This window comes from Myxine glutinosa, chromosome 7 (genome assembly GCF_964187855.1).
Source record: "Myxine glutinosa chromosome 7, kmMyxGlut1.1, whole genome shotgun sequence".
In the NCBI taxonomy this organism is placed as follows: domain Eukaryota; kingdom Metazoa; phylum Chordata; class Myxini; order Myxiniformes; family Myxinidae; genus Myxine; species Myxine glutinosa.
Genome location: NC_136267.1, coordinates 129,496,911 through 129,625,298, shown reverse-complemented (window position 1 = coordinate 129,625,298; position 128,388 = coordinate 129,496,911). Strand labels below are relative to the sequence as shown.

At 43.1% G+C, this 128,388-nt stretch overlaps 1 protein-coding gene across 1 annotated transcript; it reads right to left on the bottom strand.

Moving 5' to 3' along the window:
• Positions 1-7,091: 7,091 nt before the first annotated feature.
• LOC137431653 (protein mono-ADP-ribosyltransferase PARP14) lies at positions 7,092-121,840 on the bottom strand. Its single transcript, XM_078782294.1, has 27 exons — positions 121,558-121,840; positions 114,075-114,184; positions 112,473-112,578; positions 111,734-111,895; positions 111,334-111,582; positions 103,949-104,179; positions 84,137-85,767; positions 81,664-81,903; positions 79,919-80,140; positions 78,905-78,944; positions 75,188-75,322; positions 70,215-70,277; positions 69,273-69,449; positions 63,206-63,375; positions 63,056-63,113; positions 61,565-61,672; positions 61,379-61,441; positions 61,090-61,266; positions 57,068-57,250; positions 49,233-49,340; positions 49,062-49,124; positions 46,243-46,419; positions 40,508-40,666; positions 27,713-28,072; positions 27,452-27,582; positions 27,205-27,373; positions 7,092-7,829 (listed from the first exon to the last, which is right to left on the bottom strand). Exons 1-27 carry the CDS (start codon positions 121,730-121,732, stop codon positions 7,546-7,548), a joined length of 5,751 nt encoding a protein of 1,916 aa, XP_078638420.1. The 5' UTR covers positions 121,733-121,840; the 3' UTR covers positions 7,092-7,545.
• Between the last annotated feature and the right edge of the window lie 6,548 nt (positions 121,841-128,388).

The window sequence follows — 128,388 nt, the reverse complement described above, 5'->3', positions numbered from 1 at the left end:
AAATGCACGTGTGGGAGAACTGCTTCCTCACAGCGGATGGAGGGGGTGAGTGATATGGAAGAATGGGTTGGGGATGTTGAAGACTATGAAAGTGGGCCGAAGGTGGAGGGATTTGAGAATAGTGGTGGAACCTCCCCCGTCCCGAGTATCAGCCCATCCCCCTCCCCTAACAGCGAGCCGGGAACAATGGGAACAGACCCGAACGCTTTCCAGGCCATAGTAAATTTGATGAAAAAAATGAGTGAACAATTGAATAATAAAATTGATGCTCTGAGTGAGTGACGTAGTGTGTAGTGAACGAACGCTCAAAATGAGCGTAGTGAACGAATGGAAAATAAAATTGATGGATGGACGAGTGAATTGAAGGAAGAACAAAAGAATGGTGCCAGTGGGGCACAGGAGCAGGGAATTGCAACAGAATTTGAATTAAAACGGGAGGAGACGGCATGTTTGCAGAGGGAAAATGTAAATACGGCATGTGCGGAAGTAAATGGGGAAAATTTAAATGGGGAATGTTTGACTGAGGAGGGCCTGGAAGGTTGTCAGGCTGGTGTGGATGCCGAAATTCATCAGCAGGGGGAAGAATTTGAATTTTTGCACCACCAGGGCGGTGGTGCGGAGCAACAGGGGGTTAGAAATATTGGAGGTCTGTGTAACGGAACCGGACCGTGTGTTTATTGATGAAGGACTGTTGGGACCAGAACTGATTGGGGATGGGGATGTAAATGCTTTGACACATCGGCTGAATACCTGTGACAGTACCATCAAGGAAGAGGTTGATCGAGTCCAAGGGAGTTTGGGGGTTGAGGTGAGTCGGTCTGAGGAGGAGGTTAAGGTGACCGAGGGGACCCTCACCACAAACCATGATTGGGTACAAGAGGCTCCGAAATTGAATGCCCAGCATGGGGGGTGTTTTGGCTCCGAGTTGGATTTGGACATGGAAGAGTCGGGAAATAGAGCCTCAGAAGATCTAGTCCCCGTAGGGAATTCGGAACAGCTGCAGGGAGGCGCAGAACAACCAGAGAAAAGGGTTGTTACCTGCAGCTGCGGTTGGACACACGAGGCCAAAAATCTTAAAAATAAATTGAAATATAAATGGGAGTTTGATTTGGCGCAGCCTTGGAGGGAGTTGTTCCCCGGGCTGTGGAATTTGGTCCAGGAGAGATCATTTGGGTTGGCCTCCGGGAAAAGTTGCCCCATTGGAAATCGGGTCATGCCAGCCAGCTGGGGGGCTGTGCTGGCGAAATTTGGACGTGGGGTCCGACCATGGGTGAGATGGTACAACCGGGGCCCCACGGAAGGTCTGGTGGTGTGTGGCGTCCCTTGTCCATCGGGGCACAGCCCGAGCATGTGTCACAGGCCGGCAGGGTCACCGGACCCTGGTTGGGGTTAAGACCTCCTGGGGTCCAAGGTGGTTTCTCAGATACCTAGGATGGTGTATAATGAGGACCACTAGGAGGAGGTGTTGTAGGTCGCGCTTTGGAGGCAGCACAACGGGCGGCCAACATGGGCCTGATGTGGTGACCGCCCGGCATGTGGCCTGACAGCCTCTCCCTGAGACTTTGAAGAGCCAGCATGTGGTGACCTGCCATGCTGTGCTGGTCTATGTGCGCGGGTCAATCCACATGGACAGGTATGATATAGCCCACCGGACAACTATTGGGGCATCTGTGGAAATGATGGTGTGAGAGTGATCTTCCACAGATGTTTTGTTATGATTTGTGGACTCTCGGCTTGGGTAGAGAGCCACGGGTTTGATTGATTGGAAATAGTAACGAGCTGAGCATATGGGCCATGCTCAGCTGGCATGTGTATGGAAAAGCACCCTTCTTTGGTGAAGATAGTGGACTGTGGAAAACAATTGGCACTGGTAATCTGAGGGTTAGATGGAAATTTAAGGGTGAATTTTGTGAAGAGGAATGGTGGACACTGTACAGTGGCACCATTATTAATCCAGTTGTGTTAGACCAGAGGGTTGGAGGCTGGGATAAAAATTGATAGGTTAGCAGGACACAGCCTTCAACGCCGATATTTGGGATGCGGGGTTGTGAGGAAGTAGTTGGGTAGTCTGGAAGTCAACGTGGTGCTGTGCGTGTCCGAGGTGTGTGTGTGGAGACCAAGGGTCTATTCAAATGTTAAAATGATACTTAAATTCAGAAATTCTATATAGAAACATGAATTGTTAGCTTGGCACATATTTTAAGACTGCTGTCTCCATTCATTGTTGACTCGCCGTGCTTCCAATCTCTCAAGATTGCAGCATCCATAGCAAGAGATATCCTGGGTATTGTTCTAATACCAACAGCTTGATTGTATCACCTCACTCTGTGTTGACATACAGGGATGAGCAGCAGTTTCTTTGTTCTTAGGAATGTTTTGCTTGAATTAATTATGATAACGATCACAGGTCGAACTATACTTAAAGAAGACCTTTTTGTGGTATAATGCAGATCGTTTTGAAGGTGCTACGATTGTACTCTGGTGACTATCTTAACGCATCTCCGCAGCTGCGTTTGGCTTTTCAATAAACTTGTTGCTTCTACAAGAACTGGACTCGAGGCTCGATCTACCTCGGAGGAGAGGAGCGGGGTCGGATCCCACATTTGAACCATGTCTTCTGGATGAGTCTCCTGGGGGAGCATGGCTGCCGACGAGACCTTGGGCATGGTCAAGTGTGGGTGGGCACTGAGGGCTGCAGTTGTGTGGACTAGGGGATGTGGGCGGTGCAGGGGACGTGATGTGGATGCCACGCACTGCGACCGTTCCCCCCAGGGCTGAGCTTGTGGGAATGGTAGAGTTGGCAGCAGGTGATCACCACATTGGCCAGCAGGGGCTAGTGGGGCCGTGTTCCTCGCAGGGGAGCCGACGGATGGATGGTGGGTCGCACCCTTATGGATACTCATGGGCCATGTTGGCGTTTCGGCTGCTCAGCTTTTCCCGATGGCCCTTGCACGGTAGCGGTGCAGAGCTGTCGTAGCCAAATGTAGTAGTTTAGTAAAGGTCGCCATTGGAGGCGGATACACATACTTGCCAGAATCATGGAATAAAAAGGAAATTTGGAAAAATTGGATTGGCCCCATTGGATAAATTTGGGGATTTTGTGTGGTGGATGGCACTCTTGGACCTGACCAACCTGCAACTACCTGCACTTGAGGTAAGAGTCTGAATGTGTAATGTCCCAGGGTTCAGTACTTGCTTATTTAAATTGGGACATGTAATTTGGAGTAGGGGGCGGGTGAGAGTGATGGCATGGCCAGTGAGGGGATGGAATGTGTGCCACAAAGAGTCTTGTGGGTGGCGTTTGTTTATTTGCAAAGGTTTTGTGTTTTTATGTGGTCATGGAGAATGGAAATGAACTGTGAATGAGTGGTGATTAATGTGTTTGGAAAAATGGTTTAAAATGTGAACGGGGATTTCACATAATGGCAGACAATGGCAGAACCTTTTTCTGACATCTTCTATGAATATGTGGTTGAGAATTGAATGGCAGCAGGGGAGGAAATGTTTTTGTGGATTTTGTGGGTGGGGAAGGTGTGTGTGTCCGCAGGTACGGATCAAGCTCTGGAGGAGGCCCCCCTCTGGAGGCTCTGGAGGAGGACTGCTGCCCCCTCTGCGGTAATTACCCCTGGCAGCCAGTGGTGTCTGGAAATTGAGAGTCCGTCGGTGGTGGGGGTCTGTTCGGGCGCCCTGGCGTTTGAGATTCTCGGCGACCCGTGAGGCTGTGTGGAAGCCTGAGGCGACGGAGCCTGGCATGTGGAGACCCGCCCCCCTACCCCTACCTCCCCCCCCCCCACCCCCTGGTGGGACAATAGTGTAAGGAGCTGTTTGGCTATACAGGGCCAAGAGGTAAGGGGGGGGGGGGGCGAAGAAGTCGTAAGTCGGCCGACTTGTTTTTGGGACTGCGGACACCACAGCCTGAAGCGCCCCCACCATCTTGCTTGTATGGTACCTCCCCGCTGCCAAGTATAAAAGCACACACATGTGTTTTGACATCTATGCCATGGTCCTGCAAGGAGATGAAATATGTGCTTTGTGATGGGTTTGTGTTTTTGATGACTTTTGAAATGTGTATGAGTGGTTATGGGTTTGTATTGAATGAATGTGGGCGAAATCCACCGAGCCATCATTGCTTCGGATATCAAATCCTTCCTCTTCTCCAATGGCTTGAGTCGGTCGAAGACAAAGTTCACCAACCTGCCTACGGTGAGTGAGTGAAAGGCCCTCGGAGTTAGCTTTGTGTGAAGTCGTTAGTTTGTGGGACTTGTGGTATGGATGAGGATTGGGTCGTGCTCATGGTTTGTGAAGAACTAGGAAGTGTTGAGAGAGAGAGAGTGAGATCAATGGGGCAGGCCGAGCTACGAGCACAATGCATATGCCCACGCCCCATACTAAACATTGGACACACCACTTTATCTAAACAAAATACTACAACAAAACCATTCCATACTTTTATGTGATTTGGTATGTGACACTCTAGGGGGTTCCAAAATCCATCACACTATTCCCTTCAATGACTCAGCCTTACCTGAGGGTGCTTGGGACTACAGCATACCCACTTCACTGTAAACAACTACTCGACTGGATCTCTGTGATGCAATATTTGCACAGGAAAAACAATTCATATTCGCGTCCCCTTAAAGAAAAATAAGAAAACCTAATGTGTTGTGTAACTACGTCTACTCAATAAATCACATAGTCCTATACTTTAAATTCAACTTTTGCCTGTACATGCACGACCAGATGTGTTAAAAAAAAATCTGGGAAAAATTGGTTTTGGCTTGTTCTGTTGTCTGACAGCAGGTCGGCATGGCCACAAAATAGTCCTTGGAGCACAGCAAGATCTGCATGAGCAGTTAGTCTTTCAGCATGAGGTCGTGTCTGTGGGAGAGAACTTGATGGTGATGCCCAGGTCTTCAGGCATTGGCATGGTGACAGAGCAAACAGGCAAGGGAAAGGCAACAGGCAGCTGGCAGAAGGCATGGCCGGCCTCGCTAATGCTGTACATGCCCCCTGATGGGGTGGTGGTGCTGGCAGATGGCATGGCCGGCCTCGCTGATGCTGTACACGCCCCCTGATAGGGTGGTGGTGCTGGCAGATGGCATGGCCGGCCTCGCTAATGCTGAACATGCCCCCTGAGAGGATGGTGGTGCTGACAGATGGCATGGCCGGCCTCGCTGATGCTGTACACGCCCCCTGATAGGGTGGTGGTGGTGGTAGATGGCATGGCTGGCCTCGCTAATGCTGTACACGCCCCCTGATAGGGTGGTGGTGCTGGCAGATGGCATGGCCTGCCTCGCTAATGCTGTACATGCACCCTGATAGGGTGGTGGTGCTGGCAGATGGCATGGCCAGCCTCGCTAATGCTGTACATGCCCCCTGACAGGGTGGCGGTGCTGACAGATGGCATGGCCAGCCTCGCTAATGCTGCACATGCCCCCCTGATAGGGTGGCGGTGCTGGCAAATGGCATGGCTGGCCTCGCCAATGCTGTACATGCCCCCTGATAGGGTGGCGGTGCTGACAGATGGCATGGCCGGCCTCGCTAATGCTGTACACGCCCCCTGATAGGGTGGTGGTGCTGGCAGATGGCATGGCCGGCCTCGCTAATGCTGAACATGCCCCCTGAGAGGATGGTGGTGCTGACAGATGGCATGGCCGGCCTCGCTGATGCTGTACACGCCCCCTGATAGGGTGGTGGTGGTGGTAGATGGCATGGCTGGCCTCGCTAATGCTGTACACGCCCCCTGATAGGGTGGTGGTGCTGGCAGATGGCATGGCCTGCCTCGCTAATGCTGTACATGCACCCTGATAGGGTGGTGGTGCTGGCAGATGGCATGGCCAGCCTCGCTAATGCTGTACATGCCCCCTGACAGGGTGGCGGTGCTGACAGATGGCATGGCCAGCCTCGCTAATGCTGTACATGCCCCCCTGATAAGGTGGCGGTGCTGGCAGATGGCATGGCCAACATCGCTAATGCTGTACATGCCCCCTGATAGGATGGTGGTGCTGACAGATGGCATGGCCGGCCTCGCTAATGCTGTACATGTCCCCTGATAGGATGGTGGTGCTGACAGATGGCATGGCCGACATCGCTGATGCTGTACATGCCACCTGATAGGATGGTGGTGCTGACAGATGGCATGGCCGGCCTCGCTAATGCTGTACATGCCCCCTGATAGGGTGGTGGTGCTGACAGATGGCATGGCCGGCCTCGCTAATGCTGTACATGTCCCCTGATAGGATGGTGGTGCTGACAGATGGCATGGCCGGCCTTGCTAATGCTGTCCATGACCCCTGATAGGGTGGTGGTGCTGACAGATAGCAGGGCCGGCCTCACTAATGCTGTACATGTCCCCTGATAGGGTGGCGGTGCTGGCAGATGGCATGGCCGGCCTCGCGAATGCTGTACATGCCCCCTGATAGGATGGTGGTGGTGACAGGTGGCATGACCGAACTTGCTGATGCTGTACACGCCACCTGATAGTAGAGGAAGTGTGGACCTGCAAATAACTTCCCTTTACACCCTTTAGATCCCATTAGACCGTTGAGACCCCTTCGACCTTTACACCCTTTTGTCCCCTTCTTACCCATTTAGACCTTTTTTGAACATATGCACCTTCTTCGACCATTTCAAGACTTAATACCTATCGACTTTTTAATACCCTTTGGACAATTTAAGTCTATTTGGATAGTTTAAAACTCTTTGGAAACTTTAGACCCCTTTGCCTCTTTCACCCTTTAGCCCCTTTAGTCCCTTAGACCCCTCAGGCCCCTTTAAGACCCTTAGATCCATTTATGATCCTGAACCCTGGTGGCCGGAACACCGGCTGCGCCATACTTTATTTATGCCGCCAATTGCTTCGGGAGTTGCTCGTGATATGTTTGTAAACAAGAGAAAATTAGCTTTAGACCATGAATAAAATGAGCTACACTGCGAGCCTGAGACCATGGGGAAATAAATAAATAAATAAGGGTGAGAGAGGTTTTTATGGAGAATTGTTGTGCATCAGAAAGTCGGGCAACAACTGCTGGTTTGACTGGCAACACAAGGTAGAGCATTGGCGATGAACTCAAAAACGAAGAAATAAAGTCTACGATTCAAAATATCATTTATTTGTAATTGCAGGTGTAGAAAAACATTTTTCCAGGCAGAAACCCAAAATAAAAATTTTAGACTTTTCAGTGACCAGGAGCATATTCTACCCCCACAGAGCATATGGTCAGAGTTCTCCAGGGAGCCCAGAGTGGGGGAGCTTAAAGTCCAAGAAGCTCAGGGTTAAACAGGTTAAGACCCTTAAAACACACTAGATCATGGGCATCCTGCTAGTATTACATATGTACAGTAACCACAATCACCTTTTTAAATCAAATGATAAATATAGCATGTAATGATTTGAAAAATTCCGAGTATGTGTTGAGCACAAAAAATCCTCGGGTGTAAAAATCTGTTTTCAAGATAAAGAACTCCCAGCTATTTTTTATTGAAATTTACACAACCATTGCATCAATTGTATAAATTATTTAATTGCACAGTGCTTCAAACCTGTCAACAACTAAAACTAATCAGGTATTCAGGGTAAGCTTGATCATCCCGGAAGATTACAAATATGATCGGGTTACTGACATCATTCACCAAACTGTCGTACAGCTCATTCTGTCCCTTCTTAGGTGGTGGAGCTTTCATTTGACTGTTTCCATTGCAAAAATCTCCAGTAGCCACACGTGCCTGGATTATGTGCTGCTGCCCGTTAGAATCAGGAGGGGAATACGTTTTTTGGGCAGAATAGGCAGAGTTCACTGCAAAGTATGTCCCCATTCCATGTGCAGTTGCTGCAAGAGAAAGACACAATCTTGTTGAGTAAAAAACTGTCTTCCAAAGGAATAAGTTTGTCTTCTTCTTTGGGTTTGCCTGTTTGGTGTTCCATCTAAGCACCATTTCATCATATATAAAATAAATTATAAACATAAATAAACAATTAACAAAAGTCATCAATTTGTGATCCCATACACCTGTATTATCAATTTCATATTTTTTATACTATCTGATCTGATCTGACGTGTCAGTTACAGAGCACTGATTCTGCGGAAGCAGCTTCTTGGCCTGGGGTCATGCTGGGTGGTTTCCCAGTAATCGTTTGGGCAGGAGTTTGGAATTTGTCTCAGAGTGCCAGCGATAGCTCGCCTTCTCTTTGAAGGACACCATGAGATCTTTAACATCCACCAACTGATGCCATCGCATCTGACATCAAATCCTTCCTTTTCTCCAATGGCTTGATCTCAGATCATCAATTTGGATTCAGACCAGATCATTCTACTCTGGACATGCTGCTTCTGCTGTCTCAACAATGGATGGAGGTCCTCAATGTCTAACAGAAAATTAGAGCTATCTTCCTTGACGTATCACGTGCCATCGATACGGTCTGGCACCCCGCCCTGCTTACCAAACTCTCCTCCTATGGTATCCATTGAAACCTCCACGCATGGCTTGCGGACTTCCTCTCTGGTCGCAGTCAACATGTGACCCTGAATGGATTTCTCTCATCTCCCCTTCCTGTTCAGGCTGGAGTTCCTCAAAGCAGTGTTCTGGGCCCTGTGCTTTTTCTGGTCTTCATCAATGATCTCCCTGACTCTCTGGGAAATCCTCTCTATCTCTTTGCTGATGACCCCACTCTCTGCCACTCCATTCCTCATCCCTCAGATCGGCAGTCTGCAGCCTCCTCACTCTCTGCAGACCTGGACAAAATCACGGACTGGTCAAACAAGTGGAACATGTCTTTCAATCCTGATACATCTCACATGCTCACGAAATCTCTCTGAAAAGACCGACTGGACAACCCTCCCATCTACTTTCTCAACAATCCTCTCCAAGAAGTTCTGTCACTCAAGCTTTTGGGTCTCATTATCTGCCATTATCTTTCCTGGGAAAACCACATTTCCAAGCTGGCCTCCAAAGCCAGTCGCCAACTGGGCATCCTCCGTCGTGCGAAGTCCTTCCTTGGCACACCTGAGCTCCTCACCACATACAAGGCTTTCATCCACAGCTCAATGGAATACTGATCCCCCCTCTGGGCTGGTGCTCCTGCCTCACACCTAGCTCGGCTTCACGCTGTTGAAACCAAAGCTTTCAGAATCATTGGAATCTCCCATGATGAAGCCAACTCCGAGGGCCTTTCCCTCACTTACCGCAGGCAGGTTGGTGGTATTTCTGTCTTCTACCGACTCCTCTCCGGCCTTGCTCCCCCAGCTCTCTCTGTGCTCTGTCCCCCAAATATTCCTGCAGGTCGCACAATATCTGCCAGCAACCCTCTTATGGTTAAACTGCCAAAATCAAGATTCTCTGCTCACCTTCACTCTTTCATTCCTCTTTTCTCCTGCCTCTCGAACAAACTCCCTCACTCTCTTCAATCCCACTCCTCCATCCAGGTCTTTAAAACAGCCGTTCACCACCATCTCTTATGTTCCCCCATCCAAAACCTTGATCTTTTCTACCCCCATGAATTCACTCCAGATCCACTTTTTTGAAATACCAACTTCTTTCCTGGAAATCCGAGCAGTGTCCATGTTTTATACCTCTCCCAAACCCTCTCCCCTTCCAATGCCTCCTGCCCCCCAAGCCCTCTCCCTCGCACAGATCTCCTGATGTCCCTGTTCTTGACTGTTGTACTTGTGTGCTTCCCTCCCTCTCCCCATCTTGTCTCCCGCTCCCTTATTTTATGTTTTATTTGTCCGTTTGTTTTTTTGCGATTAATGTTAGCTCTTACACGGGTCTCGAACTTGTATAAATAAAATTTAAAAAAAATACTGTACAACCAAAGATGTTGTGAGTGCACATGATTCCAAAAATATCTAGCTGTAAGGAAAATATGGATAGCCAAGGGAAAACTGACCAACATAAGGAAAGTGGTATGGCCTAACCACTTCAAGCGTCATTTGCAGTGCCCATTTTGAAGGTAACTCGTACGACATCGGCCTGTATTCCCAGTTTGAAATTAGCAAATTGAAACTATTAAAAGCCAATGCGATCCCATGCGTGTATGTCCAAACATTATATGGAGTGTTACAGGGGTGGGGGTGTAAGTAGAGGAAAAATGTTGTTCCTGGACCACCCCTATTTCTCCATTCACTTACATGTAAATTTCCCTCTCACCCTCACTTTTCTTCATTTCCCCTTAACACCTCTAGTCCTTCCCCCCTTGGCCTTATGAACCTTTCACTCTTACTATCAATGATCATTGTTGTCTAGTAGACCACTCAAACAACGATCCTACAAATATTTGTTTATGCGTAGGAAATAATTTAATTCTCTTACCACTACCATCACCGTCTAATATATTAACAAAAAATATGTTTGTTTGGTTCTTTATCAAGATATTTTAACTGAGCTAAGATAAAATGATAAACCTCCCTCAATGTTCTTGTTTGAGCACCTCCAGTGCCACATACCATTTTTAAATTAAAGTATATATTTTCCTGACGACCATCAAAGTTTTCCATCCACTCAAAAATATTTCCATCTTTTTTACCCAACTCACCAGTATTTAAATTAATTCTCTTATTTGTTTTGTGAACTTTTTTACCAGTTGCCTTTTCAATTATACCTATTTGATATTTTTCACATTCGTTATGTTTTCCATTTATATACCAAGGTTGATTACACCTCCACTCTTTAGTCTTGTTGATACTTGGTTCTATCATTTATATAATAGTAAAAAAGGCGGCGGTAGCCCGTTAAAATCCCTAACCCCCCTTTTAAACTTATCACTTATATATATTTTAACACTTATAACCATAAGGGAGACTATCAATTCCATTTTCTAAAATAAACCTCTTATCATCAAAAGCCCCCAATGCTTTCTTATTCACTTCTTCTGAATATAATTGATGTTTATAACTTCTTATTGAATTAATCTTTCTAAACTCTTCTTTCTTTGTTGTTAAACAGTTATAATAATCCTTAAAGTTTATTGTTTCTTTCATAACATTTTTTCTTTACACCTTTCAACTTTTTATCAGTCTTTTCAACATTATTCACAATGTATTTATAAGCATAAGCCTTTGACCTCAATCCCACAAATTTACTCATAACACTTCCTCCTAATTCATCCTTGAACTTTCCAATCACCTTTTTATTTTTAGAAGAGAACAACTCACCCTCTGGACTATAATTACTAGTATCATAGATATTAATGTCCTCTTTCATGTCTGAATAAACATCATCAGTATTAATTTTCAAAATAAAACTATCTGTATCCATATAAAGTAGATTAACATCATTTTGATATTTCTTCCTCAAGTTATTGTAAAAGTAATCATACATTAATGACTTTGATAAATCAAGAATTGATGTTCCAATATAAATAGGTTTGTCCATTTTTAATACACTCTTTGACCAAATGGATCGCACAAAAGTTCTCAGTAAAGACCTCAGCTCTTAAAAAAACTCGGTCTGTTAATTAATTTTGATGCTCGTTCCCAAGATGTTGCGAGTCTGATATTTTGTCTTTTCCTCACATTCTCCATGGTCTTACCAAAGACCACATTATTCATCAATTTATAAAAGTCTTTCTCAAAATCTGTTTTTGACTCTGTTCTTCTTTGCGTATTAAAATCAATGTACTCCTTTAACCAATGACTTTGATTGAACTTTAGGACCCTATGGATCTTCTCTACTCTTAGACCTTTTGATAAATATTGTCGCAAATTTCTTTGGTGTAGAACATAATTTTTCTTGTCATATAATGTAGTAAGTAATTTTTCTGTTGATTCACCTAAATCAAACGATCGTTGATAATCACTCAACCATTCTTTCTTTGGACTTTCTTTCTGACAAGCCAATGGAAGATCTTTATGTTTATTATGAAGTTCTTCGGGATATTTAAAATCGACCTCAAAATAATAACCAACCTTTGAATCATCCAATTCTTTTTGTGTAGAGATACATACATCTTGTAAAACCTTTTTGTAGTCTTTTTCCTTTACCCATCTAAGTTTTCCATAAGGAAGAGCCTGAGACATTGCCCAGCCATACAGGTTGTTCGCATCATAGTACATCAAGTAAGAACTCTCTTTCGTTGAATCATAATTTGGAAGATATTTGTTATTTGCTTTTGCGTATCTGCTCGAGCAGACTTGTGAAATTCCTCCTCTTTTAGCCTTTTCAATCATCAAAAGCATGTCAACATCGGTTATCAAATCCAAATCTTGCTTTGTCATTTTCAACATCGCGCTCCAGGCCAATCCAGGCGCTGTGTAATAGTGAACAGGATCCAATCCATATCCAGCACGACAAACAGATCTAAAAACCTCAAACACATCGGCCAATAAAAGCACATCAGTTTTGAGATACAAATCATGATACTCACCAAGATTCTTGATGTTATATTTTTCCCAAACATTTTGTGCGTGCACATAATCTTTATCAGATATATGACTATTATTTAATTTATTATAGAAATTTTCTTTTGAAGGAAGTTGTGTTTCATTGAATCTCTCAAATGAGTCCATATAATCATAGGGGTAAATTCCCTTTTGTGGAAGTAAATCTTTATCTGAAAAATACTCGGAAAGACATGGGAACTCTTTTAGATTTTGAACCAAGTTAGCCAATGGACTTGCCATGAATTTAAATGTATCAAGAAATCTGATCTGAGTTATAGGAGATGTATGAATTGTTTTTGTGAATGAAATGTATTTCTGATCCATGTTAGGAATTGCTGAAATGTCTCCAGAAATGTCTCCTGACGTTTTAAATCCCCACCCTCCCCCAAAAAAAAAAAACCAAAAACATTTATTTTTCCTTTCTCCACGTGTGCTGTTGTCTCATCCTGTACTTCTGTCCAGGTGTGCTGTTCGCCCCGCACCCATTATCTCCTTGCCATCCACCTTTTGCTCTGTTCACGTGACTCGTGGTGGTCCCTCTCGGCCCTCCCACCGTCGGAATTTTGTGCATTTAAGATTGTTCACGGTTCTGTTTAAATATTATTTAAATATGTTTAAACTTTCCCCTTCAGTGTTTTATTCAGTGGTATATTACAACACGGTTTTTCTTCATATTTAAAAGGCTTCTTTCAATTTCCTCTCCAACTCATTCCACTTCAAAAAAAAAAAATTCAATCCCTTATAACTCTAAATCACTGCATGCTTTAAATTCACATTCTTTCCATCCTTCCTCCATCGTTCTTAATCGGATTGCTAACTTGAAAATCACAATAAACCCAATTTGTTATCAATGTTCGTCATTCATTAATCATCCACTTTCTAAACTCCCCTCTTGCCCCTCCCCTCCAAATCCCCCACTTGCCACGACACTCCTAAACTCCCCCTTCCCCCTCCACTCCTAAACTCCCCCCTCACTCCTCTCCTTCAAAACTCCCCCACAACCCCTCCCATTCAAATCTCCTCCCATACCATTCCTCTCCAATTCTCCCTCCCCCCTCCTCCTCCTCAAAGCTGCCTCCTCCCCACTTCGTCTCCCTTCTATCTCATACCTCAACCTCCCCCAACCTTCTACTTTCCTCTGTCCCCCCTCAAACAACCCCTCACTGTGCCTCATCCCTTCACCATCAAACCTTTCGTTCTCCTCGTCCTTCCTTTTCTTGTAACTCTTCTGTAATCTCTGACACACTATCAACTGCTCTCCCTACCTCCCCCCCTCATCCTTCATCTTACCCGACATCTCCCCTCCCCTGTCCTGTACCCGATGCTCCCCCTCTCTCTTCATTAACGGTATGGACCTCAAACATCCGGGGCCTTCGCTCAAACCTGACTGATCTCTCCATACAGGTTGCTTCTGACAATCCAGACTTGATCTGCTGAACAGAAACTTTCCTCCTTCAAGATGTCTCTGATTCCTTAATATCTCTTCCTGGTTACTCCCTCCTCCGGTATGATAGACCTGAGCCTCGTCCTGGTGGTGGGGTGGCTATCGTTATCAAAAACTATCTTCCTCACTCTCCTTGCACTGCCCTCTCTCCACCTCACCCCCAGGAGTACCTCTGGCTACGGCTTCCTCTCCACTCCCACCTTTTGTTCATATGTGTTCTGTACCGTCCTCCAAACAGTGATGACTCCATTTACATTTCACTGTCTGACAACATGGACCAACTTCTATCCACTCAACCCAACTCTCTCTTCCTCATATGTGGCGACTTCAACTGTCATCATGCCAGCTGGCTGGGTGTGGGTTCATCTCTCACCAGCCATGGCACCTCAGCAAAGGACTTCTGCGACTCACTGGGATTGACACAATCTGTCAATTTCCCGACCCGGATCTCAGCCAATGGTGTATCTTCTCTTCTAGACTTGGTTATGACAAACTTCCCTGCAAATGTCTGCTGCTCTTCTTCTGCCCCAATCTGGTCTTCTGAGCATGTGCTTGTTAAAGTGGACATCTCTCTGGCCATTCTCAGAGAGTCTCCTCAGCGTCGCCGAGTCTGGCATTTCACTCAGGCCGACTGGCATGGTCTTCAAGCAGCCATCAATCATCTGGACTGGTCTCCCATCTCCACTGCCTCTGACATCAATTCTTCCTGGGAATTCTTCCAAAGCAAACTGCTCTCTCTCATGCGCAGATTTATCCCATCTCGTCTTCAGTCGTCTTACCCTTCCTCCCGTCCATGGTACACTGAATCTTGTGGTGAGGCAGTTGCCGTGAAACAACTTGCCTTTGCCTCTTGGAAGGCTAATCCAACTGAAGGCAATCTCAGTTCCTTCCACCAAGCTCGGAACAAGTGTGTGTCTACCCTCAGGAGTGCCAGGAAGCACTATCTCTCCACACTCAAGAATGAACTCTCAAACCTGTCTCCTTCCTCCAAATCCTGGTGGCGTCTGGTCAAATCCGTTTCTGGTGTTTGTTCCCCCTCCATCCCCTCCCTTACCTCAAATGGCTACACAGTTGACACCGCACGTGACAAAGCCGAATGCCTCAACTCTGTGTTTGCCTCAAAATCTTGTGTCCCAAACCCATCTCTCTCTGTTCCCACTTTACCCAGTCGAACCCAACTGCTCCTGGACTCTGTGTCCTTCTCTCCTGACAAGGTGGAGGTGTTTTTGTCAAACCTCGACTGATTCTGCAACTGGACCAGACGGCATCAGCCCACGGGTCCTAAAATCCTGCTCTGCCGCTCTATCTCACCCTCTCTCTGTTCTTTTCACCCTCATTTTTGCTCAAGGTCATCTGCCAGCATCCTGGAAATCAGCAAACATTACTGCTTTACACAAAAAGGTGCAAAAACAGATCCTTGCAACTACAGATCAATCAGCCTGCTCCCAATTATCAGCAAAGTCATGGAATCCATCATTGCTTTGGATATCAAATCCTTCCTCTTCTCCAATGGCTTGATCTCCGATCATCAATTTGGATTCAGACCAGGTCATTCTACTCTGGACATGCTGCTTCTGCTGTTTCAACAATGGATGGAGGTCCTCAATGCCAAACAGGAAATCAGAGTCGTCTCCCTTGACATATCACGTGCCTTCGATACGGTCTGGCACCCAGCTCTGCTCACCAAACTCTCCTCCTATGGTATCCATGGAAATCTCCATGCATGGCTTGCGGACTTCCTCTCTGGTCGTAGACAACGTGTGGCCCTGAATGGATTTCTCTCATCTCCCCTTCCTGTTCAGGCTGGTGTTCCCCAAGGCAGTGTTCTGGGCCCTGTGCTTTTTCTGGTCTTTATCAATGATCTCTCCGACTCTCTGGAAAATCCTCTCTATCTCTTTGCTCATGACTCCACTCTCTGCCACTCCATTCCTCTTCCCTCAGATCGGCAGTCTGCAGCCTCCTCACTCTCTGAAGACCTGGACAAAATCACAGACTGGTCAAATAAGTGGAACATGTCTTTCAATCCTGACAAAGGTCACACTCTTACTATGTCTCTCTGAAAAGATCGACTGGACAACCCTCCCATCTACTTTCTCAACAATCCTCTCCAAGAAGTTCTGTCGCTCAAGCTTTTGGGTCTCACTATCTGCCATGATCTTTCTTGGGAAAACCACATTTCCAAGCTGGCCTCCAAAGCCAATCGCCGACTGGGCATCCTCCGTTGTGCGAAGTCCTTCCTCGGCACACCTGAGCTCCTCACCACATACAAGGCTTTCATCCGCAGCTCAATGGAATACTGTTCTCCCCTATGGGCCGGTGCTCCTGCCTCACACCTAGCTCGGCTTCACGCTGTTGAAACCAAAGCTTTCAGAATCATTGGAATCTCCCGTGATGAAGCTATCTCCGAGGGCCTTTCACTCACTCGCTGCAGACAGGTAGGTGGTCTTTCTGTCTTCTACCGACTCCTCTCTGGCCTTGCTCCCCCAGCCCTCTCTGTGCTTTGTCCCCCAAATATTCCTGCAGGTCGCACAAGATCTGCCAGCAACCCTCTGATGGTTAAACTGCCGAAATCTCGGCTCTGCTCACCTTCACGCTTTCATTCCTCTTTTCTCCCGCCTCTGGAACAAACTCCCACACTCCCTTCAATCCCACTCCTCCCTCCAAGTCTTTAAAACAGCTGTTCACCACCATCTCTTATCTTTCCCCATCCAAAACCTTGATCTTTTCTACACCCACTAATTCACCCCAGATCCACCTTGTTTGAAATTCCAACTTCTCTCCTGGAAGTCCCAGCAGTGTCCATATGTTTTATACCTCTCCCACCCCCCCCCCTTCCCATGCCTCCCCCCCCCCAAAGCCCTCTCCCTCCCACAGATCTCTCGATGTCCCTGCTGTCAGGTGTTACGTTTGTGTTCCTCCCCCTCTCGCCCCATCTTGTCTACCGCTCCCCATGTTATATGTTTTATGTGTCGGTTTATCTTTCTGTGTGATTAATGTTAGCTCTTTCACAAGCCTCGATCTTGTATCCAAAAAAAAAAAAGAAAAAAAAAAAAAAAGATGTCTTTGAAAGTTCATTAATAAATAGATGAGTATCATAATGAGCGTTGTTATGAAGAAAGACAGGAATGAAAGAGGGGAGTTTATAATTAATATTACAACTTTGATGAGCCGGACCTCTATATTTACCAGTGAGATGACAATGGTCTCTAACCTTTAGACCTTTACCAATTTTCTCCTCACAAATATGACAGACATTGTTTTTTATAAATTCCCTTTTTTCTTTACTTGTTAAGGACATTGGTTTATTGGTTTCTCTCATTATCTTGGTTAATCGAACACAGTCTTTTTCTAGTCGTTTCACAAACTCCTCTGGGGTATTTGAGCCTCTATACATCTCTAACTTGTTATATTTATCACCAACGGATGATTTGATATAATAACAAAAACCACAAGGAGTATGTTTTTGATATTTATTTGTGTATGATTCTTTTGGATCTGGAGAAGCAGTATCAATTTTTTCTAAAATACTTTCAAAATCAGCATATATAACAAATGGATGTTTTATTGTTTTCTTTTCATCTTTGAATGAGATCTTTGAGCCTTCTTTAGGCATATTGATTACCATTGATTTATGTTCACCACAATAATTTGAATGTTTATCTAATCTTTCTTGTGTATGGAAGAAGTTAAGACAACGCAAACAAATATATATTTTATTTGTTCTTTTACATACTTGTGGTTTTATTAATTTTGTAATATCTTTGATGTATGTATAATGTGAATTTTCGTCTGAATTAAAATATAGAAGATTAATATGAGTTTGATCTTTTTAATAATTTTCAGAAAGTTTTAAAACCAGAACGTTGTTTGTTTCTGTTAGACCATAAACATTAACTGATAAATTATTCATCTTTTCAAATTTAGGAATATCATTTAATGTCATTGGAAAATTTAGATCCTTTGTATTCAACGTATTCTCATATTGTTTTATAATGAGATACTCTTTCATCATGACTATCTTGTAGATGTGTTAGAATAGACCAGAGAAAACATTTATTGTCTTTATTTTTGATATTGATAACTGCTTTTCTATTTTTGATAACACTGGGTAAATCAATGTAAGAAGAAGCTTTTGGAGGATCTGATTTAAGAATATGAATGTCAATGAAAATAATTTTTCCTATATTGAATCCACTTCCTACGATTGAATTATCCACATCTTGCTCTTGTTTAATAAGTTCATCATAGACTCCCGTTGTTTTAAAATCTTGATATGAAGACATAAAGTGTGGCTCAGTTCTCATGTATGGTGTATCTATAACTCCTCCATCTTTTGACATATCTAATTTTACTCCCATATAAAATTTAAGTGGTTTCATTTATTTTAGTGTTTTTTCAATCAACGTTTGAACAGCAGGTTTAACTATTTCTACAGCATCAACTATAGACTCTGGTTCGGGAGGTTTGAAGTTAAAGAGTCTTATTTTAATATGTCCTTTGAAAGCGCCATCAGAGTTTTTAGTTGTGATAAAATTTGATAAATGTAGATTTGTTTTAAGATGTATTTCGAAGCCTTTCTTGAGGATATTTTATTACAGACAGAACAGTGTTTTGTTTCCTTCTGAATAGGAGCTAGTAGGTGAAGTAGATTAAATGTGTGTTTGTTAGTTTTAAGGTGTCTTTTGTATTGTTTATATTCTTGTTCACAAACGTCGCAATAAACCATATTTATATAGCAAAATTATACTTAAAGTAAAACACCTTTTTAGAGGCTTTTTTAAAGATGAAACTGTGCTTAAAGTAAAACACTTACAGAAGAAACTGCCTTTTTACAGGCTTTTTATATATTAAACTATACTTAAAGTAAAACACCTTTTTTGATAGGTATAGAAGAAACTATACTTAAAGTACTTTTTAATCACTAAACTCAACACTAAAATCATCATCATCACGATCACAAAATTTAACAATAAAATCATCATCAATAAAGCTACTCTCATAACTATCATTTGAACACACTGAATCACTATCACTCAATGAATCACTATCACCCAATGAAATAGTAAAATCTTCACTATCGTATTGACTCATATTTAATTAGCAGAAAAAACCTTTCCATCAATATCAATATACTTTCTTTCATTAACGGATTCAATCTCTACATTTTTAATATCAAAAGTTATCTTTAAATAATCTCTAACTATCATAGAACGAAATGACATTTCACCAGAAATATTAACATCATTCATTTTACTAAGATCTACACCCTTTGGATTATTAAAGTAAATACAAATTTCTCCACGAGTATTGTTGATGGTCTTATCATTCTTTTTCAAAGTATCGCGATCGATCACTTTTTCAAGCTTTGAATAAATTGCCAGGAGTAGAGGAGAAACTTTTGTTAGATTTACTTTAATGGATGTCTTTCCAGGTATAGTTAGAGCTCTTCCTTTAAATGAAATAGAGGGGCTCATGTTATTTTCCATAACTGGTTTTACCCAAAAATTTCCATATTTATCTTTGTTCAATTTAACATCTTTGACATATTTTTCTATATCTTCCACCAAAGTAGAGATTCATTGAAATTTATCTTTTGTGCTTTGAAACATTGTATTTATTAGCTAATAAACTTGCGTTTAGTTTAAGTAAAGTTTTACTGTATAAATATGATAAGTTCTGAAGGAGATTTAGAATTTCCAGACTCTCCATATGATAATTTAGAAATCTATCGCCGTTGTGATAGAATAGGGCTTAATAATGAGGGTTCATATAAACAATGTATTTTCTGTGATTTAATTTTAATTAATGATAATAAAAAATATTAAAAAATATATAACTCTTTTAAATTAGAACCAAAAATGAATTACTTCACAAGATTAATAAGAGAGATGAATGTTAAGCATTATGATGATAATACACCTTTTCTTACAAGGGAAGAGACTAAGCCAATGCGATCCCATGCGTGTATGTCCAAGCATTATATGGAGTGTTACAGGGGTGGGGGTGTATGTCCAAGCATTATACAGAGTGTTACACGGGTGGGGGTGTATGTCCAAGCATTATATGGAGTGTTACAGGGGTGAAGGTGTATGCCCAAGCATTAAACAGAGTGTTACTGGAGGTGGGGGTGTATCTCCAAGTATTAAACAGAGTGTCACTGGAGGTGGGGGTGTATCTCCAAGTATTAAACAGAGTGTTACTGGAGGTGGGGGTGTATGTCCAAGTATTAAACAGAGTGTTACTGGAGGTGGGGGTGTATGTCCAAGCATTATACAGAGTGTTACTGGAGGAGGGGGTGTATGTCCAAGTATTAAACAGAGTGTTACTGGAGGTGGGGGTGTATGTCCATTGTCCAAGTATTAAACAGAGTGTTACTGGAGGTGGGGGTGTATGTCTAAGTATTAAACAGAGTGTTACTGGAGGTGGGGGTGTATGTCCAAGTACTAAACAGAGTGTTACTGGAGGTGGGGGTGTATCTCCAAGCATTAAACAGAGTGTTACTGGAGGTGGGGGTGTATGTCCAAGAATTAAACAGAGTGTTACTGGAAGTGGGGGTGTATGTCCAAGAATTAAACAGAGTGTTACTGGAGGTGGGGGTGTATGTCCAAGTATTAAACAGAGTGTTACTGGAGGTGGGGGTATATGTCCAAGTATTAAACAGAGTGTTACTGGAGGTGGGGGTGTATACAACAACAACAACAACAACAACAACAGGCATTTTAAGGCCATTTTCCCTGCAAGAGCAGGGGTTAGCCTTGCGGTCCCCATGACAATCTTCTCCATTTTGCCCTATTTTCTGCATCTCCCCTTGTTAACCCCCTTGCCCGCATTTCTTCTTCGACCATCTTTAACCAAGTCTTCCTCGGTCTTCCCCGTCCTCGACTTCCTTCCACATTCATTTCCATCACTCTTCTCAACCAGTCACTTTCATCCTTCCTCAACACGTGACCAAACCATCTCAAACTGTTTCTCTTCACAGCATCCATCACAGGCTCTATTCCCATCATCTTTCACAATTCATCATTTGGCTTCCTCTCTCTCAACGATACTCCACACATCCACCAAACCATTCGCATTTCCACCCTTTCCAGCCTTCGTTGCTGCTTTACGTTCATTGCCCATGTCTCGCTCCCATAAATCATAACACTTCTCACACATGCAGCATACACCTTTCCCTTCAGCTTCAACGACACTCCCCTCCTCGTCAGCACGCCACTCAGTTCCCGAAACTTCTTCCATGCACATCTCACTCGAGCAACCGTTGCCGAGTCTGATCCACCTTCTCCATTCAGCATGTCTCCTAGGTAACAAAATGTTTTCACACCTTCCAGCTTCATGCCGTCTCCAAAATCCAACTCAACATTTCCTCCATCTGCAGCTCCCTCTGTGCACACCTTACACTTGAATGTAGCTGCCACACTGGTTAATGACCCTCTCAAACCACTACATTTTTGATGAACCCACTCAGCGCACATTGTACATTGAATTGCGTTCACTCCGACACCCTTCCTGCACATAGCACATGGCCACTTCCCAGTTCTTTCCACCTCACCACATGCTTTACCACTTGCCATCACCTTTGTTTTTCCGATATTCACCTTCACACCTTTCGTCTCCATACATTCCTTCCACTTGTTCATCTTGTCCTTCAGTCCATCCATACTTTCTGCACTCAACACCAGATCATCTGCATACAACAACTCCCACGATAAACCCTCCATTACGTTCTGAGCCAGTACCTCCATCACAGCTACAAATAGTAGTGGACTTCGTACCGACCCCTGATGCACTCCTACCTTCACCTCAAACTCACCACTGTTCCCGTCCTTCGTCCTTACAGCTGTGCGTGCTCTTTTGTACATTGCCATCACTACTCTGATCAACCATTCCTCCACTCCTAACTTCCTCAATGCCCATGTCACTACTTCACATGGAACCCTATCGAATGCTTTCCCCAGATCAACAAACCCAAGAAACAACTTCTTCCTCTTCTCCATGTACTTCTCCTGCAACTGCCTCAATAAAAAGCGTGTCTGTCGTTCCTCTTCCTGGCATGAATCCAAACTGCATTTTGTCAATCTTCACTTTCTTCCTTATCCTCCACTCCAACACCCTTTCCAATACCTTCATTCCATGCTCCAATAACTTTATCGCTCGATACGAGCCACAATCCAGAGGGTCACCTTTCCCCTTGTATAGAGGGACGAGGGTACTCAGTTCCCAATCCACTGGAATGCGGCCTTCTTTCACCACCAGATTGCAGATCTCTGTCATTCTCTTCACACCCCAATTTCCCGCTGCCTTCAACATATCTCCCACAACTCCCGTCGGCCCTCCCGCTTTTCTACCCTTCATTGCTTTTATCGCTTCCTCAACTTCCTTCTCGGTTATCTTCTCTGCCGGTCCTAAAACTGGGTTACTCTCTATGTTGCCATCCCATTCATTCTCTGCATTCAACCGTATTTCCATATATCTCTTCCATCTTCCTTTAATTCCATCTGGGTCCACAACGATTTGTCCCACTTCATCCTTCAAGCAACTCACCCCCATCACATCACACCTCTCTTTCGCTATCTGCTTTGCAATCCTGAATACCGCTCTCTGACCCTCTTCCAAATCCAAGCGTTCTCCGAACATTTTCCTGCATGCCTCCTGCGCCTTTGCTACCTCTTTCTTTGCAGCCTTCTTGGCTGCCTTATAACTTTCATGCTCTTCCTTTTCTGCCCCCGTACCCTTCGCCTTCTGCCACTCCTTGACTTCTTCCTCTTCTCGTCAATCTTCTTTCCAACTTCATCATCCCACCACCATATTTCCGAGTGCCTTGGTGGTCCTTTTGTCCATCCACATTCCTCACCAACGGCTCCCAACAGACTATCTTTCATTGACATCCAACCACTTTCAAGCTCAACCACATCATCCTCGACCATATTCAGCCTTTCTTTTAATGCCTCCTTCACTGTCACCTCTTTCAACCTCCACACCTTCATTCTCGGTTGGTACTTCACCCGCCGAGCTCTCCTCGCACCTTTCAACCTTATGTCGCAGACAACCAAGTGGTGCTGTGAAACAGCCTCCTCCCCCGGGATCACCTTTGTGTCCCGGAGGTGCCCCCTATGTCGCCTATGCAACATCAGGTAGTCAACGGTTGTCATCGACCCACCTGACGTGTATGTAACAAGCTTATTATCCTCTTTCTGGAACTGAGTATTACAAATCAACAAATCAGCTCCATCAGTAAACTCCAAAATCCTTTCACCTTCTCCATTTCTCAAACCATATCCGTAACCCCCATGAACTCCCTCAAAACCGTCCATACTCCTTCCCACATGTCCATTTAGGTTTCCTCCTACCACAACAACTTCCTCATCTTTCACATTTTCCATCAGCTTCTCCATTGCACACCAGAACATGTCCTTCTCTTCATCGCTCCGACCAACCTGCGAAGCATATCCCGAGATGAGGTTCACCAAGAGCTTTCCAATCATCATTTTCACCATCATCAACCTTTCACTCACTCTTGTCACACTCACCACACTGTCTACAAACTCCTCAGAAAAAAGGACACCAACACCATTCACACCTTCTGGGCACCCTTGCCACACAAACTTGTATTTCTGTCCCTGCCTACCCTTCACCATTCTCACACCACTTCCCTTCCATCTCGTCTCCTGCACACAACATATGTCCACTCTTCTTCTGGCCAATACTTCCACCACTTCTCCTGATCTCCCTGTCATTGTCCCGACATTCCATGTCCCAAACCTCAGAAACCGATCTCCACGTCGGGCTGTACCCTGCCCATATGTAGTTGTAATTGTCATGGTTCTCTTTTTGAGGCAATGTTTTTATGGCCGGATGCCCTTCTTGACGCCAACCCTTTTAGTCGCCTCTTACGACACGCAGGGATACGGTGTACCTATTCTAAACCGGGGTACACACCGGGATGTATGTATGTCCAAGTATTAAACAGAGTGTTACTGGAGGTGGGGGTGTATCTCCAAGTATTAAACAGAGTGTTACTGGAGGTGGGGGTGTATGTCCAAGCATTATACGGAGTGTTACTGGAGGTGGGGGTGTATGTCCAAGTATTAAACAGAGTGTTACTGGAGATGGGAGTGTATGTCCAAGTATTAAACAGAGTGTTACTGGAGATGGGGGTGTATGTCCAAGTATTAAACAGAGTGTTACTGGAGATGGGGGTGTATCTCCAAGTATTAAACAGAGTGTTGCTGGAGGTGGGGGTGCTTGTCCAAGTATTAAACACAAGTTGTTACTGGAGGTGGGGGTGTATCTCCAAGTATTAAACAGAGTGTTACTGGAGGTGGGGGTGTTTGTCCAAGTATTAAACACAAGTTGTTACTGAAGATGGGGGTGTATCTTCAAGTATTAAACAGAGTGTTACTGGAGGTGGGGGTGTTTGTCCAAGTATTAAACACAAGTTGTTACTGGAGGTGGGGGTGTATCTCCAAGTATTAAACAGAGTATTAGTGGAGGTGGGGGTGTATGTCCAAACTATACCGAGTGTTACAGGGGGTGGGGTGTATGTACAAGCGTTATACAGAGTATTACAGTCGATTGATAAATGCCAACAAGATTGGCAAGGGACAGATGTCGTTTATTGCCGAAAGGCTCAGCACAAATGAAGTGAACTTCCGGGACCCATGTGAAGATCAAGACACTTGCCACTACGGTTCAGAAGGAAAAATACTTCTTCGTTCATCTGCAGCACAAGGCAACAGAGTAGCCTCATTGGCTGAGGGCAGGACTGTGCCACTGATGCAACCAATGCCCTCTGCTGGTTATGGCAGGCGTTTGGAATTTGGCCATGGTGCCAGCGATAGCTTGCCCACTATTCGCGAAGGACACCGTGGGATCATTAACGTCCACCAACAAATGCTGGCAGATGGGACGCCCGTTTAACATCCATCTGAGGGACAGCACACACATTCATGAATGATCCTGACTGTGAAACACTGGGATGACAGTTTTCCTGGGTCGGAATTCAAACACCGGCTAGACATCTTAGAGGCGAGTGTGCGTACCTCTAGGCCTGGGGTTCTTAACCTGGGGTATCCATACCCCTTGGGGGTATGGGGACCGAAATCTGGGGGTATGGGACTCGTAATAAATTATAACAATAAATTGTAATAAATTCAATGAAATATTAACTTTAAATATATAAAATATATTATATATTTGATATTTTCAAATATTTTCAAAAGAAATTATATTTGTATAAAAGTTATCAATTTTCATCCAAAAAAATAGGCAATTAAAGTAAAAACACCCCTCACAATGCACCACAGAGCACCTAGAAATCAAAACAATTATAGGGGGACATGCCCCCAGGCCCCCCTAGCTATGCGCACCTTCGGTGCGCCTTGGTCAGTCAACAGTCTGGCGAAGGGGTTATGGGGATATCGTGGGCAATCCGTTGGGGGTCTTGACAGGGAAAAAGGTTAAGAACCCCTGCTCTAGGCCATTCTGTCAGCCAAAGAAGAAAAAAAATGAAGACTGCTGATGATGGTCATCACCATATCCACTGATCATGATCTGTTTGGTCACCTAGTGATTGTAAGCAAGAGAAGAAATCGATCTGAAGCACATTCATAGCTTTGAACTGTCGACAGATGCCTTTTATTTCTCCCATGCAGCACAATGAGGAAAAAATAAGGGAATCCTAATGGCAGAATTCGAGAATCTGGGGGAAATCAAGTCCCAATTTCCTGCACCTGCCAGACATGCGACAATGAGAACTTTGTGCAGTTGGTCAAGACTAGCACTGGTGACTTTTGTAGAAATGGCAATGAAGCACTATCGTATTGTGACTGGACCACTCGGACACCTAGGATGTAACAGGGTGGATGTGGTATTTAACCAAAACGGAGAAATCCATAAAATCTTCAGAAAGAAGCAAGAGAGGAACACCATTCCGAGCTCTAAAACACCTATCCCAAGTCAGAGAACCAAATACAATGAGAAATTGAGGAATAAGAATGTTCCTTCCTTTCTAAGAGTTGGCGTCAAATGTGTCAGACTGAGCTGGAGCTACGTTACATTCATTCTCCGTGCATGTTGTTTGTGTTCTTTATGACGTACAGTACTTAAAAACAGCAAGTTACCTGTTTGGAATGATTTTCCATTTTGTTTAACTGCCAGGCAGGCAGACAGAGTAAAAAAATTAAAATCTCACCCATTTCCAAAGGAAGCGTTTCAGTTTGCCATTTTTAATATGAAATGGGCAAAGCCGAGAAACGAATGCAACCCTTTAGCGGTTCCGTTTGCCATTTTTAATATGAAATAGGCAAAGCCTAGAAACGAATGAAACCCTTTACCGGTTCAGTTTGCCATTTTTAATATGAAATAGGCAAAGCCGAGAAACGAATGCAACCCTTTAGCGGTTCCGTTTGCCATTTTTAATATGAAATAGGCAAAGCCTAGAAACGAATGAAACCCTTTACCGGTTCAGTTTGCCATTTTTAAAATGAAATAGGCAAAGCCGAGAAACGAATGAAACCCTTAAGATAACCCTTTAGAATTACCCATTAGAATTACCCTTTAGAACCCCTTAGAGCCTCTAGAATTACACTTTAGAACCTTTTAGAATTAAATACGGTGGGTTAGGAAGGTTCTTCTTCATTTCTGATGGATTGATGGAAGGAAGGACAGCCAAATATTGAATCTACTTCACCGCTTAAAAATGATCTTACTCCTCTCTGCGCATGTGTGATCGAGACAAATTCAGGGCCAAATTACTGCTAAACTTCAGGTTCCTTTTGCGATTCATATTCGAAATATAACATTCAATTAAAATGATGTTGTTCCTCAATCATAAACTAAGGTTTGTAGAGAGAAAGTCAGACAGACAGAAGTGAAACAATTTCTTAACCCCACTTTTTGCTTCGTGTGCGCTAGGTAACTATGATGGTGTGGACTAGGTGATGATGATGACTATTATGATGAGGATAACATATGTTGGAGTGTATTTGTCCAAAACAAAGCACTTGATACCAAGATATAGGTGTTTTTATTACCACATTCCTATTCTGTTTCCATTTCTTCGAGTATGACTGACCAAGCAATAGCCAACATAAAAAAACTGATATCACAAAATGTTGGAACAGGAATTGGTGTACTCCAACCTAGCCATCCAAAAATATCAAAATCTTGAATTAGCTCAATTATCTGTTGTCTGTCTTGATCATGGAGAAAATAATTTCTTTTCATTTCAAGAGGATCAGTCAACCTCTTCCAATTTTGGACAATTGGATGCAATTAAAATTGTATACCTTGTGTTGATAATGTGGATTTTATTTATCTTAGCATTAATTACATTAATCATCGTATTTAGTTTATACACAAAAAAGAAAGCAATTGACTTACCATTTTTCCCAGCATAGTTTCGATCAAATCCATGATTAACGATTTGTTCACACACATCCACGGTTGATCCATGAAACAAAGTACGGACTGAGGGTTGAGTAGATTTTTCCACATTCTTCTCGCGTAACAAATAACCTTTCCAAAGCTTTGCGTTTTGTATCCTTTCAATCTGCAATGAAAAAAAACACATTTGCAATGTAATATAGTTCACAAAAGTTCATAAGTAACTCGTCAAAAAGTAAAATACCTTTAAGACTTTATAAGCAGCTTGTGCAGATTTCAAAAAGTTATTCTTCACGTCCGCGTACTCTTGTGATGTTGGAAGGAGAGGGACCCTCATGAATGCGTTTCCCTTCATGTCAGTCCATGTGTCAGGAACTAATAGGAATAAAAGAAAGGGACATTTTGAATTTCGGTAAGTGCATTTCCATGGATACTCAAATACCCATTCCATTATACCTGCAATGTGAAAGGATTGTTTGAAACTCAAAAGCTTTATTTCACTAACCTTTGTTTTTCTCCTTTTCAGCAATGACTTTACAGAACTCAAACAGCTTCAATTTTACATAATAAACATCATCTTTGGTTCCTTCAAAGGTAACATCAGATGCACTGATCGTAATACGCATCTCTTCTCTTGCCTCGATGGCCCTCAGTTCGTCCACGTAGGCCGGTGGCAGTTGATGTTCAAGAGGCATTGTGTCAGAACAAATTTCATCATTGAAGAATGCTTGTAAATTTGTTACAGCTTTATTGATGTCATTCTGAGATTGGCCGAAAATTTGAAAAGAAGGAGGCACTATGATTGAGCCTTGTACTCTGCTGGCTCTCATTGCTTGTGGTGAGGTAGTTGCAGGTTGTTGTGTTGCTGGAGAATACAAGAACAATATGGCATGTAAAGTTCAGCGATTACTCATATTTAGTGAAACAGAAATGTGAAATTTTAACTATTGCATTTGATGTGGCATTCAATTGGAAAAATATTGTACAAGGGTATATATCCGCCTCCCCCCTCACCCCACCCATAAAAAACGAATTTGTCAATGGAAAAAAAAATTCGACCACAAACTCTACCATGTAAAACATTTTCAGCAAATACGATTTTAAACAGGCCAACAGCAATGGGTGTTGCATATTTAGTGCACAGGTTTTCATATATAACTTAATGAGGGATTTTTCTTGAAGCTGGCTTTTGATAATCTTGTGGTTCATGGATGAACAAAAGTAATTTGCCAGGTTTTATTGGCGTTATCCTCAAGCATAAAATCTTGGCTACCGTTATGTTTTCCACCGGAGAGTAGTTTTTGAGATTTCTTTTTCATTCACCAGCATACCCATTGTGGTGAAAATAAAGAAGAAGAAGAGCCTACGTAGGCGTGGGACATATTGGATGCCTATTTAGGGGCGAGCGCTCGGTGAGCGAGGGGGTCAGTATCTTGTCTGCTGAATGAGTTATGCAGAGACGAGCGCTGGATCTTCTTGGTAAGAAGTGACTGGATTCATGACTAATGTTTAGAATGCTTGACTTTGCTTGAAAATGCTTTATTAGCTTTGTAGGACTGATGAAATTATTGCTTGTTGTGTAGGATGCCAAAGATCGATTTGAATAAAGCCTCGAATCCTGAAGTACTTTTTTTTTTTAACTCCAAAAAAACGAACTTTTTGCTTTCAATATTTTTTTTTTTTTTTTTTGTCGTAAAACACTCCCATGCACTCACTGATGAACCTCTGAAAGTTTGATGAAGATCCGTTCAGCCATCTCTGAATAAAACGCGGACACACAAACAGACAACTCGCGTTTATATATACTAGGGCATGCCCGTACTATATATAAGCTAGGACGTGCCCGTACGTGGGTGCCCGTTCCTTGCCAAAAAAAACAAAAAAAAAAACATGAATGGTTTGGTCCATTCGCAACGACCACAGAACCCCCCCCTCTATTTACATGCAATGGTTTGGTCCAAAGCGAACGGTTTGGTCCATTCGATGTGATTCGATGATTCGATGTGAATGGTTTGGTCCATTCGCAACGACCACAGAACCCCCCCCCTCTATTTACATGAATGGTTTGGTCCATTCGCAAAGCCAAAGCGAACGACCACAGAACCCCCCCCCTCTATTTACATGAATGGTTTGGTCCATTCGCAAAGCCAAAGCGAACGACCACAGAACCCCCCCCCCTCTATTTACATGAATGGTTTGGTCCATTCGCAACGGCAAAGCGAACGGCGAACGGCTAAATCGCCATAGCTCGGTAAGTACTTGTCCGATTAATTTCAAACCTTGAAAAGGCACATCCTCGGGTCCCCAGCAATATACCTGGCAAGTTTCAAGTATATCGGACCGGTAGTTGTCGAGAAACAGCGGTCACAGACAAACAGACAAACGTACAAACGTACAAACGTACAGACAGAGATTACTGGAATTATAGATAGATATATACTAGCTGAGGTACCCGGCTTCGCCCGGGTTGAATAAGAATAATACAAATATACACAAAGAATTAAGTTAAGCACCCCCCCCGTTTTTTTACAACCTCGCACATTACAAGTTTGTTGTCGTCAAAACAGTGTAATATACCCATGATATTGCTATATTTTCTGGAGAAGTGATATTATGGTCACATAAAAACATAACAATCATGCCGTTTTCAATATTTTATTCTGAATAATTTAAGGTGAAATTTTTTGGGAATTTTAGGCATATTTTCACCTCAATTTAAGTATGGAGCTATAGGTCCATCACGGACAGTGTGGATGACGTTTATGTTTTCTAACGTACAGTCATTGTTCTGAGAAGACCTCTAGCGATCTTTGCGTCGATAACGTGTGTAGGACCCACGTGATCGGATCACTGACTCAACCCTACGTCTCATAGACCCTGTAAGCCGTCGTATGCGTTGCTGTGGCAGGTTGTTCCATTCCCGATGTAATGCACGTTCCAATTCATCCAGATGGGCTATTGGAGGGACCATCTTCGCAATTTGTCGTCCCAACATGTCCCAAACGTGCTCGAGGGGGTTCAGGTCAGGACTGTACGCAGGCCAGGGGATGGTTGTCACAGCACCTTGCTCCAGCAAGGCTCGGACGCGTCTCGCACGGTGAGGCCTGGCGTTGTCATCCATGAAGATGGGATTGACGCAAAGATCGCTAGAGGTCTTCTCAGAACAATGACTGTACGTTAGAAAACATAAACGTCATCCACACTGTCCGTGATGGACCTATAGCTCCATACTTAAATTGAGGTGAAAATATGCCTAAAATTCCCAAAAAATTTCACCTTAAATTATTCAGAATAAAATATTGAAAACGGCATGATTGTTATGTTTTTATGTGACCATAATATCACTTCTCCAGAAAATATAGCAATATCATGGGTATATTACACTGTTTTGACGACAACAAACTTGTAATGTGCGAGGTTGTAAAAAAACGGGGGGGGGGTGCTTAACTTAATTCTTTGTGTATATATGATGAAAAGAACATGTATATTTTAGAGCAATATCACAGTACATTTCCTACATGACGTTTTTTCAATTTTCAATTTCTCAAAACCTCTGGGTATACAACATTTCTGGTTTTCTTACTTGGTGCCAAGACATAAAGATTGCTTGGTTTTCCAACCCTCGAGCAGCCCACGTACAGCTGGCCATGGGCAAACACTTGTTCTGTGAAGTTCAGGCCTACAACCGTCATTGATTGCCCCTGCGCCAGAAATATGTCTTGAAATATTCCTGAAATAAGTTGTTGACCTTTTGGCCTATGTTAACCTCAAAAATAATTGGTGGTTTAATTCAGTGATCTGATATGCAAATCCTCTTCAAATTTCAAGTCAATTAGATGAAAATTGACGATTTTAGAAATTTGGCCCATATTGATATTTTCACCTTTAGACCTCAAAAATAATTGGTGGTTGAATTAGGTGACCCGATATGCAAATCCTATCCAAATTTCAAGTCAATTGGATGAAAATGTAGGATTTTAAAAACTTCACCGTAAGTTGTTGACCTTTGGCCTATGTTTACTTTTTGGCCTATGCTGACCTCAAAAAGAATTGGTGGTTCAATTTCAGTGACCTGATATGCAAATCCTCTTCACATTTCAAGTCAATCAGATGAAAGTTGAGGATTTTAGAAATTTGAAATTGTTGTTGACTTTTGGCCTATGTTGCTCTTTTGGCCTATGGTGATCTCAAAAATAGTTGTTGGTTGAATTCAGTTTGCTGATATGTAAATCCCATTCAAATTTCAAGTGAATCGGATGAAAATTGAGGATTTTAGAAACGAAAAAACAAAGTGGTTGACCTTTGGCCTACGTTGACCTTTTGGCCGACGCCGATCTCAAAAATAGTTGGTGGTTTAATTCAGTAAGCCGATATGTAAATCCTATTCAAAGTTCAAGTCAATAGGATGAAAATTAAGGATTTTAGAATTGAGGCTGACGACTGTTGAGAAACTCAGTTGGGAGGTTTACTGCCTGATCTTCATGTCACTTTGGCAAGAGAATCATAATTTCTTTCATGACCGGGCAGCGAACGTCATTATGTGCGACATTACGTCACTCCTACGGACGTGAAAACATTTGTTTTCCTTAAAAATATATTTAAAATAAATAAAATAGTACATAAATCTATATACAGTATATATAAAACACAGTTTGTGTGTGTGTGTGTGTGTGTGTGTGTGTGTGTGTGTGTGTGTGTGTGTGTGTGTGTGTGTGTGTGTAATGTTACCGATAGACTCTGAAACGGAGAGGCTCACGTGCTTGATATTTGGCATAGACATGGCCATTGAGCCTGGGACGAACATGGCCGACCTCAAAATAGTTGACGATCCATATTTTTTATTCATATTTACCTCAGCGCATTTCAGCGAAGTACCCGCTAATCTCAGCCGGTGTCAGAACAGCTCGCTGATTCGCTCAGAGCGATCACGTGATGTTCCATCCCTGCCGCTAGACTGATTCGCTCAGAGCGATCACGTGATGTGACCATTGCCATTCACTCCACATAGGTGGAGATGCAGTTACCGGGCGCCATCTTGGTTGGCATTCGATGCTGGGCGATGGTGATTTCCGTCACATGCTTGCACATAATTCAGAGCGAAAAGCTATCGTGTTTTGTGTCGATTTTTGTCGATTTTGTGCGATATGAATTAAATGTCTTTGATAGGGACCGGTAATTCCGCCAGGGGCGCTGCGTGCACTACTTACGTCACGCTGTGGGAGAGCAGCAGTCTATTGATCTAAGGACAAAGGCCCTGCAGACTGAGTAGCTATGATTTTTCAAGAAAAGACTTGGATCGACACGGGATGCCCCATCTGCGGCTGGTTTTGGAGGCCAGCTTTTCTCTGTGGTTGTCTCCGGAGAGGTCATGGCTGATGGTAGGACCTATAAGTTTGAAACTTGAACCTCTTCCAGTGGCTGATCATGGAAATAGATAGGTGGGTTAGTTTGATGATCCTTCCGGAGCGATGATTTTCCAGGAAGAAATAATATTTTCCATTTATCAGACCAGCTTCTAATCAACTAGGGATCAGCAGAAATTGATGGAGCTGCAGTCTCCCTGTCAGTGGGGAACGAAGGTGGCCTTCTGTGTTACAAGCAGAGACCTTGGCAAGCAAATAAGGATACCAAACTGTGTTGAATGACTCAAACGTGTTGAAGTAGACAGTCCTGACCTTTTGATTGAGATACACGGCCTCCAACCATTACTGAGAGAGAAGCAGCAGCATGTCCTGAAAGTACTTACGTCACGCTGTGCATGGCACTCTGTGACCGCCGTTGCGGTGCAATGCTTTGCGGGCAAATCGTTTTTATGCCATGGTATGCCATATTTTGGACTTAACCACTCTTCATGACTGATCATGTGACATCTACACACTCATGGCTACCACCGAGACGGATCCTGGTTTCACGTGAGTAATATTTACCATATTTGCTCGATTTTTGAAACCGGTGCATGCAAATATCGTGTCTATACCACACCTAAAATATTTTTTAGAACGAATAAGCACATCTCCCCTTTGAAAGTGCCCCCTGAAGTGTGTCCAGGTGGAATTTCTAAGTCGTAGGTCTTAGCAACTCTCAGCAATCTTTTACCGCATGGATTTATCTCGAGTATTTACTAAACTGTGCTAAGTTGAAGTTGCGTACATATTTCAGCAGTTTTCAATGTAAATCGGTGTAATGTAACCTCCCCCCTCCCCCCTCCCCTACCCCTCCTCCCCTCCCCTCCCCCTCCCCTCCCCTCCCCTCTCCCCCTCCCATCCCTCACCCTTCCCCCCTCCCCCCCCTACCCCTGCCCCCCTATTAAAAAAGTAGCCTAAAACCACCGGGATTTTATGCTGATTCCGAATCTGTGTCTAAAACTTTTCTCCGATGTGTAGTTCTTGAGTTATAAGCGGACATCCAGACAGACAGACAGACACTCCTCCTTTATATATAGAGATAGATGTGCCACGTGGCAAAGTATAGAAAAGAAGGGACATTCAAAAAATCTCGTGTGCATGCTGGACGACCCTCGTGTTCTTACGAGGAACCAAGCAATGCTCTAGAAAAGTTCATATAAAGGGGTGCGTGCCCTACATCTGGCAAATAAAACACATTTACTTCTTGATGCAGCTGGATGAATCCAATTGGAAATGGAAATCGAAAAAATCAAATCAAATTTGAAAAAAAAAATTCAAATTGAGAGCGTCGCATACAGGGGAGAGGGGGAGAGCATCACACACAGGGGAGAAGGGGAGAGCGTCGCACACACAGGAGAAGGGGAGAGCGTCGCACACACGGGAGAAGGGGAGAGCGTCGCACACACGGGAGAAGAGGAGAGCGTCGCACACACAGGAGAAGGGGAGAGCGTCGCACACACAGGAGAAGGGGAGAGCGTCGCATACACAGGAGAAGGGGAGAGCGTCGCACACACGGGAGAAGGGGAGAGCGTCGCACACACGGGAGAAGGGGAGAGCGTCGCACACACGGGAGAAGGGGAGAGCGTCGCACACACGGGAGAAGGGGAGAGCGTCGCACACAGGGGATAAAGGGAGAGCGTCGCACACAGGGGAGAGGGGCAGAGCGTCGCACTCAGGGGAGAGGGGCAGAGCGTCGCACTCAGGGGAGAGGGGCAGAGCGTCGCACTCAGGGGAGAGGGGCAGAGCGTCGCACTCAGGGGAGAGGGGCAGAGCGTCGCACTCAGGGGAGAGGGGCAGAGCATCGCACTCAGGGGAGAGGGGCAGAGCGTCGCACTCAGGGGAGAGGGGCAGAGCGTCGCACACAGGGCAGAGGGGCAGAGCATCGCACACAGGGGAGAGGGGCAGAGCGTCACACAAAGGGGAGAGGGGCAGAGCGTCACACACAGGGGAGAGGGGCAGAGCGTCGCACACAGGGGAGAGGGCCGGTGGAGGACGAGTGAAACTTCTACCTTGACTTGATTGACTTGACTTGAGAGAGGAGGGAGTGAGGAGAACCCACCATGACTGACTTAGTCGTGGCCAAAAATATTGGCGCCCTTGCACTTTAAAAAAATAATGCACCATTTCTTCCAGAAAATTGTTGAAATAAAAAAATATTTTGAGGTCCACATATGTATTTCTTTGGTTTGCAGTGGAACAAAACAGAAAAGCTTTAAAAATTACAAAATCTTAGCTTATTCCACATATAAATTCTAAAATGGCTCTGGCAATATTATTGGCAGCTTTTAGAAGTTGTTAGAAATAATTGGATTTCAAGTAGGTGATTCTCCTTTACTTTGGAAATGAACTTACCTATGGTGAGTTGCAGGTGATGCAATATAAAAATCACTCATTCAACCAGTTGGAATAGAGACAAGCGTTACGCCTCGGTCCCCGTCGGTGAAGTGATGTGAGTTGACAAAGTGGAAGACGCAAGGCGGCCATCTTGGATTTTGACGTGGCGACCCAATTGTCAATAGCGTTCTCCCTTATGTGTAGATACACCCACACACCAGATTAGAAGTTGGTATTTCGCTTATTTTTCAAGATATTCCGCTCACAAGGTTCAGACATACATGGCGGCGGCCATCTTGGATTTTAACGTGGCGACCCAATATTCAATAGCGTTCTGCCTTGTGCGTAGATACACCCACACGCCAGATTAGAAGTTAGTAGTTCGTTTATTTTTCAAGATATTCCGCTCAAGGTTCAGACATACATGGCGTCAGACATACATGGTGGTGGCCATCTTGGATTTTGACGTGGGTTGCACCCACACACCAAATTAGAATTCGGTCCTTCGCTTATGCACGCACGTACGCACACATGCACGCCCGCACGCATGCCCGCACGGACGGACACACGGACGAAGGGGAAAATCATAGTCCCCCTTTCGCTCCGCGGTGCTACGGGGGACAAAAAGGAGTCATTCTGCTGTTTTGTGTCACCGTGTGTACCGCAATGAGCATGGAGAAAAGAAAGAAAACCAGAGATTTATCTGAGGAGGTCAGAAACAAGATTATAGCCAAGCATGGACAATCTCCAGTCCACAAGTCCATCTCCAGAGACCTTGATGTTCCTGTGTCCACCTTACACAATGTTATCAGGAAGGTTAAGGCCCATGGCACTGTAGCCAATCTCCCTGGACGTGGCTGCAAGAGGAAACTTGATCGAAGATTGCAGCAAAGGATTGTTCGAATGGTGGAGAAAGCACCTTAATCAACTACCAAACAGATTCAAGCTGACCTTCAGACACAAGGTACGACAGCACATAAGAAAGCCTGACTGGAGTTTGCCAAAATACACATGAACAAGCCAAAATCTTTTTTTGGACAGATGAGACCAAATTAGAGCTATTCCTTAAAGCACATCATCTCAATGTTTACAGAAAACAAAACGAAGCCTTCAAAGAAAAGAACACCTTCCCTACAGTCAAGCATGGAGGAAGTTCAGAGATGTTTTGGGGTTGCTGTGCTGCCTCTGGCACTGGGTGCCTTGAATGTGTGCATGGCAACATGAAATCAGGAGATTACCAAGGCATTTTGGAGTGCAATGTTCAACCCAGTGTCAGAAAGCTGGGTCTCCGACGATTGTCTTGCAGCAGGACAATGACCCCAAACACACTTCAAAAAGCACCCAGTAATGGTTCAAGACAAAACGCTGGACTGTTCTGAAGTGGCCAGCAATGAGTCCAGATCTATATACCATTGAACACCTGTGAGGAGATCTGAAAACAGCAGTTGGGAGAAGGCACCCTTCAAATATGGGAGACCTGAGCAGTTTGCACAAGAAGAGTGGGCCAAACTGCCAGTAGAGAGGTGTAGGAAGCTCATTCATGGCTATAGGAAGCGCTTGACTGTAGTTATTTTGTCCAAAGGCTGTGCTACCAAATATTAAGTCCAGGGTGTCAATAATTTTGTCAATGCCATTTCTTTTTATTTTCTGATTTTAAAGGATATATCTAAATATCTATAAAGCTCAGTTGACTTTTTGCTCCACCAAATAACAGAGAAACTGAGTTGAGTAAAAGGGTGAAAATTCTACAGATGCTGTGATAAATAACTACCTCTGTCGGTTTGAATGTTTGAAAGAGAATAGACGTCTGGATCAATTTTTGATTTAAATTTAAATCCCGATTTATATATATTGTAACGAATTTGAGAAAGTGTAAAGGATGTGAGAATTATGGTTTTGTTGTGTGGAAATGTCACCCTCCGTAATGTAAAGAAAGGTCGAAGCTCGTCCTCTTAGTTAATTCCATAAACCTACATGCAGGGCACCATATATCCTTTTAAATAGTTAGTCCCTTATTCTATGTAGTTTAAGGCTGTGTTTCCCAATAGTTTGACTCTTCATTGCACCAAATTAAATAAGAGTAGGTCCCATCTGCAAAGTGTCAGGTTTGGATGGTTTTCGCCGCAAATGGACTCCATTGAGCACGCGGTCGGTTGGAAGAAGAAAGGCGGGTTTCCACCTCGTCATAGAGGGGAGGAGTGAGCCAGCCCCGAACAACCAACCAGGTATAAGGGGTTTGGCTTGAGAGGGCGGAGAGAGAACGCTTGGGGGAGGTTCGCAAAGGTTCAAGGGTGGGGCTTATATAACCCGCGGGAGACGCCCCAACCACAAGAGATGCGCTGGAGATGAGCAGGTGTGTCCAAGCCGCCGTGATACGTGCCACGCTGCAGGAAATATGGACCGAGGCAACGCAATGAGCGCGCGAAGCAGCAGTGCGGAGAAAGGAACTTCGCCCGCGCAGTTTGGGACCGCGGGAGTTCGCACGACCGCGGCTCGGCTTTTTGACGGCGGTGCCTTCTGGCCCGACCGTGCCCAGTCCCCGCTGAACCTTCTTGCCTCTCAACGCCATCCATCTCCAAGCCATTCGTTACTGCCATCATTCCCCCGTGTAAGTGTGAATGTTCGTCTGTCGTACACGTTGTCCTGGGGTTTATTAATTAAGACTTAATAGGTAAGCTAATGATTTCACTGTGTCTCCTGCTCCTTCCATTTCCCTGTATATAACCTTGACTGCTCTTTTTGCTTTGGCTTGTGTAAATAATTAATAAATCCTGTTATTCCTCCGTACTTCTTCTTCTTCTTCATTCTCGTTCGTTCGCTTTAGTGGTTTCAATATTGAGTGTACGTGGCGCGATTCGGCCAATGTTCAGGATCGGGTTTAGTGAAAGATAATGACTCGAACTTCGGGTTGCTAAAAACCGCTCGGCAACTAGACCATCCAAACCGGGGTTCGAGCGGTACTTGTCTCCCTAGTTTGCGGAGGGACGGATAAAGGTATTCGGGATAAACCCTGGACCCATAACCCTGATCCGTTCCATCCCGCGGGATAGCGTTACAAGTGCCAGGAGCGGAGACGGTCAGCTTAACAAGACAAGGGACTAACCACCCCTTGCTAAGAGGGAAGAGCCGTACTCCGTATCTGTAACAATATATATATAAACGTGAGTTGTCTGTGTCCGCGTTTTATTCAGAGATGGCTGTAACGGATCTTCATAAAACTTTCAGAGGTTCATCAGTGAGTGCCTGGGAGTGTTCTAGGCAAAAAAAAAAAAAATTGAAAAAAAAAAGTTCGTTTTTTTGGAGTAAAAAAAAAAAAAACAGCTCGATAGTGCCGAAGCCTTTTTAAATTAATGACAGTTATACACAAGTACACATTCGCATAAATAAATACAAAACAATTACCAGACATTTGAATACAAATAAATCAAACAATTCCGGAAGTGTACGAATTTGGTAGTACGGCTTCTTCTTCTTCCTGATCGGCATCACACTTAACCCAGAAACGTGAGCCACATTCACTCAGAAACGTGAGCCACTCCCCTTCCCCTCTGCCTCCCCCCTCCCCTCCCCTTCCCCCTCCTTCCCTCCACCCCCTTCCCCTCCTCCCCCCATTCCCCCTCCCCTTCCTCCCCCTCCCCTCCCCTTCCCCCCTCCCCTCCCCTTGCCTTCCCCCCCTCCCCTCCTCCCCTCCACCTCTCCTCCTCCCCCCTTCCCTCCCCTGCCCTTCCCCCCTTCCCTCCCCTGCCCTTCCCCCCTCCCCTTCCACTCCTCCCCACCCCCTCCCCTGCCTGGCAAAGCCGGGTACTTCTGTTAGTTAGGTTCTGAATCAAAAACAAAGCTTCTGTAATATTAACAGTGAAATAAATAATTGTAGAGACCAAAAACTTTTGTCAATTTCAACTTATTTGTAGAGAAGATTGCGAGTTATTTTCACCAATTTTCTCAACTCCTACTATAACTGAGACTTAAACCATCATAGCGACTACGAAAAATGAAATCAGATATTGAATTAGAGACGAGATAAAATCGTGAGAGAGTCAGAAAGTGTGAACCCAACAAAAGAGGCCTCATAGCTATGCAGTTCAAACAAAATGGTGGCGATTTGTTTTTTGAAGCCCCTCCCAGAACGGATGTAGCCACTCCCTCAACGGGGAAGCCGCACCCATGATTGGCCAGATGCCGGACATACTGGGGCAGAGTATTATAGTGATATAATATTGTTGTGGTTTTGTAATAAAGAACACCCCCTATAGTTAATTACACGACAACATGTAGCCTGCAGTAGTCAGTTATTTCTTATTAAATGTAACGATTAGCTCCCTTCCTATTGTGTAATAATTAAAGCAGATATGCGTTGAGTTTAGGCAGGATTCAAACCTTCGTATGGTTGAAGAACAAAGACGTGGTGATGTGCAGGTCGGTGTGGCTAAAATTACAGTCCAGGTGATCAACCACGGCTGTGGTAGGCGTGGCTAAAGGAACCGCCCACGTCACGAGCAAGCAGCCAATGAGAGGTCGTGGACACGCAACTAACCAATGCGGGATCATGGAAACGTAAGCAACCAATCAGGTCGTGGACATTTCACTAGCAAACTTCCCCAGCAAACTACCACTGTACCTCGGCCAATGGGAGGCTGTGGAACATTCTAGGAAGCCTTTCCACTCGATAAAACCCAGACCCATCACCCTTTCCCCCACCCTGCCCCCCCCTCTTGCTGCCCCTCTCTCGCTGCCCTCTCGTCGTACGACCTTCGAGCCGGATGTCCTCCGTGCTGGTTCATCCTTCCTGCGCTCGACCTTTGTTCCTCGTGCTGGTGCTTCGTTCGAGCTGAGGTCGTCATCTGCGCCGCATCGTTCCTCGACCGAGATCATCCTGAACGGCCGTGAGCTGCGTCGACAGTGACCAATAACCCTTCACCCAAACCCAAGTCCGCGGCTGCACATTGCTCGGTACGAGTCTCACCTGTACAATTCAGCCCCTGTCTGTGTGTGAAGGTGCCTGTTAGGATTTAGCTAGGTAAGAATTAATAAGTTAAGACTGCTTCTCGTCCTTTTTCTGTGAATAATAAATAAAAGACGTGTACCTTTTTGTTCCTTTCAAACCTGTTCGTGTACGTCTTTTCCCCCATTGGCCTAGCATAGTTCGAACCGAATTTGACTAGTCAATTAGGCCCATCGATCACGCGTAGTTAAACCCGCGACCCACATCGTGCAAAAACCGCTCGGCGCAATCAATTGGGATAAGGTGTGGGATCGTGAGAGGGTTCAATTCCCGGTATTTCTAACCACGTGGTCTCGAAGGTATTTGGGTAAGTGACCAATAACCCTTCGCCTGTGGTTAAGGGATTGGCATTTGAAGTTGCTTAGCAGCCCATCGATCGCGACTAAACTCGGATCCGGTGTCTGTGGGGGAAAAGGGGTCTTCAGCCCCCCCCCCTTAGTATGTCGACAGAACTGGAATCCGCAACAATACACACACACACACACACGTGTATATATATATATATATATATATATATATATATATATTGCACAATGCAGAATGAGAGAAATTTACTAACCTGTGATTTGATTCGCCATTTTCACTGCAGTCTGGAAGTCTGAAACGAGATTGGCTTGAAACACAACAATTCTGATTTGAAGCAAGGTACGTGGGGTGTGTTGCTTTATGGCATCCATCATGGCATTCGCGGCTACAGCAGCACTCAGATTGCCAGCACCTGTCACATGTAGGAGCAACGTCACACGTATGTCACACATCCTCATTTAAAATACCAATACATAAGAACATTATTCAAGAAGTTTAGCAATTGATCAGAAAGTAAGGTCAAAATAAAAGCTGTGATGTTTAAACATTTAACTATCCCATGAGATCATGAAACATTATTAAAATGTAAAATGTCAAAAGCCCTTTAACTACAATCTTTGAATAGCTTCTTCGAGGGAACATGAAGTTTTGAAATACTCATCTTGCATGTAGCACATGGCTGCTGGTAGCATCATTGATACAGTGTGGCAGTGCCCCCTGTAGGTTGGGGCTGTGATTTTTGGAATTTGGGTGATTTTTATCTCTCCCACCAATGGTGAATGGAGGTTATGTTTTCACTCCTATCTGTTTGTCTGTTTGTGAACAGGATATCTCAAAAAGTTGTGGATGGAATTGGCCGAAATTTGGTGGATGGGATGCATGTGCAACAAGGATGAATCGATTTGATTTTGGTGAAGATCCGAATACGGATTGGGACACAAGATTTAAAAAAAATTAATGAAGTGATTCTTCACCAATTAATGATAGGGCGAAAAACGATATGCAGCACGATATTTCAAAAAGTTGTGGACGACTTATACCAAAACTAGGTAGATCAGTTGGTTAGGTGACAAGAACAAGCTGATTAACAAGCTTTTGGTTCAGGTCCGAATCCAGATCTGGCCCATCAGTGGGATACAAAATGTAAACTGTTCAGACTGGCAGAGATATACTCTCTACCGAGTGCTGTTGTAGTTGGAATTTGCATTTCAGTGTCGGTGAGAACTCGTCCACTCTTCACCGTAAAACATCGTTGGCTATCACGTCTACGAGCTAATGCTCACAGATAGGACAGCCGCCTTAACATTCATTTGAGGGATGGATAATTTGTCCATATTGGTCAGTTGGTTAGCCATAAACTTGCAATGCAATAGAAAAACATAAAAAAATTGTGTACGAAAAACCTGCACGATCAAATTTGGCTTAGATTACAGGGTTTAAATTTACCCCAAAGTAAGGCCATATGCCCAAAGTTTAATTGTAATAAACACTTGCTAAATCCATTACTAAAACGAGGTGTGTGTTTCTGTGTTTGTGTTCATCATTCTTTATTCTAAAGGGTTCCTGCTGTCGTAGAAGAATAAACATAGGGGCAACACCCCTGGGCGCTCACCTGGTAGAATAAAGCAATATACTACACTGACTAAAGGTATTTTAAACCGTATCATGGCATTTTTAACCTATTTCAGTGGTTGCTAGAAGACACGGCAGCATGTAGAATCATACGAACGTAATCATAAGACTTTAAACAAACAAAAAAAAGCCTTTTGTGGGGGCAACCTCTCCCGCCCCTCCCTCTCCCCACCCTCTCCACTCCCCCCCCCACCCCCACAGACTCCCTTACACCACGATTTTTTTTTTATGCCGTGAGCAAACTTTGGTACATCACGGGTGGTAAAGATGGCGGTCAAGTTTCACCGTAATTGTGTGTATAGTTTCTGAGACAAAAGCAAATACCTATTTTGGGAGGCAACCTCTCCCCCCCCCCCCCCCCTCCATAGACCACCATAGACCCCCATAGATCCCGATTTTTAAAATTCCCGATTTTTTAAATGCCGGGAACAAACGTCGGTACATCATGGGTACTGAACGGAATGTTGTGGTCAAGTTTAATTGGAATCTTATGTGTAGTTTCTGAGAAGAAAGCAAATACCTATTTGGGGGGTGAGGGCAACCCCCCAGTAGTCCCCTCAGGGCCTAATTTTTAAAAAATTCCGTGAACAAACTTTGGTACATCACAGGTGATGAAGGTTGTGGTCAAGTTTCATTGAAATAGTGTGTGTAGTTTCAGAGGAAAAAAACAATTCCTATTTTGGGGGGTCAAATCTGGATCCACTTTAACCCCCAGTAGACCCCGACTTTTTTAATTCCATGAGCAACCTTTAGTCAAAACATAACAAATATCATTTGTGGCAAATTTGGTCGCAATCCCATCAGCGGTTTCCTGAGAAGATGTTGCAAGTGTTTCCGGACTGACGGACGGATGACGCGCCATCGCATAAGCTCCCCTGAACTTCGTTCCAGGTGAGCTAAAAAAAATGGTACTGTTGCAAAGATAATCAATTTACTTGGTGGGAAAGCTAATAATCGATTTACTTGGAACATAAACGTGTCTGTTTAATCATAAAGTTGACTGTTTTAAGAGCCAGTTTTTCTGGAGCAAAGAGGAAGAATTAGGACCTGGAGCTTTAATGTTGCAGTTCCTATGGTACAACAGCAGGAACCATTTTGAATAAAGCATGACGGATATGGAAGGAGCACACAAATTTATATATAGTAATACTTATCAAAGCGATAGAAAAATATCTAAAAGTGCTCGGAAGTAACACACACGGGGGGCGAGGGGTCACAAAGGGGGGGGGGGGGGGGGTGGGGTTCACACACGGGGGTGGGGTGGGTCACAAACCCATGGAGGGGGTGGGGTCACACACAGGGGGAGTGGGAGAGGATCACGACATTCATTGGTGTCTCGTTCTGTTCCCTCATTTTGAAAATGGCAGTTACAAATAACCCTCATGCAACTCATTGAGACAGCACTGACATAAAGAAGCAGGAATGACCACCCACATGCCCCACATTACGTGACTTTGAGCGAAAGACAGCTCGGATGCACACGACGCATATGGAGCATATTCTGACGTCGAGAGCAACTCGCACCAAGAACCTGACAAAAAAACGCGATGAAAAAACGTGAAATGGAGTTTCTTTATTAATCCTGGATGGGTACACGATTGATTCAGCCTTGAAAACTCGTGTGAAAAGCAAAAAAAATTTATTAAAGATTTCACGATTTTATTTCCTCGAGAAAAAAATAAATAAATATTGTTTGGGCGGTGTATAATCGCTCCGAATGAAACAGACATTGCCTGGTGAGTGGGTTGTTGTAATCAAAATGTTGTAATTGTTGTTGTAATTAATATATCTCGGCAATTATGTCCGTGAATTTTCTCAATTATTGCTGAAACCAAGACAAAAACCATCGATAAAAATGAAATCAGATCGTGAATTACAGTAGAGATAAAGGCTTATGTTATAGGCCTTTCAAAATGCATTTCGTTCTATAAATGGAAACTTTCATCGGATTTTATTCCCGTTTTTTTCCACCGAGTCTAAAACTATGTTAGCGACTGTGAAAAATGAAACGATATATCGAATTAGAGTTGAAAAAAAACTGTGAGAGAGAGCAAGACACCACGGGCCTAACTAAACAGGCCTCAAAGCTATGCGAGTTAATAAAATGGTGGATATTTGTTTATGAAGCCTCTCCCAGAATGGGTGGAACTACTCTTTAAACGGAGTAAGCCACACCCCCGGACAGACAGACAGACAGAATCATCTACGGCTAATATAATATAGACAAGCTGTATACAAACCTAATAGAGTCACGTGAAAAAGTAAGTACACCCCATGTAAAGTTTTGACTTTTTCAACATATTTCAACATACAGCTATTTGATCTTCATTTCAACAATATTGATAGATAAAGGTGATATAATATAACAAATATCATTTACATTTTGTAGTCCATTGTATAATTTAAATAAACATAAATGCAAATTTGCATGTGGAAAAACTAAGTACACCCCCACATTTATCACTATTTCAAATACCTAAAATTAGAATCAGGTGCACCAGCTCAGGTGCAAATGATTAGAACATCATTAGAGAGGATCTTGGAGGAACCTGTCTTATTTAAACCTTAGACATTTCGTTTGGTTTGCTCTTTGTTGTTGAAGTGTGTGGCGTCACCATGTCCAGATCAAAAGAGCTCTCTGAGGCCTTCAGAAAGAAGGTTTTTTTTTGAGAAGGGATTTATAAAGGACTCATGAAAGAAGGACTCATGCCTACGAGTCTGGGAAGGGATTTATAAAGATCTCCAAACAATTTGAAATCAATCATTCGACTGTCCGGAAGGTCATCCACAAGTGGAGAAGATTCAAAACATCAGCCAACTTGTTCAGGCCAGGCCGCTCCAGCAAGATAAGCCCAAGAGCAGACCACAAGATGCTGAAAGAAGTCTCTAATAACCCCAGAATGTCATCACGGGATCTACAGGTAGCTCTTGCCACTGTTGATGTCAAAGTGTACGAGTCTACCATTAGAATGAGGATGCACAAATTTGATCTACATGGAGGTGTGCCAGGAGGAAACCATTGCTGTCCAGAAAGAACATCAGGGTAAGACTAAAGTTTGCCAATGAACACCTACGCAAAGACCAGCACTCTGGAACAATGTGCTCTGGACAGATGAGTCAAAGGTAGAGCTATTTGGCCACAGTACCAGAAGACATGTTTGGCGAAAACCAAAGACAGCATTTGACCACAAGAACCTGATACCAATTGTAAAGCATGGTGGTGGAAATATTATGGTTTGGGGCAGCTTTGCTGCATCAGGGCCTGGGCAGCTCACCATCATAGAATCCACTATGAATTCTTCATTGTACCAGAGGGTGCTTGAGGATAATGTGAGGCCATCTGTCGGAAAGTTGAAGCTCAACCGAAGGTGGACCTTGCAACATGACAAATGACCCTAAACATACCAGTAAATCCACCAAGGAATGGCTGAAAAGAAAGAAATGGAGGGTTCTGGAATGGCCAAGTCGAAGCCCGGATCGAAATCCCTTCGAGATGTTGTGGGGGGATTTGAAACGAGCTGTGCATGCAAGAAACCCCTCAAACATCACACAGCTGAAAGAATTCTGCATGGAGGAGTGGGCAAAAATTTCTCCCAGTCGATGACAGAGACTGGTAGACAGTTATAAGAAACGCCTACTTGAGGTTGTTTCTGCCAAAGGGGGCAATACCACCGATTAGAACCAAGGGTGTACTTACTTTTTCCACATGCGAAATTTGCATTTATGTTTATTTAAATTATACAATGGACTACAAAATGTAAATGTTTCATGATATTTGTTATATTATATCACCTTTATCTGTCAATATTGTTGAAATGAAGATCAAATAGCTGTATGTTGAAATATGTTGAAAAAGTCAAAACTTTACATGGGGTGTACTGACATACAGTCACGTGACTGTATATTCATTGATATAGGTCAATTCATTTAATGAAGAAAAATATTCTAAAATGACTTCTGTTGCATTTTCGACTACCTCATGTAATTGATCGGGACAATGACCCAAACAGCCAATCTACTGGTTTATACCGCGTGCTGTTCAATGTTCTTAAATGTCGACAGTGATTCTTCACTGAAATGAATGTCAGATGCTTTTAATACTTAAGGTGCCTCAAACAATTCATTTTACAACATTATTGTGCAGCCTTAAAATGAAGAAACAACATATTGATGCAAATATGCGATTTAGAGACACAGTGGTATAATTTTTCAATTCGATCAACTTCTTCGTAACAAAAATTTTGAAACAACAACGGAATTTCAAAAACTCGGAATTGCTAAACATGATCATCGTTGTTTTTTTGTGGTAAAGTACACAAACTGGGTAATCTAGAATTTGTATGTACAATGTCAGACCTGTTCCAAAAGCAGGCAATGAAAGAGAGGACAGGTTAAGCTTCTCGGTTTCCTGCAGCACCGCGAGTATGCAAGAAGTGATCTTTGCTGAGTTTGTCTGGCCCACTGTATGGATGATGTGTTTACAGTGTAGATTTCCAGCACCTGTCACCACCATCCCTTCAGCAGGCTGTTGGCCTGTGAGGAAAAAATATTTCTAGGAACAAATCTGCACAATGTAGATATACAATGAAGAACTACAATTTATAACAGGAATTGGACCGCATCGGCAGAAAAATATAGATAATAAGGAAAAATAAGGATTTGATCTCTGATCACTCTGATCATATTGGTGTGAGATTGAATATCTCTTTGGCTATTCTCAAAAAGCTGCCTCAGCACCAGTTAGTCTGGCAGTTCACTCCGGCAGATTACCCAGGAATGCATGAAGCCATCTTTCTTCAGGACTGGTCTCCTACATCTACTGCCCCTGATATTAACTCAACCTGGGAATTCCTCCACAGAAACCTGCTCTCTATTATGCACAGATTTATCCCATCTCCTCTTCAATTATCCTACCCTTCTTTCCATCCATAGTACACAGAATCCTGTTGTGAGGCAGTTGCTCTGAAACAACTTGCCTTCTCTTCCTCAAAAGCAAACCTGAGCGAAGGAAATCTCAGATCATTCCAGAAAACCTGTAACAAGTGTCAGGAGAGCCAGAAATCAACATGTGTTAAGTTTGACTCTGGGGTATACTCCTTGCCCCCTTTCCATCCCTTTGCTCACTTCAAACACTCGCAGCCAAAGTGTGTCTCTCAACGGAATCCTTTCATCTCCTCGCCCTATCAAGGAGGGAGTGCCCCATCTCAGAGTTGTAGGCCCAGTTATATTCGTAATCTGCGTCAATGACCTCTGGCACTCTGGAAAACCCCCCTTTTCTATTTGCTGATGGCTCCACCCTATACCATGACATCCCTCATTATTCAGACAGGCAGATTGCATTCTCTTCAGACCTTGACAAAATGACAAGCCAGTCAAACACTTGGAATATGTCAATATATCTCTCAATCCTGTCTCTGTCTCTTCTCTCTCCCCTCTATGGTAAACCCTCCCATCTACTTTCTTAACAATCTTCTTGAGGAAATTCAATCGCTCAAACATTTTGGGTTTCACTATCAGCCATGATCTTTCTTTGGTATACCTCATTTCAAAGCTTCAAACCACATTTCAAAGATCAATCGGGCAGGTTCAAGAGAACTATCTGGTGTTATACAACAACAACAACTTCCACATTCCCTTAAATCCCATTCTTCCTTCCAAGTGTTCAAGACAGCTGTTCACCACCATCCCAGAACACCCACCTCCCCCACTCCCAAACAAACCCATGATCATTTCTTCACCTGTTAACCCCCCACCCCCTTCAATCACTCACCACACCCATTCCCCACCCCCAAGCCAACCTCCTTCCAAATCCTGAGTTTCCTTCTGTGTCCATATTGTCCAGCCTATGCATCCTCTCCTACCCCTCATTTCAATCGCCACACCCATTAATCGTCTAATGGTGCTTTTCCATCTCGGTACCGTACCGTACTGTAACCAAAATCCGTTTTTTCGTTTTTCCATTGCCAAGCGAACCGTACCGCACCTAAGTTCATGTGCTAAGTTTGCTTCCTGCTATGGATAGGTACCAAGCGAGCCGATCCCGGACCTATGGGTGGAGCTAGCAATACTGCGGACCGTTGATTGGTCAATCGCAATTGTCACAGAAACGTCACCTATGTTCAGATGCTTAAGGAAAGACCTCTTCAGATAAATCCGCCTATTTTCACGGTTCTGTTGTGCGATGGAAAAACGACACGGGGATTACCGTACTGTACCGAACCGTACCGTTCTGTGCAATGGAAAAGCGCCATAAGTCTCCCTCTATTTAGTTCTTCAACCCTGCTGTTGGTGACCCCCTCTCTTTCTGTTGTTCCTTTTGTTCTGTTGTGACCTCATCTGTTCTATGTTCCCACTCCTACATGAGCCTCGACATCGTAGACAAGAACAAAAAGCTATGCTGAGCACTGTGCAAATGATGTTGAAGCAACGTTTCGGGTGTGGACCATTCTTAAATGCAAGAGAGAAAGCTTGGATAACCAAAATGTTGCTTCACCTTCTTTCCCACAGTGGTTCGTGTACCTCTCACCATATTTGGTTGAGAAAACTCATTGACTGTCTAGATAGCCTTTATAAGAGTATGGTATTTATTACAGTATTATTACAATTATTTGTCTGCAACACAAGGCTGTACTTTCATCTCCTCACCCTATCAAGGGCCATCTTTCTTCAGGTTCTTGGAATATGCTATGCGATGGAAAAAACAGATTTTCTCACAATTGGGACGGGTTCAAGGTGGGGTGCAAGGGGATTTGCCCACATACGATTCAATTTAAACCTGGTAGCATCATTGGCTGAGGGCTCTGTTGTGCCACTGATACAATGCAATGGAGGTTAGAGCAGAAATTTGGAATTTTTCATGGTCCAGGTGATAGCTTGCCTACTCTTCATGAAGGACACATTGGGATCTTTAACGTTCACCAACTAATGTCAGCAGACAAAATTTTAATGTCCATCTAAGGGACGGCACACACATTGATGAATCGCCCTGCCAGTGAAACACCGGGATGACAGTGTATAGCTGGGTCGGGATGCAAAACGAGGATAGACCGCTTAGAGGCGAGTTCTGCATTGGAAGTGGCATACAGAGTCGAGAGGGGGTAAAATATTCCATTATTAGTTTGTGTATGTAATTAAAAAAAACACATGAAAGCAACTTGATACAATAGGCGACAAACCTTTTGCTTTGCATTCATCCACCACGGACTTCCCTGCAGCCTCCAAAATGGCCTTGGAGACACCTATATTTGCACAAAATGTTTGGTGTTTATGGCATTGCTTTGTTTACACAGTATTCGAAATATAAAAACAGCGAATATAAAAAACAACAAAATGCAACTTTCTTTTACCTGAGTTCAAGTTCAATGTGGTATTTGTAGAATTCGTAATGGCATCTGTTGTTTCCTTCGTAATGTCTCCATGTATTATATCCACTCGCATATTGTTTAACATTGAAGCTGAAGTAGGAAACACTTGTGTTAATTAGTGGAGGTAATTTTAAATATCGATGACTCCATATATTACCACAAATATCAAGACTAAGTCTCAAGCCACCCATTCCTTGAAATTGAGAAAAGAAAAATAAATGGGGAAAAGCAACGGGGAAAACAAGTATAAAATGGAGAAAACAAGTATAAAATGGAGAAAACAAGTATAAAATGGAGAAAACAAGTATAAAATGGGGAAAACAAGTATAAAATGGGGAAAACAAGTATAAAATGGGGAAAACAAGTATAAAATGGGGAAAACAAGTATAAAATGGGGAAAACAAGTATAAAATGGGGAAAACAAGTATAAAATGGGGAAAACAAGTATAAAATGGGGAAAATAAGTATAAAATGGAGAAAATAAGTATAAAATGGGGAAAACAAGTATAAAATGGGGAAAACAAGTATAAAATGGGGAAAACAAGTATAAAATGGGGAAAACAAGTATAAAATGGGGAAAACAAGTATAAAATGGGGAAAACAAGTATAAAATGGGGAAAACAAGTATGAAATGGGGAAAACAAGTATAAAATGGGGAAAACAAGTATGAAATGGGGAAAACAAGTATGAAATGGGGGAAACAAGTATAAAATGGGGGAAAACAAGTATAAAATGGGGAAAACAAGTATAAAATGGGGGAAAAAAGTATAAAATGTGGAAAACAAGTATAAAATGGGGAAAACAAGTATAAAATGGGGGAAACAAGTATAAAATGGGGGAAACAAGTATAAAATGGGGAAAACAAGTATAAAATGGGGAAAACAAGTATAAAATGTGGAAAACAAGTATAAAATGGGGAAAACAAGTATAAAATGGGGAAAACAAGTATAAAATAGGGAAAACAAGTATAAAATGGGGAAAACAAGTATAAAATGGGGAAAACAAGTATAAAATGGGGGAAACAAGTATAAAATGGGGGAAACAAGTATAAAATGGGGGAAACAAGTATAAAATTGGGAAAACAAGTATAAAATTGGGAAAACAAGTATAAAATGGGGGGAAACAAGTATAAAATGGGGGAAAACATGTATAAAATGGGGAAAACATGTATAAAATGGGGAAAACAAGTATAAAATGGGGAAAACAAGTATAAAATGGGGAAAACAAGTATAAAATGGGGAAAACAAGTATAAAATGGGGAAAACAAGTATAAAATGGGGAAAACAAGTATAAAATGGGGAAAACAAGTATAAAATGGGGAAAACAAGTATAAAATGGTGAAAACAAGTATAAAATGGGGAAAACAAGTACAAAATGGAGAAAACAAGTATAAAATGGGGAAAACAAGTATAAAATGGGGAAAACAAGTATAAAATGGGGAAAACAAGTATAAAATGGGGAAAACAAGTATAAAATGGGGAAAACAAGTATAAAATGGGGAAAACAAGTATAAAATGGGGGAAAACAAGTATAAAATGGGGAAAACAAGTATAAAATGGGGAAAACAAGTATAAAATGGGGAAAACAAGTATAAAATGGGGAAAACAAGTATAAAATGGGGAAAACAAGTATAAAATGGGGAAAACAAGTATAAAATGGGGAAAACCAGTATAAAATGGGGAAAACAAGTATAAAATGGGGAAAACAAGTACAAAATGGAGAAAACAAGTATAAAATGGGGAAAACAAGTATAAAATGGGGAAAACAAGTATAAAATGGGGAAAACAAGTATAAAATGGGGAAAACAAGTATAAAATGGGGAAAACAAGTATAAAATGGGGAAAACAAGTATAAAATGGGGAAAATCAGTAGAAAATGTGGGAAACAAGTAGAAAGGGTGTGGTGATGACTGAGTGTTGATGGTATTGGACTGGAATCGCAGAGATTGCAGATAAAACCTGGTTGAAGGTGGCAGGATAGAGGATGTGGATTGTATGCCTCTGGAACCAAATAATTCCACCTTTAGTGGAGTTGGCCAGGGAAAGTTTTGTCACCCAAGTATTTTACAAAACAGCTGACTAGGCCCGACATTCGACTGAAGGTTGCAGGTCGAGTTTAGCCAGGACGTGGTCTACTCCTCGCGAAAGATACCGCAGGATCGTTGACGTCCATCTACTAATGCTGGCATATGGGATGCCCAGTTTAACAGCCATCTGATTGGGACGATGCCATTTATGCTGCATCACCATGCTTGCTGATCACCAATCATAGAGTTTAGAAGTCAGGCCCGGAATCGAAAATAGATCCGGAATCGAAAAAATGAAATATTGAATCGAAAATATAGGAGGGTATGGAAGACAGATGTTCATGACATAAAAGGATTGTGTGGAGGGAAAGTTCCTTAACATTCCTCCAAAGGATAGTCTGTGATGCTCTGCATTTGTGAAGTATTGGGACACGACTTTCTATTTAGATCTTATTTTGTCAAGAATTAAATCCAGACTAAACTACTCAAATAATTCCTTCTGACAATGCCTCAGAGTTGAGCATGCTAATAGCTCACACTGGCTCACACTTTTATTTATCTTTTTCACATTTTGTCAGGGTAAATGTGGCCAATGTATCAGCATAAAATGTCTACTCCTGTAAAATATATCATATATTGTACTTTCACATGATTACTGAACATTTAGGTTGATGTATTCTTTAAAGGATGGCATCCTCGACAGTGTAATTCCTCCTTTTGGCATTACACAAAAATTGTTCTCTTAATTGGTATTTATTGTTGTCCATTGAACCCGGGATTAAACAAGATTAAACAATAAGCAAGTTACTGACAGTCCTGCTGATCTACAAACAACTTAAATCGTCAAACTCAGCGAAGGGAATTATTAAAATGAAAGGCCATCAAATCGATAATTGGATGGTCATTCCCAGACAGGGTGGTGGATTGAATAGACTATTCCTGGAATAAGATTTATTCCAGTTATCCTTGTATACACTCCTGAAAAACGCAATTCAATTTAATGCAAGGATCACCAAATTGCGCACACACCAAATGCAACACTGTTTGGTTGTCATTCCACATTTACAGCAGGCATACGATTGGGATTTCCGCATCCTCGATTCAACAAACTTCTGAAATTGATCCAAAATTTGCATAATAACCCTAAATGACCACAGGGCACAGGATGATGTAAATAATGGCATGTATGAGATAAATGGTGGGAAAATGATAAAATCTAGCCCCCATGTATTTTATGAGGCACAATAAAGGACAGATTCCATGGTAAGGACAGTACACAATTATCATGCAGATTCACCCATTCAATGTGCACATACAAGGGGCGGGGGGGAGGGGGAGGGAGGGTCGCCAACCCTCTCCGTCTCTCTGCTGGCAGTTGGGAAATTCACCCGTGTTGGAGTCAACTGGACTCTCATCCACCAGATGTGCAGAGCCATCTGCCATTTAAACCGCATGGCTGCGGACCGTTACCCTGGTATGGGGGGGCTGACAGGTACTACTCCTTTGCCCACAGGTAACCTAGGGTCATGCAAGGCAGGGGCATCCATCTCCCTGAGGTATCAGTAGACACCCGCATACCCAACCGGTCTGCAGCCAATGCGTTTATAATATTCAGTCACGTGAAAAAGTAAGTACACCCCATGTAAAGTTTTGACTTTTTCAACATATTTAAACATACAGCTATTTGATCTTCATTTCAACAATATTGATAGATAAAGGTGATATAATATAACAAATATCATGAAACATTTACATCTTGTAGTCCATTGTATAATTTAAATAAACATGAATGGAATTTCGCATGTGGAAAAAGTAAGTACACCCCTACATTTATCACTACTTCAAATACCTAAAATTAGAATCAGGTGCACCAGCTCAGGTGCAAATGATTAGAACATCGTTAGAGAGGATCTTGGAGGAACCTGTCTTATTTAAACCTCAGACATTTAGTTTGGTTTGCTATTTGTTGTTGAAGTGTGCGGCGTCACCATGCCTAGATCAAAAGAGCTCTCTGAGGCCTTCAGAAAGAAGGTTATATATACCTACGAGTCTGGGAAGGGATTTAAAAAGATATCCAAACAATTTGAAATCAATCATTCGACTGTCCGGAAGATCATCTACGAGTGGAGAAGATCCCAAACAACTGCTAACTTGTTCAGGCCAGGCCGCCCCAGAAAGTTCAGCCCGAGAGCAGACCGCAAGCTGCTGGAAGAAGTCTCTAAGAACCCCAGAATGTCATCATGGGACCTACAGGTAGCTCTTGCCACTGTTGATGTCAAAGTGCACGAGTCTACCATTAGAAAGAGGCTGCACAAATTTGATCTACATGGGAGGTGTGCCAGGAGGAAACCTTTGCTGTCCAGAAAGAACATCAGGGCAAGACTAAAGTTTGCCAATGAACACTTCGGCAAAGACCAGCACTTCTGGAACAATGTGCTCTGGACAGGTGAGTCAAAGGTAGAGCTATTTGGCCACAGTACCAGAAGACATGTTTGGCGAAAACCAAAGACAGCATTTGACCACAAGAACCTGATACCAACTGTAAAGCATGGTGGTGGAAATATTATGGTTTGGGGCAGCTTTGCTGCATCAGGGCCTGGGCAGCTCACCATCATAGAATCCACTATGAATTCTTCATTGTACCAGAGGGTGCTTGAGGATAATGTGAGGCCATCTGTCGGAAAGTTGAAGCTCAACCGAAGGTGGACCTTGCAACATGACAATGACCCTAAACATACCAGTAAATCCACCAAGGAATGGATGAAAAGAAAGAAATGGTGGGTTCTGGAATGGCCAAGTCAAAGCCCGGATCTAAATCCCATCGAGATGTTGTGGGGGGGATTTGAAACGAGCTGTGCATGCAAGAAACCCCTCAAACATCGCACAGCTGAAAGAATTCTGCATGGAGGAGTGGGCAAAAAATTCTCCCAGTCGATGTCAGAGACTGGTAGACAGTTAAAAGAAACGCCTACTTGAGGTTGTTTCTGCCAAAGGGGGCAATACCACCTATTAGAACCAAGGGTGTACTTACTTTTTCCACATGCGAAATTTGCATTTATGTTTCTTTAAATGATACAATGGACTACAAAATGTAAATGTTTCATGATATTTGTTATATTTTATCACCTTATCTATCAATATTGTTGAAATGAAGATCAAATAGCTGTATGTTGAAATATGTTGAAAAAGTCAAAACTTTACATGGGGTGTACTTACTTTTTCACGTGACTGTATATATATATCCATGCTCTTACCTCCAGCCTCCAGCATATTCGTTGCTGCAGTACTGATGTCGGCCCTCTCTGTACAATCATGTGAAAATAATGAAACTGCACAAAACCATGAATGCATCCCCATAATTTCTGCCACAGTGTGCAATGGAAGAAGCATGTAGGCCAAGCTGTCCAAGTGAGCCCGATGCCATGGAGAAGGGCAAACTTATAATTGGTTCTTCAATCGAATCATGACAATCTGTGCAAGGGTCTCGAAGGGGGCTTTTCAATTTTATAATGGTTCCCCTTTAGGTGTTACTAGCAGATAATGGGGTTCCACAGGAATGTTGTAAGCGAATTTGTTCCCAATGGAATGTGGAATATTTATGGAGTTTGCTCGGAATGTCCTTTGACGGTTTAATAGTTATCAACTGTTAAAAGCCTTGTGTTGGCTTAAAAGTTAACGTGGTTGGCTGAAGATCTTAGGGTCCTGAGTGTGAGTCTGTCATGTGAACCAATGACTCTAAACCTATACACTCACTGCCCGTGTGCAAAACGTTGTCACAAAAATGCATTTTTGCATGAATGAGAAAATTGGATCAAAATTGAAATCATAATTGCTTGAATATCAATATTTGTAGACCTCCACATGCACTGTTTCTGAGCACGATCTATATTTCCTCCAAGCTGCAATTTTATCTGAATCTCGATACTCCACGTTGCCGAGAGCGAGCGGCAAATTTGATTGGTCAAGATTGCATAAAGTGGTGTAATATTTTGACCACGTAGTGCTAAACGGACGGTGTTTGGAAGTGCCAACAATGCGGTTTGTGTTCTACTGTGTTCAAGTATATGATTCAATTGAAATAAAATAAAGGTTTTAAAGGATGTAGAAAATTATCGCCGTTGATGCACCATATTTTACACTACCTTATTTACCAAGTTACATTAATTTTCTGTGCTTGGTGTTTGTGTCCTTTATAACTTCCCTTAACACTAAGTTTCCTGTTTGGAATTATTTTCAATTTTGTTTGACTGCCAGACAAGCAGACAGACGAGGCAGACGAGGCAGACTAAAAAAAACACCTCACTCCTCTGTGTGCATGCGCGATCGGGTATAATGTGCCAAATTCAGAGCCACAGTACAGTAAACCCTTCAATATTGTGGGGGTTAGGTCCCTAGAAAATGTCACGACATTCAAAACCATGATAGTTAAAACCAATTTTGTATGGGAAAAGAGGGTTAGGTTCCTGTGCTTCAGGAGAATATAAAGGAAAGGTCGATGGCAGCCAAAAGTAAACACCACAATTGAAATAACCATGTAAAATGAATAGAAATCGGCTTTACGATTAAGTCTCCTGCTGTATACTGAAGCAGATTGAAGCAGATTAAACATTCAGTAGCGATTAAATTTGCACCCTTGACCCCACCATTCATCCCCTATTAATCCCTTAAATATTTATCCTTTGTAATCCGGCAATGTGTTTATTTTATAAATTGTTCTGCAGCTCCGTAAACCAGCAAATAAATAAAATTAAAATAACCACTTTGTCTATCGTTTTACACTTTGGCACCATTCCATCATTAACCATGGGTGCACGGAAGGCGTGTAGTGCAAGATAACCATCACAGCTCGGCTCAAAAAACGCAATTTATTGATATTAAGCCTCACACTAACTAAATCAGAACATAAAGAGGTCGCCCACGATTGGTCAAAAACCTGGATGTTCAAACCCACGATATGTATGGGTTTACTGAACTGCTAAACTGCAGGTTTATTCCGGTTTATGTTCTGATTTATGTTCCACAGTGCTCAAAATACAAAATTCAATTGAAACTAACACTTTGAGTGCTGATGGTCATTATCACGGCCTCACTGGAACGTGCAGTTAGCCACGTCACTGTTCAACAATCTGGATTGTTTGTTCCTATTTAATTGTTTGTTCCTATGGTTGCCTTGTAAACAATACTGACGTTTTATTCAGTTTGCCTGAAAAATAGCATATTTTCGTATTGCATACTTGAAAATTTAGCACTCAAACAGTTGTTGTCCCACGATCATAGACTGAAGTCTATAGACAGACAGACAGACAAACAGACAAAGTGAACCAATTGCTTAAACCCACTTTTTATTCGCACATGCATGGGGTAATTACTGGAAGAGTTTGTGGGTGGTGCGAGGGAGGGGTGAAAGATGATGTTACATGATGAGTGCTTAACAATACAGATGTGGAATCTAAATTCTAATGTGAACAATATTACATAAATGGTAACGACACATAAAGGAGATGAGTATGCATACTATGTAATTAGAAGTGACATGAGAATATGATGGAGGCATCTATTCTGCATGTACAAAGCACATACATTGCATTCACATTCCCTCACACAATGCTGTGGAGATCACAAACAAAACTATCAATAAATGTACCGTTCAACCATCCCAAATAATATTCTGCACATAAAAGCAAATACGAAATAGGAGTAACAAGTTTAACAGGGTGACAGTACGGCTGAACAAACCAAGGTCAAAAATCTTCCAATTCCGACGAGGTAGAGGTGATGACAATGGACCAACCTGCAATCTGGTTCTTGCCACAAACTTTACTTTGATTCCCTTTCTGCAGTGCGGCCTGGAAGTCTGGGACCATCTTTGACTGAAACACAACAATCCTGATGTGCATCAGGGACCTTGCAGTGTGCTGCTCTATGGCCTTCAACATGACATCTGCTACTGCAGCAGCATTGAGACTACCTGCACCTGAAACACAGAGGAATAGCCACTTGCCAAAACAGACAATAAGTATTTTAAAAAAATTTTGAATGCGGTAAATAAGATGCCTCTGCACTGAGTGTTAATTTTCAAAATGAGGGCCTCAACATTGCAATATATGAAAGGCTTTGTCAATGCTTACGTTTTGAGATATGCTACCTTACATAACAAGTGAAACTACCTTTAAAGGCCATGGAACATCAATTCCTATCCTGCCACTTCTTCAATGGCCCCAATTATTCTCACCTTGTGGGACTGACAGGGGAATGTTTTTGGCCCAAGTCTTTCACAAACTGGCTAGCTAGATCCTACAACTGACTGACGGTAGCAGAAATTTGGAGTTTGCGCAGGGTGCTGGCAAAAATTTGATGACTCTTCACTGGAAATACTGAGATCTTTTACATGTTCCAAAAAATGTTGCTAGTACAGGCCAGGCCCTTCAGCTTATCGTCCGTCCGAGGGGATGCACACATTGATGCATCTCCCTGCATATGAAATACCAGGGTGGCAATTTATAGCTCGGTCGGAATTCAAACCCAGGCTAGACAACTCGGGCGAGTGTGCGTACCTCTCGGCTATTCTACCATCCAAATCAACCCCCTTCCTACCATGAGACATAAAAAGAACAACACCATGAAGTTTGTGAACGCATCAACTTAACCAAAGCTTGTTATTCCCAAATGTTGAATTAATAGCTAATGTTGAATTAATGGAGGGAATATTCGAGTGATATAAACAAAGAAAGTTAATTCCAAGAAGGTGGATGAGAGTGATGATAAGCAAGAGGTTCAATGAAGATTATTTGTTTGATGGAGATTTTGAAGATATATTTTCTTACGACTATACCCTGAACATTTCTTATTTCCAAACATCTCTCCTTCCTTTCAATGGTAGATAGCTATCCAATTAATATATACTGTATATAAATATGTATCAGTATTGGGCAATGAAAGGGTTTTGTTTTATTATTTGGTCCCACAAGGTTTTTTATTTAGTTAGTTACCAACCAATGTAGTGTGCTGTCTGTTTATTCTAAATGTCAAGATTCAAAATTTATAGTAAGATGTTGTGCCTGAAAGCACAGTACTGTCGTGGCCAAAAATATTGGCACCCTTGCATTTTTTCAAATAATGCACCATTTCTTCCAGAAAATTGTTGAAATTCAAAAATATTTTGGTATCCACATATATACTTATTTGGTTTGCAGTGGAACAAAACAAAAAAAAAGCTGAAAAAAATTACTAAATCTTATTTATTCCACACACAAATCCTAAAATGGCCCGGACAATATTATTGGCACCTTTTAAAAGTTGTTAGAAATAATTAGATTTCAAGCAGGTGATTCTCCTTTACTTTGGAAATGAACTCATCTGTGGTGAGTTGCAGGTGCCTGCAATATAAAATCACTCATTCAACCAATTTGAAAAGAGAAAAGGAGTCATTCTGCTGTTTTGTGTCACAGTGTGCACCGAAATGAGCATGGAGAAAAGAAAGAAAACCAGAGAATTGTCCGAAGAGGTCAGACACAAGATTGTAGCCAAGCATGGACAATCTCAAGGCTCCATCTCCGGAGACTTTGATGTTCCTGTGTCCACCGTACGCAATGTTATCAGGAAATTTAAGGCCCGTGGCACTGTAGCCCACCTCCCTGGACGTGGCCTCGAGAGAAGACTTGATCGAAGATTGCAGCGAAGGATTGTTCGAATGGTGGGGAAAGCACCTCAATCAACTGCCAAACAGATTCAAGCTACAACAGTTTCAACTCGCACCATCTGTCACCAACTCAATGAAAGGGGGTTCTATGGTAGGAGACCCAGGAGGACAATACTGCTGTGTGTGTGTGTGTGAGTGAGAGAGAGAGAGAGAGTGAGAGAGAGAGAGAGAGTGAGAGAGAGAGAGTGAGAGAGAGAGAGAGTGAGTGAGAGAGAGAGAGAGTGAGAGAGAGAGAGAGAGAGAGAGAGAGAGAGTGTGAGAGTGAGAGTGAGAGAGAGAGAGAGAGAGAGAGTGAGAGTGAGAGTGAGAGAGAGAGGGAGAGAGAGAGAAAGAGAGAGAGAGAGAGAGAGAGAGAGAGAGAGAGAGAGAGACAGACATCAGAAAGCCCGACTGGAGTTTGCCGAAGCACACCTGAATAAGCCAAATTCCTTCTGGGAGAATGTCCTATGGACAGATGAGACCAAATTAGAGCTTTTTGGTAAAGCACATCATCTCTATGTTTACAGAAAACAAAACGAAGCCTTCAAAGAAAAGAACACCTTCTCTACAGTCAAACATGGAGGAGGTGCAGTGATGTTTTGGGGTTGCTGTGCTGCCTCTGGCACTGGGTGCCTTGAATGTGTGCATGGCATCATGAAATCAGGAAATTAACAAGGCATTTTGGAGGGCAATGTTCAACCCAGTGTAACAAAGCTCAGTCTCTGTCGAAAGGTCATGGGTCTTGCAGCAGGACAATAACCCCAAACACGCTTCAAGACAAAACGCTGGACTCTTCTGAAGTGACCAGCAAGGAGTCCAGATATATATCCCATTGAACACCTGTGGGGATATCTGAAAACAGCAGTTGGGAGAAGGCACCTTTAAAATCTTGGTGAACTGGAGGAGTTTGCACAAGAAGAGTGGGCCAAACTGCCAGGAGATAGCTCATTCATGGCTGCAGGAAGTGCTTGACTGCAGTTATTTTGTCCAAAGGCTTTGCTACCAAATATTAAGTCTAAGGTGTCAATAATTTTGTCAATGCCATTTCTTTTTATTTTCTGATTTAGAAGGATATATTAAGTTCTGAATCAAAAACAAAGGTTCCATAATATTGACAGTGAAATAAAGAATTGTGGAGACCAAATACATTTGTCAATTTCAACTTATTTTACAAGAAAACTGTGAGTTATTTGAAAAAAGTGCGAGGGTGCCAATATTTTTGGCCACATCTGCATGTCCCAATAGATCTGTTATTGGAAACAAATGCATTGGCAGGTTCAGCACTCCCATCTGAACCTATTACTTATGATGCTGAGAACCCGGGTTCAAATCGCATATACGATATGCATTTGACCATTGTCTTCTATTGTCCTTGTAGTGCGCATTAAAGTTCACAAATGTCTTTGTCCTGCATATGATATATGTACAAACTCCATGATTAGCCTTAGATGAACATACCACCTTTAGAACCACCTTTAGAGGCCATTTTTCCCTGCAGAGCAGGGGTTGGCCTTTTTGGGGCAGAGCCTTCGATGAATATGAAAAATATCCATTTAGATTAACACTCAATAATTGCAGAGGATCTTCCGGCATGGTGATTTTTTTTTTTTTTTGTATACAAGATCGAGGCTCGTGAAAGAGCTCACATTAATCACACAGAAAGACAAACCGACACATAAAACATACAACATGGGGAGCGGTAGACAAGATGGGGAGAGAGGGGGAAGGACACAAACACAACATTTGAGAGCAGGGACATCGAGAGATCTGTGGGAGTGAGAGGGCTTTGGGGGGGGGGGGGGGGGAGGCATGGGAAGGGGGGATGGGAGAGGTATAAAACATATGGACACTGCCAGGACTTCCAGGAAAGAAGTTGGAATTTCAAACAAGGTGGATCTGGGGTGAATTAGCGGGGGTAGAAAAGATCAAGGTTTTGGATGGGGGAAGATAAGAGATGGTGGTGAACCATTAAAGTTTGGGAGCATCATGTACATACATGGTCTGCATTGTGGGGGAGGTGAAAGGTCAAAATTCTGCCATTATTGCCAAGTTAATACATAGTCACCCTGCTAGATTAAAGAATAACTACTGAAGGTTTTTTTCATGTTTATAAAAGACAAGTTGACATGTCAGACCTGTTCCAAATGCAGGTAATGAAAGAGAGGATAAATTAAGCTTCTCGGATTCCTGCAGCACCGTGAGTATGCAGGACATGATCTTTGCTGGGTGTGTCTGGCCCACTGCATGGATGATGTGTTTACAGGATAGATTTCCAGCACCCGTCACCACCACCCCATCAGCAGGCTGGTGGCCTAAAATGTAGAAATAAATTTGAATAATAAGGCATGAACAAATAATTGAAAAATGGACCTAATTTATTTGCTGGAAATATTTTAAACAGCAGATGTTCCAAGGATGACAAACCCTTTGCGTTGCATTCATCCACCACCGACTTCCCTCCAGCATCCAAAATGGCCTTGGAGACACCTATATATGTGCACAAAATGTTGAGCATCTAAACTGTTGTGTTTTGACTGCACATTAGTTCAATATTAAAGATGAATTAAGAAAAGAAGTCTTCAGAAGATGACTTCTGGACATGGATTTTACCTGTATTCAAGTCGAGTGTATCATTTGTCGAATTCACAATGGCATCTGTTGTTTCTTTTGTGATATCTCCACAAATTATTTCCACTTTCATTTGCGTCGTAGTTGGAACTGAAATGAAAAAGGATGCATTGCCTTAAAAATCAGATGGATTCATTTTTTAAAAATAGACTCATGTGAGTATTTAATCAAGTAGAAAAGTTTAAACTGTTCCCAAGCAGCAATGAAAGACAACTTGACAGCTGCTCCATGTTGAACCAAGATCGTCAACCCACCACAATCAGCAACAGATAGCACATGAAGGCTGGGTAACTCTGGAAAGTTAAATATAGAGCATGCTTCCATGGTTTTATTGTGCCAAATAGCAGTCATCATTTTCTGATGCACTATTGTCTGTATATGATGACAAAACACCAACTAAATAACACGTGAGCGTTTATTCCCTTTAAATGCTGCGCATCCTTGACGGCCCGATGTTCACTGCCACTTCTACAAGCTCCGAGCAAAGTTCAAGGGGAACAAAATCAACCAAATGGGTCATGTACCTTGCTATTAAGGGGTTTTTAAGTGCCACCCTTCACGATCACCCCTCTGTTTTCAAATATGTAAATGATGTCATTATTCCCCTGCCATTCCTCATATCACGAATGCAATGATTATCAGATTCCGGAGCACATATCTGTCACATAACATGAGGTAAAGTTATCTCTGTGTCAATTCCCACTCTTTACGCAAACCCCTTCTCACTCACAATAAATAAATACAGTAGTCAAAACAAGAACGGCAGTCGATAGAGCGCATTCCTCCACCAGGCTGAACATCTAATCTAACATCTAACATCGACATCCCACTGATGGGCCGGATCTGAAGCCGGACCTGAATCAACATCAAATCGGATTGTTCTTGTCACCTACCCAACTCATCTACCACGTTTTGTCATAACCTGTGCACAACTTCTTGAAATTACTGCTGTATATCGTTTTTGGCCGCATCTCTCAATGATGAAGAATCACTTAAAAATTATTGGATTCACATCCGGATCTTCACTAAAATCTAATTAATTCATCCTTGTCACACCAAACCTACCCACCAAATTCAGTCAGATTTCATCCAGAACATTGAGATATCTTGCTCACAGACAAACAAACAGACAGGGGTGTAAACATAACCTCCATCCCCCTTCGGTGGCAGAGGTGATTGCAACTGGCATATTGAACAGACGTGCTTGATACACTTCATACTCCAACTCCGTTAATAGGCTTGCAGTTATAAACAGCAAAATTTTGGGAAAGATAGATATTGTCCATCATGGTGTAACTATGGGCAATCTGTCTGGAAAAACAGCCAATCGATGTAACACGCTCTGGAAATAAATACCCAAAACTACCCCAGCATTGAAAACATCACTTTTTAAACTCAAACGCTGTGAAGGTTAACGAACCATTTCTTGTGCAAGGAAGTATTTGAATTAAAAAAAAAAACGTCAAAACTTACCATTGGTCAGGCGTGAAGGTAGAACCTGGAAGATATTTGTCAGGCGTGAAGGTAGAACCTGGAAGATAAAAATAGTAAACTGTGATACAGATGCGGAACGTACTTCAATCTACCACTTCATGTCACGTTGATTTTAAGGAAGAAGCTTACCTTTGGTGAGCGACATTCACTGAACACTTTGCAATAGTCCAAATACATTTCTGGCCGAAAGAGAATGATCTGAATTTGAGAAATTACTGCCTGCTGGTTGCTTCCGATGAATGAATCAAATGCCTCGTACATTGTTTTAGCAACATCTTTAGAAGTCAAAGCAGCATTTTCTGCAAAAAATACAAGAGTGATACAAACAGGTTTTGTTGTAGGTATTTACAAGTCTCTCAATCTACTATTAATCCTACTGGCTGGCCAGGTGGGATCAGTGGGATCGGCTGTGGGGGAAGTTTGGTTCAAGTCAAAATGAACTGGCTGGTCCAACCAGACATTAGACTTGAAGCTGACTTGGCCAGGAATTGGGAATCTGTTCAGAGTGGCAGTGATAACTTGCCGACTTTTCGCAAAAGACACCACGGGATCTTTGATGTCCGTCAACTAACGCTAGCAGATGGGAAACCCGGCATAATGTCCATTTGAGGGACGGTGCAATTTGTCATGCAACACAGGGCCTGCGAAGCACCAGTGTAGCAGTTTACAGTCAGAATGGGAATCAAATTCGGACGAGACAGATCCAAGGCAAGTGTGTTACATCTGCACCATCCTGTCGCACAACAAGAATAAATCTCTCAATAAGTTCACAAGTCATACAAATAAAAATTGGGTGCCTTTGTATTAATTGCAAGTGATGACTGTGCCGTGTAAAGCAAACAAAACGAAGGCATATACAGTCACGTGAAAAAGTAAGTACACCCCATGTAAAGTTTTGACTTTTTCAACATATTTCAACATACAGCTATTTGATCTTCATTTCAACAATATTGATAGCTAAAGGTGATATAATATAACAAATATCATGAAACATTTACATTTTGTCGTCATTCTTGGCGTCAGGAAGGGCATCCGGCCATAAAACACATTGCCTCAAACAGGGAACCATGATTGTCATGGGGCCTGCAAGGCTAACCCCCGCTCTAGCAGGGAAAATGGCCTTAAAACGATCATTCATTCATTTACATTTTATAGTTCATTGTATAATTAAAATAAACATAAATGATAATTTCGCATGTGGAAAAAGTAAGTACACCCTTGGCTCTAATAGGTGGTATTGCCCCCTTTGGCAGAAACAACCTCAAGTTGGCGTTTCTTATAACTGTCTACCAGTCTCTAACATCGACTGGGAGAAATTTTTGCCCACTCCTCAATGCAGAATTCTTTCAGCTGTGTGATGTTTGAGGGGTTTCTTGCATGCACAGCTCGTTTCAAATCCCCCCACAACATCTCGATGGGATTTAGATCCGGGCTATGACTTGTCCATTCCAGAACCCTCCATTTCTTTCTTTTCAGCCATTCCTTGGTGGATTTACTGGTATGTTTAGGGTCATTGTCATGTTGCAAGGTCCACCTTCGGTTGAGCTTCAACTTTCCGACAGAGGGCCTCACATTATCCTCAAGCACCCTCTGGTACAACGAAGAATTCAAAGTGGATTCTATGATGGTGAGCTGCCCAGGTCCTGATGCCGCAAAGCGGCCCCAAACCACAATATTTCCACCACCATGCTTTACAGTTGGTATCAGGTTCTTGTGGTCAAATGCTGTCTTTGGTTTTCGCCAAACATGTCTTCTGGTACTGTGGACAAATAGCTCCACCTTTGACTCATCTGTCCAGAGCACATTGTTCCAGAAGTGCTGGTCTTTGCCTCGGTGTTAATTGGCAAACTTTAGTCTTGCCCTGGTGTTCTTTATGGACAGCAAAGGTTCCTCCTGGCACACCTCCCATGTAGATCAAATTTGTGCAGCCTCTTTCTAATGGTAGACTCGTGCACTTTGACATCAACAGAGGCAAGAGCTACCTGTAGGTCCTGTGATGACATTCTGGGGTTCTTAGAGACTTCTTTTTAGCATCTTGCGGTTTGCTCTCGGGCTGAACTTGCTGGGGCGGCCTGGCCTGAACAAGATGGCAGTTGTTTGGAATCTTCTCCACTTGTAGATGATCTTCCGGACAGTCGAATGATTGATTTCAAGTTGTTTGGAGATCTTTTAAAATCCCTTCCCAGACTCGTAGGCATCTATAACCTTCTTTCTGAAGGCCTCAGAGAGCTCTTTTGATCTAGGCATGGTGACGCTGCACACTTCAACAACAAAGAGCAAACCAAACTAAATGTCGGAGGTTTAAATAAGACAGGTTCCTCCAAGATCCTCTCTAACGATGTTCTAATCATTTGCACCTGAGCTGGTGCACCTGATTCTAATTTTAGGTATTTGAAGTAGTGATAAATGTAGGGGTGTACTTACTTTTTCCACATGCGAAATTTGCATTTATGTTTATTTAAATTATACAATGGACTACAAAATGTAAATGTTTCATGATATTTGTTATATTATATCACCTTTATCTATCAATATTGTTGAAATGAAGATCAAATAGCTGTATGTTGAAATATGTTGAAAAAGTCAAAACTTTACATGGGGTGTACTTACTTTTTCACGTGACTGGAGCTCACTTTTATTATCCATTCATGTTACAGCATCAGTTGATACAAACAGGTTTTGTTGTAGGTATTTATAAGTCTCTCAATCTACTATTAATCCTACTGGCTGGCCAGGTGGGATCTTGTGAAACTGTGAACTGTGAAGAGAAACAGTTTGAGATGGTTTGGTCATGTGTTGAGGAAGGAGGAGGGGAGTGTCATTGAAGCTGAAGGGAAAGGTGTATGCTGCATGTGTGAGAAGTGTTATGATTTATGGGAGCGAGACATGGGTCATGAATGTAGAGCAGCAACGAAGGCTGGAAAGGGTGGAAATGTGAATGGTTCGGTGGATGTGCAGAGTATCTTTGAGAGAGAGGAATACAAATGATGAATTGCGAAAGATGATGGGAATAGAGCCTGTGATGGATGCTGTGAAGAGAAACAGGTTGAGATGGTTTGGTCATGTGTTGAGGAAGGATGAAAGTGACTGGTTGAGAAGGGTGATGGAAATGAATGTAGAAGGAAGTAGAGGATGGGGAAGACCGAGAAAGACTTGGCTAAAGATGGTCGAAGAAGAAATGCGGGCAAGGGGGGTTAACAAGAGGAGATGCAGAAAATAGGGCAAAATGGAGAAGATTGTCATGGGGACCACAAGGCTATCCCCCGCTTTTGCAGGGAAAATGGCCTTAAAATGCCTGTTGTTGTTGTTTTTTGTTACAGCATCAGTTTTACAAAGCAGTGTACACTGTACACATTATGTATTTTCCTATTCACAAATTACAATAAGAACCTGTCTAAAAGCGAGCTCATCCTCTGCAGCACTTTCTGCTATTGTACACAGCTCCTTTCCATCTCCAGGCACGGCATGACGTCATCACGGGGCACAGAAGGGAGCCCGGCGATGACGCGCGCTGAAAGTGAGTACTCAGTTTTCACTCCATTTGTTTGTTTGTCCGGGCGATATCTCAGACATCCTTTGAGCTAGGTAGCTGAAATTTGGGCACAATATTGAGCAAGTGATTTGACAAAAACAGTATCCTTTATTTTTTGATTAATCAATTAATTAATTATTGAATTATTATCGATTTATTAAGTACTTATTAGTCCCCTACCGGTGTACACCGGAGGGGACTATACTATAGGTTTGCACGCCGTCCGTCAGTCTGTCAGTCTGTCAGTCCGTCACGCAAAGAACAGCTTTCCGGACTTTTTTTTCTAAACGCTTATCGCTAATGATTTCAAATTGGGCACATGATTTCCTCATGATAAGTTACAGATCAAGTTCGAACTTCACGACGTTTCGATCATTTTTGACAGTTATGGCACTATGAACTTTGGGAGTTCTGATAATTCTGATGATCCTTAACTCAGTGCCATTTTAAGTTTTAATTTCCTTTAAAAAAGATTTTCTCTGCAATAATTGGACCGATTGAGATCAAATTTTCACCGTAGGAGGGACTCGGTCTGGAGAATATTTTAATGTTAATTATGACGTCACATGTCACGTGGTTCGGCCGCCATATTGTTTTTCGTGAAAACACAAAAACCCCTTTTTCTCTGCAATGGCTGAACAGATCGAGGCCAAACTTTGCAGGCAGAATCGCATACCCATGACGAACAAAAAAGTCAGCGAGCATGACATCATGCATCACATGGTTTCAGAGTTATGACGTTTTAAAGCATGAACCTTTAAAACCGAGCTCCTCCCTCATTTTTGATCCAATCGAGGGGAAACTTGACAGATCTGTTCCGCATGTCAGTCTACTACAATGTCCTTTTGGAATTTGCGATAGCTCACGTGGTTTGGCAGATATCGTTAATTAAACGAAAATATTTAAAAAATGGATATCTCTTGAATCGCTTTATTGATCGACGTGCAACTTCATACTATAGTAGAAGTGATGAAGAGTAACAAGTGTGCAAAATTTCAAGATGATTGGATGTACGGTCTGGAAGCTAGAAGTTGTTATTGCGTGAAGAAGAAGAGGCGTCAAGTGTGCGGCTTTAATTATTTATCACATGTACAGACTGAAAGCATCGTCGGACACGACCTGTCGCGGTCATTTTAACCTCAAATTAAATTCTAATTTAAGATTTGTCAATAGCTGAGGTATATTAACAAACGAATAAAACAGATTTGGTCAAATTCCTACTTTTTTAACTCGATCGCATTTGACAGAGTTGTGACAAGCTGAGGAAGAAGAAACCTCGCTTTGGCTTCTCCAATGTGCCATAAAAAAATGGATATCTCTTGAATCGCTAGTACCTCAGACCGTGAGTTGGTAATAATTTATATAATTCACACAGTGCAACATGTGCAGGCCGCTCCACGGAGCGACCTTGCGGGCTTATCAACGAGGCGAGGCATGACACACGTCTCAGCATAACTCAGATCAAGTTTGAAAACCAGCATCAACCGTGCATAAATTTGCATATTCGATCATTTTTGACAAAGTTATGGCACTTTGAACTTTGGTAGGGGACATGTATTGCAGCGCAATACTCAGAATGCTTGTTTATTTTCTTTCTCACCTGGGCAATATCTCAGGCACCTTTTGAGCGAGGAAGCTGAAATTTGGGCACAATAGTGAGCATGTGCTTTGACAAAAACCATATATTTTTAATTTTTTTTTATTCATCAATTAATTATTTAATTACTATCGATTTATTAAGTACTTATTAGTCCCCTCACGGTGTACACCGTAGGGGACTATAGGTTTGCACTCCGTCCCTCCGTCTGTCAGTCTGTCGGTCGGTCCGTCAGTCAGTCCATCACGCAAAGAACAGCTTTCCGGACTTTTTTCCTAAACTCTTAATGCTCATGATTTCAAACTTGGTACATGGTTTCGTCATGATAATTTACAGATCAAGTTCGAACTTCACGACGTTTCGATCATTTTTGACAAAGTTATGGCACTTTCAACTTTGGGAATTTCCCCAACAGGTTTTCCAGACTATAATTTGGAGTGCGGTAAGTCATAATACTGTCTTCTATGACGGTGCTACCCAATGCCGGTAGGGGACATGTATTGCAGCGCAATACTCAGAATGCTTGTTTATTTTCTTTCTCATCTGGGCAATATCTCAGGCAAGTTCGCTCCATAAATCCTGATCCGTATTAAACAAACATTTTCATGTGAACACCAAAATGTTAGCACAGATAAAAAAAATATTGTGAATGAATATGGATTTTGTTACTTGTCCAGATTATTTGTGTGAACACAGCATTAGTCACTGTTGGAAAGAAAGTCACCTGCATTATTTTTCTCGCCTTTATCTGGTTTCTGAAAATAATTCCTCTTCTAACTCGTCTTGTCTTGTCTTGTCTTTCTTTGGAGTCGTTTAGGCAAAATACACATCAGGACTTGTTGCTTCTGACTTTTTGTTTCAGATGGCCATCCCTCCCATCATCTGCAATCTTCTTTCACATAGATATAAACCTCTTTATCTGATGTTGAAATTGTGTTCCCTCCATAACACTTGAAAATAGCTCTGGCCTACATGAGCTCTACGCCAGGTGAATAGAATCAGAATACTATATACTTTTGTTAAACTATGATTAGATAAGTAAAAGGAATTGTAATAGAGTGTCACACCTGTTAGCAATGCTGGGAAAGAGACGGAAGCCAGATATCCGCTGGAACATTTCTCTAGGACCTTGATCGTGGCTAACCTGAGTGTGTTCATGTCTTTCATTTCAACCACATGAATGATTTTCTTGCAGTTCATCGCACCAGGACCTGTTACCACCACAGCTCCATCGTTCTGCTTACCTGGTAGGGTCAGACAATTAAAATGGATTTCTTTTTTCAGATTGTTTAACATTAATAACATACAATGCAACTTTGTGTGTTGTACAGATGTCTGTCCCCCCTCAATGAGGGTAGGCTTTAAAGGTCAATCTTTTAACACAAATGTGTGTTCACTACGGTCTATTTTTGAGGATAAAACAAACTCGAAAAACATTTGCCATAAAATATTAATTATGCCTCTTTTATTGGAATTGTAGACGGTGGCTTGCAAACCTAAGGGCGGTGTACAGAAGTGTTAAAAAAACAAAACAAAAAATACAATGTGCAGGGAGGTGAAATTCGCTGCACATGATGTGCAACACGCACAGAGTAAAAAGAGTGTTTATTTACATCGGTAGAATGTCTAATAAATAAAGATACAAGTACACATGACACTAGGCTGAGGCTTCAAACTTTGGCATGCTCAGGAGGTTGCACCGTCGAATAAACTGTTCCAACCTGTCATTTTTGGCAAGTATTTACATATTCAAAGGGAAGATAATCAAATGTAAGAGAATGCCACTACAAATGGACAGAACCTGGAAGACAGTTTAATATGTGTGAGCCATATGCTCCAGCTTATCATGGGTTCCAATGTCTCCAGAAGGTGAATCTGCCGTCCTTCTTTTTGAAGGTGAATTGTTCAAAAGCCGTCCTTCACCTGATATAGTTTTGTATAAACTTAATACTTTGATCACAATTTAACGTTCTCTCAGTGGGTCATTGATGCTCTGAACTGCTGCTTACCAAAATTTTGCAGCTCCTGCTGAACAGAATTACCAGCTGCTGACAAAATGGCTCCAGAAACACCTGCAAAGACAACAGGTATGAAAGAATGTCATTTCCATGTGGAAATCACTGGAGATCAGTTTTGGCATCATGTACAGTCATGTGAACAAGCGTTACGCCCAGGTCCCCCATCGGGGAAGTGATGTGAGTTGACAAAGTGGAAGACGCAGAAAACATGCCATGATATGATATTTCGCTCACAAGGTTTAGACATACATGGAGGCAGCCATCTTGGATTTTGACGTGGCGACCCAATTTTCTTTCAATCGGTAAATTGGTACTTTCAATTGGTACTTTCAAGTTGGTACTTTCAATCGCGTTCTTCCTTATGCCAAGATACACCCACACACCAGATTAGAAGTTGGTACTTCGCTTATTTTTCAAGATATTTCGCTCACAAGGTTCAGACATATATATGGTGGTGGCCATCTTGGATTTTGACTTGGCGACCCAATTTACAATAGCGTTCTTCCTCATGCCGAGATACACCCACACACCAAATTAGAAGTTGGTACTTTGCTTATTTTTCAAGATATTCATCTCACAAGGTTCAGACATACATGGCGGCGGCCATCTTGGATTTTGACGTGGCGACCCAATTTTAAACATCGTTCTTGATTGTGCCTAGATACATCCACACACCAGATTAGAAGTTGGTACTTCGCTTATTTTTCAAGATATTCATCTCACAAGGTTCAGACATACATGGCGGCGGCCATCTTGGATTTTGACGTGGCGACCCAATTTTAAACAGCGTTCTTGCTTGTGCCTAGATACACCCACACACCAGATTAGAAGTTGGTACTTCGCTTATTTTTCAAGATATTTCGCTCACAAGGTTCAGACATATATATGGTGGCGGCCATCTTGGATTTTGACATGGCGACACAATTTTCAATAGCTTTCTTCCTTATGCCGAGATACACCCACACACCAAATTAGAAGTTGGTACTTCGCTTATTTTTCAAGATATTCAGCTCACAAGGTTCAGACATACATGGCATCAGACATACATGGCGGCGGCCATCTTGGATTTTGACGTGGGTTGCACCCACACACCAAATTCGAATGCGGTCCTTAGCTTACGCACGCATGCACGCATGCCCACACGCACGGACGGACACACGGACGGAGGGGAAAACCATAGTCCCCCTTTTGCTCCGCGGTGCGATGGGGGACAAAAAGTAAGTACAGTAGTACACCCCATGTAAAGTTTTGACTTTTTCAACATATTTCAACATACAGCTATTTGATCTTCATTTCAACAATATTGACAGATAAAGGTGATATAATATAACAAATATCATGAAACATTTACATTTTGTCGTCCATTGTATAATTTAAATAAACATAAATGCAAATTTCGCATGTGGAAAAGTAAGTACACCCATGGCTCTAATAGGTGGTATTTGGTAGAAACAACATCAAGTCGGCGTTTCTTGTAACTGTCTACCAGTCTCTGTCATCGACTGGGAGAAATTTTTGCCCACTCCTCCATGCAGAATTCTTTCAGCTGTGCGATGTTTGAGAGGTTTCTTGCATGCACAGCTCGTTTCAAATCCCCCCACAACATCTCGATGGGATTTAGATCCGGGCATTGACTTGGCCAGTCCAGAACCCTCCATTTCTTTCTTTTCAGCCATTCCTTGGTGGATTTACTGGTATGTTTAGGGTCATTGTCATGTTGCAAGGTCCACCTTCGGTTGAGCTTCAACTTTCCGACAGATAGCCTCACATTATCCTCAAGCACCTTCTGGTACAATGAAGAATTCATAGTGGATTCTATGATGGTGAGCTGCCCAGGCCCTGATGCAGCAAAGCTGCCCCAAACCATAATATTTCCACCACCATGCTTTACAGTTGGTATCAGGTTCTTGTGGTCAAATGGGTGTTTGGTTTTCGCCAAACATGTCTTCTGGTACTGTGGCCAAATAGCTCTTCCTTTGACTCATCTGTCCAGAGCACATTGCTCCAGAAGTGCTGGTCTTGCCTCGGTGTTCATTGGCAAACTTTAGTCTTGCCCTGATGTTCTTTCTGGACAGCAAAGGTTTCCTCCTGGCACACCTTGTGGTGAAAATGGATCAAAGTTGAACCCAGGTGTGATGCTCACTTAAACCACTGGGCGGTGTCTATAAGACCTCGGGACGTCCCCGACTCGAGGCCACTCCTGCGACTTTATACAATGACATGTAGAATTGAATGGTACGTACCCACTTATATTCTAGGCTTGCTTGCATTGACTGATATATCCAATCTTTCTCATATGATGCCCTGATCCTGACATATATATTGCATGGTGTATTTTACAGGATGATGTCACGATCTTATTGAAATTAAACCTATCTATGGGACGAGTTGTGGATTTGGTTGATTTTCACAACACACCTCCCATGTAGAGCAAATTTGTGCAGCCTCTTTCTAATGGTCGACTCGTGCACTTTGACATCAACAGTGGCAAGACCTACCTGTAGGTCCCGTGATGACATTCTGGGGTTCTTAGAGACTTCTTTCAGCATCTTGCGGTCTCCTCTCGGGCTGATCTTGCTGGGGCGGCCTGGCTTGAACAAGTTGGCAGTTGTTTGGAATCTTCTCCACCTGTAGATGATCATCCGGACAGTCGAATGATTGATTTCAAATTGTTTGGAGATCTTTTTAAATCCCTTCCCAAACTCATAGGCATCTATAACCTTCTTTCTGAAGGCCTCAGAGAGCTCGTTTGATCTAAGCATGGTGACGCCGCACACTTCACCAACAAAGAGCAAACCAAACTAAATGTCGGAGGTTTAAATCAGACAGGTTCCTCCAAGATCCTCTCTAACGATGTTCTAATCATTTGCACCTGAGCTGGTGCACCTGATTCTAATTTTAGGTATTTGAAGTAGTGATACATGTCGGGGTGTACTTACTTTTTCCACATGCGAAATTTGCATTGATACAATGGACTACAAAATGTAAATGTTTCATGATATTTGTTATACTCGGGCGTGCCCGTACTATATATATATCTAAAATTATATCCCCCCCCCCCCCTCTATTTACATGAAATGGTTTGGTCCATTCGCAAAGCCAAAGCGAACGGCTTGCGAGTACGGTGACAATCCCCCCCCCTCTATTTACATGAAATGGTTTGGTCCAAAGCGAACGGCTTGCGAGTACGGTGACAATCCCCCCCCCCCCCTCTATTTACATGAAATGGTTTGGTCCAAAGCGAACGGCTTGCGAGTACGGTGACAATCCCCCCCCTCTATTTACATGAAATGGTTTGGTCCAAAGCGAACAGCTTGCGTAGTTTGGTAAAGAAATCGCCATAGCGTGCACAAACGCGCAGGAAAGCGAAAGAATCGCAAATTAGTTTTAATTAGTTTTAAGACATAGTTTAACGCCAACATAGCGGCAACATAGTTTGCCAACGTGAAATAAATGAATACGCTCTCAAATGTGCCGTCCGAGGCAGAGTCTGTTCGGCACGTTCGGCACACGTGATAACTCGCTGCTCTCTGATTGGTTGAATCGTTTTTTGGACATAGCTCGGTAACTACTTGTCCGATTAATATGAAACCTTGAAAAGGCACATCCTCGGGTCCCCAGCAATATACCTGGCAAGTTTAAAGTATATCGGACCCGTGGTTGTCGAGAAACAGCGGTCACAGACATACATACAGACATACACACAGAGATTACTGGAATTATAGATAGATTACATCACATTTATCTATCAATATTGTTGAAATGAAGATAAAATAGCTGTATGTTGAAATATGTTGAAAAAGTCAAAACTTTACATGGGGTGTACTTACTTTTTCACGTGACTGTATATCAATTTGTGCACACCAGGTGGGAGATGTGAAAATCAGCCATCAAGTCAAAAACATCGAAATATATTTGTTTCCTGCTCGTGTTATGAGTTGAGGCCTTCCACAGATTGCTTGACCTATTCATGGCATGAAGATAACTCTACGGATGCAGTGATACATATTTTCTCTCCTTGGTCTTTGCTTAACAGACAAATTTTACAAGTTAGGACAATAACAATATGGAGACATCGACATTTTACATTCTCATGGTGAATAAATATAGGTGGATGTGATTGCTGGATTCATCTCTATACTATGTGGATTGGTTGTCATGGCTGTATGCTGAAGTCAATGTGCTGCCATCTTGAGACTCCCAATATAAGTGACCATACATGTTGTTCGTACTGAGCGTTGTGTGTATATGACGTATTAAAATCGATCACTCCTAACCTGCAAGTAAAATGTGCTAAATATCATTCACAAAATGGTATACACGCAGTGTTTATGAACGGCTATTAATATGTAAAAAATAGTTTACCTAATTGTAAACAAGCATCTACCCCTCCTCACCCTACCCTATCACAGTTTCATTGTTCTTCAATTGTTACTAGTTCCCAACAATCAATTCATATTTCTTCACTTTTTCATTCTTTCTCTCTCTCTTACATCACACAAAGCACCACACAACTAATAAATGAGAGGCAACAATATAAGCAGTGCCCTCCAGAAGTATTGCAACAGTGAAGTCACTATGTCTCTCTGTAAAGACCATCTGGACAACCCTCCCATCTACTTTGTCAACAATCCTATCCAAGAAGTTCTGTCACTCAAGCTTTTGGGTCTCACTATCTGCCATGATATTTCCTGGGAAAGCCACATTTCCAAGCTGGCCTGCAAAGCTGGACACTGACTTGTTAAGCATTTTAGAAAAATAAACGATAAAAATAATCACACAAAATAAAATTCTTCATAAGAAGGTACACAGTACGTATTCTAATTAAATTACATACACGTACTCTAATTCATCTTTTTTAAAATGAGAATGCATCCAACCTTTCAGTTATTCATTGGAATGAGTTATGAGGTATAAGACATTCCCTTAGAAGAACATTATGCATTTTCATGAACCTTACTTGCCTTTTTGATCATCCAAGCTGTTATTTGTGGAGTTGACGACAGCACAATGTGTGCCAGCAGTAATGTCACCAACAATGATTGAGATTTTCATGTTTCCGATGCTTGTATTCCCATCGATGCGAGTTGTATCTGTTGCTGAAGACATTTACACACTCGTCAATCTCAATTGTGGATGTCATGCTTGTTTCGCATTCATTTGGGTGGATTTTTGGATAGCAGTACCTTTTTATACGTAGCATATTGTTGCGGTTCCAGGAGCCAGCCCCAAGGTAATTGCAACCAACATACAGGTCCTTCAGTTAGTTATCTTAATAATACAAGTCCAGAGTAGTGCTTTCCCTTTGTATAGTGGGTTGATTGTGGTAGAATGTGTTGGAGAGGGGTAGAGAGGATTTTTCATAAGGATTGTCATGAGTTCCTTGCGAGCTCCGTAACACGCTGTGCAGCACAGGTGCCAACTAATTTGAATATTGCGCCAAACCCCAGTTTGAATCATGTGCCAAAACGCAACTACTATTTACTTAATCTCCACCACAATCACCAACACTTATCATTTATCAATTTTATTTTACACTTGGTTTTAATTTTCACTGTAGTTTACATTGCACGAAGACATTATACACACTTTCTCATTGCTCCACGACCCGAGAATACCACGCCAGAATAACCACGACCTCAACCACATGGCTTACCCACATTCCATCATCATCATCTCAAAGCACCACAGACACCTGCCGCCAATTTGGGAGCACAGGGGGAGAAGCACAGGGAACAGCGGTGGTGGTAAAGACACTCCCTATTTAGACCTAATTAAAGACCAGAAAATGAAGGTGCTGATTGGCCATCAATGCCTCATTGACAGCTTGTTTGCGCCGTTCGTTCACACAAGCAATAAGAGCTCCCAGGGTTCGCTCCCGCACCTGTAAGCATCACGAGACGCTAACCCATGTTAATTGAGGAGAACCTGTCGAGTGGCACGGCCAGAGGATGAAGTGAGCTAGAGTCGTGATGGGGGTCTCACGTGGGCAGGGCTAATCCTCGGGAAAGCAGATAGATGCACCAATTGTCATCGGTATTTACACCATGTCTCCTTCTTGATCTGATTCTAAACTGTGCCCTCACTAGGCGAATATATAAGCACTACGAACAGAGTCTTAAGTGGGTGGTTTATCACTTGGTGCTCATCCGGTCCTGTGCTTGCTTTGTCGTGCTTCGAGGGTAGACAATCTTGGCTCGATTGGTGGTGCTCACGTTTAGTGGGTCGGAGCTGGGAGCCAAAGGGCTTGGCGAACAGAGTGGACTCCATGCAAAGCGCACTTTGGGGTTGAGCCAAGGCACACACATACACTCTTTAGAACTGTCACACATTAAGCTCATTTCACACGTTATTTTCCTGTCCTTTTTCTTTAACGTCATAATTTGGATGCACAGAGCATCAAGAATTAACAGCTTTGCTGCAACCATACTCCTCCAGTGGCCATCACTGATACACACCTCTTCACAGCTTCCTCTTGCATTCATGCACCCCAAGCACCTCGTGCACCACTAAGCTCACGCACCTTAGACACCCAGTATTACTACTCTTAACCTCCACCTTTAGCGTTTGGGTACCGGGGGGCAAGACAGCCCCCACCTGGTGAGCCAAGAGGCCGATCATACCTAGTCCTTTTTCTTTCTGTACATATCTCCCTTCCATGGATGATCTGATTGGCCAATACCCCTGTCTTGTGTATAGCCAATAGGCAAGGCATAGGGATAAGTTCTGCTCCTCAACAATTTTCCTTGCTGTAAATCGCTTGCACCCTCCATTGCTCATGATGATTATGTTGTACATTGTTCTTGCACCCTCCCCCCCCACCCCCCCTTTTTGATTTATTTTGATTGCCCTGTGTATATTAAACTCCTTGAATTCCCCCCGCATGCCCCCACATTTTAGATTACACCTTTGGTTTATAAATAATAAATTACTCGATTGTAGAACTCTCTCCGATCTGTCTTGTGTCCGTCCTTTCCCTCCATTGGTCCAACACTGCCTGCACCTAGGTTAGTCTGGGAGATTTTAAATCACCAATTGATTGGCTCTCGTCCAGGTCCGGTGTGCACTAGCGGTTGCTCGGCTGCCACAATTAAGGAAAGATTAGTGCACAATCCCGGCAAGGAGATCACGTGACCTCCAGGTAAATGGTAATTGGACAGAGGACCCTGGACCATGTGGTTGACGAATTGGCGTTCGCGGTAGCCTACCAATCCACTATGACAAAGTTATTCGTGCTCAGTGGCCTAAGGCCCGGTGAGTTTGAGGGGAACCGAGGAATCCCACTCCGAGTAGACACAAAACGCATGGCCGTAACAACATGTTGGTGATCATCTCAAGCTACCTTGAATGGGTTAAGAGCCAACCAAAGTGCATTAACTAGCATCACATGTACAGTCACCAGACCTGTCAGCTCAAACAGATTCACCCCTCCTTGCCCTCCCTCAAAATCATTAATGGGATAGCTTCGTTTTTCCAACAATCTAATCATGACCTAGTAACTTCTCCTGAGACTATATAGTCTGCAGTGGCTTGTAAACAAAATGAAAACTGTTGCCTTCAGGTGGATTCTATTTCTATCCTACCACCTCTCACATACCAGTCATATGTCTTTAGCATTGTACCTATGGAGTCCTCAAAGCTATAGGTATGTGATAAATATTGTATTACACAACCTGGATTAAACTTCTCTCTTACGTAATCCAGCACATTCTGAAAGATGGAATGCAAGGTCGGGTGACAACGGTGTCGATCTTGGCCATTTTCAAAACCAGGTGATTTTTTCAAAAACCTTAATCTAAACTCTGGAGCTTGATTAGCAAAACACCATCTTATTACATTTATATTTATATATTTGAAGGTGTTGTAAGTACCTCACTAGCTGACAACATGCTAAAGAACGCTCTAGATTACACTGTGTTCAAAATGCCAACATTATCTGTGTGTGGTAAGGGAGGAAGTATATGCCTCCTGACCACACGAGAAGCTTGCTCATGATTATATTTCTTCGAATGTGTTCACACAGGTTTAAGTATCATTTAGTTGCCCCAGAACCTTAAGACTGCCATCGTCTCACTCTGTGGATAGCGTGGAAGTTAACAGATTTGCTAAACAAGTGCACATATCCAGTGCCGACTCCAATGTGTGGACACCCATACCCCACGGCACTGTCAATGATGTTATAACGTTATGTGATTAAAACAGCTTGGGGCATCCACAGTTGCCACCAAGTTTGTGGGATGGTCTCTGTGTGCCAGCAGTAATGCAGGTGCATTTAAAAAGTTTTCCTTCCTCATGACATCACAAAAACAATAGCAACATCATTAGCAAATAGCAGTCATGAGTAATGAGCATATTACGTGCTGATATTTCGGCAGGCAGCCAAAATGGCCACTGTAGCGAAATGGCTCTGAGAAGGGCCTCCTGATGACAATTTCCAAGCAAATGTGATGCCATATGGGTATCAACGTCATCAATAAATAAGACATCACCACAGCACAAACCCAATGAGGACGAGCAAATCTCCCAGGCTGCCTTTTTGGAACTTAGAATGAGTTCCCGCAGTGAACCTGGTGAGTGGACATATTAAACCGCCACGAACCAGTATGAGCCTACTCGTGGACACGAGGCATATACCACCCCATTATTCCCATATAAGAATAAAGTGCAGTGTGCAATACTACCTGATTTAGTGTTGAAGTCACATATCACATCTTGGAATCCCTACAGAATGAAAAAACACAACAATCGAATTACATTCAATCATGGCATACAAAATTATATTGTATGGCAATCTACCATATAAAACAATGTCTGTTTGTGTGTTTGTACAGATGTCTGTCCCCCTTCATAATGATGATTTGAGTCGGGTTTTAAAGGCCAATCTTTTAACATGAATGTGTGTTCACTATGGTCTATTTTTTGAGGATAAAACAAACTCGAAAAACATTTTCCATAAAAGAGCAATTATGTCTCTTCTGTTGGAATTGTAGATGGTGGCTTGCAAACCGAGCCTCAAGGGCGGTGTACAGAAGTTTTTTTTAAAATAAGTACATGGTGCAGGGAGGTGAAATTTGCTGCACATGATGTTCGACACGCGCAGGGTTAAACGATTGTTCATTTACGTCCCACAGGATGTCTAATAAATAAAGAAGATATAAGCACATCTGACTGACACGAGGCCGAGGCTTCAGACTTTGGCACGCTCACGAGGCTGTACTGTCGAATAAACTGTTCCAACCCGTCATTTTTGACGGTCTTTTATACTAGTATGGAAATAAAGCTTGTTTAGGTTCATAAAAAATCTGGTTGTAGTTGGTAAGATCCATATTCAAAACTAAAGGCACAGCTTAGACCCCAAAGTTACAACCACCAAGTAGTCTTCAATACGACGGTGATGATGAACTCAGGCTTGCTTATTGCATCATGTGATGGCCCCTCTCCATTAGGAAGATATTAAACAACTGAGTGCATTATATTCATCCTGCACAATCCCTCATAAGAACTACTCAGTGGTCAAAACATCAGGCCCGAGCCGTGCCTGCCAAGTAGTTATACTAGTTAGTGGTGCCTTCAGTTTTGAATAAATTTGTATTATGTATTTTAAGTTAATTCAAGGTTTTTGAAATTGTATGCATTTTATCTAAATGTATAAATTAAAGATCATCATGAAAAGCATAATCAGATTATACACAGACCTTGAGGACTTGTTGATTCTTTGGGAGAAGCACAAAATGAACCTCTTTCAGAGAAACAGGAAGCTGGTCATTGTTGAATTTTAAAACTTCACGCAGCATGAAAGTAGCGGAGAGGTGCACAGGATAGTTCAAGTTCCCAGTACCCAGAGCTGGGAATGCAATGCTTTTATGACCCGCTTTTTCCGCCAGCTCCAGGCAAGTCCTCACTGCTTTGCACAATGTCTACACAATGTTGCGAAAACAAACATAACGATTAGTGATTCAGTGTTTATGAAAGGGGCACCTGCATAGGTATTTGTGAATTACTTTTAAAATGGAAACATAAAAGTAAAGCTTTCAAAAACTTTAAGCAAAACATTTTAACCAAAGAAAACACAAAAGATACGTATGGAAAATTGGTGATATAAAAACTTTTTCAGTGCCATGTATCCAACTTGTGTCGTCCATCTCTGATCAGAAAACCAAACCCGGGGTCAATTACAATTGTATATTAAATTTCGGTCAAATTCTGCTCAAAATGCAATTCTACCCAAAAGGTGACTCTAGATCTGGATAGACCAGAATTACAGTAATTAAATCAGATAATGGAGCAAGTGCTTTAATCTAATGTATAAAAAAGAACGTTTGTTTGTTTGGTTGTTACCTCTGCCACCGAAGGTGGATCTCAGATCAGTTCATCACCATCTCAGATAATAATAATAATAATAATAATAATAATAATAATAATAATAATAACCATTCCTTTCATGCTGTGAGGAACATAGGAAGTGCCGAGGCAGTTTCATTGGCTAAGGAGTACTATCCTGGACGGGTCGCCACTCCGACGCAGGATACTCGAATGGTTTATTACCAGACGACGCTGGTACTCATTTTGCCAACCTCAGAAGAATAACAGGCTGAGTCAACTCACCTGGTGTTCTTTCAACGGCCCTCAAACTCAAGAGCATATGATCTTAAGCCAGCCTTAACTTGTTAACTGTTAACCACCTTAACTTAACTGTTAACCACCTTAACTGTTAACCGAACACCAGGAACATCTCAAATCATCCCCCATCCAAAATACTGATCTTTCTTCCAGCGTTTACCTCTAGCCTCCCTCACCCTTCCCCCTATCCCCCACCCACCCCACCACCTCCTTCCAACTTTCCACTTTTTCCTTGCTGAGAGCTTGCTTCTGTATCCATTTTGTCCACCCCCTGCATCTTCCCCTACCCCTCATGCTCGTTAGTCTCCGTCTATTTTGTCCCTTGGTTCTGCTGTTGGCATTTCCCTCCTCTCTTTCTGCTGTTCCTTTTGTAATGTTGTTTCCTGATCCATTTGGTGTTCCAGCTCTTCCACGAGCCTCGTCTTTATATCCAAAAACGTTATTGGAAAAAAAGTGGTTGTAGTTGGCAAGATTGATATTGAAAACTGAAGGCTACCCAACAGGCAAAGCTCTAGTCCTTTTGTGCCTGCTGAGCAGTTATACTAGTTGGTGGTGCCATCCGTTTGGAATACAATTCTGTGTAAGACTTTTCCAAAAATATGATTGATATAAGTCAGAGACTATATTAAAAGCCAACCGCACCAACACTTAAGGAATTCTTCTTTTTATGAGTGCTATGCACTGAAGCTGTTTTATCATGAAAGTAAACCATATTCTCATAAAGGAGTGCCAGAAACCCTTAACCAGGTAAGATCCAGTTACGTGTAAAATATATAAATTGTGTAACTTTTCCACAATAACAAAAGGTTTAAACGATTACCTCCGTGGCCTCTGGAGATTCCTTCTTCCATTTGGGTAGGGAAGTGAAATAAACCTCTTCGCAGTTAAGGTTGCTTCCTGACGCTGATGTATCAATGACCACGTTGGCTGCGGAAGCCCCAGAAGCTCGTTGTTGAAACTGTGTTTGCAGAGCAGAACCGGCTTTCTTTAAAATGTCTCGACATAGAACACCTTTACTCAGGTCTCGGTCTGTGGATACCGTGCTGACAATGACATTGGTCTGAAAAACAATAAATAAATAATGTTTCATGAATGGGGTACAATTGCATGTTAATTCAAGTTTTTCTATCAAATTAGGCAAAGAGGATTATATTGAAAATATAAAACAGGTCAGTTTTACATCAACCTGCCTTCCCCTTGGAGCCTTCAAAATATGGGGGTAGTTCAAGGTTCACATCGACTTGTTTTATGAGAAAAAATTTAAAAGTGAGAAAGTGGGGTTCAATAAACTTTACTTATGTCTCAAGGTATTGCCCTGTTATAGGTACGCGCCAAGTCCTGCTGATCACATGATTGGACCTTGATGACATCTGCATCAAAATGACATTTCAAGCCAGGTGCTTTGACATCTTAGACATTCATTGACTTAATGTTTTGACATCAAACTTCGTTTGACATTGACATCCAGATATTTCTGAGTGGTCCTTAGATATGAAAATCACAAGTAGACATGTCTGGACTGCATGAGCGATGAGTTAGAAGTTCCCACATCCACTGAGAGATGTAGTTGGCAACATTTGAAATGTGACGGAGATCGTTATCATGCGGTGAAGTCAAACCCTGAGACAGCATATCTGGTCATAATATGCGTATGTTTTCGTCTGGAGTACCGTGAATTGTTCGTTTTTCCCGTGTTCAAGAAATTCCACATTAACGCAAAGCTGGATTGCTAAATGCACACAAAGATTATTTCCATAAGCTTTTCGGCTAATGGCTGCACTGGACCAATTTTATGTTGGAGGTTGGGAAGGGGAACAGTCTCCACTCCATGTTGGTTGGCTCGTTTTTTACTCTGATATGAGATCAAGGACACGTGACTCATCTCAAGTCACAATCTTGGGCAATAAAACATATCCATCACTAACCAGCATTCCAGGAGCTCTGTTGCAATGACCACACGAGTTGCTTTTTGATCAGACGTGAGATCCTTTGGTACCCACCCATCTTGTACCAACCTTATTGAAATTAAAAAAATTAATGGATATTTGTTTAGACATTTCAAAAACTGAAATCAAATTCCTCTGCAATTTCACATTTAGCAATCCAGCAATTCTCCAAAATTAGTTCTTCAACACATTTGTTGTTAGCTTGAGAGACAGCAGTTGGTTGCAGGTGAGAATGCCGACGATCGCTCCTCGATTCACGGGGCTAGTTTTGAACTCACTGCAGCATTTGACCTTTTGACTCCGCCCCAGGGGAGGGGCAAAAATGATACTGCTCCTGCACCTTCATGCCACGTGTCGATCATAACTACCAAGTTTGGTGAATTTCTGCCCAACCGTTTAGGAGGAGGTGGATGGACAGACAGAGCCAATTATAATATCACCCAATTTTATTTTCAAAAAGCATGGGGACAACAATGCCATTTAAAACACTGTTTAAAACATCAAAATATGCATTTAACACAATCATTTTCACATAAAATTTACTGATAAAGTATGTCATACATGTCATTTATGACAACATTGTGCTGCCTTTTGATGTCAACGTAGATTAGGCGTTTCAAATCTATAGTGCAGATGAGGGTGGATCTCTACCTGGAAAATAGTTTCACACAGAGTGAAGCAAGTCCTTGTGGCATGATCTCTGAACTCACATGAGCAAGAGAAGTTTAGGATAGAAAGGAAAGTTTTTTTTTTGGTAAACAATGTTGAGGCTCAGGTAGGAGGTAGAACACAGAGCGGAACAGGACGTAACAGAACAAAATGAAGATTGGAAAGAGAGGGAGGGATAAACACCAATAGCAGAGATGAGGGACAAAATAGAGGGAGACCTGGAGAAATAAGAGGTGTGGGGAAGAATGAAAGCAAGGGGAGGATGCACGGGGTGAAAAAGATGGACTCAAACTCTATCACAGAGGCAGAAGCAAAAACTGGAAACCTGGAGAGGTGGATTTGAACCCAGGCTAGACAGCTCAAAGGTGAGTGTGCATACCTCTAGGCCATCCTCCCAGCGATTATGATCACTGAAATTAGCATTGGCACCTGAGGCATGTGATATAGGATAGTCGTATTATTTCTCAATACAAGCTGATTTAAGGCTAAATAACAAAACCAACCTTTCTACTTATTGAGGCCTTTCTCCCCACAATTATTCTTTAGATAAAGGAACATCTAATTTTACCCACATCAAAAATCTTTTGGAGAAAAAACTACACTTTCATTCAACCAAAAACGTAACCTCAGATAATAAGAGCTCTTTTATGATTATAGGAAGCTGCAAAGTAGCTTTACCTGCATATCCTGTAGGTTTTTGAGGTCGATCGAAATTTGAAGTCCGTTGTTCAATTTGATGCTGGACCCAGCATTTGTATTTGGTGTGGGGATTACCGATGCAGGTAGAAGATTACTCCTGTTGGAAATGTTCGTCTTCAGCAAACAACTTTCCTTCTTGCACAAATCCTTCAAATGATCACATCTTTTGCTGCTTATTTTTGATGCTCCTGGTTTATCTACCCGAAAGTCCCGAGACAACACATTCTGCTTCGCAAGGAAATCCTCCATCTCCTCAACATCATCTGGATGTCCCATAACAATGAAGTGTTTGTTGTTGGTGTCAACTTCCACTTTTCTTTTACGAAAAAAAGGATCATCAGTAATCCTCTTCACATCAGTGAGAAATTCAAAGCATTCCAAAGATTTTGGCTTCACAATTTTTGTGAGACACGAATTTTTGTTATAAAATGATTCCAAATCCTTTTTGACAGCTTCCACTGCAGAGGCGAAACCCACAATGTGCAAACTGATGCAGTAGCCATTGCTGTCTTTTTCTTGCTCGAACAAACAGAAGTTTCCATGGAAAGGGTATTTGTATTTAAGGGATGTGGACAAGTCGTCCCACTCTTTTGTTTTCGTTGATTCCTTAGCTTCTGTTTTAACTGTCGATCGAAATTCTTTTATGTTCTCATGGAGATTTTTTTCTGCTTCTCTCATTTGTGTGTCACTTGCAGTGATCCTTATTTTTCTATCAAAAACATCATACTTGAAAATTAATCCCTGTGCTTCTACAATGGCATTGATCGTTTCCTGGTGTTCTGGAATGCTCATGAACCTCACCAAACCATCGGAGGTATTCAAATTCTTCACCTCCAAACTTTGGATTTTTGTTTCGACAAACATCAATAGGTTCTCAAAGTCGTCCTTCATCCCAGTTAAAAACAAAGAATGTTTTTTGGTATCAAACTCACAGAAAACATGTGGAAATTGGTTCTTTATGTCTTTCACAGCATCCATTCTCTGAAAAAGATCAAACATTATTGCATTTTCAAAGAAATGTTCTTTTGTAATACGATTGCGTTCCAGATCGACTTGATGTCTCGCATCACTAATTATCAGCGCCAACTTCTGGTTCACACTCTTAACATCGTCCGCCATTCCAATCAGTGTTAACTCTTGACTAGATCCGTCATATTTAACTTTGCACCTGTCGTGGGATATTTCCTCTACATTTGAGTAGATACTATTCCACACATCTCTATCAGAAACAACTATATCTTTTTTAACGATCTTATTGGTGACTTGTTTTAAAACATCTTCAGCTGCTGCTTTCCAGTGGCAAGCATGTTTCAACATGCGAGGAGATCTGATTTTGAATTCTGGTTTCACAAATATTGAATGAGCCGATCCTTTAAGGTCAACACTTGCATGAATGCTTTTGAAACTTTCCTGAAATTCCTGAGCCAAATTTGGCTTCTTATTGATGAACTGAAGAATATCAGGGTCAAAGGGTATTTGCAGAGGTTCAGGGACTTTCGGATCATTGGCCAAATTATCATGAAGTACACATTGCATGTCTTCATCGTACCGGGACACCTTCAGGAAAACTCCTTTTAAGGTATGTTTTGTCTCCAAAACTTGCTGTGCAGCTGTAGAAACAAATAAAGAAATAAAGTTAATCAACATCGTTTTTAATTTCACAAATCGATAACAATGATGAGCAGCACAAATAAAGCATAAATCAGGTTTATGTTTGTTTGTGGAAGATGTTTGTTTGCCTGGAACATCTGCTGTGACCAAGGTGAGTGGATTCTAGCCGTAACGTCGGCTCTACCGACTTGCAAGAACAGCTTTTTCAATTATAACTTTTCACGAAACAAAATAAAGCATGATGATTGTTTATGAAGGTGAGAATGTATAATTGAGAATTTTGCCAAAAAAAATTTGTCGCTTCGCAGAGTGATTTAAAAAAAACCCAGCATTTTGTACTTCACAAACATTCTGCTCTACTCAAGCTATTGTTTGCTCTAGGTCACATTCCATCTGCTTTAAAGTAATTTTCCCCATCACAGAGAGCAACCGGCAAATTTGATTTGTCAAGATGGAGTAAAATGGTGTAATATTTTGTCGAAGCACTGCTAAACTGAAGATTTTTGAAAGTGCCAATAAGGCGATTTTTGTTCTCGTTTTCAAGTACATAATTTAATTGAAATAAAATAAAGATTTTTCAGGTTGTAGGGAAAAATTAATTTGGGAAGTTTACTGCCGTTGATGCAGTGTCTTTTACACCACCTTATTTAACACGTTACATTCGTTATTTTTGCCTGTTGCATGTGTCCTTTATGACATCTCTAAAAAAAGTAAGTTTACTGTTTGGAATGATTTTCAATTTTGTTTAACTGCCAGGCAGACAGACAAACTAAGAGAAAATACCTCTCAGCTGTGCGCATGCACGCTTGGGATGTTTCCATACAATTTTCCAAATTCAGAGCCAAAACTACTGCGAAACTACACATTCGTCCGATTCATGTTCCCATTCATGTTCTACAGTGTTCAAAATATAAAACTCAATTGAAATCAAGAAGTTGTTCTATCATAGACTGACATAGTCAGACAGACAGAGTGAATTGATTGCTTCACCGTGCTTTTGACTTCACATGAGGGGTAACACAAACAAACACGATATATATATATTGTTACAGACGCGGTGGTGGATGTTAGTTTACCGAGCGGTTTGGTATGACCACGTCTGCACAAGTTACCCGATTATACTCGAACGTTGCCGAGTCGCGCTACGCTAGGTCAATAAAGGAAAAGGACACCACGGCTGGGATTCAAATGACACGACACCAAGGGTTCAGTTCTCAAGACCTCCGGAGGAGGTTATATTAGTTCGGAAGGTTAGACTACAGAGACGAGAGGTACAGCATAGAAAGACAAGCACTTAGACACACTCTTATATTAACCCCAACAGACGACAGATAAACGGGACAAAAGGCTGACTCACACGGGGATTGATGGCAAGGAAAGGCAGGCAGTCGATGGCTCCAGGTGCACCTGGGCTCAGGGCAGAATCCACCCGGTTCGGTCCGGTCCAAAGATGCGGGGAGGTATCGTCGCGCTGGGGGTGGCGGTGGCTTCCTCTGCTCTCCGTAGTTCAGGCGCATCTGACGTCACATCCGGTAAGTCGCCGCGTATATCCGGCGGGGAGTGACACGCCCTCGGCTCATTAGCTCCGCCCCAGATGGAATCGGCACGTTGCTTCTCATTGGGTGCGTGCGGGGGGGTTACCGGCTCCGCCCTTGACGAGGGGCTGACAAGGAGCCCCTTCGTGGTAACCCCGTCGGAGCGCATGGTGGCGGCTAACCGAGCCGGTGTGAGGACGCACACTCCCCCGCGCAGCGCCGTTGTTGTAGTTGTTGTTGTTTGGGGAAGAAGATGGGAGGAGGCATGGGAAGGTCCTAAACTCACTACTGGTGCCATATAATCACATTCTGGTGCAACGAAGAGTCAGAATTAATGGAAACGAGTCCTTAACTGACATAGACTAAGAATAACTAGCAAGATGTCCGAAAGTTGTCTACGTGAGATGCGGTGGACCTGGGCACGACATTTAATGGGGGAAAAAGGGGAAGGTCGGTTCTACAGAGTGTTGTTTACAGACAATGGGACTAGGGAATGGGGGATTGGGGATAGTTGGGGAGTATTGGGGAAATAGGGGAATATTTACAAGCGGATATGGAGGCCAAATTCCATATTCGCAACATTGCACCCTTCTCTACCCTCGGGGCGTCCCGACCCGATAAATTTTTACCTATTTTAGTGTGGCACTCACATGTAGTTCCCTCTACTATTAACTCTACCCTGAGTGCGACAGTTTTACAGATATTCACAAATGAGTAAATATGCCCCCCTGCGACGTTGCACCCTTCTCCTCTCAGAAACACACCCACAGGATAACCGAATCCGGAAAGAATTCGCAAACTAAACATACAGCCGGTAGGGAGCATTATTTACAAGACTACGCTGATATTTACACTATGATCCAGGACCTGTTTTTGGAGGGACACATGCAGATGTTATGCATAGAGAGAGCACGCATGCCAGCATCGATACACCAACCCACGAGTGCTCTGTGGCCTACGGCCTTTAATAACGTGCAGAGCACCCTTTCCCAGCACGAAAAGCACCACCCCATCACACAGTGAGCACCATCCGGTGCACCAATAAAGTGTTTCTAAATCACCGGTGGTGTCACAGCCGGCCGATGTTCTGCCGCTGGTCTTGCCTTCGTGTGGTGCACTTGGTGTTCTTGCCTCTTTCAAAAAAATAAAGAAAGGCGCCAACCGCGTCCATTTCCGTATTGTGGCCTTCAGTGGTGTCAACTATAAGTGGTTCACCTGTATGGCATAGGTGCCACGTTGACCCATAGGTCCATCCATGGGTGGTGCTTGGCCGCAAAAGAACTGCGGTCCATTGTGGGTGGCCACAAACATTGCGGTCCATATGGTGTATCGATCCAAGCAGCAAGCAGCGAAAGTGCAGGCCCACAACTGCGAAGCCAGCACCTCTCTCTCCTCTCTCTCTACCCCAAAGCCAGATCCTCGGAGGTGGGAGACAAAAGAAGCAGACAAGTGAGTAAGGTGGTAAGGGCGCAAAAGTGCACGCAATACAAGATGATGCACACTGGGGGCACATGGGAACCAGGTGAGACAGGTACATTCCTACCGTACACCCCCCCCCCCCCCCACCAGGTAACCTACATGGCCCCTCCCTTACCCCTTACTGTATCCACAAAACACAACACTACCCATAAACATCTACTTTACAAATCAACAAACATCCCTACTGTCTTCCCCGTTCCTCCCATAAACCAAATTCGTCTTCTCTCCCTCCTAACCAATCAAATTTGCCATTTTCAACTTTCATCAAAATTTGCCATCTCCAACTCAACATCATAATTTGCCATTACCAATTCATCATCAGTCCCTCCTAGGGAGGGAGAGATGGAATCACCCCAATGTCTCATCCACGTCGTGATGCGTCTCACCAATCCACACAGCAATTCTCATTTCCTGTAACAGAACAAAGAAAACACAGGTGTGGAGTCATCATCATCACCTCAGGTAAGTGGCTGCGTATGGTGCGACAGGTTCATCAATCCTAACTATTTCCTAAATGGCTTTAACAACTTTACACTACCCGGGGTCTTTCTCCGGCCAAACCATTGGCCCTCTTACACTATGGGTTCTAAAAACCAATTCCCATTGGCCAAACTGTGGTGCTTTTCAATTTGGGGTCTCACTCCCCCGATTCATCTCCCGGTGCCCTCGCACAATTTCTGGGCTGTGGCGTGTACCTCTCCCAGCAGGTCTACCCACCTGCACACCTCCACCACTGCAGTTGCCTCCGAGCTTACCTGCTCCTTACCCTAACCTAACTACCTGGGGAAGGCCCTCTGGCGCTCTCCCCACTCGGTGCCCTCTCTGGCACTGGGCTGCCCGATCCACACCCGGGATCCTCAGGCACCCACTCACAACTACCGGCTCCCAGAGCCCACCTGCGGCCTCACCTGGCCGACATCCTCACAGTGGTGGAGTGCCCAACCAACTACACACACTAACAGGCTACACGCCCAGCCATTTCCACGACACTAATGCACCCATCCGCAACACCATTCTGTCACCCGCACCACAAATGCCAATATCCACCCACAATTTACCTGTACCCTCTACCTAACACTTACACTACCCGCCCCGGGTATTCGTGAAAGGGGTCCACTCTTCCCCCATCCACACCTTCGCACCATGCACACCACTCCGTACCACTTACTCCAACTCTCTCCACACACCTGTACTTGCACACCTGTGCTCTCACACCTGGTGCCACCTGCACCCTTCTCTCCCCAAGCGCATTCGCGCTGATCCACAACACTCATTACTCACACACTGCTCCACACACCTGTCCAGTTGCACACCTGTGCAATCACACCTGTCCAGTTGCACACCTGTGCAATCACACCTGTTCAATTCTCACACACACGGCATCATCTCAGCTAACTACTCCCTTCTGAAACTTGCGCTTCCCAGTCGTCCCTTTAAACTATTGCGCTCCCACGTCATTATAATCCACACTAATCTACCTGCGTCCCCACTACAGGTATCAGTCACTAACTAAACCTTATCGTCACCTAATGTCATCTTCGCTAGATCCCTACACACAATATCCTAACCCACCCGGGCTAGTTTTCACTGCCATACACCCCATAAGCTATTGCTCCTTTGCCCCCATAGGAAGGGTGGCAGGTATGCCAGCCTTACCCACCGGGCCCATCGCTCACTACCAATTTTGCACATCAAATTTCAACAAATTAAAAATTTGCCAATCACTACCCATCATCTGCCAATCACTACTGCCAATCCTTTGCCAATCACCAAATTTTGTTTTTCTCTAATTTTGGGGCCAAAACACTAACCTCATCACCCAGTCTACGCACTACTGCCTCTCGGTGCGCCAATTCCTATCCAAAGCCCGGCTTCGTAAAGCCAAGCCATGAATGCGGGTTGTTTGGTGCCAGCGGCTGGATACATCCCGCATTCGGTGCAGGGACGGGGGCTTACCCGGGCCGAGATCCCACGCACCATCTCGGCGTGGAGCCATCCAATGTCCCGATCTCGACCTGCCGGACTGCCTCAACAAAAAGTGGTCGCCATGACGACCCTTTCTATCGGGCTGCCCGCTCCGCCTAGTGGAGCACGGACGCGGCCGTTCAAAGCGAGGCCCAGCGTGGATCGCGCACGGCGGTCCTTTCGAATCCGCCGTGGCTCGGATCCCCGCTGGTTCTCGCGGCACGCGAAGCCCGGCACGCACCGAGGGCCCGATTCGGCTATAAGTCGTTCTAAACTCTACCCCGTCTAACGTCGATGCTTCACCTGGACGCTTACACCCCGCAGCCCGTTCCTTGCTCACGCATCCAGCCGTTTCCATGCTCCTTGTACCGTTCCTTACACACCTAGGTACACCCATTCCACTCACAGCCTTGGTCACACACCTGACCACCGAACACTTTGGCACACATTCGTTGCTCGCACACCTCACCAATACACCTCTTCGCGCCCCCTCCTCGGTCACCTCCTCTGTGACAATCACAGGTGTGCTCTCATTCGCACACCCAACCACGTGCCTCACCACCAACTCAAATGTGCCTTCCCACACACGCTCTACCATTCCAGGTGTGCATCCTTCCATCCCAGGTGTACATCCTCGCTCACCTGTCACAACCAACTCACTCTCCTTGTCACTCTCACTACTCTCACCTCCATTCTTGACAGCGCACTCACCCTTACTCTTGACAGCGCACTCTTTCCCCATGCACCTGTCCGTCACACACCTTTCTCACGCACACTCTCCCGTTACACCCTCTGTAACACTCACCACAGGTGTGCATTCTTCCTTGCCTGTGACAGCGCACTCTTTCCCCATGCACCTGTCCGTCACACACCTTTCTCGCGCACACTCTCCCGTTACACCCTCTGTAACACTCACCACAGGTGTGCATTCTTCCTTGCCTTTGACAGCGCACTCTTTCCCCATGCACCTGTCCGTCACACACCTTTCTCGCGCACACTCTCCCGTCACACCCTCTGTAACACTCACCACAGGTGGACACTCTTCCTTACTTCTGACAGCGCACTCTTTCCTCATGCACCTGTCCGTCACACACCTTTCTCGCGCACACTCTTGCGCACACTCTCCCGTCACACCCTCTGTAACACTCACCACACCGCGCTTCCATGTGCTCCCTCGCACACGTGCTACGACCGACTCACTCTCGCCAGCACCCTCACTCCTTGGCACGCACTTTTTCCTCACACATCCCAGAGTCGGACTTTCTTGCACACCTCCTTTTTCGCACACCAGACCTGTCGCACACTTCAACCAAGGCCTCTCACGAACACCCGGGTCCATCTCGACCCCCAAGCTTCTTAAATCCCCTGGCGCATCATACGCACGACCATATTGGTCACAACTTACACCGGGTCCTCTTCCTCTTCGCTTCTCCTCCATCACCTGCGAATCCCTCATCCGGTTAATGAGCACATCATCACGATCCAAACACAGACTTCGGACCAATTCTTTTATTTCCTCCTTTATCTCTTTCTTATCCTCTCTCCGTCGCTTTTTAATTTCGCTCACCCCCTCTTCCTCTTCTTCTAATTTCTGCTTCACCTCTTTTATTCCCCGGTACGTCTCCTCAAGCTCGTCCTCCAAGGCTACCTTGACCTTTTCCATGTGCGTCCTCACCTGCCGGTCCTTCGTCTCCATTACCTCTATCACCTCGTCCAACCTCGTTGTCAGTCCCTCACGTACCATCTGACATTCCCTCTTCATCGCTATCAAGTCATCTTTTAGTTCTTTCTGTGTCGCTTTTAACCCTCCTATTACCGCAGTGTTCCTTTGTACCTGCTCCACTAACTCCGTCTGTCCCACCGTCAGCTGCTCCACCTCCTGCGTCAGGTCCTCTATGCCCCCTTGTAACTTTACAGTCCCCTTTCTCACCTCCTTCTCCATGTGCTCCTTACAGTGCCTCACCTCCTCGCGCACTCCTCCGACCTCCTCACTCACTCCTCTTCTGATCTCCTCTCCCATCACTTGCATCTCCTGCCCAGATGCCACCCTCATCTGCTCCATTTCCTCCCTGTGAGCATCCAGTTTGGTTTCTACCCCCATTCTGACCCCCTCTATCTGCTGCCCCATTTGGTTAACTTCCCTTTCCGCTTGGTCCCTCATGTCCCTCAATTTGCTTTCCATCCTGTTTTCTAACCCCTCTAACCCATTTTTCACTCCCTCTATCTGATTCTCCTGGGCAGCCATTCTATTTTCTACCCCCATTAACCCATTTCTCACCTCTTTTATCCCGTTGTCTAACCCCTCAAAATTATTGTTTAACTTCCCAAATTTCTTGTCTAATCCCTTAAAATTATTGTCTAACCCCTCACTGGTACCCCTCGCTTCGTCCCTCATTACCCCCATTTGGCCCTCTAATCGCTCACTATCAACCCTCATTTGCTCACTCTGAGCATCCATCCGGTTCCCCATTACCCCCATTTGGTTTCCCAACCGCTCACTATCAGCCCTCATTCCCACCATTTGTTCCATAAGGGCCCTCATTTGCAGGAGGAAAAGGTTCGAATCCACCAGGGGCGCTGCCACTGTCGCGGGCGCGGTGACCAGCGAGGCGCCATTTTGCGCGTCTACTACCCTCGCTGCTTCGCTCTCCTCGCGTCCCTCAATTTGGTCCTGGACCGACCCTGCCTCACTCTCCACTACCGGACCCCAGCCGACTTGGTCTGCCATAGCGCGACTTTCAAAATTCGGGTTTTTATTTCCGTATAACAAAATCAAATTTCGCCGTTATAATTTCGCGCGGGAAACACGCTCCGAATCGATTCTACTACAAATTTGGGCCTAATAAATTTAGTCCCGGGTTCGAATTCCACTCCTCGACACCAATTGTTACAGACGCGGTGGTGGATGTTAGTTTACCGAGCGGTTTGGTATGACCACGTCTGCACAAGTTACCCGATTATACTCGAACGTTGCCGAGTCGCGCTACGCTAGGTCAATAAAGGAAAAGGACACCACGGCTGGGATTCAAATGACACGACACCAAGGGTTCAGTTCTCAAGACCTCCGGAGGAGGTTATATTAGTTCGGAAGGTTAGACTACAGAGACGAGAGGTACAGCATAGAAAGACAAGCACTTAGACACACTCTTATATTAACCCCAACAGACGACAGATAAACGGGACAAAAGGCTGACTCACACGGGGATTGATGGCAAGGAAAGGCAGGCAGTCGATGGCTCCAGGTGCACCTGGGCTCAGGGCAGAATCGACCCGGTTCGGTCCGGTCCAAAGATGCGGGGAGGTATCGTCGCGCTGGGGGTGGTGGTGGCTTCCTCTGCTCTCCGTAGTTCAGGCGCATCTGACGTCACATCCGGTAAGTCGCCGCGTATATCCGGCGGGGAGTGACACGCCCTCGGCTCGTTAGCTCCGCCCCAGATGGAATCGGCACGTTGCTTCTCATTGGGTGCGTGCGGGGGGGTTACCGGCTCCGCCCTTGACGAGGGGCTGACAAGGAGCCCCTTCGTGGTAACCCCGTCGGAGCGCATGGTGGCGGCTAACCGAGCCGGTGTGAGGACGCACACTCCCCCGCGCAGCGCCGTTGTTGTAGTTGTTGTTGTTTGGGGAAGAAGATGGGAGGAGGCATGGGAAGGTCCTAAACTCACTACTGGTGCCATATAATCACATTCTGGTGCAACGAAGAGTCAGAATTAATGGAAACGAGTCCTTAACTGACATAGACTAAGAATAACTAGCAAGATGTCCGAAAGTTGTCTACGTGAGATGCGGTGGACCTGGGCACGACATTTAATGGGGGAAAAAGGGGAAGGTCGGTTCTACAGAGTGTTGTTTACAGACAATGGGACTAGGGAATGGGGGATTGGGGATAGTTGGGGAGTATTGGGGAAATAGGGGAATATTTACAAGCGGATATGGAGGCCAAATTCCATATTCGCAACAATATATATATATATACAGTCACGTGAAAAAGTAAGTACACCCCATGTAAAGTTTTGACTTTTTCAACATATTTCAAAATACAGCTATTTGATCTTCATTTCAACAATATTGACAGATAAAGGTGATATAATATAACTAATATCATGAAACATTTACATTTTGTAGTCCATTGTATAATTTAAATAAACATAAATGCAAATTTCGCATGTGGAAAAAGTAAGTGCACCCCTACATTTATCACTACTTCAAATACCTAAAATTAGAATTAGGTGCACCAGCTCAGGTGCAAATGATTAGAACATCGTTAGAGAGGATCTTGGAGGAACCTGTCTCATTTAAACCTCAGACATTTAGTTTGGTTTGCTCTTTGTTGTTGATGTGCACCGGTGTGTACCCCGGTTTAGAAGAGGTACACCGTATCCCTGCGTGTCGTAAGAGGCGACTAAAAGGGTTGGCGTCAGGAAGGGCATCCGGCCATAAAAACAACAACAACAACAACAACAACAACAACAACATGCATTTTAAGGCCATTTTCCCTGCTAGAGCGGGGGTTAGCCTTGCGGTCCCCATGACAATCTTCTCCATCTTGCCCTATTTTCTGCATCTCTCCTTGTTAACCCCCTTGACCGCATTTCGTCTTCCACCATCTTTGGCCAAGTCTTTCTCTGTCTTCCCTGTCCTCTACTTCCTTCTCCGGCCATAAAAACATTGCCTCAAAAAGAGAACCATGACAATTACGACTACATATGGACAGGGTACAGCCCGAAGTACCCGTGGGGGACCCCACTCGCTCTCATCAAAACTCAAGGTGGGGAACCCGATCGAAGCAAGGGTGGAAATCATTCCATTTATGACGACGAAACATCTGATGCCCGACGTGGAGATCGGTTTCTGAGATTTGGGACATGGAATGTAGGGACAATGACAGGGAGATCAGGAGAAGTGGTGGAAGTATTGGTCAGAAGAAGAGTGGACATATGTTGTGTGCAGGAGACGAGATGGAAGGGAAGTGGTGTGAGAATGGTGAAGGGTAGGCAGGGACAGAAATAGAAGTTTGTGTGGCAAGGGTGCCTGGAGGGCGTGAATGGTGTTGGTGTCCTGTTTTCTGAGGAGTTTGTAGACAGTGTGGTGAGTGTGACAAGAGTGAGTGAAAGGTTGATGATGGTGAAAATGATGATTGGAAAGCTCTTGGTGAACATCATCTCAGGATATGCTCCGCAGGTTGGTCAGAGCGATGAGGAAAAGGACAAGTTCTGGTGTGCTATAGAGAAGCTGATGGAAAACGTGAAAGATGAGGAAGTTGTTGTGGTAGGAGGAGACCTAAATGGACATGTGGGAAGGAGTATGGACGGTTTTGAGGGAGTTCATGGGGGTTACGGATATGGTGTGAGAAATGGAGAAGGTGAAAGGATTTTGGAGTTTGCTGATGGAGCTGATTTGTTGATTTGTAATACTCAGTTCCAGAAAGAGGATAATAAGCTTGTTACATACACATCAGGTGGGTCGACGACAACCATTGACTACCTGCTGGTGCGTAGGCGAGATAGGGGGCACCTCCGGGACACAAAGGTGATCCCGGGGGAGGAGGCTGTTTCACAGCACCACTTGGTTGTCTGTGACATAAGGGTGAAAGGTGCGAGGAGAGCTCGGCGGGTGAAGTACCAACCGAGAATGAAGGTGTGCAGGTTGAAAGAGGTGACAGTGAGGGAGGCATTAAAAGAGAGGCTGAGTATGGTGGAGGATGATGTGGTTGAGCCTGAAAGTGGTTGGATGTCAATGAAAGATTATCTGTTGGGAGCCGTTGGTGAGGTATGTGGATGGACCACCGAGGCACTCGGAAACATGGTGGTGGGATGATGAATTTGGAAAGAAGATTGACGAGAAGAGTAAGAAGTTCAAGGAGTGGCAGAAGGCGAAGGGCATGGGGGCAGAAAAGGCAGAGCATGAAAGTTATAAGGCAGCCAAGAAGGCTGCAAAGAAAGAGGTAGCAAAGGCACAGGAGGCATGTAGGAAAATGTTCGGAGAACGCTTGGATTTGGAAGAGGGTCAGAGAGCGGTATTCATGATTGCAAAGCAGATAGCGAAAGAGGTGTGATGTGATGGGGGTGAGTTGCTTGAAGGATGAAGTGGGACAAATCGTTGTGGACCCAGATGGAATTAAAGGAAGATGGAAGAGATATATGGAAATACTGTTGAATGCAGAGAAGGAATGGGATGGCAACATAGAGAGTAGAGTTTTAGGACCGGCAGAGAAGATAACCGAGAAGGAAGTTAAGGAAGCGATAAAAGCAATGAAGAGTAGAAAAGCGGGAGGGCCGACGGGAGTTGTGGGAGATATGTTGAAGGCAGCGGGAAATTGGGGTGTGAAGAGAATGACAGAGATCTGCAAACTGGTGGTGAAAGAAGGCCGCATTCCAGTGGTTGGGAACTGAGTACCCTCGTCCCTCTTTACAAGGGCAAAGGTGACCCTCTGGACTGTGGCTCGTATCGAGCGATAAAGTTATTGGAGCATGGAATGAAGGTATTGGAAAGGGTGTTGGAGAGGAGGATAAGGAAGAAAGTGAAGATTGACGAAATGCAGTTTGGATTTATGCCAGGAAGAGGAACGACAGACGTGCTTTTTATTGTGAGGCAGTTGCAGGAGAAGTATATGGAGAAGAGGAAGAAGTTGTTTCTTGGGTTTGTTGATCTGGAGAAAGCATTCGATACGGTTCCACGTGAAGTAGTGACATGGGCATTCAGGAAGTTAGGAGTGGAGGAATGGTTTATCAGATTAGTGATGGCAATGTACAAAAGAGCGCGCGCAGCTGTAAGGACGAAGGACGGGAACAGTGGTGAGTTTGAGGTGAAGGTGGGAGTGCATCAGGGGTCGGTACTAAGTCTACTACTATTTGTCGCTGTGATGGAGGTGCTGGCTCAGAACGTAAAGGAGGGTTTACCGTGGGAGTTGTTGTGTGCAGATGATCTGGTGTTGATTGCAGAAAGTATGGATGGACTGAAGGAAAAGATGAACAAGTGGAAGCAATGTATTGAGACAAAATGTCTGAAGGTGAATATCGGAAAAACGAAGGTGATGGCAAGTGGTAAAGCATGTGTTGAGGTGGAAAGAACTGGGAAGTGGCTGTGTGCTGTGTGCAGGAAGGGTGTCGGAGTGAATTCCATTCAATGTACAATGTGCGCTGAGTGGGTTCATCAAAAATGTAGTGGTTTGAGAGGGTCATTAACCAGTGTGGCAGCTACATTCAAGTGTAAGGTGTGCACAGAGGGAGCTGCAGATGGAGGAAATGTTTAGTTGGATCTTGGAGATGGCGTGAAGCTGGAAGGTGTGAAAACATTTTGTTACCTTGGAGACATGTTGAATGGAGAAGGTGGATCAGACTCGGCAACGGTTGCTCGAGTGAGATGTGCATGGAAGAAGTTTCGGGAACTGAGTGGCGTGCTGATGAGGAGGGGAGTGTCATTGAAGCTGACGGGAAAGGTGTATGCTGCATTTTTGAGAAATGTTATGATTTATGGGAGTGAGACATGGGTAATGAACGCAGAGCAGCAACGAAGGCTGGAAAGGGTGGAAATGCGAATGGTTCGGTGGATGTGTGGAGTATCGTTGAGAGAGAGGAAGACAAATGATGAATTGCGAAAAATGATGGGAATAGAGCCTGTGATGGATGCTGTGAAGAGAAACAGTTTGAGATGGTTTGGTCATGTGTTGAGGAAGGATGAAAGTGACTGGTTCAAAAGAGTGATGGAAATGAATGTAGAAGGAAGTAGAGGACGGGGAAGACCGAGAAAGACTTGGCTAAAGATGGTCGAAGAAGAAATGCGGGCAAGGGGGTTAACAAGGGGAGATGCAGAAAATAGGGCAAAATGGAGAACATTGTCATGGGGACCGCAAGGCTAACCCCCGCTCTTGCAGGGAAAATGGCCTTAAAATGCCTGTTGTTGTTGTTGTTGTTGTTTGTTGTTGTTGTTTGTTGTTGAAGTGTGTGGCATCACCATGCCTAGATCAAAAGAGCTCTCTGAGGCCTTCAGAAAGAAGGTTATAGATGCCTACGAGTCTGGGAAGGGATTTAAAAAGATCTTCAAACAATTTGAAATCAACCATTGGACTGTCCGGAAGATCATCTCCAAGTGGAGAAGATTCCAAACAACTGCCAACTTGTTCAGGCCAGGCCGCCCCAGCAAGTTCAGCTTGAGAGCAGACTGCAAGATGCTGAAAGAAGTCTCTAAGAACCCCAGAATGTCATCACGGGATTTACAGGTAGCTCTTGCCACTGTTCATGTCAAAGTGCATGAGTTGACCATTTGAAAAAGGCTGCACAAATTTGATCTCCATGGGAGGTGTGCCAGGAGGAAACCTTTGTTGTCCAGAAAGAACATCAGGGCATGACTAAAGTTTGCCAATGAACACCTCGGCAAAGACCAGCACTTCTGGAACAATGTGCTCTGGACAGATGAGTCAAAGGTAGAGCAATTTGGCCACAGTACCAGAAGACATGTTTGGTGAAAACCAAAGACAGCATTTGACCACAAGAACCTGATACCAAGTGTAAAGCATGGTGGTGGAAATATTATGGTTTGGGGCAGCTTTGTTGCATCAGGGCCTGGGCAGCTCACCATCATAGAATCCACGATGAATTCTTCATTATACCAGAGGGTGCTTGAGGATAATGTGAGGCCATCTGTCGGATGTTGAAGCTCAACCGAAGGTGGACCTTGCAACATGACAATGACCCTAAACATACCAGTAAATCCACCAAGGAATGGCTGAAAAAAAAGAAATGGAGGGTTCTGGAATGGCCAAGTCAAAGCCCGCATCTAAATCCCATCGAGATGTTGTGGGGGGATTTGAAACGAGCTGTGCATGCAATTGTGCATGCTGTGCAACAATGTTTTTTGTTGAATAAATTATTGCAAAGTCAATCTTTCATTGTTTTTTGTTCAATTAGATCACCTTTATCTCTTGATACTGTTTAAATGAAGATCAAATATTGATATGTCCACATATGTTAAAAAGGTTAAAAAAAACATTTCATGGGGTGTACTTACTTTTTCTACATGCGAAATTTGCATTTATGTTTATTTAAATTATACAATGGACTACAAAATGTAATTGTTTCATGATATTTGTTATATTATATCACCTTTATCTGTCAATATTGTTGAAATGAAGATCAAATAGCTGTATGTTGAAATATGTTGAAAAAGTCAAAGCTTTACATGGGGTGTACTTACCTTTTCACGTGACTGTATATATATATACAGTGCATTCAGAAAGTATTCAGACCCCTTCACTTTTTTCACATTTTGTAATGTTGCAGCCTCATGCTGAAATCGTTTAAATTCATTTTTTCCCTCATCAATCTACACTCAATACCCCATAATGAGAGAGAGAAAACAGGATTTTAGAAAGTTTTGCAAATTTATTAAAAAGAAAAAACTGAAATATCACTGACAAGAGTATTCATACCCTTTGCTATGACACTTGAAATTTAGCTCAGATGCCTCCCATTTCTCTTGATCACCTGAGATGTTTCGACACATCGATTGGAGTCCACCTGTGGTAAATTCAATTGATTGGACATGATTTGGAAAGGCACACACTTGTCTATATATTATATAAGGTCACACAGCTGACAATGCATATCACAGCAAAAACCAAGCCATGAAGTCGAAGGAACTGCCTGCAGAGCTCAGAGGCAGGATTGTGTCGAGGCACGGATTTGGGGAAGCCTACAAAAAAAATTCTGCTGCATTGAAGGTTCCCAAGAGCACAGTGGGCTCCATAATTCTTAAATGGAAGAAGTTTGGAACAACCAGGACTCTTCCTAGAGCTGGCCGCCCGGCCCAACTGAGCAATGGGGGGAGAAGGGCCTTGGTAAGAGAGGTGACCAAGAACCCGATGGTCACTCTGGCTGAGCTCCAGAGATCCTGTGTAGAGATGGGACAAACTTCCAGAAGGACAACCATCACTGCAACACTCCACCGATATGGGCTTTATGGCAGAGTGGCCAGACGGAACCCTCTCCTCAGTGAAAGACACATTAAAGCACACAGATTTGTTTCTCACAGTTGGAGAGTCCTTTAGGTGCTTTTTTGCAAACTCCAAGCGGGCTCTCCATAAAGACTGTCTCCACAACCATCCCATCTACTTTCTCAACAATCCTCTCCAAGAAGTTGTGTCACTCAAGCTCTTGGGTCTCACAATCTGCCATGATTTGTCCTGAGAAAAACACATTTCCAAGCTGGCCTCCAAAGCCAGTCGCCAACTGGGAATTCTCCGTCGTGCGAAGTCCTTCCTTGGCACACCTGAGCTCCTCACCATATACAAGGCTTTCATCCACAGCTCAATGGAATACTGCTCTCCCCTCTGGTCTGGTACTCCTGCCTCACACCTAGCTCGGCTTCATGCTGCTGAAACCAAAGCTTACAGAATCATTGGAATCTCCCGCGATGAAGCTAACTCTGAAGGCCTTTCACTCACTCACCGCAGGCAGGTTGGTGGTCTTCACATCTTCTACCGACTCTTATCTGACCTAGCCCACCCTAACCCCCCCCCCCCCCCCCCCAGCCCTGTCTGTGCTTTGTCCCCCAAATACTCCTACAGGTCGCACAAGATGTGCCTGCAACCCTCTTGTGGTGAAACTGCCAAAATCAAGACTCTCTGCTCACCTTCACTCTTGCATTCCTCTTTTTTCCCACCTCTGGAACAAACTCCCTCACTCTCTTCAATCCCACTCATCCCTCCAGGTCTTTAAAACAGCTGTTCACCACTATCTCTTAGCTTCCTCCATCCAAAACCTGGATCTTTTCTACCCTTGTTATTTCATCCCAGATCCACTTTTTTGAAATACCGACTTCTTTCCTGGAATTCCTAGCAGTGTCCATGTGTTTTCTACCTATCCCACACCCCCTTCCCATGCCTCCTCCCCCCAAGCCCTCTCCCTTCCACAGATCTCCCGGCATCCCTGTTCTCTACTGTTGTACTTGTGTGCTTCCCTCTCTCTCCCCATCTTGTCTCCTGCTCCCTTTATTTCATCTTATGTGTACGTTTGTTTTTTTGTCATTAATGTGTTAGCTCTGTGTTAGCTCTGACACGAGCCTCGATCTTGTATACAAAAAAAAAAAGAAAAAGTGTGCCATCCCTTGAATGAACCTTTACCTGGGCGTCCCGTCTGCCAGCATTCGTTGGCGAATGTTGAAGATCCCACGGTGTTATTCGGAAAATAGTACGGGAGCTCAGATCTGCTGCCGAGCCCACTGGGAAAGCTTAGAGCTCTTTAATATGACCCCCAAGGAAATTCCTGACTATTCCAGTGCCTGTGGGGCACTAGTATTGACCTTTGGCCCCGGTTTGCCACAAACCCCAACTACGCCACTGACTGTGCATGTCATTTTACAAACAGAAAATGCCTGAATACTTGAACTTCCCATCTTTTCTTATTCAGCATGTCACCTCAAATACCTGAAAATTATTTATTGCAAGTGTAAAAGGTGCATTTTGTACAATTGGCAAGTTAGACTCACGAGAAGCAAGATAATGTGACGCACAGGAGAGCAACAATGGTCATGGGAGTGCTGAACATTACCACTTGGCCAAGTACATTTTTCCTGGATGAAGCTTAAACTGGGATGTGGAATCCAATAAAAATATAAATTCACCTTCAGGTCTCAAAAATGACCGACATTGGTTTGTCCCTTTAGTACCAAATTTAGTGTCACTTTTGAGCAGTATAGTGTGGTTTTCATCTCCACTCAAGATTATACCGTATGCACACTACATACAATCGAGGGATCTCAAAATGCTACCATCAAATAAAACAAATAAAAGTGTAGAAATTAGTTATGATGGTATAATTGGTATATCATGTAAATATCTGTCCAATGACGTAACACATCCTTAGGGGATGCCATGCTGGCATTATTTTTGTATACTGGGTCGAGGCTCATGTAAAAGCTAACACATAAAACATATAATAAAGGGAGCGGGAGTCAAGAGGGGAATAGAGAGGGAAGCAAAACAACAGTAGAGAACAGGGACATTGGGAGATCTGTGGAAGACAGAAGGCATGGGATGGGATACACGGGATATAAACAAGATGGACACCACAGGGACTTTTAGGAAAGAAAACGGAATTTGAAGGAGGTGGATTTGGGGTGGATTAACAGAGGTAGAAAAGATCAAGGTTTTGGATGGAGGAAGCTAAGAGATAGTGGTGAACAGCTGTTTTAAAGACCTGGAGGGAGGAGTGGGATTGAAGAGAGTGAGGGAGTTTGTTGCAGAGGTGGGAGAAAAGAGGAATGAAGGAGTGAAGGTGAGCAGAGAGTCTTGATTTTGGCAGTTTCACCAGAAGAGGGTTGCAGGCAGATCTTGTGTGTCCTGCAGGAATATTTGGGGGACAGAGCACAGAGAGAGCAGGGTGATTTACGCCAGAGGGGAGTCGGTAGAAGACAGAAAGACCGCTGACCTGCCTGCGGTGAGTGAGTGAAAGGCCCTCGGAATCAGCTTCATCACGGGAGATTCCAATGATTCTAAAAGCTTTCGTTTCTACAGCGTGAAGCCGAGCTCGGTGTGAGGCAGGAGCACCAGTCCAGACGGGAGAGCAGTACTTCATCAAGCTGCAGATGAAAACCTTGTATGTGGTGAGTAGCTCTGTTGTGCCAAGAAAGGACTTCACGCGATGGTGGATACCAAGTCAGCGACTGGCTTGGGAGGCCAGCTTGGAAATGTGGTTTTCCCAGGAAAGATCATGGCAGATATTGAGACCCAAAAGCTTGAGCGACAGAACTTCTTCGAGAGGATTGTTGAGAAAGTAGATGGGAGGGTTGTCCAGTCGGTCTTTACGGAGAGATGGAACTGAGTGTGAGATTTGTCAGGATTGAAAGACATGTTCCACTTGTTTGACGAGGCTGTGATTTTGTCCAGGTCTGCAGAAAGTGAAGAGGCTGCTGCCTGCCGATCTGAGGGTTGAGATATGGAGCAGCAGAGAGTGGAGTCATCAGCAAAGAGATAGACAGGATTTTCCAGAGAGTCGGAGAGTTTATAGTTGTTTTTGCTATTTCTAATGGAATCCTCGGCCAATTAATTTAATATATAGCAAGCAGTTTCTAGAACATGTAACTCTAACTATACATACATACATACATACATTTTATGGATTCATTACGTTCATTAAAAAAAATGAACTTAACAACCTTCTCCTACTCAAAATAGTCCACTCATACTGTATGCTGCTCCCAACCTTACCTGCTGCACTTTTAAAGGAGATATAGGCAGAGTTACTTCTTTTGTCCATGGAAATATCCTTAATTTCACCACCATGTTTTTTGTTTTCAAAGTACAGCTTCAGAAGGGATGATGGTGTGTCCATCGTGAGTCCTTCCACACACACTGTTCTCGTCACAGGCAGTGGAGTAACCAGAATGGTGTTTCCCTCCAGAGCTTTGTTACTACTGTTCTTCTGAAACGTCATCCAATCTGGTCAAAAACACAGAATTAAACGTAATATTGTACAACAAAATATGAAAGCAACCAAGCACTTTAGCAATACCTGGAAACTATCGTCTTAGAGCATGTTGAGCAAAAAAAACAAAAAAACATTTTGTGTGACCAGAAGAATATTCAACAAAACTCACATTTACTTTATTTTCATTTTACATGAGAAAGTAGGAGTGTGGCATAAGGTGTGGAAGGAGGTGAGCATGCAATATGTTCCCTTACAAGGAATTTCAATGCAAGATCAGGCCAGTCGGCCCAGCAAAGCTTGCACAATGGTTGCCAACATATGATCGTCTGACCATGCTCTGTCCTATGAAATGCGGAGCATCAAGTAATAAAGCAGCACATCTCATTTTATCGTGTTTTTTAGCCGCGTCACAGACGCTGCTCATAGAGTGCCCTCTGCTGTTGTTCTTCTTCTTCTTCTTCTTCTTCTTCTTCTTGTTCTTGTTGTTCTTGCAGAGAAGACAAAACCTCAAAGCTCCACCCATTCTGGGAACCATAGCTCCACCCATTGTGGGGGAGGCTTCATATAAACAAATATCCACCATTTTATTAACTCGCATAGCTTTGAGGCCTGTTTTGTAGGCCCGTGGTGTCTTGCTCTCTCACACAGTTTTCTTTCAAATCAAATTCGATATATCATTTCATTTTTCACAGTCGCTAACATAGTTTGACTCGGTTGAAAAAAAACGGGAAGAAAATCCGATGAAAGTTGCCCTTCATAGAACGAAATGAATTCTCAAAGGCCTGTAACTTCAAGTCTATTGAGATTTTTTTTTTTTTTATCGCGGCATGGTCAGTCATACACCGCCCGAAATAAGAGACGGGAAAATGCCGAGATATATATATTTTGTTTAAATCGCGGCATGGTCAGTCATACACCGCCTGAAATAACAGACGGGAAAATGCCGAGATATATTAAAAATTCGTCCATTTGATGACAATCGTCACGGTGAAATATTTAATTTATACGTCGTCACAATAATGTGGAGGAGCATAGCTTCGTTCACGTGTCGCCACACACGGGAAATTGCCGAGATATATATATTTTTAAATCGCGGCATGGTCAGTCATACACCGCCTGAAATAACAGACGGGAAAATGCCGAGATATATTAAAAATTCGTCGCCACACACGGGAAATTGCCGAGATATATTTTCACTTTGCACAAAAATAACATCAAGTAATCGAATCAATAGGAATGTCCTGTGCCTATAACATCGACGTTATAGGCACAGCTGCATCTAGGCATTGTGTAACATCGACGCGGCTTTTGTTTTAATTAAAACTTTTGTACTTGTTTATGACTAGGACGAGGTCCAAACCACTAACCTCCCAATTTCAGAGCCGACACTCCAACCATTACACCACCGAGTCTGGTTGCTTCTAGTTTCATGTTTGGGGTGATTGTTACACTTATTTGTTCTTCCAAAATATTTGTGCTCTTCAGATCCATATTACTCAGTTAACTGTGTCGATGTGTGTGTGTGTGTCGATGTGTGTGTCGATGTGTGTGTGTGTGTGTGTGTGTGTGTGTGTGTGTGTGTGTGTGTGTGTGTGTGTGTGTGCACATTTCCTTGCATGATTTTTGTGAATGCTTTTGTAAACATTAAAAAGGTCTTTGGAAGCTAAAAGTAAATCGTCATTATACGGGTCATGTTTCCTGCTTTATTTCTCAGAGTATCAGTTGTTTCACAAAAACGGACAATAATTACATATAGCACAAAATATAATAATATTTTCCTGTCCGTTGCCGATGAAGACCGGCCTCAGACGAATAACCGAAACGAGCTTAAACTCCGAGGCATACTTGGCGGGATTGTCTTTGGCGTGCGCGGGAAGGCCCGAACCTTATCTAATTGGGAACACACACAGGGGTTATCCGAACCCACAAACGAAGAAACAAAACAAGACAAAAGGATAAAATTCAACAATAACCAATTTAATGAAAATAAATGCAGGTAACAATGAAAGCTGAGGTGAAAACTAAAATTCCTAATTTAGCCGTCTCCACTCACACTCGTATACAAATAAGGGGAAAAGAAAGTAACAATAAATGATGTTTCGTTTCAAGCTGGCCGGCACTTAGCTTTGTGTCCCCAAATGGCTGGTAAGGCTGGCTGGTCGTCGCCTCGAACCACCACGTGGGAAACGCACAAGATGGCGTGGAATCGCACCCATAGCCAGCAGCTGGCGTTAGGCAAGCAGGCAGGATCCTTCTTTGCTAACACGGCTCCGACGATCTCTCCAGCATACACAGACGAGCGCCCGTCATCCTCCCACGCAAAACAACCAAGCGATCGCCGCGATCAAGACCAGGACCAAAAGAGAAGACTGCGACCATCAACAATGAACTCCAGCACCAGACCAGAGCAAGATGGCGAGACGGCTTCTCCTGCCTCCAGCTTTCAAATGTTCCACACTGACATCACACTCTGTCCAATCACTGAGCTCTGTTCATCATTCCATGGCTTCTCCACCAATCACGAAAGCCGGGGCGCGGCCTCCCCGCCACAAGTCGTCGGGGGGCAGAGTCCATTCTCTGTTCGGGGATGTTCGGTTGACATCAAAGGCCGTGAGGCGGGGCTTGACTGGCACAATCGACAAATGTGCTGGGTGTTGGTTAGCCCTGGCAGCGTTGTGAGCAAATGGAGTAATTTGTTATGGTTGTTGTTTGGTGGGCTTTTTAATTGTAATAACGATGGAGGGAAGATCACAAGAGAGCAAATTACACACTGGGGAATTAATATTTAAGCCCTATAATAAATTATCACAAAGCCACGCCCCTCATGGCGACATACAAACACTCTTACCCAGACAGGCGGCCTACTTATGTGCATCAAGATGGCTTCGCGACATACGGAGCATTCTAATCGACACATTTTGAGCTTCCTTAAGGTATTTCATGCCTACCCCCCACAAACGTAACAATATAATAATATAATAATAATAATATAAATAATATAATATTATTGTGATAATATAAAATAATATTATATGAGCACAAAATCTGTGAAAGAATAAAGTTTGTCACCCTCAAACAAAAAAACTACAAGCAACATAGTTTTCACAAATGTTATTTGGTATTTGAGCAAGTTGAAAAACCCATTGATTGCAATTCAGATCATGACAATGCTTACGACAATGCAGAAGAAGAAGAAGAAAGAAAAGAAGAAGAAGAAAAAGGGGAGGGAAGAGGAAGAGAAAAAAGAAGGGACCAAGAAGAAGAAGAAGAAGCGGGAAAGAGGAGAAGAAGAAGAAAGGCTGCATCAAACGTTATGGAATCAGGAAGTGTACATTAAAACAATGTAGAATTTGTGAAGAGAGCTGGGAAGGTGGTAGCTCGGGAGGCGCACTTAGTGCCTACAGAAAGTTTTCACATCCCTTGATATTTTCACATTTTGTTGTGTTACAGCCTGAAGTAAAAATGGAATAAATTGAGATTTTTGTCAGTTGTCTACACCTAATACCCCATAACAAATTTTTTATTTTAAAGAAAGTTTCACAAAATAACGAAAAATGAAAAGCCAAAAAGTAATGAGTGAACAGGTATTCAACTCCTTTGCTACGACATTCCAAATTGAGCTCAGGTGCATCCAATTTAATTTGATCATCCTTAAGATGTCTCTCAAACTTGATTGGAGTCCACCTGTGGCCAACTAAATTGATTGGACATGCTTTAGAAAGAAACACACCTTTCTATATGAGGCCCCACAGTTGACAGTATATGTCAGAGCACAAATTCTACCATCAAGTCCAAGAAACTGTCCGTAGAACTCCGAGATAGAATTGTGAGGAGGAATAGATCTGGGGAAGGGTATAAAACAATTTCTAAAGTGTTGAAAGTTCCCAAGAGCACAGTGAGCTCCATCATTAGGAAATGGAAATAATATGGAACTACCCAGACTCTTCCTAGAGCTGGCCGTCCGACCAAATTGAGCAACCGGGCAAGAAGGACCTTGGTCAGGGAGGTGAACAAGAAGCCAATGACCACTCTGACAGAACTACAGAGTTCCTTGGCCAAGATGGGAGAGCCTGCCTGAAGAACCTCAGTCTCTGCAGCACTTCACAAATCAAGGCTTTATGGGAGAGTAGCCAGATGGAAGCTACTCCTGAGAAAAAAAGCACATGACAGCACACCTGGGAGTTCACAAAAAGGCATGTGAAAGACTCAGCACATGAGGTAAGAGATTATGTAGTCTGATGAAATGGAAATTGAAGTCTTTCGCATGAATCCAAAGTGCTATGTCTGGTGGAAATTAAACACAGCTCATCACCCATCCAACACCATCCTTGCCGTGAAGCATGGTGGTGGCAGAATCATGCTATGGGGATGCTTTTCAGTAGCAGGGACTTTAAGACTGGTAAGGATAAAGAGAACAATGAATGGAGCCAAATACAGGCAAATCCATGAGGAGAATTTTCTTCAGTGCAAAAGACCCTACACTGCAGTGAAGATTTACGTTCCAACAGGACAATGACCCCAAGCATACAGCCAAAGCAACACTGGAATGGCTACACAACAAGAGCATGAAAGGCCTTGAGTGGCCCAGTCAAAGTGCAAACCTGAATCCCATTGAGAATCTGTGGAAAGACTTGAAGATTACTGCTCACCGACGCTCCCCATCCAACTCAACAGAGCTTGAGCAGGAACAATGGGAGAAACTCCCCAAATCCAGATGTGCAAAGCTGATACAGACATACCCAATAAGACTTGAAGCAGTTATCACAACGAAAGGTGCTTCTACTAATTATTGACTCAGTGGGTTGAATACTTATGTAAATTATATATTTCTTTATTTCATTTTTAATTATTTTGTTAAAATTTCTAAAATATATATTGTTGCGGATCTCCGACGTCGGCCATCCCCTTATCAAGGGGGGGGGGGGGTTAATCCTCTTGTCCTTTATCTAGCCGACGTGATCCCGAAGTTATCACGTTCCTTCCGGTCAGTGTTAAATAGGGTTGTTGGTCGAATTAGTCCTATTACCTAAGTACTAACACCGACCGTGAAGCAAGGAAATAACTCCCGCCCGAACCACGGCGTTAGTGGACACGCCGAGCGAAGCGAGCCGCGATTCAGGCCATTAACAATGACTAGACCCGATTATAGCGGTTCCTAATCGTGCCACGTTTACCCAATGGAGAAAAGACTAGGACGATCGGATTTAGGAAGAAACCAGGAAGAACAAGGCAATTTATTCACAATGTACAAAGAAGAGGAAAAGAAAGAAAGAATGTACAATGAAGAGGAAGAAAAAGGACACAGGGCAGCCTTAGACAGTCTTACTTATCCCTTGGACTCGGGCCCATTCGCTCTCAGACTCGGTCTCAGACTCACGCGGGGATGTAGAAGGGAGGGTGGAAGGTCCGGCGATGGCGTCCACAGCTCGTCCCGGTCCTTGACTCGTTCCGTGCAGCAGATCGAAACCCGGCAGGCAGCTCTCCGCGTAGCGTAGGCGCGAGCGGACAATTATTGTGATGGGGAAAGGTCGGTAGGCTGGCAGTTATTGCACGCTTAGCCACGTACGTAATAATTGTACCGGCGCCTTTACACGCGCTCCCGGTATCGCTGGGTAATACGCCACTTCCCCACTGATGTTACCACAGCCAAGCCAAGCCCCAGTTCCTTGCCACCGCCGTACACACGCGGATCCTTGGATAGTCCGTCAATACCACGTAGGTTCTTCAGTACTCAACTCAACTCTCGAGCGCCTCTCCCTTCCCGCTCGTAACTGAAGGTCCTCTTGATATAACGAGTGCAGTTGCGTCAGTCCTGTGTAAGGGCTTTGCGTGCGCGGTTTTATAAGACAAGCCAGCGAACGCTCTGGAAACCCCAACCACCCCCCGTCAGGCGATCTCACCTTAGCCCTGATTGGTTGGTGCGGTCTTACCGGCTCCGCCTTGATGGCTGCTTGACGCGGCTGCACCTCCACCCTTGCGCTCCGTCCCGTCCCCCACCCCCCCCCCCCCTTTTCGGGCCTCACCTCGTGGCTTTTGGGCTGGGTTGAGCGAGCCCAAGGGCAGCGAAGGCTGCTGGCCAAGGAGCGTAACAAACTGGGAGGGGCGATGGGGTACAGACTGAACAGCGCTTAATGGCGTCGCTCGGAAGGGAGGCTGCCAAAATGAACGAACGGGGGGCCTACTCTTATTTGTTTGACACAACGCAGATGCAACTACTGGACATGGCCTTATCTAAACACATACTAAGAAATAACTACCATCCTAAGGTGACCTACGTGTTGCATGTGGCCTATTTATGGGGTGCAACCTTTAACCTTTAATGATGTTACTTGTGCTGGGTTCTCAAAACCGCAACAATATCCACTTTGACATTATAGGGTATTATGTGTCAATCAGTGACAAAAATCACAATTTAATCCATTTTAAATTCAAGCTGTAACACAACAAAAAGTGAAAAAAGTCAAGGGGTGTGAATACTTTCTGAAGGCACTGTATATACTAGCTGAAGTACTCGGTATTGCTCGGGGAAGAAATTGTAATACACTCTGACCACCACCAGGTGGCGGCGCTACACGGTACACATTTACATAGAGAGAATGTATGCCCCCCCCTCGGCCCCCTACACCTCTGTGTGAGGCCATGGCCACATAGCCTCTATTCCATCCGCCCCCCTCCCCCTCACACACACAAAGTTGTATTTGTACCCTGAGTTTGGAGTTTGTAACTTAAAATATGTGGCCATAAATAGAACGCATACAAACAGAGAGAGGGAGAGAGAGACATACTTTTGCCTTTTATATGTAGATATATCAAAGCAGTGGAGGTACCCATGTTGAAAACAGCACTTTACGAATGCATCAACAAAGTCCATCAGCAAAGATGCCCAGGAGGAAAATAAAAAAGTAGAACGGCATTAATTTTCCTTTGTTTAAGATTAATTTGGCGAACTAAGCAGATAGCTTGGAGGCGTATGATCAATATTCATCAAGTTGCATGAGAATTGTTACATTTTAAGAAACATCATTTTTAACGCAAGATAAACAACAGTCTCTGAAATGTTACAAAGTTCATGAATGATCCTTTACCCTCCTCCTTTTTCCTCAAGTGATCCTAACCTACTGTTATCAACAAAGAGTTAAATGACGATGGGAAACATTGAACTCACCTATGGGTTCACTAAAAGTCACGACTGCAGCATTGGTTTCGTGCAAGTACTCAATCGTAAAGTTTGTGTTTGGTACACCGGCGCAGTTCTCAATGTACATCTGAATTAAATGCAGACTTGTATCTTCACCAAAGCCTTGAATCCTTATCCGTTGGGCATCCAGCTCATGCACAGCGTCATCCCAAAGATAAACTTCCACCGTCTCGTCAGCCACGGAATGATGCTGTATCCCCAATATTTTCACAACATCTGAATAAATAATCAGGGTGATCATTGCTATTGATATCTCATTTAATGTTATACACTAATCGTATATTTAATGTGTTGACATCAATTTAAAAGAATACGGAAAAACTTTGAAAAGCCATGAGCATGGCAATCGAGCAATTATTTTCCTTACCTTCATCCTTTTGACACGAAAACATGTTCCTGTTTCTGGACAGTGCAAAGAGTGTGACCTCATAGTCTAAAAGGTTCTCAAAATACATGCTGAGACACTCTTCATCGACTTCGGTCTCATGCGTGATGATAATTCTCCTCTCTGCAGATTTTGCTTCTGACTCTGGACATTTACACAAGGATAATGGGATTAAAAAACACTCCATAAACTGCTTGGGGAATATTACTTCCTGTACTTCCACAGCACATGTTCAGAAAAAAATATTTAGATTCATCAAAGTTTCATATTCTACGAAGGGTAATAGAAAAAGAAGAAAGAACCGCATTTAGAGGCCATTTTTCCCCACAGAGGGGTGGTTGGCCTTTTTTGGGCACCGTGGTCCCATTTTTGAAGCAATGTTTGTTTTACGGCCGGATGCCCTTCCTGCCACCAACCCTGTTAGTTGCCTCTTGCGACACACAGGGAATTACCAGTGAACTGGTACTCAATTTGCCGACCTCGGAAGGACGACAGGCTGAGTCAACCCCCCTGGCGTTAATTCAGCGATAAATCGGGATTCGAATCCAGGATCCTAGGATCCCAAGCCGGCACCCTGACCGCTAAGCCAACACCAGACTTACTAGAAAGGGGCAATAAAACAACGTAACGTTATTGGTATTAAGGAATTGTCAAATCATGTCATAAACTATGCTATTATTATTATTATTATTATTATTATTATTATTATTATTATTATTACCGGTGTCAGTTTTCATTTCCGGTTCATTGCTCGTCAAGCTTGGTCCAATTCTCGTACTTTCTGGTTTAATGCCCGAAATTTCAGACTCTTCATTGGTAATGTTTGGCTGTGAAAGAAAAGAAGAGACAACATGCAATGTTTAAATAACTTCTCAACAATCTTTGTTACTTTCTGATTTTGAAACAATCACTATATCCATTGGCCTTTTTCATAGTTTTTAACAAACATTGGTACAGTAGCTCCAGTGTCACCACAAGTAGTCAAGGATGGTGGGACCTGCCACTATCACTTCATTATTTTTCAACTGGGTCGACTAGACTTGAGCTAACCTGGTCATTTGGACATTTTAGGGCAGGTGTTTTCAAATTGTGTGTCTCCCTCCCTCCACGAATTTTGCCTACTCCCCACTCCCGTATCTTCTCGTTGCAAAACAAATGCCCACATAACAATCATATCATACTGTATATAAATGGACAAATATCTGTTTCGAATTTTCGATGGACTGCAGTCACAAATAACAGAGTATATAGAAGTGCTGAGTTCAGCTCGATGGACCATTTTGTAGTCATAGATACAACAGGTTTGCGTCTTTCACGAGATAATATTGTCCAGACAGAGGAAAGCCAAGCTCTGTGACCAACCAAACCGGAGAGAACTCCAAAGTGGGGAATGTAGAGCTGTTCGGAGAGAAAAAGAAACCTTTCTCAGAAAATAAGCTGAGCTAGCTCAACAGGCTGCGATGACTGAAAACAACAAATTACATTTAGCATTGTAAAGAAGCTCCAGCCAAAGCATTTCCGCCCTGCCTTGCTCTTACCCAATCGAAGGCGCAACTGGCTCCCTCCTCACCACGGCGCATCACAGATCATGAAATGGCAGGAGTACAGTGCCAATCTTCTTTATTTTCCACTGGATTCCCTCAATAAAGACTACCTGTGGTTTATTTTAGAAGCTGCCGGTGTATCTCAAAATATTGTCAAACTTATCCGGCCACTCTACCTGAATAATGAAAGCAGTGTCCGAGTTAGAAGTTAATTATCAGATCGTTTTGAATTCAACGTAGGTGTCTGGCAAGACGTGCTTGCACCAACCTTGTTCCTTCAATCTATTGACTGTATAATGGGAGATACACTCTGAAATGGAGGTAGGATCTGTGGAGTCAACCATGGAAATAGAGGCTGCCCACACACAAGGTGGGAGGATACCTTCACAACGCTACTGCACCACCTGGGTCTGACATGTGACGAGATTGTCAGAACGTCGTTGTACAGGAGTGCTTGGAGATCTCCTGTGTCTACAGCTATGTTGCGCCAGTGACATGCGTGATAGCCGTCGGAGTGGCACGATGTGCAAGTAAACATCTTAAACTAGTGAAGGCATGAATGTTTCTGCATACAGCTTATGGACGAAAACAATGAAAAATTTAATCATAATCAGATCCAGTAATACATCTTTGCAGCTTCACTGCAATTTTTGTTCGGCAGAGAGACCGCAGGTATATTCTTTCCATTCATTTATTAATTTCTGCAATTTCGTTTGGACGTTTTTTTTTTTAATGTGCCATGGTTCAGATTATGCATAAAGATACAGGATATAAATTACCTCAATAACAGTTTCAACTGATGGATCTTCTTCCTTTGTGACTACGAGCTGCACCAGCCTTCCTTCAAGACGTACTTCATGCTTCCCTCGATGAAAAACACGATCCCTTTCTGTACAAAAAGGTTTTTTTTAAACCATGATGTTGTATCATAGGGGAATTATGGAGGGGGTGTGGGTGGAGTGGGTCGTTATCAAGAACATCGGCTCACATCACCAATTTAGTGTTTCACCAACAGTCATCAAGCAGGACAACCAACTAAAACGATCTTTGCATTTGGAATGCACCTGTGCAAAAGTAAATTAATCAATGACGTTTCATTTGCACCTGGTAAGCAAATTATAGATTATATTTAGTGCCCACGTACATGAAACATATGCAGTGTTATTACCACTGCTTCCAAGGGTCTATCTATTAAAACAAATCCACTGTGATGCTTGTTGCATCCACTGCCAAATGAAACATATTTATAGAAAGAAAGACGCACAGGAACAAATTGGAAAAGAATCAGATCGAGGAATTCTGAATTTTTAAAATAAATAAATAAATAAAATCGCTTGTTTACAAACCTAAAAAGACAAAACTACAAATGGATCAAACAAACCAAGGAAAAACTAACAAAACCAACAAATTTTTCCAAACCAACAAATGGACCAAACAAATGTGATGGACCAAACTCACGAAGGCAAAACATTGCTGGTTTCCAAGTAAATCACAGGGAAATTGATGATGTTGCATTCACTGTCTAACAGCACACTATTTCATTGTTTTCTTTAATACAAAGTCGAATCTCATGGAAACGGTAAAACACAGAATGGACCAAAACATAACAGAACAAGAAGAAAATAGTTGAAAGGGGAGAAACACCTCCAGGCTACAGCAAGGTAGAGGGACCAGCGGAGTCAGTACACGTGAAGCCATAATGGGTACCCGGAAGAAATAGATCAAAGGGAGGGGGTGAGGACACAGGAAGTGAAGAAACTCAATAGAAGGTAAAACACAGCTCAAACAGGTAGGGAAAAACTGGATGTGAAACAGAAATGGAAGAAAAAAGAAAGTCAGATGAGGGAGAGAGGGAATGCACAATAACCTGGAAAGGAACGGCTAATAAGGGCAGAAAATATCACGAGTGTGGAAGGGGAATGACCTGAGGTGGTGGTGAACAGCCATATTGAAGCCCTAAAGGTAACATTGGATTTAACAAACTGAAGGAGTTGGTTCCACAGCCAAGAAAAAAGTGGACTAAATGATTGGAGGCAAGCAATGAACTTGGATATTTGGAGGTTCACCTGAAGTGGGTTACTAGCAGATGGTGTGCACCCTTCACAACCCCAAGAGGAACAGATCAAGAAAAGGGCACAGGATGGAAAACCAGAAGGATGTGGAAGAATACATAGTAGCTACCGACCAGTCTGCGACACATGAACACACGAAATTAAATGAAATGAAAGTGGGGGAAACCCAATATAAGCCTTTCTACTCGATGGTCCTCAGGACCGATATGTCTTAGATTTTTCCATTTCGGATCAGGGGGCCTCCCAGAGAATCAAGGCGTTCCCAGGTGATATGGGGAAGGGGTTCCCTCAAATCAGCAGGGGTCTGAACTACAACCTCAATGAATGACTGTCAGCCCACTCGGGCTATTTATTTAATAGTTGCAATATATTTCTTTATTTCAAAATTTGCATAATCATTTTGGCATGAAGCAAGAATACAGGGTGGAACCACATCACCCAATTTAACTATCTCATAACAAATGCTACAAAGTAATAAAATTGGGTGGAAAGAAAGTTCAAACTTCCAAGACAGAATCATAGGGTCAGTAATTTCAGAAATATCTATATAATAATAGCGTAAGGACTTGACTTTGTTATCCCTTTTACGCCGCACCCAGTGACCCGATGCCCACGGCACTAATGGATTTACGATCTAGGAACCGCGCTCTTTGTTTATCACGTTCAGCCAGATTCGAAAAATCTGAATTAGCCGACGTTGGGGCCCAAAAGCATCCGATTAACTGCCGATACGACGCCATCTTATTGGCGTCTGCTGGGTGAAGGCGAAGCAAGCCGTCCGCTGATTGGACAGTCGAAGGCGACAGCAAGCCGTCCACTGAGTGGACAATCCTGAGCATGCATTTGTGCCGGTGTCGTCGATCGCGGTGTACGCTAACCTCATCAGGTGGGTTTACCATAATTTCTTCCAACCGTGCTCTTTGTTTATCACGTACAGCCATACTCGAAAAATCTGAATTAGTCGACTTTGGGGCCCAAAAGCATCCGATTAACTGCCGATACGACGCCATCGTATTGGCGTCTGCTGGGTGAAGGCGAAGCAAGCCGTCCGCTGATTGGACAGGCGAAGGCGACAGCAAGCCGTCCACTGAGTGGACAATCCAGAGCATGCCTTTGTGCCGGTGTCGTCGATCGCAAACTGGGTATCTATTTGCCTGCTCCTGTCTTCTCCCACGGCCAGTTATATGTGGCATGTTCAAGAGCACGGTCGTTCAAAGATGTGTATATCAAGGTTGATAATACGAGTATGCAAGGAGTCGTCAGAGGCTTGACTATTACCCCAAACATTGTTTATCCAGAAGTTTTAAAATAATTTCAACCTCTGATACTGCATTCATTGTATTATATTCCTACTGCTCTGCCTTGACATTGACGCTTACCAATGCGCCAGTATGGGGCCAATTCCAGTCGATTTACTAATCCGTTCATTTTTTTAAAGTCTATGGTTCTACTGCTGTTCCTTTCCATTGACACATACCACTGCGCCAGTGTGGCCAGAGTGGTGCTATGCCGATTCCTATTACGAATCCATTCATTTTTCAAAAGTATATCGTAGCGTTGTCATTTAAGTAGATTGCAATAAATACGTTGTTCATATACGCACTCTTCATTCTCATCTTTCTTCCTAACTCTTACTCGGACAAGCAAATCCCCTATGCCATCCATAATGGTACACTCTATCCATACACCACATCCTCCCTTCCGTGGATGTTCCACGGGTTTCGGCTAGTCCATAATATTGCTCATGATGAAAAAGATAATTTTACATAAAGTTTTAATTCCTTATTGCAAATAGTAAGCAAGCACTTTTCCTTCTTCTCTTCTACCAGATATCAAGATGGACGTGTATTTTTTCAAATGTCGAATATGCAAAAAGCAAAGAATGACTGCTGTCTGCTGGTAAAGTTTGCATTATTGGAAAAAATATTGGAAAAAGTAAGATTAGAGGAGACGGTCTTCATATTGATCTTGAAGGACAACTTAATCTTGATTGAATGAATGAATGAATTGATTCCGATCTTGTATTAACTGTCATAAGGATTGTGTATCAATGTTGCACATCAACCGACGCTTGAAACATCATGGTCGACGTGGTGCAAGAACCTCCTCCTGCTGAGAACAAGATGATCTCTGTCCACCAACAGCTTTGATATTCTACAACATTGCATAATCCACGGTGAGGTATGTTTAGCAGAAAAAGATGCTCGACATCTCGATCATTGGAGCAGAGTAGTTAAATGCAGAACAGCCAAACGTGGTTCCAACCAAAAAAAACTTTCAAAGAAACTTTTACCTGGATATTTGCGAAATATGAAAGGATTGAAGTTCGGCCCAGTGGTGCTATCGGTGACCCTCAAGCTGCTGATGCACAGTATCATGCTGACTGTAAATCAGTATTTATGGCTCCATGCTCTGTAAAAGCAGCAGCTGCAAGTCATAAGCAGGGTACGTGTGAAGATGCCTCGCTTCAGGCCTTCATCATGGAAATGAAGTCTGATAGTCCCCATATTTGGAACTCTGTCGACCTGTATCAGTCGTACACGAGGCACGACGGTAACAGCCTCTCCAGGTGAATCCTTGTGAAGCAAATATCTGATCACTTTTGTCAAGACCTGCTTATGTTGTCTGGAAAAGGCAAAGCCAGCATTTTTCCGTTCCATAACAGTGCATTCAAACGAGTAGCTTATGACAGTGATGAAGATTCTGCTATATTGAGTGTAACTGGATGGCCTCATTCAAACTGTCAGACAATTTTGATGCAAACATTTCAACACAAAGTTGGCACGTGAACAAGGACATTCTCAAAGTCTTTCAAGCAAAGCAGTGCACTCAGCGTTGATTGATATGGTACCTTCTGACCTTGATACAATGCTGACAGCAATGGTGGAAGCACAGCGTCTCACTCAAGAAACTGACAGACAAATCACTATAATCACTGTTGATCAGCAACTTAATGTTGTGTTGCAATGCATATCACATGGGTTTACCCCGACTTGATCTGTAGCTTTGTCCCTAGGCTAGGAGGCCTGCACACATTCATGAGCTTCATAGGTTCAGTTGGCACACTTATGGCAAACAGTGGAATGTAAACAGTGGAAAATGTAATAGAGGCTACAATGCTTTCTGGGAAAAACAAGAATGACCGCACTGTGGTCACAACCTATGAAATAATCCGGCAACGGGCCGATTGTGAAATGCCAATTTAAAGCATCTTAAGAGATGAACAGCCCGATCGGGAATCACACATTTAATGTGCTATTAAAAAATTAACTCGACACCTCTTATTGAAGTTACCCCCCACCCCCCACAGTTATATCAGAACGAGCTGATTCGTCACACAGTCACTAATTGTTTAATCCAAATATGGGGCTATTCAAAAATTACATAATGCTATTTTTACGGCGTAGCCCAACGGGCAAAGCCATCTAGAACAGCGTTTGTCCGTCTGTATGTATGTATGTATGTATGTATGTATGTATGTATGTCTGTATGTATGTCCCCTCAAACGTATACCAATCAGAGCTGAGGATCTGATCACATGACAGGATGCTGTGATTATGTCTTATGTCATTACGGCGGTGCGGCAGCTGACTCTCCACACACCGCCATTTTGATTTATATGCCGTTCATGCCGAACATATCGTCAAACCTGTCACATATCACAATCGCCATGCTCTACCTTTACGTTTTTAATTCAGTGTGAAACACAAACAAATCGATTGTTAAAATGACCATCAAATATCAAAAGCATCAGCGTTACGTCTCTTCCAACAATACGATACGTATAGGCCGAAGGCTTTATGCCTCACCTTCGGACTGCTTCGGACAAATTAAGCCCAGTTTTCTTAATACAGTAGTATATCGTTTCAGTAGTATCGTTTTCATAATAATAATAATAATATAGTAAATATAACCATAACACTTTAATTCCAATGTCATGAATACAAAGTTAATGGATTGAAGCGGTGTATGGTTCATGAATCAGTGATAAGCGGTGTACGGTACTAATATTAATGATGGCAGAAGTAAGGAATTCACCTCAGTTTTTTAATGGTAATATAATTTTTGAAATATAACATAAATATGAGTAAATCTAATCGTAATACTAATCCCTTCATAGTGATTGCAAACGTACTGAAAGTTCAAATATATCATGTTCTACATATTAAAGTATGGGCAGTTTTGTGTCCGTTATGTCATTACGTCAATTTTTTTTTTTTTTTTTTGTATGCTGAATCGAGGCTCGTGAAAGAGCTGACATTTACTTCACAAACAAATCAACCAGACAAACAAAATATATAAAAAGAGGGAGCGGAAGACAAGAGAAGGGGAAGCACACAAACACTTGAGAGCACACAACATTTAAGAGCAGGGAGATGTGTGGGAGGGAGAGGGCTTGGGGGGAGGAGGCGTGGGAAGGGGGGGGGGGGGGGTGTCTATGATGTAATTACAACGGCTGACTCCACCGACTGACATTTAAATTTACCAGGAGGCCTACACCCACTCACTAAGGGAGCTGCAGGAAGGGTCATTCCTCTTTGGGGTATATAGATTACAGTCGATCTATGGTCGGGTCTCAAGAACATTGGGTGTGTGTTCATTTACCAAGTTTCTTGTGGAGAGATCGCCAAGTGGTTAAAGCATTTGAGCAAGCACTCCATTCAAAACCCTTAAGGAACGGCTGGCTTCACAAGTGCTAGCTAGCTGCTTGGTAAATGAGCACACCACCAACCCTTGTGGGGTAGATAGATTACAGCAGATCTTCGCTCAGTTCTGTAAGTAAAACTTTCCTCGCGCATGTCGGGATTCCTCCAAATTTCTTTGTTTAATCTTATAAACAGCATCAACGACGGTTTAAAAAGCTAATCATGCGTGTTTGTGGTTTATAATATTTTACAAGCCCGGCTACGCTGCTGTTAAAGTTCTAGTCTTGTTTTTAGTAATCTGCGTAACATAACAATTATGTAATGTAACATAACGCTTGATTACCGTGCATTCTGTCAGGCTTGATTAAACCTTTTGATTATTCGATTTTTTTCGGGGTCCCTCATCGTCAATAACACTCGACCAAAACAAATCCAATGGACATCTGATGTAACAAACCCGGGTAGTTTATAATCAGCAGAGGCCTACAGGCCTAATGTGTTAGACAGTTAGAGCCACCAGAAAACAAAATGGCAGCCATAACATTTTGTCTTGTGCTTTTGGTGGGTGGAGTCAAGTGACAGATGTGCGTGTGGTCCAGCAGTTGTCCGACCAATGAGTGCATATTTAAACAAGAAAATAAAAATCGACCCCAACAACAACGCTCTTGTAGACCCGCAACTTGTCACAGGTAAAAAGAAAAAACACATCCGTTTGTGAAGCCGTGTGACTATGTCTCATAAGTATGTAGTTTGAACATCAGGTGCATCCTGACTACACGCATGTCTATTAATTACATACTATTGGAATGTAGCTTTTAAACCTTTGGACCCGTTACACTGACGAGACTCTAATAGACCTTTGACGACCCTGAAGACCCCTCAAAATCCTTTAAAACCATTAAGATCCTTGAGACCCTTCAAAACCTCAAAGACTCTAAAGATCCATTAAGACCTCTTTCTAAGACCCCAAAGACCCATAAGATCCTTAAGCCCCATTAAGACTTCAAAGACCCGCCAATACCCCGAAAACCCTTAAAGACCTTGAAAACCCTTAAGACCCCTAAACCCCCGAAGACCTCTAAAAACCTTTAGACCTCTTTTACCTTTAAGACCCCTTTTACCTTTAAAACCCTTTTGACACTATAGACACCTTTAGATCCTTTCACCCTATGGACGTTTTATATCCTTTAGACCCCAAGAATCTCCAGACCTTTACAACCTTTAAGTCCCCTTCCACCCTTCAGACATATGAGACAGATTGGACAAGTGACCATTTAGACCTTTAGACCACTTGAACCTTTTTACATGCTAGAAACACCACAGACCCTTTCGATCCCATTAGACACCAACTTACCCTGTACAGTTTAGACCTTTAGACCATGTAGAACGTTTTATGTGCACACCACGCAAACATCTGTCGTCTTCTTTCAAAACACAGGTGATATTTTTTCATTAAGTGGCATTTTGTTGTTTTTAACCACTCACATCCTGATTTTTAACAACAGTTACAATAACTTTTATTTGTAATAAAGATACTCGCTCACCGACTTCCTGTTGAAAATGTACGCGGAAACTCTTCTCGTTTCGAAATCGGACGACGCACTCTCCACCGCCAGACAACCGTGTCAACGAGAAGTACCTTTGGAGATGTTTGAGCGTCTCCTCGTTCACGTCCCCCTCGGACAAAGTGACGACAAGTTTGGGTGAATTCAGTGACATGATGGACTCCGCGCCACCGGCTCCGAACACACTTATGTGTCTCTCTACGCGCGGGGATTTCCCCCCGGAAGATGTCACTGACTTCGTTTTCGGGGAAACGCGTCACTTGTTCGACGTGACGTCGATAACTATGCGACTCCACAAATTTGCGTAACAACGTCACGAGATCACGCCGAGGGCACGTGCGGAACCTGTAATTACCTCATCACCTCACCTGGTGCACATATTGCTCCTTGATACTCCTCATCAAATGAAAGGCATTGCTTCAGGAATTCAAGGAAGTTCTGCACATATATCCTGACGGTCCTGACTATATGAAACATGCACAAACCATACAGGATCAAACATAATCTATATAATATGTGCAGTGTCTGTGTTGTCCTGTCTTGTCTTCTCACTGAACTACTCCCTCAAGCTTTTATGAAATCGTACCAAACTTCTGAAGTTTTTTTTTTTTTTTTTAAATCGCTTAATCGTGCCTAAGCCTTTTAAAATTAATGACAGTTATATACAAGCACACATTCGCATAAATAAATACAAAACAATCACCAGACATTTGAATACAAATAAATCAAACAATTCAGGAAGTGCATGAAGTTGGTAGTACGGCTTCTTCCTCTTCCTGATCAGCATTACACTTAACTCAGAAACGTGATGAACGCCACATTCACCCACCAGCATATATATGAACCTCCTTCCTCTCCTGCCTCCCCCCTCCATTTCCCACCGCTCCTCACCCCTCCCCTTCTCCCCTCTCCACTCCCACCCTCTCCCCTCCCCTTCCATCCTCCCCCCCCCCCACCCCTCTCCTACCCCCTCCCCCTCTCCCCCCCCACTACTCCCCCTTCTCCCCTCCCCCCCTTCGTGTTTGTGAAGTGTTTATAATAACGTAGTGGTGAGGTGTTTTTGAATTACTTGGTGGTGAGGTGTTTTGAATCACATGGTGGTGAGGTATTTTTAGTTACATGGTGGTGAGGTATTTTGAATTACGTGGTGGTGAGGGGTTTTGAATTATGTGGTGGTGAGGTGTTTTGAATTTCGTGGTGGTGAGGTATTTTTAATAACATGGCTGTGAGGTGTTTTGAATTACGTGGTGGTGAGGTGTTTTGAATTACATGGTGGTGAGGGGTTTTCATAACATGGCTGTGAGGTGTTTTAAATTACGTGGGGGTGAAATGTTTAGAATTACGTGGTGGTGAGGTGTTTTGAAATATGTGGTGGTGAGGGGTTTTGAATTACATGGTGATGAGGTGTTGTGAATTACGTGGTGGTGAGATGTTTTGAATTATGTGGTGGTGAGGGGTTTTGAATTACATGGTGGTAAGGACGTTTGAATTACATGGTGATGAGGTGTTGTGAATTACGTGGTGGTGAGGGGTTTTGAATTACATGGTGATGAGGTGTTTTGAATTACGTGGTGGTGAGGTGTTTTGAATTATGTGGTGGTGAGGTATTTTGAAATACATGGTGGTGAGGTGTTTTTGATTACGTGGTGGTGAGGTGTTTTTGATTAAGTGGTGGTGAGGTGTTTTGAATTACGTGTTGGTGAGGGGTTTTGAATTATGTGGTGGTGAGGTGTTTTGAATTACGTGGTGATGAGGGGTTTTGAATTATGTGGTGGTGAGGTGTTTTGAATTACGTGGTGATGAGGGGTTTTGAATTGGTGAGGGGTTTTGAATTACATGGTGATGATGTGTTTTGGAATTATGTGGTGGTGAGGTGTTTTGAATTATGTGGTGGTGAGGTGTTTTGAATTACGTGGTGGTGGGATGTTTTGAATGATGTCGTGGTGAGGTTTTATGAATTATGTGGTTGTGAAGGGTTTTTAATAACATGAAGGTGAGGTGTTTTTAATTAAGTGGTGGTGAGGTGTTTTGAATTATGTGGTGGTGAGGTGTTTTGAATGACGTGGTGGTGAGGGGTTTTGAATTATGTGGTTGTGAGGTGTTTTGAATTTCGTGGTGGTGAGGTATTTTTAATAACATGGCTGTGAGGTGTTTTCAATTACGTGGTGGTGAGGTGTTTTGAATTACATGGTGGTGAGGTGTTTGGAATTACATGGTGGTGAGGTGTTTTGAATTACATAGTTGTGAGGGGTTTTTCATAACATGGCTGTGAGGTGTTTTAAATTACGTCGTGGTGAAATGTTTAGAATTATGTGGTGGTGAGGTGTTTTGAATTACATGGTGATGAGGTGTTGTGAATTACGTGGTGGTGAGGTGTTTTGAATTATGTGGTGGTGAGGGGTTTTGAATTACATGGTGATGAGGTGTTGTGAATTACGTGGTGGTGAGGTGTTTTGAATTATGTGGTGATGAGGTGTTGTGAATTACATTGTGGTGAGGGGTTTTGAATTACATGGTGGTGAGGTGTTTTGAATTATGTGGTGGTGAGGTATTTTGAAATACATGGTGGTGAGGTGTTTTTAATTATGTGGTGGTGAGGTGTTTTTAATGATGTGATTGTGAGGTGTTTTGAATTAAGTGGTGGTGAGGTGTTTTGAATTATGTGGTGGTGAGGGGTTTTGAATTATGCGGTGGTGAGGTGTTTTGAATTTCGTGGTGGTGAGGTATTTTTAATAACATGGCTGTGAGGTGTTTTCAATTACGTGGTGGTGAGGTGTTTTCAATTACATGGTGGTGAGGTGTTTGGAATTACATGGTGGTGAGGTGTTTTGAATTACATGGTTGTGAGGGGCTTTTCATAACATGGCTGTGAGGTGTTTTAAATTACATGGCGGTAAAATGTTCAGAATTACATGGTGGTGAGGTGTTTTGAATTACATGGTGGTGAGGTGTTTTGAATTACGTGGTGGTGAGGGGTGTTGAATTACATGGTGATGAGGTGTTGTGAATTATGTGGTGGTGAGGTGTTTGAATTATGTGGTGGTGAGGGATTTTGAATTACATGGTGGTGAGGGGTTTTGAATTACATGGTGATGAGGTGTTGTGAATTACGTGGTGGTGAGGGGTTTTGAATTACATGGTGATGAGGTATTTTGAATTATGTGGTGGTGAGGTGTTTTGAATTATGTGGTGGTGAGGTATTTTGAATGACATGGTGGTGAGGTGTTTTTAATTATGTGGTGGTGAGGTGTTTTTAATTATGTGGTTGTGAGGTGTTTTGAATTCAGTGGTGGTGAGGTGTTTTGAATTATGTGGTGGTGAGGGGTTTTGAATTATGTGGTGGTGAGGTGTTTCGAATTACGTGGTGGTGGGATGTTTTGAATGATGTGGGGAGGTTTTATGAATTATGTGGTTGTGAAGGGATTTTAATAACGTGAAGGTGAGGTGTTTTTAATTACGTGGCTGTGAGGTGTTTTGAATTACATGGTGGTGAGGTGTTTTGAATTATTTGGTGCTGAGGTGTTTTGAATTACATGGTGGTGCGGTGTTTTGAATTACATGGTGGTGAGGAGTTTTTAATAATGTGGTGGTGAGGTGTTTTGAATTACGTGGTGGTGAGGGGTTTTGAATTACGTGGTGGTGAGGTGTTTTGAATTACGTGGTGGTGAGGTGTTTTGAACAACATGGTGGTGAGGGGTTTTGAATTACATGGTGGTCAGGTGTTTTGAATTACGTGGTAGTCAGGTGTTTTTAATAATGTGGTGGTGAGGTGTATTTAATAATGTGGTGGTGAGGTGTTTTGAATTACGTGGTGGTGAGGGGTTTTGAATTACGTGGTGGTGAGATGTTTTGAATTACGTGGTGGTGAGGTGTTTTTAATTAAGTGGTGGTGAGGTGTTTTGAATTACGTGGTGGTGAGGTGTTTTGAATTACGTGGTGGTGAGGTGTTTTGAATTACATGGTGGTGAGGGGTTTTGAATTATGTGGTGGTGAGGTATTTTTAATAACATGGCTGTGAGGTGTTTTCAATTACGTGGTGGTGAGGTGTTTTGAATTACATGGTGGTGAGGTGTTTTGAATTACATGGTGGTGAGGTGTTTTGAATTACATGGTTGCGAGGGGTTTTTCATTACATGGTTGTGAGGTGTTTTAAATTACGTGGTGGTGAAATGTTTAAAATTACGTGGTGGTGAGGTGTTTTGAATTACATGGTGGTGAGGTGTTTTGAATTACGTGGTGGTGAGGGGTTTTGAATTACATGGTGATGAGGTGTTGTGAATTATGTGGTGGTGAGGTGTTTTGAATTATGTGTGGTGAGGGGTTTTGAATTACATGGTGGTGAGGGGTTTCGAATTACATGGTGATGAGGTGTTGTGAATTACGTGGTGGTGAGGGGTTTTGAATTACATGGTGATGAGGTATTTTGAATTACATGGTGGTGAGGTGTTTTGAATTATGTGGTGGTGAGGTATTTTGAATTACATGGTGGTGAGGTGTTTTTAATTATGTGGTGGTGAGGTGTTTTGAATTATGTGGTGGTGAGGTGTTTTGAATTAAGTGGTGGTGAGGTGTTTTGAATTATGTGGTGGTGAGGGGTTTTGAATGATGTGGTGGTGAGGTGTTTTGAATTATGTGGTGGTGAGGGGTTTTGAATTATGTGGTGGTGAGGGGTTTTGAATTATGTGGTGATGAGGTGTTTTGGAATTACGTGGTGGTGAGGTGTTTTGAATTATGTGGTGGTGAGGTGTTTCGAATTACGTGGTGGTGGGATGTTTTGAATGATGTCGTGGAGAGGTTTTATGAATTATGTGGTTGTGAAGGGTTTTTAATTAAGTGGTGGTGAGGTGTTTTGAATTACGTGGTGGTGAGGTGTTTTGAATTACGTGGTGGTGAGGTGTTTTGAATTACGTGGTGGTGAGGTGTTTTGAATTACGTGGTGGTGAGGGGTTTTGAATTATGTGGTGGTGAGGTGTTTTGAATTTTGTGGTGGTGAGGTATTTTTTAATAACATGGCTGTGAGGTGTTTTCAATTACGTGGTGGTGAGGTGTTTTGAATTACATGGTGGTGAGGTGTTTTGAATTACATGGTGGTGAAGTGTTTTGAATTACATGGTTCTGAGGGGTTTTTCATAACATGGCTGTGAGGTGTTTTAAATTACGTGGTGGTGAAATGTTGAGAATTACGTGGTGGTGAGGTGTTTTGAATTACATGGTGGTGAGGTGTTTTGAATTACATGGTGGTGAGGGGTTTTGAATTACATGGTGATGAGGTGTTGTGAATTACGTGGTGGTGAGGTGTTTTGAATTATGTGGTGGTGAGGGGTTTTGAATTACATGGTGGTGAGAGGTTTCGAATTACATGGTGATGAGGTGTTGCGAATTACGTGGTGGTGAGGGGTTTTGAATTACATGGAGATGAGGTATTTTGAATTATGTGGTGGTGAGGTGTTTTGAATTATGTGGTGGTGAGGTATTTTGAATTACATGGTGGTGAGGTGTTTTTAATTATGTGGTGGTGAGGTGTTTTTAATTATGTGGTGGTGAGGTGTTTTGAATTAAGTGGTGGTGAGGTGTTTTGAATTATGTGGTGGTGAGGGGTTTTGAATGATGCGGTGGTGAGGTGTTTTGAATTATGTGGTGGTGAGGTGTTTTGAATTATGTGGTGGTGAGGTGTTTTGAATTATGTGGTGGTGAGGTGTTTTGAATTATGTGGTGGTGAGGGGTTTTGAATTACGTGGTGATGAGGTGTTTTGGAATTACGTGGTGGTGAGGTGTTTTGAATTATGTGGTGGTGAGGTGTTTTTAATTATGTGGTGGTGAGGGGTTTTGAATTACGTGGTGATGAGGTGTTTTGGAATTACGTGGTGGTGAGGTGTTTTGAATTATGTGGTGGTGAGGTGTTTCGAATTACGTGGTGGTGGGATGTTTTGAATGATGTCGTGGTGAGGTTTTATGAATTATGTGGTTGTGAAGGGTTTTTAATAACGTGAAGGTGAGGTGTTTTGAATTACGTGGCTGTGAGGTGTTTTGAATTACGTGGTGGTGAGGTGTTTGAATTACGTGGTGGTGAGGTGTTTTGAATTACGTGGTGGTGGGATGTTTTGAATTATGTGGTGCTGGGGTGTTTTGAATTACATGATTGTGAGGTGTTTTGAATTACGTGGTAGTCAGGTATTTTTAATAACGTGGCTGTGAGATGTTTTGAATTACGTGGTGGTGAGGTGTTTTGAAAAATGTGGTGGTGAGGTATTTTGAATTACATGGTGGTGAGGTGTTTTTAATTATGTGGCGGTGAGGTGTTTTTAATTTTGTGGTTGTGAGGTGTTTTGAATTAAGTGGTGGTGAGGTGTTTTGAATTACGTGGTGGTGAGGGGTTTTGAATTACGTGGTGGTGAGGTGTTTTGAATTACATGGTGGTGAGGTGTTTTTAATTATGTGGTGGTGAGGGGTTTTGAATTATGTGGTGGTGAGGGGTTTTGAATTACGTGGTGATGAGGTGTTTTGGAATTACATGGTGGTGAGGTGTTTTTAATTATGTGGTGGTGAGGTATTTTGAATTACGTGGTGGTGAGGTGTTTTTAATTATGTGGTTGTGAGGTGTTTTGAATTAAGTGGTGGTGAGGTGTTTTGAATTACGTGGTGGTGAGGGGTTTTGAATTATGTGGTGGTGAGGGGTTTTGAATTACGTGGTGATGAGGTGTTTTGGAATTACGTGGTGGTGAGGTGTTTTGAATTATGTGGTGGTGAGGTGTTTCGAATTACGTGGTGGTGGGATGTTTTGAATGATGTCGTGGTGAGGTTTTATGAATT

Excerpts from the sequence above, each read along its gene's own strand:
- LOC137431653 (XM_078782294.1), bottom strand. The coding sequence starts at position 121,732 with ATGTCACTGAATTCACCCAAACTTGTCGTCACTTTGTCCGAGGGGGAC. Across the intron at positions 49,125-49,232 it reads CACATTGAACTTGAACTCAG|GTGTCTCCAAGGCCATTTTG; the intron begins GTAAAAGAAAGT and ends GTGCAAATATAG. Across the intron at positions 28,073-40,507 it reads AATGGCGAATCAAATCACAG|CAACACAACAACCTGCAACT; the intron begins GTTAGTAAATTT and ends TGTATTCTCCAG.